The sequence below is a fragment of the Phyllobates terribilis genome, unplaced genomic scaffold (genome assembly GCF_046119375.1).
Source record: "Phyllobates terribilis strain yellow unplaced genomic scaffold, ASM4611937v1 Scaffold_5__5_contigs__length_657084704, whole genome shotgun sequence".
Taxonomy (NCBI): Eukaryota; Metazoa; Chordata; class Amphibia; order Anura; family Dendrobatidae; genus Phyllobates; species Phyllobates terribilis.
Window position 1 is genome coordinate 142,650,969 of NW_027362765.1, and position 144,179 is coordinate 142,795,147.

A 144,179-nucleotide genomic window follows, 5' to 3' on the forward strand; every position below is an offset into this window, starting at 1 on the left:
CGACTCAGGCCATGACACTCTGCAATCAATTGCCAGACCCAGAGAAACAACCCATGCCTTTCTACCGTGCAGTTTTGGCTATTCAGAAGACATATTCAGCTACGTGGCAAGATTTGTCCTCTCTTGTGTCTGTTAAAGCAGGAGATGCATATTGGCCTGTAATAGAAAGATCTCTGAATGATGTCCGGTTAGTCTCTGATACTACATGGGAATCAGGACAGGATTTCTGCCAGCAACTTAAAACATGGGCTCAGGAGAAATTAAGCGACCAGTCGACCAATTTATCAGATATTACACAGGAGGAGAAAGAATCAGTGGAAAGGTATGCAGCCAGAATGACTCAAATGTTCCAAGACATGGGCTTCAGTGAACAAATTAAAGTTTAGCAGGGTATTTTAGTTTCTTCCTTTGTTCATGGTCTTAGAGATGACCTTAAGAAACTGATCACTACAGCTAGGCCAGAAATCGAGACTCTAGATATGAAAACTGCAGTGCTCATAGCTAAAGGATTCCAAAAGATTACTCCAAAGCAGAAGAAAGCAGTCACTGCCATGTTAACTACAGATGAAGAAGATTATCCCATGATGCCCAATATCTCAGCAGACCCGTGCCAAGTTCCCTATGGCCAGTCACAGGGACAACAAAACTCCCAGCACCAGACTCCAGTTGTTTATTACCCACCACATCAATCTTATCAAGGAAGGCAACAAAGATCTTTCACTGGCCCCTGCTATAGATGTTGCAAGATTGGCCACATGAGGAATGATTGTAGAACGCCCAGAAATCTTTGTAACCCACTCCTGAGGTTAAGACAACCCACAGGACAAGATTACAGACAACATCAAGATGCGAGGAATCAGCCTCACTCCCAGCAATAGGAATTTGGCGGTCTCGTGTCAACAATGGTGTCTAAATCTGGCTTCACGTGTCCCAAGGTACCCTTACAGGTGGAAGGACAAACGCTTGAATTTATGGTTGGCACGGGCGCTGCCAGGACTGTTATACGCCAAGATGAGTTGACATTCTCTAATATGACTACTAAAGACTTTATTACGTGCGTAGGGGTGGATGGGAAACCTATTAAAGCCCATTTGACTCAACCGGTACAGATTGGACCCTATGAAGAGATGCTCGCCAGGTTGGTTGTCTCCTCCACCTGCCCTGTTAATCTCCTTGCAGCTGACCTATTCGCCAGATTACGAGCAAATATCCAATACACTTCTACAGGTCTCCAGTTGATCCTACACAACCCGCACACAGAGGATATTCTTCAAGATGAAGATATGTGTGTGTTCCAAGCCGTGCCTCTGCTTCTTTTTGAATTGACAATGGGATATGGAGTACCAGACCACATTGTCTCCCAAGTACCCCATCATTTCTGGTCAAAGGGACCAGATGATATTGGGTGCCTCAGGGTACCCCCTGTTTCTGTGCAACTGAAGGAAGGGGCACGATTACCCCGAGTGCCCCAATACCCTCTCAAGGCAATACATGAATCTTCTCTCAAAGAACAGATCATGGCCCTATTAAAGAATGGTGCTCTCGTCAGATGCGTTTCTCCCTGCAACACACCCTTGTTTCCAGTAAAGAAGAAGCCAGTGAAAGGTCAGCCAGATAAATTTAGACTTGTACAAGATCTCAGAGCCGTTAATGAGGCAACAGTGTTTGAATCTCCAGTTGTCCCAAACCCACACACTCTTCTTTCTGGAGTACCCCCAGATGCCACGCACTTTACAGTTATTGATCTTGCAAATGCTTTTTTCAGCGTACCGCTCCACGAAGACAGTCGTTTCTTGTTTGCCTTTACTTTTCAAGGATCACAATTCACTTGGACAGTAATGCCACAGGGAGCTCAAAATTCTCCAAATCAGTTCACTGTTGATGACCTTCTTCTCTGCGCCCCATCCTTCGAGGATTGTGAGAGTCTATCTCTTGATCTCCTTCTACATCTTGCTGCACAGAACTGTAAAGTCTCCAAGGACAAGGTTCAATGGTGCCACCAGAAGGTTGTCTTTTTAGGCCATTGTCTGTCTCAGGGCCTCCGACATTTAACGGATGAAAGAAAACAAGCCATTGTGGATATACCTTTCCCTAAAGGGTATAAAGAACTTTAAGCCTTCTTAGGCCTCATCACCTACTGTAGACAATGGATCCCCGATGCTTCAAGACTCATGCAACCTCTCTATGATGCCCTAAGAGAAGGTAATCTTATCGCCTATGGTCATAACATACCCAGCCAGATGTATGACTCCTTTGAGAAGCTAAAAGAAGCCATCATATCTGCCCCAGCCTTGGGCATACCTGTTTATACCAAGCCCTTCTACGTTTTTGTACACGAAGTCAAGGGACATGCCTCTGGAGTTCTCGCCCAGAAACATGGAAGCAGCATGAGACCCGTTGCCTACTACTCAGCAAGGCTTGATCCTGTTGCCAGAGCCGCCCCTTCATGTCTCAGAGCTGTTCAGGCTGCACACTTGCTTCTTGACAAGACGGCTGATGTGATCCTCGGACATGAAACCCGTGTTATGGCTCCTCACGACCTCAAGACTATCCTTGCTCAGACACAGCCAAGATTCCTATCTGTGCAAAGACATGTCCGTCTTGAGTGTTCCCTTTTGCTTCCTGAGAACATCACTCTCCACAGATGTACAGTACTCACCCCTGCCACTCTGCTGCATCTTTCCAGGGGGGATGATGTGGACAATTCTCCTCCCGTTAATCTCAGGCCCCATGATTTTGACCCAGACAGCCCGAATATAGAAGATCTCCTTGAGCATGATTGCATTGAACAGATGATGTCAGAAGCACAACATAATTTGAAGATCCAAGAAGAGCCCCTCCCTAATCCAGACCTCCAGATGTGGACGGATGGCTCTAGGTTTGCTGATAAAGCAGGAAGATTCCACATGGGCTACGCAGTAGTCACGATGGACCAGCCTGTCTCAGTAGGCCCATTGCCCCCGTCCATGTCAGCTCAGGAGGCGGAGCTAGTTGCACTCACAGAGGCTTGCAAGGCAGGGGAGGGCAAGAAGATCAATATCTATTCGGATTCAAACTATGCTTTTGGTGTGGCACATGATTTCTGTTATCTGTGGAAGAACAGAGGATTTCTTACAGCCACCGGGACACCCATCAAACACGCAGGTCTTGTAAAAGACCTTTTGGAGGCATTGAAGTTGCAGAAGAAGTAGCTGTAATCAAAGTCCGAGCACACAGACGCTTGGATACAAAGGAAGCCCTGGGTAATCATTATGCAGATGAAGCAGCCAATGACGCGGCCCTTCAGTGGTGCCAGGGAAAGAGACAGCAGAAGTGGCACGGCAGGAACAACAAATCCCAGCCCAAGCAATGGTTATGACAAGAAGTCAGAGACAAATCCAAGACCAAAATGAGAGTGAACATATAACACCACCATGGACCTTACTATACAAACATCAGGCAGAAGTGTAGCACCCCGAGGGCTCGGCTGCTACAGGGGTATTGCACCTCAGACCAGAGGTGTGATATTCCACTCCCGGGTAAGGATGGAGTGTGGACCAGGACTCGTTTAGCTGCATGCACCACACACACCCCATTTCCGAGGGACAGCTCAACGGTGCTCCCACGAGACAAGAGTGCAGGCACGACAGCATCTGTTCCTGGCTGGAGTGGGGAGGGGGGTGGAATACCCAGTGGTGTAGGAGCAGATAGGGGTGGGTCTCTGGGCATAGGCAGGAGCCCATTGGTTGCAAGTCACCTGGGCTCGGGTGTCAGAAGGAGGTATAAAAGGTGGGCACCATCTTAGATCAGGGTTCAGTTCAGTGGAGACAGTCTGAGGAGAAGACAGGAAGCAGAGCCCCTGCATGGGCTCTGCTTTGCAGGCAGGCCTTGTCAGGAGGCTGGAGCCTGAGAGAGAGAGAGAGAAGAAAGAACAGAAAGGAAAGTAAGAAAGGAACTGGAACAGAGGAGAAAGGAAGCAAGGAACACAGAGAAAGGCCCAGAGACACGAGGACAGAAGGAACCCCATATGCCCAGAGGAGATACAGGGTGAAGGGTTGGCAGAACAGGGTACCGGAACCCAAATTGGTGGAGGCAACAGATTCCTCAGCCAAAGACCGGAGGTTGTTACCACATCTTGGTGCAACCCCTCACTACATCCACCAGAAAGGCATACCGTATAGGGTCAGGGAAACCGGAGAGAGGTTTCGCCAACAGAAGGCCCGAGGAAGCTGGACAAAGGTGGGTCACTGGTGGGGACGGCCAGAGAAAGGAAAGAGAAGGGAGCTCTGAACCACACTCCGGAATTGCCTGGGAGTTGACCGAGTCCCTCACCTGGTGGACGCAGCATGACTCGGGAGGTCCTAACTGCGCACAAGTGACCTGATAAAGAACTGTGAGTAAAGCATTGAAAACTGCAACTGCACGTCTCTGTGGTTCCTCGCCGCACCAGCACCATCAGTACTGGGACACTCACACCATCACCACCATCATCCACATTAGCTGCCCTGAGGCAATACTTCTCCCGTGGGGAGTCATCCCATACTCAGCTGTGCAAACAACATCAGCCTCAGCGGTCTGCAGCGCAGCGGCGGTCCCCACTGACTGCAATCCACGGGTGGCGTAGTCGGACATTTGCTATACATTAAGACTGCCACTGGTTTGACCGCCCTGGGCACGGACCGGGTCACCGCTATGGAAGACTACAACCCCCAGCGATCCGATTCCGGGTATCGCCCTGCACAGCACAGGCCCAGGGGGCGCGTCAACTTTGGCGTAGTCGGCAGGATCATTACCAACCCGCCACAAGCGGGTATTGCGTGCCTGAAGAAGATTGTGCATGTACCTTGAAAAGAAGTCTCCCACCATTTACAGAAGTTTCCCGCCGTCCGGGGTCGTTTCCCGCCATCCGGAGCCGATTCCCGCCATCAGACGCCATCTTGGACCGTTTCCCGCCATCTTCATCCGTTTTTCCCGCCCTGGCAGAGCGGACGCCATTATGTGCGCACCAAAGGACAGCAGGAAGCCACCTCCTATCGTGGGCCAGGTCCCAGAGTGGCGCCAAAGAAGGAGCCCACCCCCACCAGCCATGAATGCAGCAGTGGAGATGTCCATCAGCGTGGGAGGGCTGCCCTTGAAACTGACTGTCACCAAGTTGCCCCAGGACCACCCCCAATGGGGGCGGGAAGTGAAGAAAACTGTGGGGCAGGGCGCGGTCTGGATCAGTCTGGACAGACCGCACCCAGAAATGGAGGAAGCGTCCAGCAGTGCCAACACCTTGGTCCGGAGCCTGCTGCAGGCCGCACCGCCGGACAGCCTGGTGGAGATCCTGGCGCAGCTCCCTAGAGACCCGGAGCGTGCACAGGCTGCGCTGGAGGACTTGGACCGGAGGATGGTCCGGGCACAGCAGGATGCGCTGGCCGAGTGGAGAAGGGAGAGGGCCCAGCAGGCTGGAACCCACCAGCAGGAGGCGCCACCCGCAACCTGGAGCACGCCTGTCTCTGAGGATGGTGCAGGAGGGACGAAGGCCGGAGACGACGCCGCGGAGGGAGCCGCGAGGATTGAGGCAGGTAATGGGGACGTCATCACCCCGAGCCCAGCAGCTGTAAGCCTGCCCCAGCCTCCCGTCGCAGAGCCCGAAGCCCTACTCACCACACCCGTTGCCGCGCCGCCACTGCTCCCAACTAGGCCTCTAGCGGCAGGAGCCGCGGTCACGCCCCGTTCCGCACCACGCCCCTCGACCCCGGGCGCGGCAAAAGAGGAAGTACCACCGGCCTGGTCGCAAGGCCTGGTGAACCCGGGCGCCGCTGCCCCTCCAGCGCCCTCTTCCTCAACAGTGCCACCCCCAGACCCAACCGGAAATTTCCCGGCCTGGTCGCAAGGCCGAGTGCCCCCGGGCGCTGCTCCCCGACCGAGGCCCGTGGTGCCATCCCTGGGCGCAGACCTCTTTGCGCAACATACCAGCCCGGACGGGCTGCACTTCGTGTGGCCACCGGAGTACGTCAACCCCCGTCTCCGGAGGGAACGACCCCTGTGTGAGCCTCTGATCCCGGCTCCGGAGCCCGCCAAAATCGCTCCGCTCCCGCTGGAGGACACTCAATTCGCATGGGATCCCACCGGTGAGAATCTCATGGGGTTCACCCAGGAGACCCGGGCGGTCGCAGCCCGGCGTGAGGAGAGCTGCCGTCAACAGCTGGAGGTATTTAAAAGGGAACGGCGGGAGAGGCGAATCCGAGAGGAACAGCTGCAGGCCCGGAGCGCGGAGCAGAAGCGCAGGGCCCGACAAGACCCCCGAGCCGCCTGCGGTCCCCGAGTCAACGGGACCGTAATAAAGTTCCAGCTGGAGCATGGCTGGGGCTTTATCCGAGACCATCGAACCCCCGGCGACGTCTTTGTCACCCGCAGGGACGTCGAGAGCCACCTGCCAGAGGGACACCGCGGACGCGATCTCTACCCGGGTGATGTGGTCACCTTCACCCGGCACAAGGGTGCCAAGGGACCGTACGCCCTCCACGTTCACCGGCTCACGGAAGAAGAACTACAGTACCGCCCAGAAACTGAGTACACCGAGGGTCCGGACGGACCAGAAGATTACCCGGAAGAGCGAGGAGGACACCATTACCAGTGAACGGTAAAGTGGAACTGTATATAGTTACCCGTCAGGGTATAAGAACTGTTACTGATTGAAGTGTGGTCCCCGTTGGGACTAGTGTGGAACTGTTAAAGGACAGTTACCTGTATGCCCCTAATTCCTAACCAGGCTGAGGACTGTGAGCAGCCATTCCCCTATCCCCACTGGCCGAGGACTGAGAGCGGCCATCCCTTGTATATAGTTGCGCTTCTTAAAGCGCCCCCTACTGGTTTTATACGAAAACTGCAACGCCTACCTCGGAATTACATGGACTGTTGCACCTTTACCTGGTCGCAAGTTGCACAGTGGCCAGTGAAGAAGAGAATCTACTAAAATGTTTTACCAGAAAAAGTTTGATATGCTGAATAGTTTTATATGCTGCTAGAAAATGTTATATGACAAAAGAGTTCCAGTAATATTAAAAGTGCAGTATAATGTCTAGTAAAGAGAAAGTGTTTCCCATAAAGGGAAGTTGAATAATGCCGGCCGGTTTCTAATGTGAAAAGTTTTGAAAAAGTATTGCATGTTTTTGAATTGTCTTTGCTCTTTTCCAGCCCGAGGACGTGCTGTGATTTACCAGGGGGGAATGTAGCACCCCGAGGGCTTGGCTGCTACAGGGGTATTGCACCTCAGACCAGAGGTGTGATATTCCACTCCCGGGTAAGGATGGAGTGTGGACCAGGACTCGTTTAGCTGCATGCACCACACACACCCCATTTCCGAGGGACAGCTCAACGGTGCTCCCACGAGACAAGAGTGCAGGCACGACAGCATCTGTTCCTGGCTGGAGTGGGGAGGGGGGTGGAATACCCAGTGGTGTAGGAGCAGATAGGGGTGGGTCTCTGGGCATAGGCAGGAGCCCATTGGTTGCAAGTCACCTGGGCTCGGGTGTCAGAAGGAGGTATAAAAGGTGGGCACCATCTTAGATCAGGGTTCAGTTCAGTGGAGACAGTCTGAGGAGAAGACAGGAAGCAGAGCCCCTGCATGGGCTCTGCTCTGCAGGCAGGCCTTGTCAGGAGGCTGGAGTCTGAGAGAGAGAGAGAGAAGAAAGAACAGAAAGGAAAGTAAGAAAGGAACTGGAACAGAGGAGAAAGGAAGCAAGGAACACAGAGAAAGGCCCGGAGACACAAGGACAGAAGGAACCCCATATGCCCAGAGGAGATACAGGGTGAAGGGTTGGCAGAACAGGGTACCGGAACCCAAATTGGTGGAGGCAACAGATTCCTCAGCCAAAGACCGGAGGTTGTTACCACATCTTGGTGCGACCCCTCACTACATCCACCAGAAAGGCATACCGTATAGGGTCAGGGAAACCGGAGAGAGGTTTCGCCAACAGAAGGCCCGAGGAAGCTGGACAAAGGTGGGTCACTGGTGGGGACGGCCAGAGAAAGGAAAGAGAAGGGAGCTCTGAACCACACTCCGGAATTGCCTGGGAGTTGACCGAGTCCCTCACCTGGTGGACGCAGCATGACTCGGGCGGTCCTAACTGCGCACAAGTGACCTGATAAAGAACTGTGAGTAAAGCATTGAAAACTGCAACTGCACGTCTCTGTGGTTCCTCGCCGCACCAGCACCATCAGTACTGGGACACTCACACCATCACCACCATCATCCACATTAGCTGCCCTGAGGCAATACTTCTCCCGTGGGGAGTCATCCCATACTCAGCTGCGCAAACAACATCAGCCTCAGCGGTCTGCAGCGCAGCGGCGGTCCCCACTGACCGCAATCCACGGGTGGCGTAGTCGGACATTTGCTATACATTAAGACTGCCACTGGTTTGACCGCCCTGGGCACGGACCGGGTCACCGCTACGGAAGACTACAACCCCCAGCGATCCGGTTCCGGGTATCCCCCTGCACAGCACAGGCCCAGGGGGCGCGTCAGAAGCTGGAGCAGAAGAAAAAGAAGAGTGGAAGAAGTCGGGAGCCAAGCAGGACAAGTATGGCCTATGGATGTTAGGTCCAAGAGTATGCGTTCCACGAACACTATACCCAGCAGCAATCTCATGGGCCCATGGAGCCGCACACCTGGGAAAAGATCAGATTTTCCAAAAGATAAACAAATTATATTTGGCACCTGGAATATCAACACCCATTCTGCGATACACAAAGGCCTGCTTGATCTGTGCAACTTGCAATCCAGGAAAAACAGAGAAGACTCCACCAAAACATCTGGCAAAACCACTATACCCATTTCAGAGAATCCAAGTTGACCATATTCAGATGCCCAAAGTAGGGAAATATGAATATGTTCTGGTAATAGTGGATATGTTTTCAGGCTGGCCTGAGGCCTACCCAGTCACTAACATGACAGCCCGCACCACAGCTAAGAAACTGATGACAGAGGTTGTGTGTAGGTTTGGGGTACCAGAAGTAGTAGAAAGTGACCAGGGACCAGCATTCACGGCCCAACTCTACAGGGATCTGTGGAGTATGGTAGGAACCAGCTTAGGCCTTCATACGCCTTACAATCCCAAAATTAGTGCGAAGGTTGAGAGACTAAATTGTCCTTTAAAGTACAAATTGTTGAAGATTAATCAGGAGACACAAATTCCCTGGCCAGACGGCCTTCCCATTGCCCTGTACTCAATCAGAAACACCCCGACAGGCCAACACAAACTGACCCCCTATGAAATTTTGTTTGGAGGAGCCCCAAGGTTGGGAGGGTATTTCCCCCAAGAGATGGTTGCAGGTAGTGATACCCTTGTTAACTATGTAATACAATTGTCCAAAAAACTTGCAATAACACATGCTACAGTCTTGTCTTCTATCCCAGATCCTGACAGTGACGAGCATACTCACTCAATCAAACCTGGAGACTGGGTGGTCGTTAAGAAGCACATCCGAAAGTCCTGTCTGGATCCCAGATACAAGGGCCCATTCCAAGTGATCTTGGTGACACCTACATCAGTCAAAGTCGAAGGGAAGGCCACTTGGATCCACGCTTCACATTGCAAGAAGACCCCAGCACCAGCACAGCCATGAGACTGTATATCTTTTTCTGCATTGTTTTTGTGAGCGCTCAGAATCCCGAGTCCCAGGTAGCAATTACTAAAACGGGAGGTGTACCTACCTTCTGGTATAATACCACCAGCATTCAAGTGGCAACGTTTAGATTTGATTATTGTAGCATTGTTCCCTGTTATCATGAATATGCTCCACAAATAGGTAGGGCCACCCAATTAAGGAGAGGGCAACAATATATATGTGTAACAGAAGGGGGATGGGGAGAGAGTTGTAGTTCATGGTAAGCGGCTGGATGGAACACAGGGAATGATTGGGGGTACAGACCTCAGGTAGCACTAAATAAGCAGGACACCAAACGAAGATCCCTCCTTATCAGAATGACCCTCACCAAACAGCAGACAACACGTAATTGTGGGAACATAGGAAGTTGTAACCCCCTAATTTTAAATATTGACTCTCCCCAACCTGGAGATGCAGGATTATATGTGATGGGAACATATATAAGTGGAGGTGGCTATGGTTGTTCTGATCTCGGGAAGTTTAAATTAGCCGACATGAACTCGCCTGAGTGGCAAACCGATCAAAAGTCATTGAAACCTATAAATTCAAATCGCCTGATGCCTCACATTCTAACTTTCCTAGGAATGACCGCAATCATGAACCCTACTTTTGAAGATGTTTTTGCTATTGAAACAGGGTTTTCAGAGACTAATGTATGGTTAGAATGGATGAAATATACAGCCAGCCAATATAATAAATCGAATTGCTTTGTGTGTGCGGGAGCTAGACCCCATTTAGGCTCTGTCCCTCTGAATGTACCATCTGAAATAGAAAAATGTTTTCTAAGTTTATTCACTAATCAGTCTTCTGATGACCCTGTATGTGAGAAATGCAAGCAGAAATATTCTATTGTTACCAAGGCACCCAGTCCAGTTAATGGTATTACTATCTACAAAGGTAATTACACTTGTTTTCACAATGAAGGAACTGGTAGATTTCTAGGGAATTTTACTGAAGGGTATTGTGCCAGGTTTAGCAATGTCACTAAGAAACAAATTACTAATCAGATCCAATCTGTGGCAGATGTTTTCTGGATATGTGGAGATATGAAAATTCGGTCCAGACTTGAAGGTGATTGGACAGGACAATGTGCATTGGCCAAATCTATCATGCCTTTCCATATAGTAACAGAAGGAGAGGGTGTCAAGAAATCAGAAGGTCTCCATAGGACAAGAAGGGGAATGGGAATAAATATCAAAGGAAATCTGGATCCCCATGTCTATATTGATGCTATAGGAGTGCCAAAGGGGGTACCAGATGAGTTTAAAGCCAGAGATCAAGTTAAAGCAGGATTTGAATCCTTTGGCATGCCCCTGGTAACTATCAACAAGAATGTAGATTGGATTAATTATCTGTATTATAACCAGCAGAGATTTGTAAATGCTACTAAAGATGCCCTACAGGGTTTGACAGATCAACTAGGTCCTACATCAGTAATGGCATACCAGAATAGAATGGCCCTAGATATGATTTTAGCCGAAAAAGGGGGCGTATGTAAAATGTTCGGGGACTCTTGTTGTACCTATATTCCAGATAATGTTGGCCCTACAGGAAAAGTAACAATTGCTCTAAAGAAACTTACTAGTTTATCAGAAGAACTTAAAGAAAATTCAGGGATCAAGAATCCATGGGACCAGTATTTCTCATGGATCAGTGGCTGGCAGAAATGGTTAGTTCAGGTGGGGATGGCAATTCTTGTAATAATGATTATACTAGCGATGATGGCATGTTGTGTTGTTCCTTGTATACGGAAACTAATACAAAAAACTGTGGATCCTATAATGGTAATGACGGATGAGGAAACTAATAACTGGACAGAAGAATTTTTGGCAACAATCCAGATTAAACAGTCAGTCTTAAGTAATAAGTCTAACACTTGATTGTGGCACCTGTATAGTTCCCTTGTTTGTGTGAAAGGTTTGTGTGTGTTCGTGTCCATCCGGCAGTGTAGCGGACAGGCTTGTCTGGGGAATCTGGCTTCGGCTGGCTCCTCCTACTAGGGGAGGAGAAGTACGTGGGCAGGTCTGTGTGTTTGCACTTCGGCTGGAGCATTCACCCACTGCCAAAGGAGAAGGGAGCTGTGAAAGCAGTATTCATTTAGTTATATCTAGAATTTATATTATTAAATGTAACCTCTATATTCTTTTGTGTGAAATTTTTTCTATGTATTTCTACAAGTGCTAAGCAGAAAGGGGATCTGATGAAGGGTTTCAAAAATGTTTTTAGGGGGGACTGTTAAAGATAAGATTCTAAAATCTACTAAAAAACATTATATGAAACTCTGATGTATACTAAATATCTATACTTGTATTCTGTTATATGTTATGAATCTTGTTTTGCATATATCTGTTATATTTGATATCAATTAGTCATATATACCCACACTTTAATATATTATGAAAACCTTGATATATATATTAGATATCTGCACTCGTGTGTCACTATATATATATATATATATATATATATATATATATATATATATGCTGAAAGAACTAGTTGGAACTGGTTATAGAAGTGGACTTTCAAATTGTTTACAAGAAGGAGACAAAGGATTCAACATGACACCTCCCAAGAGAATATCCTGGCGAATGAGGAGAATACCTGGGAGGAAACATTTAACCCATAGGACAGCATAATAAGACTTATCTATACCATGGGCCAGAGACTACTGTGATTGCTCAATTGCCTCAGGGCGACACCTTATTGGGACCTTCCTTTATACTGAATATATATATATATATATGTTGTGCTGGAATAATAAACACATCTCCTTTTCAGCGCCATTTCTCTTCAGTATCTGACTCTGTCTGTCCGATATCAAAGCTTCACGTATACACTTGAATAAGTTAATTTGGCAAGGGATAAGCAAAGAGTTGGAGTCCTTTGAACCTCACTTCCACAACTGTATATATTGTTTTATTTTAATGTATTAAAATAAAGATATCTTTTAGCTTTTCTCAAAAAGCTCTGTTTTTTTAGCGTTGGTTCTGTATATGCTTTTTCTGGGTTAACTTTTTCAGGATTGAGGATATTGATGTAGGTACATCGTCTATCAACCATAACATTAAAATGTAATGTGCATATTCCCGGTGGGCTACCAAAATAGTTCTGATCTGTTAAGTGATGGACTACACAACACCTTTGTTCTATGGTTTCTGGCACCATGAATTTTGCATTTAAGTCCTGTAAGTTGTGAGTTGGAAACTTCGTGACTACAACATCTCTCAGATACTTGTCCACACAAATAGGAAAAAAAAACAGCACATCCCAAATCATTAAATAAAAACTTTATTTAATTTTCATAATTTTATATTAAAACGTATCTTTCACATGATGCAAAAAACTGACGCGTTTCTGGCATTACAGCGCTTTTAATCCATATCGATGTCATGTGGATGATAAGTTTCAAAGTTTCAATATACAATTCTGAAGATTAAATATAGATTTTTTTAAAGGATTTTGGACGTGCTGTTTTTCCCTTTCTTTTCATGTTGACAAGTTGTAAGTTGCAGGTCTGCAACGGGACCTGACACCCATTTCCCTTTGGAACTGGAGCCATTTGCAAGGATTATTTGCAAAAACTATAGATGTGGTAAGCCCATTTACTTTTCAATTGATTGGGTTCAGAAAAAGATCAGGAAATGTGAAGGTCACATCACCATAAAGGGATGTGTTTAATCTGCAACAATGTTAAAGTGGTTGGTAAATGTTAAATTAGCATCGGCGTGAATGTCATGCCCCATGGTTTCCCACAAGAACATTGCTTAGCACATCAAATTGCTTCCACTGGCTTGTGTTCTTCCCATAGTGCGTCCTGATACAATCTTTTGCCCAGATAAGTGATGCACACTCACATGACCATCCAAATGTTATAATAGAAAACCTGATTCATCAGACCAGACCACCTTCTTTCATTCCTCAATGATCCAGTTTTGGAGGTTGCATGGCCATTCTTCATATTCTCAGCAGTGGACAGGGTATTAGTAATCTAACCAGTCTATACCCACACAGCATTATGTGCAGCAGGCTGGGATGTTCTGTGTGCTCTGACGTCTTCCTATCTTTGCCAACTGTAACATTTCTAGCAATTTGTGATATAGTACTCCTTATGTAGCAATGGACCAGCCAAGCAAACCTTCTCTCATCATGGACACCAAGTCAGCATTGGGTTCCCATCAGTTTACTAGTTTTCCTTCTGTTGACTACTTTTGGTAAGTACTAACCACTGCATACCAGAAACACCCCACAAGTCTTTCCATTTTGGAAATCCTTTGACCCAGTTGTCTGACCATCACAATTCGGGCTTTGTTAAAGTAGCTTAGCCTGCCCATTTTTCCTGTTTTCGATACATTAGCTGACTGTTCACTTGCTGCCTAATCTACCCCACCCTGAAAACTGGGCCAGTAAACGGATTAATGTCGTTTGCAAATGAAAACAGTTACATTTTCATTCAATGATAATTTCTGCTTGAGGGAAGTGCTGTTTTGCTGAATAACAACATGGCGATTAACAATGAAAATGCTTTTAGCACCATCTTCACATCGGCACTTTTTATAGCCTGCATTGTGCGCTCACATCAGTTACAATATGGCCACAACTTGTGAGCACAGTCTACATATTATGGCTGATCGATCAGCCATACGATTAAAGCACTATCTCCATCATGATTGGATTGGAGATGCGCATACTTAACCTTCGCTATAGTCACCTCCTTTGGGACTTCCAGAAGTAGTCAATTGCTCTACTCAGCTATCTCCAACAATCGAATAGGCAATGAACAGAGCAGTAGTCAAGCGTACGCACCTCTGCTCCATTCAAGATGGTGCCCTGCAAGAGCCCCATTCTCGGAATCGTTGTGGTCCTGAGCGGTCACACCCCCAATGATCAGTAAGTTATCCCCCATCCTATAGATGGTTGATAACTTTGAATTCTGGTAATAACCTTTTAAAACCACCTTTTTAATTTTGCCTAGAATTGTGTGTGATCAACAAAGGAATGGACTCTGCAAGGCCTATAACAGTGTCCCTTTACGACAGTGGTATAATGTGTCCTTCTGTGCTGTAAAAATTGTTCCCGAATGGTTTGATATACTTATCAAAGAGTTCAAGGTCTTGACTTGACCACCAAATTCTCCAAATCTCAGTCCAATGTAGCATCTGAGGGATGTGCTGAATAACCAAGGCGGATCCATGATGATCCCATCTCACAGCTTGCATAAAGGATCTGCTCATAACTTCTTGGTGCCAGATATCACAGGACATCTTTAGAGGTTTATGGAACCTGAAGGGGATTAACACATATGTACATAGGCAAAATTGTTGATACTCTTCTGTTAAAGTAAGAAAAACCTACAATGGTCACTGAAATAACTTGAAACTGACAAAAGTAATTTTGAATTTAAAGTTAATTTATTTCAGTGGCCATTGTGGGTTTTTCTTATTTTAAAAAATGTTGCTAAAAATGTTGTCCATCTCTGTAGCTAGGCAGTTAGTTTTAATGTTATCGTTGAACAGTGTACACTATACTGTGTATTGGCTGGATAAAATACCTTCTATTTTTCAAATGTAGACTAACTCATCTTCCTCTTCCACAAACTGTAAGAGAAGAGATTATTTTTTTGTATTGCCTCCATCATACTCTAATCTTTTGGAAATCTATTTTGATTTTCATAAACATAATATTTTTTAGTATTTTTTGTTTGAGGTCCATTAATTTTGACAGCAAAAAAATGCAATTTAAGATTAGATAAAATTCACCTTTTTTGGAACCGCTGTAACTGAATTTTACTATTGATGTTGCCTTGGATGGTAGTGAATGTGATCAATAGTAACTATAAAGAAGGTGATAAATGCTTAAAAAACATTTGTGTCATGCAGACAACATTTATTGCTTTTATACTGTAAAATACAATGATTTACCAAACGATATAAAGCATAAACATGATGGTATCCAGGATAGTTTTACTGGCATGTGTAGTCAGTATGAAGCAGCATTTGCTTTTTATCAATACTTTTAAGAAGTTCAGGTGATATTTAAGCGCCAAAGAATTAAAATAGGGAGATGAAAATTGGTTTGCCACAGGAGGCCAGGAACTCAATGTGCAGTTTTCAAGTATTTGCATTTTAGCTGTTCTCCTGGACTTAAATTATTGTGGAACATCAGTCTTGCTTGGAATTATTGTGTGTTGTGTTTTAACACTATTAATACTGGATGTATAATTACATGCTTATTTCCAACATTAAGGCTATCATCACCAATCCAGAGGAATACACGCATATCGGTGGAGGTCCGACCATTGGAACCCCCACTGATCCTTAGAATGGGCCTCTGAAGATAACGGAGCATTGTACTTGGCTGTCTCCACTCAGCCAGCACTTCATTCCAATGGGGCACTTAAGTGTCCTGTTCTTAGGATCGGTCTCCCACCAATCCAAACATTATTACCTTCCAGTGATGAGCGCAAGTGCTCGTTACTCGAGTTTGCCTAGTGTGCTCAGCTATGCACCGAGTAAAGTGGGTGCTCAAGTGACATGTTTGAGTCCCCTCGGGCGCATGTTTCGTGGCTGTTAGAAAGCCACAAGACATGCAGGGATTGCCTGACAAACACGTGCTCTCCCCGCCTGTTTTGTGGCTGTTTAACAGCCGCGAAACATGCGGGACGGGGACTTGAACTTGTCATTTGAGGACCCTCGATACTCAGCGCATAGCCGAGCACCCTAGGCAAACTCGAGCAATGAGCACTTGCGCTCATCACTATTACCTACCTTTTAGATAGGTGACAACTTTTAATATTGGGAACAGGGTTGTCAATTTGCTATTTATTTTTTCTGGACAGCTTATCAAAAAATCTCGGGCAGACAATATTTTTTACGGACACATTGGAAAACTCATTATAAATCATTATGATTATACGTGATACATGTCTACAGCCTGCAATCCTGATATGAACACATGATCTGTATTAACTGTAAGCTGTAAAATAATGAAAATTACAGTCAAAATAATCTGTACAAGTTTCTTTAGCCTCAGAAAAGTCATCAATGCCTTAATTTTTTTTTTATGGACAGGGCAAAAAACGGCTTTATTTTTACAGACTGTCACGTAATTTCCCTGGTTGGGAATAACCTCTTAACTTTACAATTGTAGGGGTTGTCCACTACTCAGACAACCCTTTCTCAAACCCTATGTTTCCCCTAGTAAAATAATAACGTTTACACTCACCTCTGCTGCCGGAGCCGTTCCATCTGCGTTGGCACTGGCTTTCCTGGGAAGAGCTGCTGCTCTCTCACTTCCTCTGAATGTATGTATTCGTTCAAAGGCAGCGAGAGCGAAGCCAGCTTTGATTGGCTGCAGTTAAACTATCTACCTAATATTGTGTAGATTACACTTGTGCCACCAAAGTACCCCTGATATATCAAAACATGGACTCTACAAGACCTTTAAAGATGTTCTATGGTTTTCAATAATTAGAGGGTTATCAATTGAACATTTATGTCATGTAAGTTGTTGGGTGAGACCTCTATTACTTCAACAAAATCCCACACATATTTGATTGGTTTGGGATAAAACCGTGGGAAATTTGAAGGCCAAAGTCATCTTGAGCTTTTCATGAGTTCTTAACTTTCCTACACAGTGTCTGTCGCAAGACACATTATCCCACCAAAGAGACCACTGACATTAATGAAATACTGTCGCTATAAAGGGATATGCAAAAAACTCTATGTGAGTGGCAAATGCTAATGTGTCAATTACATGAAAGTCAAGAACCCAAGGTTTCCCAACAGAACGTTTCCCAGAGAATGATATTGCCTCCATTGGCTCAACCTCTTCCCACAGTGCATCCTGGTACAATCTGTTCCCCAGAAAATCAGCACATACCTACCCGGTCGTCCACATAAAGGGAACAAAAACGTTATTCATCAGACCAGACCCCCTTCTTCCGTTGCTCCATGCAAAAACAGAAACTATTTTTATTCACATGGGCAGCATGGTGGCTCAATGGTTAGCACCGTTACTTTGCAGCATTGGGGCCCTGGGTTCAAATATCATCAAGGAGTTTGTATGTTCTCCCCGTGTTTGTGTGGGTTTCCTCTGGGTTTTCTAGTTTCCTCCCACACTTCAAAGACATGCTGATAGGGAATGTAGATTGTGAGCCCCAATGAGGACAGTGATGATAATGTATGTAAAGTGCTGTGGAATATTATGGCGCTATATAAGCAAAGAATAATAATAATTTATATGAAGTTCTTTGATTTTGAAACTATAACTTTAAATAACTTAAAAATACATAAAAGCTATAAATATATTTTGCCATACTTTGTCATATCCAAGTGTGGCACTGATGAGATAAGCCTATTGACATTACCTAATACCATCTCTAACCAACGCTACAGCTTTCTGATGACCGTAGTATGTTCCTGAATAGGTTATTCTCTTGAAATGTCCTATATAAAGTGTTTAGTTGAATTCTTTATGTTCCATTTTCCTGCCTCACATTATAACAAAAATCTAAGATCATTTTTATAAAATTTCTAACCAGAACCAAATGACTACTTTGCTGTCCCACACGATCTCATTAAAGGATCACCTATCTGTCACACTCTCCTCGTCTCACAATTGCAATAGCGCGGCCCACAAGCTAATCCTGCCTTGTCGTTTTAATTATTGATTGAGAGAATGACCTATGGGTTGTCACTCTGCGCTGTTCCTGTTTGTGACAGATTTGGACAGATGACTGATCATTGTCTCTACATAGGAAAACCAGTGATTTTTTTTTTTTTTAGGTTTGTTGTCAACCTGGCATATTGATTTAATCTCAGATGCTCAGGGCTGGAGCATAAGAAAATTACATCTCTGCAAGGCAAAAAGTGATGGTGCACTACAGACATCTTGAAACTTTTTTTTTTAATCAAACAGAAGAAATGTAACAAAATAAAGTCCATTCTGAGTGATATTCCATATTTTAAGTGTTCGCTGTTTTGAAAATAAAGCCTTAAGGAAATCAGTTGACAAGAGGATTTGGCTTCCAAACCCCCCCAATGATCAGTGCAAAGCATATGTCCCCAACCCCCACTAAGACATTGAGATAACCTTATCTAGAAACAATCCTTCAACCCTTCATAAGAGCATAAAGATGAACATTTTCTGCACATTATACCTATTTTATTGAAATCTTTTTACTCATTTAAGCCATACTTACTCTTAACAGGTGCATTAAGTCAGACATGAAGCCATATGTTCTCCATAGGCAAATATTAGCTCAGTGACCTTCAACATGATATTGTCATTGGATGCTTTGCTTCCTTTCCAATGAGTCAGTTTTTTTTCCGATTGCAACTACCTCAGTTAACTTATATTATAAAGTGGAAATATCTATAAGAGGATGAACTCAGGCATGAATTGATCGTCTCACAGAATTGCCAAGTGCTGAAGTGAAAAGTATGTATAAGCCATATCATATGTCCTTCTCGCACTACTTTCTCCAAATCACTGGTTCGCGGCATGGCTGTCTGCGTTGTTGGGAGGTGAGCTCTAATACTGTTCAATAAACATCAGAATTATCAGCAATTGGTGGGAAAATATGATTGACAAGATGTTGTTTATAATGCAAAAACTTCTTCCAAATTTTACTGAAATTTAAACTTAAAAAGTGCAGTAAAGTAAATCTGGAGATGTTGTAAATTTAGACAAAAGTGCCCAAAGATGTACCAAATTTATCATCTTAAGCCACTGTAATCATTTTGATTACTTTTCAGACTTTTTACTCTAAGTTTTCACTGTCTAAACATTAATAAATCTACCCCACAGTGCCAACTATAAACTATGGTTAAGGCGGGATCATGATGTGAAACTGAATTTCATTGTTTTGACTGGACTCCTTACTCATAGTGAAGGGTAACATTTTTGAGTGGAGTTAGCTTTCTGGATTGCCATCTACCAGGATAGACAGATTCATGAAACCAAGAAGTTCACTCCACCTCAGAGGGTTATTGTTCACACTGACCTCAGTTTGCTTTTTTTGCTCATTATTCAGAGAAATCAAGCATTTTCCCAGGAAAGTCAAAAAAAATCATTCTATTTTAAAAGGAGAGGAGAAGCTATCGACACCCCCATTGAAGATTTTATAGTGAGTGATGTAATGCGTTGCCATGTTTTATATGTTGTTTTATTTGATTTGTTGTTTGCAGCACTTAGCTAACCATTAGACAGTGTTAACTATTAGGCTGTGTGCACAAGATGCGTTTTTAATGCGTTTCCGCAGCGTTTGTGCAGCTGCGGAAACGCATTAAAAACGCATGGTAGAAGGGCAACAATGGTCCCCAATGATAATCCGCATGTGCTGTGCCCATGCTGCGGATTTTTCCGCGGCGTTTATGCTGCGCTCAAAAATCCGCAGCATGTCTATTAATTTTGCGGAAACGCGGTGTTTTCGCCGCCATTGACTTGCATTAGACCGCATGGATTACGTATCACTGTATATGTAGATGCGTAATCCACGCGTTCTAATGTGCGGATGGTACCCGGGTGTGGAGGAGAGGAGAGTCTCATCCACACCCAGGTACCATTAAAAAATCTGTAAAAAAGAATAAAATAAAAAATAAATATATACTTACCTTCTGTCGGCCCGCGCACCGCTCCTGCTTGGTTCCCGGCACTTTGCAGTGAGTTGAAGGACCTGCGCTGACGTCAGAGTCATGTGACGGGTCACGTGACGCTGACGTCGGCAGGTCTTTCAATTCAAAGTTGCCGGCAGCCGGGACCGAGAGAAACAAGACAGCGCGGGCCATCGAAGGGTAAAGTATATATTTATTTTTTATTTTTACCACTCTCTCGGGTCACACTATATAAATCATTGCTGTTTGCATGGATTTATATAGTGTGACCTAGTTGTCAAGCACTTTCCAGGTGATGCTAAAATCGCCTGGAAAGCGCTTGTCAATCCACATGCGGAAACGCATGTGGAAACGCATGTGAATCCGCATGTATTCCGCAGGAAAAACGCATGCACAATCTGCATGCTTTTTTTCTGCCAGGGAGATGCAGAAATTATGCAGAAATTTTCTGCTTCATTTCTGCATCGTGTGCACATAGCCTTAGAGTCAGCCCATAAAGAGAGTTAAGCGGGCATGGGAAATTCAGTTTCCTGTTTGTTATGCAGTTAGGAGAAGGACCTATGGTCCAGCATCGATAAGGGTGTTGTGTTTGAAGAAGGAAGACCATGCTCAGATAGCAAGTTCAAGAGTGAACAAGTATCAAGTGGCAGAAGCATTCCTTATCTCAGGCAAGTGGGGGATGATGGCAAGCGTTATCTATATAAGATAAGAATTGGAAGTGGGCAACAGAGGAAGTAAGCTTACTTCCTCTTTGCTCAAGAAAAATCTAGAGCGTTCTTACATTAAGAAGATGCGTTCCAAAGATGGAACCTTAAGTGAGGATATGGTAGACATTTCACACTCCTTTAAATCTTACTATCAGGAACTATATAATATAGAATCCCCGCCTTCTATGCTCGACCCATATTCAGCATCTACAAAAATTAAAGATTTTTTAAACTCGCTGAATCTTCCTAATCTTAAACCAGAAGACATACAAATGCTAACAAAGAATGTTACACAACAGGAAATTTTAGATACATTAAAATCCATTCCTAACGGAAAATCCCCTGGCCCGGATGGCCTTCCCATAATTTATTTTAAAAAAAGTATCAAATCTTTTCTCCTACACTTAGTAGAGTTATTTAACGCATTTCTGGAAGGCGACACCCCGACTACTCAAACTTTGAAGGTACATACTTCGGTTATTCACAAGGAGGGCAAAGATCCTACACACTGCGGTAGCTACCGTCCAATTTCACTTTTGAATGGCGACATTAAATTATGGGCTAAACTCCTTGCTAGGAGACTGGAGTGTGTGCTCCAATATCTAATACATCGTGATCAGGTGGGATTTGTGAAGGGAAGGGAGGGAAAAGATAATTCCAGTAAAATCATTCACGCCATTGACCCTTGTGTTCGCCGAACTGTTCGTCGAACTGTTCGTCGAACACCTTCGAACACCGTTAAAACCAATGGCAGGCAAACAAAAACACATAGAAACACATAGAAAACACCTTCAAAGGTGTCCAAAAGCTGACAAACTGCTCAGAAGACATAACTAACACATGGAAAAGTGACAAGTACATATAGTCATGCGAAAAGAAAAGAGGTGGAGGAGTAAAAGGAGGGGGAGACACAGATATAGGCATGTCATGCCCTTCTAAAATCCAAAAAGTGAGAAGCCGACACGGCCAGTCCGTTCCTGCCCGAACCACCTGCGTTTGTGCCAGAGCCGCCGTGGACCCTGACGGCCAGCCCCCCTCTCCCAATACTGGTGCCTGTCCACTGGTGGGTCGAGCGAGCCCCCCTGTGGTGGAGGCAGGTCTAAGCTTTTTAATTTAAATTGTCTCTCTAATTTGAATGAATACACTTTAAATCATTTTACAAGGATCTATTGAAGGGCAAGTCTCATGCCCGCAGCCGCGTAATTTCAGCTCCAGTAGCGTCCACTAAAGCTGCTGCAGTTAAAAAGCTTTTATAAGGATCGAGCTCGGCTGTCCACCGCAAGGCGTCCTACCACCAGTCCCAGCCCCTATGCCTTGGGGTGCCTCCTGATGCTCTTCACTGAGTATCCCGTGGTCCCGAAGCATTTCCTTTGAAAAAATTAAGTGTCCAAACTACAGGTGGTGTAGCTTGCTTAACAGCCGGGATAATCCGCTGACTAGCAGACACTGCTACTAGGCACAAAGTATTTCCTGGGCTAGATGCAGTTAAAAATTTGTAATTAGATACTCTCGTTGGATGCTGAGAAAGCATTCCATAGAGTCTCCTGGTACGCCATATATTATTCTCTTAAAAAGCTTGGGGTAGGGGTCTAGGGGACCCTTTTATAGCCAAAATGACGGTCCTGTATCGCAATGCGTCACCTAGGCTGAAGATAAATGGAACTGTAGCACCCCGAGGGCTCGGTTGCTGCAGAGTTATTGCACCTCACCCAGAGGTGTGATATCTCACTCTCAGGTAAGGATGGAGTGTGGATCAGGACCCCGACACCTGCATGCATTACACCACATTGCCGTGGGGCAGGGCGACCAATATGCCCCTGAGATGGGCATGACAGTCCCTGTCCCTGGCTGGAGTTGGAGGCAGGGAACACTGAGGAAGGGGAACCCTGTAGTGCAGGAGCAGGGAGGAAGTAGTTCCTGGGTGCATTGAGAAGGGAGTATAAAAGGTGGGCACCATCTTAGTTCAGTGCAGAGAAGTCTGAGCAGAAGTGGCAGGGAGCAGGGGCTCTGCATGAGCTCTGCTCCAGAGGCGGGCCTAGTAACAGATGCCCAGGCCTGGAAGAGGGAGAAGGAAGGAAGAGGAGCGGAGAAGGCTCCAGGAACGAGGAACGAAGGGACCCCAGGGGTGTGGACGGGCGAGTCACCACCGCACGCCCGAATCCACCTGCGTGGAGGGGTCAGGCCAAAGGGGGAGACCGGTCCCCGAAACTAGTGGAGGCGGGAAACGACCCTCAGCTAGAAACCGGAGGCTGTGACATTTTATGTGGTGCAGCCCCTCGCTACACCTGCTAGGAGGGCAGCACATAGGGTCAGGGAAACTGGCGCCAAGTTTACCAAGAGGAGGCCCGAGGCAGCCGGACAGAAGGGTTGGTAAGAAAGGCTAGACAAAGGACACACAAAGGGGGTCCTGTGAAGCGCTTCAAAGTTATCTGGGAGTTGTCTGAGCCCCTCACCTGGTGAGCACAGTACGACGTGGGCAGCCGTTACCTGCAGACGTGGTCTGGATAATAAGAACTGTGAGTAAAGGCCCTGGACTGCATCACTGACTCCGTGTCGTTACTGCTGCTGCCCTGCACCATCACCCCCATCCTCCGCATACACTGCCCTGAGGCTATACTCCTTCCGTGGGGAGTTATGCTACGCTCTGCTGCACCCACAACACCAGCCTCAGCGGTCTGCCCTGCAGCGGCGGTTCACTCTGACTGCAATCCACGGGTGGCGTAGTCGGACATTTAAACATCAAAACCACATAAATAGTTCCGCCAGTGGTTTGACCACCCTGAGCCACGGAACCGGGTCGCCGCCACGAAGACTACAACCACCAGCATCCACCAAAAAGGGTCCGGCTCCGGGTGTCCCAAGGCCCAGGGGGTGCATCAGAACATTTTCATCACCTTTCACAATCACCAATGGGACAAGGCAGGGATGTCCTCTGTCCCCTCTCTTATACATCCTAGTGACGGAGCACCTGCTCTCATCAATTCGCCATAACCCCAATATTAGGTGGATTGAGGTGGGAGGCACCGAGTACAAGTGCTCTCTATTTGCTGATGATGTCCTAGTATATATCACTCAATCACATATATCCATCCATGCTGTTATGGCTGAAATAGATCACTTTGTTACATGGTCAAATTTTAAAATCAATGCAGCGAAGTCTGAGGCCCTTGATGTCTCCCTCCCCAAATCCATATAGGATTCCATCCAGTCCAACTTTCCCTTTGCCTGGCCCTCACAGGGTATCAAATACTTAGGAATTCCTATTCATAGAGACCTCTCCCATCTATGTTATCTTAATTTTGGGCCCTTTATTGAACAACTCCATACAGACCACGGTTGGCAAGTTAGAACTGTAAGATTCACTACGTGAACCACTGGTGTTTTGTGGAAAAGCACATGTACACTGCGTTCCAAATTATTATGCAAAAAGTGTTTAGGAGTGATAAGGGAAGAATTTGCTTGTTTGTCAGTTAAACTCATTGATGATGATGTGTGTCAGGGCTCTTTATATCACTGTAAGCAATTGCAGACACCTGTGCTAATTAGTTTGGCAGGTGTGTCCAATGAAAGGCAAGACTACTTAAGAAGGTTGTCTCACATTATTAAGCAGCCTACATTTTCTGCCAAAATGGGAAAGAAAAAGGATGTGTCGGCTGCTGAGAAGCAACAAATTGTGGAGTGTTTAGGTCAAGGCATGACTACAATCAACATTATGCGATGATCAGGATGAAGTGTCTTGGCAATCAAGAAGTATGTAGCTGATTCACAGTACACACGTGTGCGTGCTGATAAGGGCAAATTGAGGACTCTTTCCTACAGGCAATTACGTCAGGTTGAAAGAGCAGCGGCAAAAAAGCCTTGTCATAGCAGCAGACAAGTTTTTGAAGCTGCTTGTGCCTCCAACGTCCCCCGAACAACAAGATGCAGGGTCCTTCAGAGGTTTGCAGCTGTGCATACGCCATCTTGTCGACCTCCTCTATCCACTTCACACAAGCAGAAACGGCTCCAGTGGGCCAAACATTACATGAAGACTGATTTCAAAACTGTTTTGTTCACGGATGAGTGCCGTGCAGCGCTCGATGGTCCAGATGAATGGAGTGGAGGATGGCTGGTTGATGGACACCCCACGCAAACACGGCTACAGCGCCAACAAGGAGGAGGTGGAGTAATGTTTTGGGCTGGAATCATGGGGAGAGAGATTGTCGGCCCCTTTAGGATCCCTGAAGGCGCTAAAGATGAATTCCATAATGTATGTGGATTTTCTCAAACAGCACTTCCTGCCATGGTTCAAGAAGAAGAACCGTGTATTTCACAGCAAGATCATTTTTCTGCATGATAATGCACCATCTCATGCTGCACATAAAACATCTGCATCTCTGGCTGATATGGGCATAAAAGGGGACAAACTTATGGTGTGACCCCCATGCTCCCCTGACCTGTACCCCATTCAGAACCTTTGGAGCATCATTAAAAGGAGTGTCTATGATGGCGGGAGGCAGTTCACATCTAAGCAACAGCTCTGGGAGGGTATTCTGTCCTCATGCAAAACAATTGAAGCAGAAACCATCCAAAACCTGACAAATTCAATGGACGAGAGAGTTCAGAAGCTCCTTTCGAACAAGGGGTCCTATGTGAAAATGTAACATCACCTAGAATAAAGTTTTGAGTTGAAAACTGTTTGATTTCAGTTTCTAACAACCTGCTAATGCTTATAATTTCAAAAATGACCATTTTTTTGGTCTTTATTAAAATGAAAAGGTTGATCGAAAAGTTTGGGGGATCTAAGAGTGTGGCAACCCAGTAGTCATGATTACTTCGAATTCTGACAATTTGAGGGTCATGCTGCAGGTAGTGCAGCAAGAAGGCACTTATGTGTCTTGCGCATCTCGGAGCCCCAAAATTATTTTCCGGGCTAGATGCAGCTAAAAATTATTATTAATTTTAAATCTGGTGAAGCTTTAGTATAGATGGCCTAATAGGATCAGTGCTGCACACTGCTACAAAGCCCAAATTATTTTCCAGTCAAGATACAGATAAACATGATTAGTAATTTTAAATCTGGTGGAGCTTATTATAGATGGCCTAATAGAATCAGTGCTGCACACTGCTACAAAGCCCAAATTATTTTCCAGCCAAGATACAGATAAACATGATTAGTAATTTGAAAGCTTAAAACGGTTGGTAGGGTGATTTTAACCAATCATCAAGCTTTTACTCTCCCCAGGATGACACAGGGGTAGAAAAGTCGTTTCGGATCCATGATTTGTTCATCTTTATGAACGTGAGTCTGTCTACATTATCAGTGGAGAGCCGCGTGCGCTTATCTGTCAGCACACCACCAGCAGCGCTGAACACACGTTCAGACAGAACGCTGGCTGCGGGGCATGACAAGATCTCCAAGGCATAAGTGGCTAGCTCCAGCCATTTATCCAGATTGGAAGCCCAAAAAGAGCAAAGGTCCAGTGACACAGTCGTGGCTTCAATGTTTACTTGGAGATACTCCTGTACCATCGTCTCTAGGCGTTGACTATGTGTCAGACTTCTTGTCTCCTGTGGCCTTGCAAAGGATGGGCTAAAAAAGTGGTGAAATGATTCCGCAAAATTGATGTTACCAGCAGATACTGTGGTTCTGTTACGGTTTGAGTGCTGAACACTTGACGGTCCCACGGTTGGCAAGTTAGGACTGTGAGATTCACTACGTGCACCACTGGTATTTTGTGGAAAAGCACATGTAAGATTCTGCAACAGTCTCTCCTGATACTCCTGCATGCGTGCATCCCTTTCTATGGCAGGAATAATTTCTGCAAATTTACTTTTGTACCGGGGATCTAACAGTGTGGCAACCCAGTAGTCAGGATTATTTCTAATTCTCACAATTCGAGGGTCATGTTGCAGGTAGTGCAGCAAGAAGGCACTCATGTGTGTTGCGCATCCAGGAGCACCAAGTCCCTGTTGTGTTGGTGGCGAGGTAACAATCATGCTTCCTTCCTCTGTCCTCTCCCCCCAACCTCGCACAACAGAAATGTGATCAAGGTCTCCCTCATCTGATGAGTCTTCCATCAGTTCGGCCTCCACTTCTTCCTGGGCTCCTGCACCTTCCTCACTAGTTTGGCTGCTACCATGCGCCCTGGTAAAACCATCTCCCCCACCCTCACATGCCTGCCGCCTTGGTGCTGCCGACCGTCTGGACCTTGCAGATGTTAGCCCTTCCGCATACAACTCCTCCTCCTCTACTTCCTCCACCTCCTCTTGTGCCACCACCTGACTCCGAATTCTGTTTAGCATGTGCTCCAGCATGTAAATCACCGGAATAGTCATGCTGATAATGGCATCGTCAGCACTAAACATCTTCGTCGCCATTTCAAAACTGTGCAGAAGGGTGCATAGGTCCCTGATCTGAGACCACTCCTCCAGCGTGATTTGCCCCACCTCTGGATCTCGATGGCCCAGGCTATACGTCAGAACGTATTGCACCAGGGCTTGTCGGCGCTGCCACAGTCGCTGCAACATGTGCAGAGTTGAATTCCAAAGGGTAGGCACATTGCATTTTAGCCGGTGAAGTGGCAGGCCCAACGACTTCTGTAGAGATGTAAGTCGCTGAGCTGCGGGATGCGAACGGCGAAAGTGAGCACACAGCGACCGTGCCCTCTGCAGAAGGCCATCTAGTCTGGGATAGTGGGCTAAAAATTGCTGGACAACCAGGTTCAACACGTGAGCCATACAAGGCACGTGTGTGACATTGCCCCGGCGAAGGGCCGCACCCAGGTTTGCAGCATTGTCGCACACGGCCTTCCCTGGTTTCAGGTCCAGTGGAGACAACCATTCATGAAATTGGTTCTCCAGAGCTGACCACAACTCCTCAGCTGTGTGACTCACATTTCCCAGACATTTCAATGTAAAAACCGCCTGATGACGTTGAGCCCTACTGCCAGCATAGTAAGGAGGTGTGCAGGATCCCTTCTGCGCAGTTAGAAAACTTGTGGCATGACCAGACAGGATTTGGGTGCAGGTGGAAGACCGAGAGGAGGTTGAGGAGGCAGAAGCAGTGGAGGAACTTTGACATAAAAAGGATTGACGCACAACTCGTGGGGACGGCAAGACTTGGACAGCAGCCCCTTGTCCTGCTGTCACCATAGTTACCCAGTGCCCAGTCAGCGACATGTAACGCCCCTGTCCATGCCTACTCGTCCAAGTGTCTGTGGTGAAATGCACCCTGTCACACACAGAATTTCTCAAAGAAGCGGTGATGTTGTGTGCGACATGCTGGTGGAGCGCAGGCACACCTTTCTTTGAGAAGTAGTGCCGACTGGGCATCTGGTACTGGGGCACTGCGACGGACATAAGGTCTCGAAAATCCTCTGTGTCCACCAGGCGGAAAGGCAACCTGATGGAGGTCTGTATAGATGGATTAATAGAACAAGTCCCACACACAGCTAGAAGCCCAATATTTTTTCAGAGGTAGATGCAGAAAAAAATATATTCAGTTTGCAACCTGATGGAGGTCTGTATAGATGGATTAATAGAACAAGTCCCACACACAGCTAGAAGCCCAATATTTTTTCAGAGGTAGATACAGAAAAAAATATATTCAGTTTGCAACCTGATGGAGGTCTGTATAGATGGATTAGTAGAACAAGTCCCACACACAGCTAGAAGCCCAATATTTTTTCAGAGCTAGATGCAGAAAAAAATTATATTCAATTTGCAACCTGATGGAGGTCAGTATAGATGGACTAATAGAATGATGCTATGCCCAAAAGATTTTACTTCACTAGGTGCAGTAAAAAAATTGGTATTCTATACCCAGGTGGTATATCTTGCAACACAGATAGGCTACTCCACTGACTAACACACTCTGCAATAGGCCAAAAAGGATTAGCTTTGCTAGATTCAGCCAAATGCTGTGAAAAAACTTGCACAGCACTGGCACAGACCTGCCTGGCAAAAACTGATAGGAACTGATGTAACCTAGTCCTGAAAAGGACTCCAATTACAATTAGTCTTTACTCCCACAATCTATCTATTTAAGAGCACAGACCTGCCTGATAAAAGTCGTAGGAAATGCTGTAACCTAGTCCTCAAAAGGACTGCAATCACAACTATTCCCTACTCCCAAGCTATCTGTAGATTTGTGCGAAAATTGGCTTGAAATTAACAAGGTATAGCGCACACAGCAACAGCGGTGCCGTCTAACACGCAGCTGCAGCAGTGAGAAAATGGTGGCGACGGGGAAAATGGCTTGGTCTTATAGGGCAAGGACATGTGACATACACTGCCAATGACACATGCCCTTGCCTGTGTGAAAAAAAGCACTTCGCTCCGTGTGTGCGCTGCTGATAGGCTGACAGATTGCACCTCCCCACTGCAAATGCGGGAAAGAGAAAAAAAAATGGAGATCTTCATTGTTCCTGCAGAGATCCATCCCCTGCCCCTCCCCCCACCCCGCTGTACACTCAAACTGCGTATTAACATTAATTTTCATCATTACTGAGAAAAAATCCAGTTATGATTTTGGTGCACGAACAGTTATCGAACATAACCTCGAACAGCCGAATTTTTCTCAAATTGTTCGTGTTCGCCGAACGGCTCGAACACCTTTGGATCAAGGCAACCTAACATGTCCGCCTGCATCTTCCTCACAGACCGGCAGTTTGCCGGGGACACCCTTATCAACCCCGTCTAAGCACAATAGCCAGCCCTCGGTCCCTCAGATGTGGACAAGTAAAAGACCATTTCCTCCTAGCCATGAGAAAGCTAAGAGGTTGAATTTCACCATCTGCAAGCTCTTGGCTACAGAAATGCTGCCTTTCCGCCTGGTGGACACAGACGATTTTCGAGACCTTATGTCCGTCGCAGTGCCCCAGTACCAGATGCCCAGTCGGCACTACTTCTCAAAGAAAGGTGTGCCTGCGCTCCACCAGCATGTCGCACACAACATCACCGCTTCTTTGAGAAACTCTGTGTGTGAAAGGGTGCATTTCACCACAGACACTTGGACGAGTAGGCATGGACAGGGGGGTTACATGTCGCTGACTGGGCACTGGGTAACTGACGCGCCCCTGGGCCTGTGTCGCGCTGCGGTGCGCACGCGGGAGCTTACCCGGAGCCGGATCCGTGGAGGGTTGTAGTCTCGTGGCGGTGACCCGGTCCGTGCCCAGGGAGTCAAACTGGACGGCAGTCTACTAGTAGTAAATAGTTGATGACTACGCCACCCGTTGAGTGCAGCCAGGGAGCTGCTGCTGCGGGGCAGACCGCTGAGGCCGATGGTAGGATTATGCAGCGTGATAGTATAACCCCCAACGGGAGGGGTATGGTCTCAGGGCAGCCGACGTGGATGATGGGGGTAGCAGGAACCACTCAGAGACGGTACGGTGTAGTTCAGGGTCTTTACTGGTAACAACGATAGACCCTCCCGGAGTACTTGCTAGCGAACGGGGCCTGGTCAGTCCTTGAGCAGATGGGATCTCCCCTGGCCAGGCGTAGTTGTAGGCCTCCCAAACTGACTGTACTCTTCTGGCTACCTTGCTAGAAGCTGATGTAAGTAGCCCACGTCCCTGAGTGTACCGTGTGGTGCTCACCCGTATGGCCGGTGACTCGGGGCCTTCTAATGGCTTCCGCTCCACGATGGCGGTGCTGGTCCCACGCGTGTGACCGTGCCTTCGGGCTTCTGGGCCAGAGGACCTGAAATCCCCTGCCTGACGGATTCTGCTGCTGGGTAGGAGTTAGTCCCCACAGCCTCGGACTCCGGGTCCGGAAAGAAGTCTTCTTAGTCAGGGTGAGCTCTGCAGCTGCCAGCCCCTGACTCCTTGTAACTCTGCTGTTTCCTATGCTGCTTCTTGTCTCTACTCCACTTGTCTGACTCACCCTGCCTAAGCCCCGGGTTTATACAGGGGAAGTTCTTCCCCTCCCAAGACTGGGCAGGAGGTGTGGCATGCACAGGATCCCTGACCAAAGGACCTCCCACCTGCTCTCAGACATAACATTACATTACTGTGGAAAACCAGACCCCTGGGGTGCCACATTCCCCCCTAGTGAAATTTAGTACTCCGGGACTAAACACATTTAGAAAAACATAACAAGGCAAAAACATTAATAATACAATAAGAAAACATATAAAGATGGTTACGGCGTGTCCGCAACCGGGTGCAGTCTCTGAAGAGAGCAAGGTGTCCATTTCACCAACACAGGGAGACGTAACCAGGTAGGGGTCTGTCCTACCCCGAGTCCTTAACAGTCTCTAGTCCATCCTGGGTTACGCTCCAACTATGTACAAGGATTCCCGGTAAATCCACCAAGGATTCCTAAAAATAACTAGAAACACAAAATTATACACAAGCAACAAGACACAGAAAAACATAAATAAAACAATTTATACACTTTAAATTCTCCAGCGTGCGGGTAACTGGCCTCTAGTGGCCCGAGTGGACCTACGGAGCTGACTGTCTGGCCCTGAACTACAGGGTGTAGGAGCTGTCAAGGGTAAACTGGGCAGCTGTCTACCGGCTCTTTGTCTCACTAGGGGTACGGCAGGCTCACTATAAGCAGAGGGTTGATTCTCCTGTTCTGCTTGTGTGGAGTCTTCTGCCTCCTGGACCGGCTGTTCTTCCAGCTCTACCCGTTGCTCCGTAGGTTCTTGGGATGATGGTTGGAGGAAGGTGAGTACGGGTACCACAACTGCACCATTGACTTGAGTCCAAGACTGAGGGAAGTCCCCGAGCACGGTACTAACCATATCTTCCCTTTCTTCCACGGGTCGATGGTCTTCTTGTTCCTCTTCAGGGTTCCTCAGTTGTTCGGGACACTTCTTCAGGTGGTCCCGGGATACAATGGCTGTGGTTTCCCCTCCGTCTTTACTGATGGTACAGACCTTCGGGTTCTCGTGGCTTGAGGGCAGTACGGTGTACGGGTCCTTCTCCCACTGGTCGTCCAACTTGTGGAGCCGTCTCTTCCTCTTCAAGACCTGCTCTCCGGGTACCAGGGGAACAGCGGGAGCATACTGGTTGTAAGTTTTCTCTTGTCTTTCCCTAGCCTGACAGAGACTTCGCTCCACGCTCTCCTGTACTCTCCGGTACTGCTGCTGCCTCTCTGTGTCCCAGTCTGTTTCTGGTGAAGTGTCCTCGGGGGTCAGGACTCCCATTTCCAGGTCAACAGGTAACTTACCAGGTCTTGCCCTCATTAGGTAAGCCGGGGTACAGTTGGTGGAACCTACCGGGATGTGGTTGTATAGGTCCACCAGATCGGGCAACTTTTCAGGCCACAGACTGCGTTCTTCCAGGGGCAACGTTTTTAGAAGATCCATTACCACCTGGTTCATTTTTTCACAAAGTCCATTAGTCTGCGGATGGTAGGGTGTCGTCCTTATCTTCCGGCAGCCATACAGATTGCAGAATTCCTGAAAGACCTCCGCTTCAAAGGCAGGTCCCTGGTCCGTCAGCACTTGGTCCGGGTACCCGTGTGGACGGCAGAAGTGCTGCTGGAAGGCTCTAGCTGCTGTTTGAGCCGTTAAGTCCTTGACGGGGACGACAACCAAGAACCGGGAGTAATGATCCACGATGGTTAACGCGTAGACGTAGCCACTTCTGCTTGGGGTCAGTTTTACATGATCCAAGGCTACCAGTTCCAACGGTTGCCGGGTGACGATGGACTGCAGGGGAGTCTTCTGGCTGGCTCGGTCCTTCCTTCTCAGGTTGCACGGGCCACAATCTCTGCACCACTTCTCGATGGTTCCCCTCATGCCTACCCAGTGGAACCGCTCGCGCAGCAGGAACTCCAGCTTTTTCCACCCAAAGTGTCCAGCTCCGTCGTGGTATGCCTCCATCACCATGGCTGCGTCTCTTCGTGGCACCACTACTTGCCAGAGTAATTCATGCGTCCGGGAGTTAACCATTCTGCGGCACAACTTCCCTTTGTAAAGGAACAGTCGACTCTTCTCTGCCCATAGTTGTTTGGCTTCCTCCGGAGCGTCTGGTTCAAGGCGAGCCTCCGGCCGAGTCAGCATCTCCTTCACCAGTCGGACGGCAGGGTCGCTGTCTTGCGTTTCCGCCCAGTTGTAGTGGGGTAAGGGGTTCAACGTAGCAGCCTGCTTACTCCTTACCCGGTGGGAATACTGAATAGTCCCATGACGGTGGAACGCAGGGAGTTCAACTTCTTCCAGTCCCTCCGGATCTTCTCCTCCGTCCGGCAGGTTGGGCATCCTGGACAGGGCGTCCGCGTTGGTATTGGAGCGTCCTGCCCGGTATTTAATTGTGAACTCGTAGTTGGACAGACGGGCCATCCACCTCTGCTCCAGGGCACCGAGTCTTGCCGTGTCCAGGTGTGTCAGCGGGTTGTTATCCGTGTACACGGTGAACCGGGAAGAAGCGAGGTAATGCTTAAAGCGCTCAGTGATTGCCCATACTACGGCCAGGAACTCTAACTTAAATGAGCTGTAATTCTCGGGGTTCCTTTCGGTGGGTCGCAGTTTTCGGCTGGCGTAGGCGATTACTCGTTCCTTCCCCTGCTGGATCTGGGACAGTACGGCTCCTAGCCCGATGTTACTGGCGTCGGTGTAGAGGATAAAGGGCTGGCTATAATCCGGGTACGCCAGGATTTCGTCCCCCGTGAGGGCCATCTTCAGCTGGCGGAAGGACTCTTCTTCCAGCTCTTCCCATTTGAAGGGCGGCTTCTGGTTCTTGGCCTTCCGGGACTGGCCTATCAGGAGGTCCTGCATAGGTGCTGCCTTTTTGGTGAAACCGGGAATAAACCTTCGGTAGTAGCCTACCAACCCGAGGAACTGCCGCACTTCTTTTACGCTGGAGGGGCTTGGCCATTCCTTAATTGCGGTGATTTTATCAGGGTCGAGAGCCACTCCGTCAGCGCTCACTACGTGTCCCAGGTACTGCACCTTTGGTTTCAGGAGGTGACACTTGGAGGGTTTCACCTTTAGGCCGTAACTCGCCAGAGCCTCGAACACTTCCGCCAGGTGTTTCAGGTGGTCCTCATACGTCTTGGAATATACGATGACATCGTCCAGGTACAACAGGACCGTCTCGAAGTTTCTGTGGCCCAGACAACACTCCATTAGGCGTTGGAAGGTTCCTGGTGCGTTGCAGAGTCCGAACGGCATGCAGGTGAACTCGCTAAGTCCCATCGGGGTGGTGAATGCGGTCTTCTCCCGGTCCGCCTCTGCTACAGGAACCTGCCAGTACCCGCTAGTGAGATCCAAGGTAGAGAAGAAGTTAGCAGATCTTAAAGCAGCCAATGACTCCTCTATCCTTGGTAAGGGGTACGCATCCTTGTGTGTGATACGGTTGATTTTCCGGTAATCTACACACATCCTCATGGTGTTGTCTTTCTTTTTGACTAAAACTAATGGGGCTGCCCAGGGGCTACAACTATCCCGGATTACCCCAGCCTCCTTCATGTCTCTAAGCATCCCCTTGGCGTGTTGGTAATGTGCAGGGGGTACGGGTCGATACCTCTCTTTTATGGGAGGATGATCTCCCGTGGGGATGCGATGTTCTACCCCCTTGACTCGCCCGAAGTCTAACGGGTGTTTACTAAACACTCTCTCATACTCTTGAACCACCCGATAGACTCCTTGTTTCTGATGTGAGGGAGTGGAGTCAGTACCCAGATGTAGTTGCTGACACCAGTCCTCCATGTCTTTCTTAGAGCCGTTACCTTCCTCCGGGTGAGATGGAGGCAAGGGTTCCACAGATTGTATAGAATTTTGATTAGTGATATATAATTTGGCTAGCGTGGCATACCGGGGCAGGTACACTTCCCTCTCCCCGATATTTATTATGCGAACGGGCACCCTCCCATGGCGTACATTGACGACCCCCCGTGCTGTCAAAATGGTGGGCCTACTGTCTGAGTAAACTGGTTCTACCATTGCCTGGTAATCTCTACCTCTCAGACCAATAGCTGCCCGGCACCAAATCATCATTTCACTTTTTGGGGGCATGGCAATAGGAAAAGGGTCACACATTCTTACGCTACCAATCTCACCGCCGGAGAGTTCCACTTGTTGCCGTTGCATCAGTGCCCGGATCTCTTTCTGGAGCACCCGCTGCTCGCCGGAGCTGGCATTCTTGGCAACCTGCTGTAAAAGGAAAATCACCTCTGCAAGACAATTTTCAATTACATTAGTTCCTAGAGTTATTTTTGGGTGACTCTCATGTTTATCAATATCTACAATGATCAGTCCCTGTGCGGCCAGTTCGACTCTACCAATTTTGATGGTCACCTCTTTAAATCCGATCTGTGGCACGGGCTGACCATTGCTGGCGATGATACTCAAGTCGTCGTCGGGGTAGCGGGTAATATCCGAGTCATTCCAGTACTGCTTGAAGAGCACGTACGGGATGGTGGTGACCTGTGACCCGGTGTCCAGTAGGGCACTCATGGGAATGCCATCCAGTACCACAGGCAAGACTGGACGTCCTCCCACATATCTGTCGCGCCAGTTCGATGGGCCTGGTGATCTTTTTCCTGGGGGTTGGCCCTCTACCCCAGGTTGTGCCCGTTTAAAGAACAGTACCTTGCCATATGTCCGGGTTGATTGCAGCGGCGGCAGATGGGTCGTCCGTCCTCACTGTATCGGTCACTGGGTCTTCCTCTGGCCGGTGGGGTCCTCCTTGGTCGACGCCACGGGATGTCCTCCGGTCCGGATGCCAGCTGGATCTTCCCTGGGGTGGAAACCTGTAAAGACTGCACAGTTCGGGTTAGCGCAGCAACGCTCTTAGCTAGCTCTTGGACCTGATGGTGTAGGTCTGGAGCCGGGTCATTGTCCAAAGCCTGCGCATCAGCTCCCACAGGCCCTGCTGACAAGGGCGCCGCCTCCTGGTAGTAAGTGGTAGTGGGGCGTCTGTGGGTCACAACGCCACCTGGTGCCGGTTCTCGGAGCACCCGGATGGCTCTGTCCTTGAACTGTGCAAAGTCCAGATGGGGATCCTGTAAGGCCATTGCCCGCAACTGGGTTCGGTGGGCATTGCAATATAAACCCTCTATAAATTGTTCAGTCAACAGCCTGTCCTCGTTTCCCACCCCATCAGGGTCGGTCTGCTTTATGGCCCTCAGGGCCTCTTGTAGGTTTAGTGCATAGTCCCTTATACTCTCATGCGCTCGCTGCTTGCACCCGTAGAATCTAAGCTTAATCTCGGCTGAGGTGCGGGTATCAAAGGTGTCCTTCAGCCGGGTTAGTATCCCTGCGACAGTCTTCCTCCCAGGTGGCCAGGATTTTACTTCCCTTTTGGCTGCCCCTGTTAGTTGGGCCACCAGGATGCTCACTTTTTGCTCTTCTGTGAGGGGGTACACCTGGAAGAGGCTATCCAGCTTTTCTCTAAAGTCATGCAGGGTATGTGACTCCCCTGAGTACTGGGGTAGCCAAGCTGCTCCCGGGATATAGGGCATGGTGAAGGGCATAACTGCAGCAGCGGTAGCGCTGGCGGGGGTTGAGGCAGTGAAGCTCTCCTCCGTATCCGACATCTTCCTCCCCCCTAGTGGACCGTGGCCTACCTTGCGATGATCCTCTTCCGTAGGCCGCGGCTCCGCAGTGGATCGTCAGGGTTGAGGACCTTCCGTCGCGCTCCTGTGACGTCGGCGTCTGCTGGGCTCCTTCCAGGACCTTACGCAACGTCCGGACGTGAGGCGGGGCTTCAGTTCTCGCGCGCTTTCGGAGTCCACGCCCCTCTTCTTCCCGCGCGGCGTCCTCAAGATGGCGTCCAATGGCGGGAAAACTCCACGGATGGCGGGAAGAAGGTCGAAGATGGCGCCGGATGGCGGGAAAACTTCGCGGATGGCGGGAAGAAGGTAGAAGATGGCGCCGGATGGCGGGAAACCTCCACGGATAGCGGGAATCTTCACCACTGGTAAGTTTGAACAGTCTTTGCTTTTCAGGCACGCAGTACCCGGTGGTTGCGGGCACGAAATCCTGCCGACTACGCCAAAGTTGACGCGCCCCTGGGCCTGTGTCGCGCTGCGGTGCGCACGCGGGAGCTTACCCGGAGCCGGATCCGTGGAGGGTTGTAGTCTCGTGGCGGTGACCCGGTCCGTGTCCAGGGAGTCAAACTGGACGGCAGTCTACTAGTAGTAAATAGTTGATGACTACGCCACCCGTTGAGTGCAGCCAGGGAGCTGCTGCTGCGGGGCAGACCGCTGAGGCCGATGGTAGGATTATGCAGCGTGATAGTATAACCCCCAACGGGAGGGGTATGGTCTCAGGGCAGCCGACGTGGATGATGGGGGTAGCAGGAACCACTCAGAGACGGTACGGTGTAGTTCAGGGTCTTTACTGGTAACAACGATAGACCCTCCCGGAGTACTTGCTAGCGAACGGGGCCTGGTCAGTCCTTGAGCAGATGGGATCTCCCCTGGCCAGGCGTAGTTGTAGGCCTCCCAAACTGACTGTACTCTTCTGGCTACCTTGCTAGAAGCTGATGTAAGTAGCCCACGTCCCTGAGTGTACCGTGTGGTGCTCACCCGTATGGCCGGTGACTCGGGGCCTTCTAATGGCTTCCGCTCCACGATGGCGGTGCTGGTCCCACGCGTGTGACCGTGCCTTCGGGCTTCTGGGCCAGAGGACCTGAAATCCCCTGCCTGACGGATTCTGCTGCTGGGTAGGAGTTAGTCCCCACAGCCTCGGACTCCGGGTCCGGAAAGAAGTCTTCTTAGTCAGGGCGAGCTCTGCAGCTGGAAGCCCCTGACTCCTTGTAACTCTGCTGTTTCCTATGCTGCTTCTTGTCTCTACTCCACTTGTCTGACTCACCCTGCCTCAGCCCCGGGTTTATACAGGGGAAGTTCTTCCACTCCCAAGACTGGGCAGGAGGTGTGGCATGCACAGGATCCCTGACCAAAGGACCTCCCACCTGCTCTCAGACATAACATTACATTACTGTGGAAAACCAGACCCCTGGGGTGCCACATAACTATGGCGACAGCAGGACAAGGGGCTGCTGTCCAAGTCTTGCCGTCCCCACGAGTTGTGCGTCAATCCTCTTTATGTCAAAGTTCCTCCACTGCTTCTGCCTCCTCAACCTCCTCTCGGTCTTCCACCTGCACCCAAAGCTTGTCTGGTCTTGCCACAAGCTTTCTAACTGCGCAGAAGGGATCCTGCACACCTCCTTACTATGCTGGCAGTAGGGCTCAACGTCATCAGGCGGTTTTTACATTGAAATTTCTGGGAAATGTGAGTCACACAGCTGAGGAGTTGTGGTCAGCTCTGGAGAACCAATTTCATGAATGGTTGTCTCCACTGGACCTGAAACCAGGGAAGGCCGTGTGCGACAATGCTGCAAACCTGGGTGCGGCCCTTCGCCGGGGCAATGTCACACACGTGCCTTGTATGGCTCACGTGTTGAACCTGGTTGTCCAGCAATTTTTAGCCCACTATCCCAGACTAGATGGCCTTCTGCAGAGGGCACGGTCGCTGTGTGCTCACTTCCGCCGTTCGCATCCCGCAGCTCAGCGACTTACATCTCTACAGAAGTCGCTGGGCCTGCCACTTCACCGGCTAAAATGCGATGTGCCTACCCGGTGGAATTCAACTCTGCACATGTTGCAGCGACTGTGGCAGCACCGACAAGCCCTGGTGCAATACGTTCTGACGTATAGCCTGGGCCAACGAGATTCAGAGGTGGGGCAAATCACGCTGGAGGAGTGGTCTCAGATCAGGGACCTATGCACCCTTCTGCACAGTTTTGAAATGGCGACGAAGATGTTTAGTGCTGACGATGCCATTATCAGCATGACTATTCCGGTGATTTACATGCTGGAGCACATGTTAAACAGAATTCGGAGTCAGGTGGTGGCACAAGAGGAGGTGGAGGAAGTAGAGGAGGAGGAGTTGTATGCGGAAGGGCTAACATCTGCAAGGTCCAGACGGTCGGCAGCACCAAGACGGCAGGCATGTGAGGGTGGGGGAGATGGTTTTACCAGGGCGCATGGTAGCAGCCAAACTAGTGAGGAAGGTGCAGGAGCCCAGGAAGAAGTGGAGGACGAACTGATGGAAGACTCATCAGATGAGGGAGACCTTGATCACATTTCTGTTGTGCGAGGTTGGGGGGAGAGGACAGAGGAAGGAAGCATGATTGTTACCTCGCCACCAACACAACAGGGACTTGGTGCTCCTGGATGCGCAACACACATGAGTGCCTTCTTGCTGCACTACCTGCAACATGACCCTCGAATTGTGAGAATTAGAAATAATCCTGACTACTGGGTTGCCACACTGTTAGATCCCCGGTACAAAAGTAAATTTGCAGAAATTATTCCTGCCATAGAAAGGGATGCACGCATGCAGGAGTATCAGCAGAGACTGTTGCAGAATCTTACATGTGCTTTTCCACAAAATACCAGTGGTGCACGTAGTGAATCTCACAGTTCCAACTTGCCAACCGTGGGACCGTCAAGTGTTCAGCACTCAAACCGTAACAGAACCACAGTATCTGCTGGTAACATCAATTTTGCGGAATCATTTCACCACTTTTTTAGCCCATCCTTTGCAAGGCCACAGGAGACAAGAAGTCTGACACATAGTCAACGCCTAGAGACGATGGTGCAGGAGTATCTCCAAGTAAACAATGAAGACACGACTGTGTCACTGGACCCTTGCTCTTTTTGGGCTTCCAATCTGGATAAATGGCCGGAGCTAGCCACTTACGCCTTGGAGATCTTGTCATGCCCCGCAGCCAGCGTTCTGTCTGAACGTGTGTTCAGCGCTGCTGGTGGTGTGCTGACAGATAAGCGCACGCGGCTCTCCACTGATAATGTAGACAGACTCACGTTCATAAAGATGAACAAATCATGGATCCGAAATGACTTTTCTACCCCTGTGTCATCCTGGGGAGAGTAAAAGCTTGATGATTGGTTAAAATCACCCTACCAACCGTTTTAAGCTTTCAAATTACTAATCATGTTTATCTGTATCTTGGCTGGAAAATAATTTGGGCTTTGTAGCAGTGTGCAGCACTGATCCTATTAGGCCATCTATACTAAAGCTTCACCAGATTTAAAATTAATAATAATTTTTAGCTGCATCTAGCCCGGAAAATAATTTTGGGGCTCCGAGATGCGCAAGACACAAAGTGCCTTCTTGCTGCACTACCTGCAGCATGACCCTCATATTGTCAGAATTCGAAGTAATCATGACTACTGGGTTGCCACACTCTTAGATCCCCCAAACTTTTCGATCAACCTTTTCATTTTAATAAAGACCAAAAAAATGGTCATTTTTGAAATTATAAGCATTAGCAGGTTGTTAGAAACTGAAATCAAACAGTTTTCAACTCAAAACTTTATTCTAGGTGATGTTACATTTTCACATAGGACCCCTTGTTCGAAAGGAGCTTCTGAACTCTCTCGTCCATTGAATTTGTCAGGTTTTGGATGGTTTCTGCTTCAATTGTTTTGCATGAGGACAGAATACCCTCCCAGAGCTGTTGCTTAGATGTGAACTGCCTCCCGCCATCATAGACACTCCTTTTAATGATGCTCCAAAGGTTCTGAATGGGGTACAGGTCAGGGGAGCATGGGGGTCACACCATAAGTTTGTCCCCTTTTATGCCCATATCAGCCAGAGATGCAGATGTTTTATGTGCAGCATGAGATGGTGCATTATCATGCAGAAAAATGATCTTGCTGTGAAATACACGGTTCTTCTTCTTGAACCATGGCAGGAAGTGCTGTTTGAGAAAATCCACATACATTATGGAGTTCATCTTTAGCGCCCTAAAGGGGCCGACAATCTCTCTCCCCATGATTCCAGCCCAAAACATTACTCCACCTCCTCCTTGTTGGCGCTGTAGCCGTGTTTGCGTGGGGTGTCCATCAACCAGCCATCCTCCACTCCATCCATCTGGACCATCGAGCGCTGCACGGCACTCATCCGTGAACAAAACTGTTTTGAAATCAGTCTTCATGTAATGTTTGGTCCACTGGAGCCGTTTCTGCTTGTGTGAGGTGGATAGAGGAGGTCGACAGGATGGCGTATGCACAGCTGCAAACCTCTGAAGGACCCTGCATCTTGTTGTTCGGGGGACGTTGGAGGCACAAGCAGCTTCAAAAACTTGTCTGCTGCTATGACAAGGCTTTTTTGCCGCTGCTCTTTCAACCTGACGTAATTGCCCTTATCAGCACGCACACGTGTGTACTGTGAATCAGCTACATACTTCTTGATTGCCAAGACACTTCATCCTGATCATCGCACAATGTTGATTGTAGTCATGCCTTGACCTAAACACTCCACAATTTGTTGCTTCTCAGCAGCCGACACATCCTTTTTCTTTCCCATTTTGGCAGAAAATGTAGGCTGCTTAATAATGTGAGAGAGCATTCTTAAGTAGTCTTGCCTTTCATTTGACACACCTGCCAAACTAATTAGCACAGGTGTCTGCAATTGCTTACAGTGATATAAAAAGCCCTGACACACATCACCATCAATGAGTTTAACTGACAAACAAACAATTTCTTCCCTTATCACTCCTAAACACTTTTTGCATAATAATTTGGAACGCAGTGTACATGTGCTTTTCCACAAAACACCAGCGGTTCACGTAGTGAATCTTACAGTTCTAACTTGCCAACCGTGGTCTGTATGGAGTTGTTCAATAAAGGGCCCAAAATTAAGATAACATAGATGGGAGAGGTCTCTATGAATAGGAATTCCTAAGTATTTGATACCCTGTGAGGGCCAGGCAAAGGGAAAGTTGGACTGGATGGAATCCTATATGGATTTGGGGAGGGAGACATCGAGGGCCTCAGACTTCGCTGCATTGATTTTAAAATTTGACCATGTAACAAAGTGATCTATTTCAGCCATAACAGCATGGATGGATATATGTGATTGAGTGATATATACTAGGACATCATCAGCAAATAGAGAGCACTTGTACTCGGTGCCTTCCACCTCAATCCACCTAATATTGGGGTTATGGCGAATTGATGAGAGCAGGTGCTCCGTCACTAGGATGTATAAGAGAGGGGACAGAGGACATCCCTGCCTTGTCCCATTGGTGATTGTGAAAGGTGATGAAAATGTTCTGACGCACCCCCTGGGCCTTGGGACACCCGGAGCCGGACCCTTTTTGGTGGATGCTGGTGGTTGTAGTCTTCGTGGCGGCGACCCGGTTCCGTGGCTCAGGGCGGTCAAACCAGTGGCGGAACTATTTATGTGGTTTTGATGTTTAAATGTACGACTACGCCACCCGTGGATTGCGGTCAGAGTGAACCGCCGCTACAGGGCAGACCGCTGAGGCTGGTGTTGTGGGTGCAGCAGAGCGTAGCATAACTCCCCACGGGAGGAGTATAGACTCAGGGCAGTGTATGCGGAGGATGGGGGTGATGGTGCAGGGCAGCAGCAGTAACGACACGGAGTCAGTGATGCAGTTCAGGGCCTTTACTCACAGTTCTTATTATCCAGACCACGTCTGCAGGTAACGGCTGCCCACGTCGTACTGTGCTCACCAGGTGAGGGGCTCAGACAACTCCCAGATAACTTTGGAGCGCTTCACAGGACCCCCTTTGTGTGTCCTTTGTCTGGCCTTTCTTACCAACACTTCTGTCCGGCTGCCTCGGGCCTCCTCTTGGTAAACTTGGCGCCAGCTTCCCTGACCCTATGTGGTGCCTTCCTAGCGGGTGTAGCCAGGGGCTGTGCCACATAAAATGTCAGAGCCTCCGGTTTCTAGCTGAGGGTCGTTTCCTGCCTCTACTAGTTCGGGGACCGGTCTCCCCCTTTGGCCTGACCCCTCCACGCAGGTGGATTCGGGCGTGCGGTGGCGACTCGCCCGTCCGCACCCCTGGGATCCCTTCATTCCTCGTTTCTGGAGCCTTCTCTGCTCCTCTTCCTTCCTTCTCCCTCTTCCAGGCCTGGGCCTCTGTTACTAGGCCCGCCTCCGGAGCAGAGCTCATGCAGAGCCCCTGCTCCCTGCCACTTCTGCTCAGACTTCTCTGCACTGAACTAAGATGGTGCCCACCTTTTATACTCCCTTCTCAATGCACCCAGGAACTGCTTCCTCCCTGCTCCTGCACTACAGGGTTCCCCTTCCTCAGTGTTCCCTCCCCCCACTCCAGCCAGGGACAGGGACTGTCGTGCCCATCTCAGGGGCATATTGGTCGCCCTGCCCCACGGCAATGTGGTGTAATGCATGCAGGTGTCGGGTCCTGATCCACACTCCATCCTTACCTGAGAGTGAGATATCACACCTCTGGGTGAGGTGCAATACGTCTGTAGCAACCGAGCCCTCAGGGTGCTACAGTTCCATTTATCTTCAGCCTAGGTGACGTATTGTGATACAGGGCCGTGATTTTGGCTATAAAAGGGTCCCCTAGACCCCTACCCCAAGCTTTTTAAGTAAGAGAATCATATATGGCGTGCCAGGAGACTCTATGGAATGCTTTCTCAGCATCCAACGAGAGTATCTAATTACAAATTTTTAACTGCATCTAGCCCAGGAAATACTTTGTGCCTAGTAGCAGTGTCTGCTAGTCAGCGGATTATCCCGGCAGTTAAGCAAGCTACACCACCTGTAGTTTAGACACTTAATTTTTTCAAAGGAAATGCTTCGGGACCATGGGATACTTAGTGAAGATCATCAGGAGGCACCCCAAGGCATAGGGGCTGGGACTGGCAGTAGGATGCCTTGCGGTGGACAGCCGAGCTCGATCCTTATAAAAGCTTTTTAACTGCAGCAGCTTTAGTGGACGCTACTGGAGCTGGAATTACGCGGCTGCTGGCATGAGACTTGCCCTCCAATAGATCCTTGTAAATGGATTTAAAGTGTATTCATTCAAATTAGAGAGACAATTTAAATTAAAAAGCTTAGAGCTGCCTCCACCACAGGGGGGCTCGCTCGACCCACCAGCGGACAGGCACCAGTATTGGGAGAGGGGGGCTGGCCATCAGGGTTCACCGCGGCTCTGGCACAAACCCGGCGACACGGAGGTGGCACGGGCAGGAGCGGACTGGCCGTCTCGGCTTCTCACTTTTTGGATTTTAGAAGGGCATGACATGCCTATATCTGTGTCTCCCCCTCCTTTTACTCCTCCACCTCTTTTATTTTCGCATGACTATATGTACTTGTCACTTTTCCATGTGTTAGTTATGTCTTCTGAGCAGTTTGTCAGCTTTTGGACACCTTTGAAGGTGTTTTCTATGTGTTTCTATGTGTTTTTGTTTGCCTGCCATTGGTTTTAACGGTGTTCGAAGGTGTTCGACGAACAGTTCGGCGAACACACGGGTGTTCGACGAACCGAACCGAACTCGAACACTACGGGGGTGGCTCAACACTAATTATGAGGTTCTTCAGCAGTTGAGGAGTGTATTATAAGGTTCTGCGGCCACCGAGTTGTGTATTATAAGGATCTGCAGCAGCTGAGGTGTGTATTATGAGATTCTGCAGCAGCTGTGGTGTGTATTATGATGTTCTGCAACGGCTAAGGTGTGTATTATGAGGTTCTGCTGCCGCTGAAATGTTTATAATAATGTTCTGCAACAGCTGCGGTGTGTATCATGAGGTTCTGCAGTAGCTGAGGTGTGTATTATGAGATTCTGTAGCAGCTGAGGTGTGTATTATGATGTTCTGTAGCAGCTGAGGTGTGTATCATGATTAGTGTTGAGCCACCCCCGTAGTGTTCGAGTTCGGTTCGGTTCGTCGAACACCCGTGTGTTCGCCGAACTGTTCGTCGAACACCTTCGAACACCGTTAAAACCAATGGCAGGCAAACAAAAACACATAGAAACACATAGAAAACACCTTCAAAGGTGTCCAAAAGCTGACAAACTGCTCAGAAGACACAACTAACACATGGAAAAGTGACAAGTACATATAGTCATGCGAAAAGAAAAGAGGTGGAGGAGTAAAAGGAGGGGGAGACACAGATATAGGCATGTCATGCCCTTCTAAAATCCAAAAAGTGAGAAGCCGAGACGGCCAGTCCGCTCCTGCCCGTGCCACCTCCGTGTCGCCGGGTTTGTGCCAGAGCCGCGGTGAACCCTGACGGCCAGCCCCCCTCTCCCAATACTGGTGCCTGTCCGCTGGTGGGTCGAGAGAGCCCCCCTGTGGTGGAGGCAGCTCTAAGCTTTTTAATTTAAATTGTCCCTCTAATTTGAATGAATACACTTTAAATCCATTTACAAGGATCTATTGGAGGGCAAGTCTCATGCCAGCAGCCGCGTAATTCCAGCTCCAGTAGCGTCCACTAAAGCTGCTGCAGTTAAAAAGCTTTTATAAGGATCGAGCTCGGCTGTCCACCGCAAGGCATCCTAGTGCCAGTCCCAGCCCCTATGCCTTGGGGTGCCTCCTGATGCTCTTCACTAAGTATCCCGTGGTCCCGAAGCATTTCCTTTGAAAAAATTAAGTGTCCAAACTACAGGTGGTGTAGCTTGCTTAACAGCCGGGATAATCCGCTGACTAGCAGACACTGCTACTAGGCACAAAGTATTTCCTGGGCTAGATGCAGTTAAAAATTTGTAAGTAGATACTCTCGTTGGATGCTGAGAAAGCATTCCATAGAGTCTCCTGGCACGCCATATATGATTCTCTTAAAAAGCTTGGGGTAGGGGTCTAGGGGACCCTTTTATAGCCAAAATCACGGCCCTGTATCACAATACGTCACCTAGGCTGAAGATAAATGGAACTGTAGCACCGAGGGCTCGGTTGCTACAGACGTATTGCACCTCACCCAGAGGTGTGATATCTCACTCTCAGATAAGGATGGAGTGTGGATCAGGACCCGACACCTGCATGCATTACACCACATTGCTGTGGGGCAGGGCGACCAATATGCCCCTGAGATGGGCACGACAGTCCCTGTCTCTGGCTGGAGTGGGGGGAGGGAACACTGAGGAAGGGGAACCCTGCAGTGCAGGAGCAGGGAGGAAGCAGTTCCTGGGTGCATTGAGAAGGGAGTATAAAAGGTGGGCACCATCTTAGTTCAGTGCAGAGAAGTCTGAGCAGAAGTGGCAGGGAGCAGGGGCTCTGCATGAGCTCTGCTCCGGAGGCGGGCCTAGTAACAGAGGCCCAGGCCTGCAAGAGGGAGAAGGAAGGAAGAGGAGCGGAGAAGGCTCCAGGAACGAGGAATGAAGGGATCCCAGGGGTGCGGACGGGCGAGTCGCCACCGCACGCCCGAATCCACCTGCGTGGAGGGGTCAGGCCAAAGGGGGAGACCGGTCCCCGAACTAGTGGAGGCAGGAAACGACCCTCAGCTAGAAACCGGAGGCTCTGACATTTTATGTGGCGCAGCCCCTTGCTCCACCCGCTAGGAAGGCACCACATAGGGTCAGGTAAACTGGCGCCAAGTTTACCAAGAGGAGGCCCGAGGCAGCCGGACAGAAGTGTTGGTAAGAAAGGCCAGACAAAGGACACACAAAGGGGGTCCTGTGAAGCGCTCCAAAGTTATCTGGGAGTTGTCTGAGCCCCTCACCTGGTGAGCACAGTACGTCGTGGGCAGCCGTTACCTGCAGACGTGGTCTGGATAATAAGAACTGTGAGTAAAGGCCCTGAACTGCATCACTGACTCCGTGTCGTTACTGCTGCTGCCCTGCACCATCACCCCCATCCTCCGCATACACTGCCCTGAGGCTATACTCCTCCCGTGGGGAGTTATGCTACGCTCTGCTGCACCCACAACACCAGCCTTAGCGGTCTGCCCTGTAGCGGCGGTTCACTCTGACCGCAATCCACGGGTGGCGTAGTCGGACATTTAAACATCAAAACCACATAAATAGTTCCGCCACTGGTTTGACCACCCTGAGCCACGGAACCGGATCGCCGCCACGAAGACTACAACCACCAGCATCCACCAAAAAGGGTCCGGCTCCGGGTGTCCCAAGGCCCAGGGGGTGCGTCAGAACATTTTCATCACCTTTCACAATCACCAATGGGACAAGGCAGGGATGTCCTCTGTCCCCTCTCTTATACATCCTAGTGACGGAGCACCTGCTCTCATCAATTCGCCATAACCCCAATATTAGGTGGATTGAGGTGGGAGGCACCGAGTACAAGTGCTCTCTATTTGCTGATGATGTCCTAGTATATATCACTCAATCACATATATCCATCCCTGCTGTTATGGCTGAAATAGATCACTTTGTTACATGGTAAAATTTTAAAATCAATGCAGCGAAGTCTGAGGCCCTCGATGTCTCCCTCCCTAAATCCATATAGGATTCCATCCAGTCCAACTTTCCCTTTGCCTGGCCCTCACAGGGTATCAAATACTTAGGAATTCCTATTCATAGAGACCTCTCCCATCTATGTTATCTTAATTTTGGGCCCTTTATTGAACAATTCCATACAGACCACGGTTGGCAAGTTAGAACTGTAAGATTCACTACGTGAACCACTGGTGTTTTGTGGAAAAGCACATGTACACCGCGTTCCAAATTATTATGCAAAAAGTGTTTAGGAGTGATAAGGGAAGAATTTGTTTGTTTGTCAGTTAAACTCATTGATGGTGATGTGTGTCAGGGCTCTTTATATCACTGTAAGCAATTGCAGACACCTGTGCTAATTAGTTTGGCAGGTGTGTCCAATGAAAGGCAAGACTACTTAAGAAGGCTCTCTCACATTATTAAGCAGCCTACATTTTCTGCCAAAATGGGAAAGAAAAAGGATGTGTCGGCTGCTGAGAAGCAACAAATTGTGGAGTGTTTAGGTCAAGGCATGACTACAATCAACATTGTGCGATGATCAGGATGAAGTGTCTTGGCAATCAAGAAGTATGTAGCTGATTCACAGTACACACGTGTGCGTGCTGATAAGGGCAAATTGAGGACTCTTTCCTACAGGCAATTACGTCAGGTTGAAAGAGCAGCGGCAAAAAAGCCTTGTCATAGCAGCAGACAAGTTTTTGAAGCTGCTTGTGCCTCCAACGTCCCCCGAACAACAAGATGCAGGGTCCTTCAGAGGTTTGCAGCTGTGCATACGCCATCCTGTCGACCTCCTCTATCCACTTCACACAAGCAGAAACGGCTCCAGTGGGCCAAACATTACATGAAGACTGATTTCAAAACTGTTTTGTTCACGGATGAGTGCCGTGCAGCGCTCGATGGTCCAGATGAATGGAGTGGAGGATGGCTGGTTGATGGACACCCCACGCAAACACGGCTACAGCGCCAACAAGGAGGAGGTGGAGTAATGTTTTGGGCTGGAATCATGGGGAGAGAGATTGTCGGCCCATTTAGGATCCCTGAAGGCGCTAAAGATGAACTCCATAATGTATGTGGATTTTCTCAAACAGCACTTCCTGCCATGGTTCAAGAAGAAGAACCGTGTATTTCACAGCAAGATCATTTTTCTGCATGATAATGCACCATCTCATGCTGCACATAAAACATCTGCATCTCTGGCTGATATGGGCATGAAAGGGGACAAACTTATGGTGTGACCCCCATGCTCCCCTGACCTCTACCCCATTCAGAACCTTTGGAGCATCATTAAAAGGAGTGTCTATGATGGCGGGAGGCAGTTCACATCTAAGCAACAGCTCTGGGAGGGTATTCTGTCCTCATGCAAAACAATTGAAGCAGAAACCATCCAAAACCTGACAAATTCAATGGACGAGAGAGTTCAGAAGCTCCTTTCGAACAAGGGGTCCTATGTGAAAATGTAACATCACCTAGAATAAAGTTTTGAGTTGAAAACTGTTTGATTTCAGTTTCTAACAACCTGCTAATGCTTATAATTTCAAAAATGACCATTTTTTTGGTCTTTATTAAAATGAAAAGGTTGATAGAAAAGTTTGGGGGATCTAAGAGTGTGGCAACCCAGTAGTCATGATTACTTCGAATTCTGACAATATGAGGGTCATGCTGCAGGTAGTGCAGCAAGAAGGCACTTATGTGTCTTGCGCATCTCGGAGCCCCAAAATTATTTTCCGGGCTAGATGCAGCTAAAAATTATTTTTAATTTTAAATCTGGTGAAGCTTATTATAGATGGCCTAGTAGGATCAGTGCTGCACACTGCTACAAAGCCCAAATTATTTTCCAGTCAAGATACAGATAAACATGATTAGTAATTTGAAAGCTTAAAAAGGTTGGTAGGGTGATTTTAACCAATCATCAAGCTTTTACTCTCCCCAGGATGACACAGGGGTAGAAAAGTCGTTTCGGATCCATGATTTGTTCATCTTTATGAACGTGAGTCTGTCTACATTATCAGTGGAGAGCCGCGTGCGCTTATCTGTCAGCACACCACCAGCAGCGCTGAACACACGTTCAGACAGAACGCTGGCTGCGGGGCATGACAAGATCTCCAAGGCGTAAGTGGCTAGCTCCGGCCATTTATCCAGATTGGAAGCCCAAAAAGAGCAAGGGTCCAGTGACACAGTCGTGGCTTCAATGTTTACTTGGAGATACTCCTGTACCATCGTCTCTAGGCGTTGACTATGTGTCAGACTTCTTGTCTCCTGTGGCCTTGCAAAGGATGGGCTAAAAAAGTGGTGAAATGATTCCGCAAAATTGATGTTACCAGCAGATACTGTGGTTCTGTTACGGTTTGAGTGCTGAACACTTGACGGTCCCACGGTTGGCAAGTTGGAACTGTGAGATTCACTACGTGCACCACTGGTATTTTGTGGAAAAGCACATGTAAGATTCTGCAACAGTCTCTGCTGATACTCCTGCTTGAATGCATCCCTTTCTATGGCAGGAATAATTTCTGCAAATTTACTTTTGTACCGGGGATCTAACAGTGTGGCAACCCAGTAGTCAGGATTATTTCTAATTCTCACAATTCGAGGGTCATGATGCAGGTAGTGCAGCAAGAAGGCACTCATGTGTGTTGCGCATCCAGGAGCACCAAGTCCCTGTTGTGTTGGTGGCGAGGTAACAATCATGCTTCCTTCCTCTGTCCTCTCCCCCCAACCTCGCACAACAGAAATGTGATCAAGGTCTCCCTCATCTGATGAGTCTTCCATCAGTTCGTCCTCCACTTCTTCCTGGGCTCCTGCACCTTCCTCACTAGTTTGGCTGCTACCATGCGCCCTGGTTAAACCATCTCCCCCACCCTCACATGCCTGCCGCCTTGGTGCTGCCGACCGTCTGGACCTTGCAGATGTTAGCCCTTCCGCATACAACTCCTCCTCCTCTACTTCCTCCACCTCCTCTTGTGCCACCACCTGACTCCGAATTCTGTTTAACATGTGCTCCAGCATGTAAATCACCGGAATAGTCATGCTGATAATGGCATCGTCAGCACTAAACATCTTCGTCGCCATTTCAAAACTGTGCAGAAGGGTGCATAGGTCCCTGATCTGAGACCACTCCTCCAGCGTGATTTGCCCCACCTCTGAATCTCGTTGGCCCAGGCTATACGTCAGAACGTATTGCACCAGGGCTTGTCGGTGCTGCCACAGTCGCTGCAACATGTGCAGAGTTGAATTCCACCGGGTAGGCACATCGCATTTTAGCCGGTGAAGTGGCAGGCCCAACGACTTCTGTAGAGATGTAAGTCGCTGAGCTGCGGGATGCGAACGGCGGAAGTGAGCACACAGCGACCGTGCCCTCTGCAGAAGGCCATCTAGTCTGGGATAGTGGGCTAAAAATTGCTGGACAACCAGGTTCAACACGTGAGCCATACAAGGCACGTGTGTGACATTGCCCCGGCGAAGGGCCGCACCCAGGTTTGCAGCATTGTCGCACACGGCCTTCCCTGGTTTCAGGTCCAGTGGAGACAACCATTCATGAAATTGGTTCTCCAGAGCTGACCACAACTCCTCAGCTGTGTGACTCACATTTCCCAGACATTTCAATGTAAAAACCGCCTGATGACGTTGAGCCCTACTGCCAGCATAGTAAGGAGGTGTGCAGGATCCCTTCTGCGCAGTTAGAAAGCTTGTGGCATGACCAGACAGGCTTTGGGTGCAGGTGGAAGACCGAGAGGAGGTTGAGGAGGCAGAAGCAGTGGAGGAAAAATGACATAAAGAGGATTGACGCACAACTCGTGGGGACGGCAAGACTTGGACAGCAGCCCCTTGTCCTGCTGTCACCATAGTTACCCAGTGCCCAGTCAGCGACATGTAACGCCCCTGTCCATGCCTACTCGTCCAAGTGTCTGTGGTGAAATGCACCCTGTCACACACAGAGTTTCTCAAAGAAGCGGTGATGTTGTGTGCGACATGCTGGTGGAGCGCAGGCACACCTTTCTTTGAGAAGTAGTGCCGACTGGGCATCTGGTACTGGGGCACTGCGACGGACATAAGGTCTCGAAAATCCTCTGTGTCCACCAGGCGGAAAGGCAGCATTTCTGTAGCCAAGAGCTTGCAGATGGTGAAATTCAACCTCTTAGCTTTCTCATGGCTAGGAGGAAATGGTCTTTTACTTGTCCACATCTGAGGGACCGAGGGCTGGCTATTGTGCTTAGACGGGGTTGATAAGGGTGTTCCCGGCAAACTGCCGGTCTGTGAGGAAGATGCAGGCGGACATGTTAGGTTGCCTTGATCCAAAGGTGGTGCTATCGATGTCGGACAGCGCTCAAGACCAGCTGGTGTTACCACCTCCAAAGAAAATGATGACCTGCCAATCACGCTGGCTGTTGCGGGTAAAGAGGTGGCAGGTCTGCGCCCCAAAACAGGTGTGACTGCTGTCCCCCCAGTCACAGAGGATGAAGAGGCCGCGGATGCACAAGATATGATAGACGGTGGTTGGCCCGGCCGGCTAGACCGCATTGTAGCACACTGAGCTTCCCACTGCAACTTATGCTTCATGTCCATGTGCCGGTTCATGCATGAAGTACTCAAACTATGTATTTTTTGGCCTCTACTTAGCTTTTGCTGACAAATGTTACAGATAACACGAGTTGGGTCATCTTTATCGATCTGAAAAAATGCCCAGGCTATGCAAGGCTTAGCACCCATGCGACCTGAAGAGCCACCACGACTTGTGGTGAGAGGCAGAGTTGTGTTTGAGGATGCAGTTGTTGACGTGCTTCCAGTACTACGTCTCTGTCCAGGAAGGCGCAACCTGACCTCGTCGTCACTAGCATCTTCCTCCACCTCCTCTGCTGACCTCATCTCTTGGCTGACTGTGGGTTGACAGTAAGTGGGATCTCCGACCTCATCATCATCACCCTGTGCGTTATCACACCCGTCGTCCTCAGAGCCAACCTGTTCCTGCCCTGACAAAAAACTAAAGTTGTCGCTCCAATCAGGTATTTGAGTCTTATCATCGTCTTCCTCATTGTCTCCACCAACAGGAGTTACAGTTTGGGAATGAGGGTCTACATTATGGTCAGAACCTTCTGCGTCTGGTCCTGGATCCGACTCATAAAGATTCTGGGCATCAGTGCAGATCATTTCCTCGTCTGGATTCACAGAAGCGCTGGAGTCGACCTCTGATTCCCAGGCTATAGTATGAGTAAACAGCTCTGCAGACTCAACCATCTGTTCTACCTCATACTCAGACGGGCAGCTGGAGATTTGGGAGCTGTGAGGAAGCAAGTGCGATTTGGGTGACACCTTTGAGGACTGGAGTATTTGTGATGTTGAAGTTGATGTGGAGGAGAGCCCACTTAAAGGAGCACTTGATATCCGTTGAAGCACCTGCTGTTTTTGTGCCTCATCTGGAATTTGTAGCGATTGGCGTGGCCGTAAGAAAGGGATCTTATCACATTGTCTGCTAAAAGAAGTAGACATTTTAGTTTGGCTGGAAGATGGTCTTTCTTCTGCACCTACCCCACGGACACAACCTTTTTTCCCCTTCCCAACACGCCTATTCCCCTTTCCACCAGCAGCAGGCCTTTTTCCACTCATTTTGGTGGTTAACTAATTCACAACTCTGGAGTTGTTTGCACAAAAAAACAATGGATGGTAACCGAGCAGAGCTGAGTGGCCAAACTGTGGTATTAGGCCAAAACTAAATATTTTTTCAGAGCTAGATGCAGAAAATTTTTTTATTCAATTTGCAACCTGATGGAGGTCAGTATAGATGGACTAATAGACCAAGTCCCACACACTGCTAGAAGCCCAAATATTTTTTCAGAGCTAGATGCAGAAAAAAATTATTTTTAATTTGCAACCTGATGGAGGTCAGTATAGATGGACTAATAGACCAAGTCCCACACACTGCTAGAAGCCCAAATATTTTTTCAGAGCTAGATGCAGAAAAAAATTATTTTTAATTTGCAACCTGATGGAGGTCAGTATAGATGGACTAATAGACCAAGTCCCACACACCGCTAGAAGCCCAAATATTTTTTCAGAGCTAGATGCAGAAAAAAATTATATTCAATTTGCAACCTGCTGGACGTCAGTATAGAAGGACTAATAGAACAAGTCCCACACACTGCTAGAAGCCCAAATATTTTTTCAGAGCTAAATGAAGAAAAAAATTATTTTTAATTTGCAACCTGATGGAGGTCAGTATAGATGGACTAATAGACCAAGTCCCACACACTGCTAGAAACCCAAATATTTTTTCAGAGCTAGATGCAGAAAAAAATTATTTTTAATTTGCAACCTGATGGAGGTCAGTATAGATGGACTAATAGACCAAGTCCCACACACCGCTAGAAGCCCAAATATTTTTTCAGAGCTAGATGCAGAAAAAAATTATATTCAATTTGCAACCTGCTGGACGTCAGTATAGAAGGACTAATAGAACAAGTCCCACACACTGCTAGAAGCCCAAATATTTTTTCAGAGCTAAATGAAGAAAAAAATTATTTTTAATTTGCAACCTGATGGAGGTCAGTATAGATGGACTAATAGACCAAGTCCCACACACTGCTAGAAACCCAAATATTTTTTCAGAGCTAGATGCAGAAAAAAATTATTTTTAATTTGCAACCTGATGGAGGTCAGTATAGATGGACTAATAGACCAAGTCCCACACACCGCTAGAAGCCCAAATATTTTTTCAGAGCTAGATGCAGAAAAAAATTATATTCAATTTGCAACCTGCTGGACGTCAGTATAGAAGGACTAATAGAACAAGTCCCACACACTGCTAGAAGCCCAAATATTTTTTCAGAGCTAAATGAAGAAAAAAATTATTTTTAATTTGCAACCTGATGGAGGTCAGTATAGATGGACTAATAGACCAAGTCCCACACACTGCTAGAAGCCCAAATATTTTTTCAGAGCTAGATGCAGAAAAAAATTATTTTTAATTTGCAACCTGATGGAGGTCAGTATAGATGGACTAATAGACCAAGTCCCACACACTGCTAGAAGCCCAAATATTTTTTCAGAGCTAGATGCAGAAAAAAATTATTTTTAATTTGCAACCTGATGGAGGTCAGTATAGATGGACTAATAGACCAAGTCCCACACACCGCTAGAAGCCCAAATATTTTTTCAGAGCTAGATGCAGAAAAAAATTATATTCAATTTGCAACCTGCTGGACGTCAGTATAGAAGGACTAATAGAACAAGTCCCACACACTGCTAGAAGCCCAAATATTTTTTCAGAGCTAAATGAAGAAAAAAATTATTTTTAATTTGCAACCTGATGGAGGTCAGTATAGATGGACTAATAGACCAAGTCCCACACACTGCTAGAAGCCCAAATATTTTTTCAGAGCTAGATGCAGAAAAAAATTATTTTTAATTTGCAACCTGATGGAGGTCAGTATAGATGGACTAATAGACCAAGTCCCACACACCGCTAGAAGCCCAAATATTTTTTCAGAGCTAGATGCAGAAAATTTTTTTATTCAATTTGCAACCTGATGGAGGTCAGTATAGATGGACTAATAGACCAAGTCCCACACACTGCTAGAAGCCCAAATATTTTTTCAGAGCTAGATGCAGAAAAAAATTATTTTTAATTTGCAACCTGATGGAGGTCAGTATAGATGGACTAATAGACCAAGTCCCACACACTGCTAGAAGCCCAAATATTTTTTCAGAGCTAGATGCAGAAAAAAATTATTTTTAATTTGCAACCTGATGGAGGTCAGTATAGATGGACTAATAGACCAAGTCCCACACACTGCTAGAAGCCCAAATAGTTTTTCAGAGCTAGATGCAGAAAAAAATTATTTTTAATTTGCAACCTGATGGAGGTCAGTATAGATGGACTAATAGACCAAGTCCCACACACCGCTAGAAGCCCAAATATTTTTTCAGAGCTAGATGCAGAAAAAAATTATATTCAATTTGCAACCTGCTGGACGTCAGTATAGAAGGACTAATAGAACAAGTCCCACACACTGCTAGAAGCCCAAATATTTTTTCAGAGCTAAATGAAGAAAAAAATTATTTTTAATTTGCAACCTGATGGAGGTCAGTATAGATGGACTAATAGACCAAGTCCCACACACTGCTAGAAGCCCAAATATTTTTTCAGAGCTAGATGCAGAAAAAAAATATTTTTAATTTGCAACCTGATGGAGGTCAGTATAGATGGACTAATAGACCAAGTCCCACACACCGCTAGAAGCCCAAATATTTTTTCAGAGCTAGATGCAGAAAAAAATTATATTCAATTTGCAACCTGCTGGACGTCAGTATAGAAGGACTAATAGAACAAGTCCCACACACTGCTAGAAGCCCAAATATTTTTTCAGAGCTAAATGAAGAAAAAAATTATTTTTAATTTGCAACCTGATGGAGGTCAGTATAGATGGACTAATAGACCAAGTCCCACACACTGCTAGAAGCCCAAATATTTTTTCAGAGCTAGATGCAGAAAAAAATTATTTTTAATTTGCAACCTGATGGAGGTCAGTATAGATGGACTAATAGACCAAGTTCCACACACTGCTAGAAGCCCAAATATTTTTTCAGAGCTAGATGCAGAAAAAAATTATTTTTAATTTGCAACCTGATGGAGGTCAGTATAGATGGACTAATAGACCAAGTCCCACACACCGCTAGAAGCCCAAATATTTTTTCAGAGCTAGATGCAGAAAAAAATTATATTCAATTTGCAACCTGCTGGACGTCAGTATAGAAGGACTAATAGAACAAGTCCCACACACTGCTAGAAGCCCAAATATTTTTTCAGAGCTAAATGAAGAAAAAAATTATTTTTAATTTGCAACCTGATGGAGGTCAGTATAGATGGACTAATAGACCAAGTCCCACACACTGCTAGAAGCCCAAATATTTTTTCAGAGCTAGATGCAGAAAAAAAATATTTTTAATTTGCAACCTGATGGAGGTCAGTATAGATGGACTAATAGACCAAGTCCCACACACCGCTAGAAGCCCAAATATTTTTTCAGAGCTAGATGCAGAAAATTTTTTTATTCAATTTGCAACCTGATGGAGGTCAGTATAGATGGACTAATAGACCAAGTCCCACACACTTCTAGAAGCCCAAATATTTTTTCAGAGCTAGATGCAGAAAAAAATTATTTTTAATTTGCAACCTGATGGAGGTCAGTATAGATGGACTAATAGAACAAGTCCCACACGCTGCTAGAAGCCCAAATATTTTTTCAGAGATAAATGAAGAAAAAAATTATTTTTAATTTGCAACCTGATGGAGGTCAGTATAGATGGACTAATAGACCAAGTCCCACACACTGCTAGAAGCCCAAATATTTTTTCAGAGCTAGATGCAGAAAAAAATTATTTTTAATTTGCAACCTGATGGAGGTCAGTATAGATGGACTAATAGACCAAGTCCCACACACCGCTAGAAGCCCAAATATTTTTTCAGAGCTAGATGCAGAAAAAAATTATATTCAGTTTGCAACCTGATGGAGGTCAGTATAGATGGACTAATAGAATGATGCTATGCCCAAAAGATTTTACTTCACTAGGTGCAGTAAAAAAATTGGTATTCTATACACACGTGGTATATCTTGCAACACAGATAGGCTACTCCACTGACTAACACACTCTGCAATAGGCCAAAAAGGATTAGCTTTGCTAGATTCAGCCAAATGCTGTGAAAAAAACTTGCACAGCACTGGCACAGACCTGCCTGGCAAAAACTGATAGGAACTGATGTAACCTAGTCCTGAAAAGGACTCCAATTACAATTAGTCTTTACTCCCACAATCTATCTATTTAAGAGCACAGACCTGCCTGATAAAAGTCGTAGGAAATGCTGTAACCTAGTCCTTAAAAGGACTGCAATCACAACTATTCCCTACTCCCAAGCTATCTGTATATTTGTGCGAAAATTGGCTTGAAATTAACAAGGTATAGCGCACACAGCAACAGCGGTGCCGTCTAACACGCAGCTGCAGCAGTGAGAAAATGGTGGCGACGGGGAAAATGGCTTGGTCTTATAGGGCAAGGACATGTGACATACACTGCCAATCACACATGCCCTTGCTTGTGTGAAAAAAAGCACTTCGCTCCGTGTGTGCGCTGCTGATAGGCTGACAGATTGCACCTCCCCACTGCAAATGCGGGAAAGAGAAAAAAAAATGGAGATCTTCATTGTTCCTGCAGAGATCCATCCCCTGCCCCTCCCCCCGCCCCGCTGTACACTCAAACTGCGTATTAACATTAATTTTCATCATTACTGAGAAAAAATCCAGTTATGATTTTGGTGCACGAACAGTTATCGAACATAACCTCGAACAGCCGAATTTTTCTCAAATTGTTCGTGCTCGCCGACCGGCTCGAACACCGCCCAAAACAGCTCGAATTTGAGATTGGCGAACAGTTCGAGTAGAACAACGCTCATCTCTAATCATGATATTCTGCAGCAGCTGAGGTGTGTATTATGAGATTCTGCAGCAGCTGAGGTGTGTATTATGATGTTCTGCAGCAGCTGAGGTGTGTATTATGATGTTCTGCGCAGCTGAGGTGCGTATTATGAGGTTCTGCAGCAGTTGTGGAGTGTATTATAAGGTTCTGCGGCCGCGAGTTGTATATAATAAGGATCTGCAGCAGCTGAGGTGTGTATTATGAGATTCTGCAGCAGCTGAGGTATGTATTATAACATTCTGCAGTAGCAGACGTGTGTATCATGATATTCTGTAGCAGCTGAGGTGTGTATCATGTTATTCTGCAGCAGCTGAGGTGTGTATCATGATATTCTGCAGCAGCTGAGGTGTGTATCATGATATTCTGCAGCAGCTGAGGTGTGTATTATGAGATTCTGCAGCAGTTGTGGTGTGTATTATGATGTTCTGCAACGGCTGAGGTATGTATTATGAGGTTCTGCTGCCGCTGAAGTGTGTATAATAAAGTTCTGCAACAGCTGAGGTGTGTATCATGAGGTTCTGCAGTAGCTGAGGTGTGTATTATGAGGTTCTGTTGCTGCTGCTCAGGAGTGTATTATGAGGTTCTGTAGTAGCTGAGGCATGTATCATGATGTTCTGTAGTAGCTGAGGTGTATTATGAGGTTCTGTTGCTGCTGAGGTGTGTATTATGAGGTTCTGCAGTAGCTGAGGTGTGTATCATGATGTTCTGTAGTAGCTGAGGCATGTATTATGAGGTTCTGCAGTAGCTGAGGTGTGTATTATGAGATTCAGCAGTAGCAGAGGTGTGTATTATGAGGTTCTGCTGCTGCTGAAGTGTGTATAATAATGTTCTGCAGTAGCTGAGGTGTGTATCATGAGGTTCTGCAGTAGCTGAGGTGTGTATTATAAGGCTCTGCAGCAGCTGAGGTGTGTATTATGAGATTCTGCAGCAGCTAAGGTGTGTATTATGAGGTTCTGTAGTAGCTGGGGCGTGTATCATGATGTTCTGTAGTAGCTGAGGTGTATTATGAGGTTCTGTTGCTGCTGAGGTGTGTATTATGAGGTTCTGCAGTAGCTGAGGCGTGTATCATGATGTTCTGTAGTAGCTGAGTCGTGAATTATGAGGTTCTGTAGTAGCTGAGGTGTGTATTATGAGATTCAGCAGTAGCTGAGGTGTGTATTATGAGATTCTGCAGCAGCTGAGGTGTGTATTATGAGGTTCTGTTGCTGCTGAGGTGTGTATTATGAGATTCTGCAGTAGTGGAGATGTGTATTCTAAGGCTTTGCTGCAGCTGAGGTGTGTATTATGAGATGCTGCAGCAGCTGAGGTGTGTATTATGAGATTCTGTTGCCGCTGAGGTGTGTATTATGAGATTTTGCAGCAGCTGAGGTGTATATTATAATATTCTGCAGCAGCTGAGGTGTATTATGATGTTTTGTAGTAGCTGAGGTGTATTATGATGTTCTGCAGCAGCTGAAGTGTGTATCATGAGGTTCTGCAGTAGCTGAGGTGTGTATTATGAGGTTCTGCAGCAGTTGAGGAGTGTATTATAAGGTTCTACGGCCGCCGAGTTGTGTATAATAAGGATCTGCAGCAGCTGAGGTGTGTATTATGAGATTCTGCAGCAGCTGAGGTATGTATTATAACATTCTGCAGTAGCAGACGTGTGTATCATGACATTCTGTAGCAGCTGAGGTGTGTATCATGATATTCTGCAGCAGCTGAGGTGTGTATCATGATATTCTGCAGCAGCTGAGGTGTGTATTATGAGATTCTGCAGCAGTTGTGGTGTGTATTATGATGTTCTGCAACGGCTGAGGTGTGTATTATGAGGTTCTGCTGCTGCTGAAGTGTGTATAATAATGTTCTGCAACAGCTGAGGTGTGTATCATGATGTTTTGTAGTAGCTGAGGTGTATTATGATGTTCTGTAGTAGCTGAGGTGTGTACTACCCCTGGCAAAAATTATGGAATCACCCGGCTTGGAGGATGTTCATTCAGTTGTTTAATGTTGTTGAAAAAAAGCAGATCACAGACATGGCACAAAAATAAAGACATTTCAAATGGCAACTTTAGGGCTTTAAGAAACACTAAAAGAAATCAAGATTAAAAATGTGGTACTCTGTAAGGGTAATTTTTTTCAGACCAAGCAGAGGGAAAAAATTATGGAATCACTCAATTCTGAGGAAAAAATTATGGAATCACCCTGTAAATTTTAATTTCCAAAACTAACACCTGCATCAAATTAGATCTGCTCGTTAGTCTGCATCTAAAAAGGAGTGATCACACCTTGGAGAGCTGTTGCACCAAGTGGACTGACATGACTCATGGCTCCAACAGGAGAACAAAGGAGAGGATTATCAAACTCTTAAAAGAAGGTAAATCATCATGCAATGTTGCAAAAGATGTTGGTTGTTCACAGTCAGTTGTGTCTAAAATCTGGACCAAATACAAACAACATGGGAAGGTTGTTAAAGGCAAATATACTGGTAGACCAAGGACGACATCAAAGCGTCAAGACCGGAAACTTAAAGCAATATGTCTCCAAAACAGGAAATGCACAACAAAACAAATGAGGAACGAATGGGAGGAAACTAGAGTCAATGTCTGTGACCGAACTGTAAGAAACCGCCTAAAGGAAATGGGATTTAAATACAGAAAAGCTAAACATAAGCCATCAATAACACCTAAACAGAAAAAAACAAGGTTACAATGGGCTAAGGAAAAGCAATCGTGGACTGTGGATGACTGGATGAAAGTCATATTCAGTGATGAATCGCGAATCTACATTGGGCAAGGTGATGATGCTGGAACTTTTGTTTGATGCCGTTCCAATGAGATTTATAAAGATGACTGCATGAAGAGAACATGCAAATTTCCACAGTCATTGATGATATGGGGCTGCATGTCAGGTAAAGGCATTGCGGAGATGGCTGTCATTACATCTTCAATAAATGCCCAAGTTTACATTGATATTTTGGACAGTTTTCTTATCCCATCAATTGAAAGGATGTTTGGGGATGATTACTTCATTTTTCAAGATGATAATGCATCCCGCCATAGAGCAAAAACTGTGAAAACATTCCTTGAAAGAAGACACATAAGGTCAATGTCATGGCCTGCAAATAGTCCAGATCTCAATACAATTGAAAATCTTTGGTGGAAGTTGAAGAAAATGGTCCATGACAAGGCTCCAACCTGCAAAGCTGATCTGGCAACAGCAATCAGAGAAAGTTGGAGCCAGATTGATGAAGAGTACTGTTTGTCACTCATTAAGTCCATGCCTCAGAGACTGCAAGCTGTTATTAAAGCCAGAGGTGGTGCAACAAAATACTAGTGATGTATTGGAGTGTTCTTTTGTGTTTGTTTTTCATGATTCCATAATTTTTTCCTCAGAATTGAGTGATTCCATAATTTTTCCCCCTGCTTGGTCTGAAAAAAATGACCCTTACTGAGTACCACATTTTTTATCTTGATTTCTTTTAGTGTTTCTTAAAGCCCTAAAGTTGCCATTTAAAATGACTTTAGTTTTGTGCCATGTCTGTGATCTGCTTTTTTTCAACAACATTAAACAATAATAATAATAATCTTTTTATTTATATAGCGCCAACATATTCCGCAGCGCTTTACAATTCAGACAATTTTACAGACATTATCATCACTGTGCCCATCGACATCCTCCGGGCCCGGTGATTCCATAATTTTTGCCAGGGGTTGTATTATGATGTTCTGCAACAGCTGAGGTGTATATTATGATATTCTGTAGTAGCTGAGGTGTGTATTATGAGGTTCTGCAGTCGCTGAGGTGTATTATCTGGTTCTGCAGCAGCTGAGCTGTGCATTATGAGATTCGGCAGTCGCTGAAGTAATATGAGGTTGTGCAGCAGCTGAAGTGTGTATCATGAGGTTCTGCAGCCGCTGAGGTGTGGACTATGAGGTTCTGCAGCAGTTGAGGTGTATATTATGAGCTATGACAATTATGGCTATGTACATGTGTTGTTTCCTGAAACAAATGATGTGTTTACTTTATAACAACAGCTTGAACATACATTTCAGATTTTCAAAAAAATTTTCAAGCTGTTGTTATAAAGTATTCTAATTTACTGAGATAATGACTTTTGTGTTTTCATTGACTGCAAGCCATAATCATCAACATTAACAGAAATAAACACTTGAAATAGATCACTCTGCTTGTAATGACTATATATAATATATGAGTTTCACTTTTTGTATTGAAGAACTGAAATAAATTAACTTTTTGATGATATTCTAGTTTAGTGAGATGCACCTGTATCTCCGATGCCTTGAACCTTTGATCTCTGCTACAATGGTTACATTCAATAGAGTAAGAACAATTAGTACTATTTACAGTATTGGTAATAACTAATAACTAGTTGTCTCCAAACATAATTACTGCAGTGCTTAACTTGGTTACCATGGTTACTTGTTAATTATCCATAGTAATTACCTACTTATGTTGATGCAAGCATCCACAAGTTAATGATCCTTGTTTTGTAATGTTTTACACCGAGTAGCTTAAAATCTCCTGCTAACCAATCAACAGTAACCGGCTTGGTGCCTTTGAACTAATTTGCTACTCTTGTAATATCAGCCAAGTTAAATTGCTGTCCCCAGGGTTCCCCAGCACATATTGGCATTGATTTTCCTTTTTTTTCTTGGATGGTCAGAATGTGCAGCTGTATCCATACTCTGCTGCAGAGTCTGCTGCAGTGACTTGCTGAGGAGGTGTGAGCTTCACACATTCTTCCCAACAATGCAAATCCAGTAATTCCACAGTATATACTCAACCTGGCCAAAATACAGTGTCCTCAATAGTGTACAGCTAAAGCTGATAGTGACAAAGAGGTAGCCTGTATGCCGTAATTGCCTATTATGTTACAGATCAATATTTCTCCACCCGTAATATAAATAGGACACCCGCCCCTCATAGGATGTAAGATTGATAAGTAGATTGGTCTAACTGACTGAGCCCTTAATTATGCCGCTTGTTCTCAGGCAGGGGTCACATCAGAGTGACTTTGGGACGCACAGTTAAATGAAGGGGAATTTATTTTTAATTAGGGGCGTAAAAGCAAAATGAATGTATTCTTGGTGAATCCAGGTCATGCTGGTTTGGATTATTTACAGCGTGTATCTGAAGGCATTTCCTACATTCGGTTGGGTTAGGTCATTGCATCTTGGTTTCATTTACACTAACAGATTTTTTCACTAGATCTTGTTTTCTGTCCTGTCCATGTGTTAATTACATTCTTTTAATAGATGGCAGTCATCCACAGTGCACCCATGACCGAGCCAGCCACAACATCATGATCCAGTGACTGCCACATAATGCACATAAAAGGAAGCTATAATGGCCTACTGATTAAATCAGGATATTGTGTTAAAAGTACATTTTATATTTTTTGGCAATTTTTTTTAACACATCAAAATCTGCATTAAATATAGCAAATAGAAATCACATCATTTGTTTCAGGAAACAACACATGTACATAGCCATAATTGTCATAGCTGAACCCTATCTTTTGTATTGTAGTGTCTAATAACCATTGTAAAGAGCGAAAGAGCAGGGTCAGCTGTGATATCATTTATTGTATATGGTGGACCTTTTGTTATTATTAGGTGACATCCATATTAGTGTTGAGCCACCCCCGTAGTGTTCGAGTTCGGTTCGGTTCGTCGAACACCCGTGTGTTCGCCGAACTGTTCGTCGAACTGTTCGTCGAGCACCTTCGAACACCATTAAAACCAATGGCAGGCAAACAAAAACACATAGAAACACATAGAAAACACCTTCAAAGGTGTCCAAAAGCTGACAAACTGCTCAGAAGACATAACTAACACATGGAAAAGTGACAAGTACATATAGTCATGCGAAAATAAAAGAGGTGGAGGAGTAAAAGGAGGGGGAGACACAGATATAGGCATGTCATGCCCTTCTAAAATCCAAAAAGTGAGAAGCCGACACGTTCAGTCCGCTCCTGCCCGTGCCACCTCCGTGTCGCCGGGTTTGTGCCAGAGCCGCGGTGAACCCTGACGGCCAGCCCCCCTCTCCCAATACTGGTGCCTGTCCGCTGGTGGGTCGAGCGAGCCCCCCTGTGGTGGAGGCAGCTCTAAGCTTTTTAATTTAAATTGTCTCTCTAATTTGAATGAATACACTTTAAATCCATTTACAAGGATCTATTGGAGGGCAAGTCTCATGCCAGCAGCCGCGGTAATTCCAGCTCCAGTAGCGTCCACTAAAGCTGCTGCAGTTAAAAAGCTTTTATAAGGATCGAGCTCGGCTGTCCACCGCAAGGCATCCTACTGCCAGTCCCAGCCCCTATGCCTTGGGGTGCCTCCTGATGCTCTTCACTAAGTATCCCATGGTCCCGAAGCATTTCCTTTGAAAAAATTAATTGTCTAAACTACAGGTGGTGTAGCTTGCTTAACAGCCGGGATAATCCGCTGACTAGCAGACACTGCTACAAGGCACAAAGTATTTCCTGGGCTAGATGCAGTTAAAAATCTGTAATTAGATACTCTCGTTGGATGCTGAGAAAGCATTCCATAGAGTCTCCTGGCACGCCATATATGATTCTCTTAAAGAGCTTGGGGTAGGGGTCTAGGGGACCCTTTTATAGCCAAAATCACGGCCCTGTATCGCAATACGTCACCTAGGCTGAAGATAAATGGAACTGTAGCACCCTGAGGGCTCGGTTGCTACAGACGTATTGCACCTCACCCAGAGGTGTGATATCTCACTCTCAGGTAAGGATGGATTGTGGATCAGGACCCGACACCTGCATGCATTACACCACATTGCCGTGGGGCAGGGCGACCAATATGCCCCTGAGATGGGCACGACAGTCCCTGTCCCTGGCTGGAGTGGGGGGAGGGAACACTGAGGAAGGGGAACCCTGTAGTGCAGGAGCAGGGAGGAAGCAGTTCCTGGGTGCATTGAGAAGGGAGTATAAAAGGTGGGCACCATCTTAGTTCAGTGCAGAGAAGTCTGAGCAGAAGTGGCAGGGAGCAGGGGCTCTGCATGAGCTCTGCTCCGGAGGCGGGCCTAGTAACAGAGGCCCAGGCCTGCAAGAGGGAGAAGGAAGGAAGAGGAGCGGAGAAGGCTCCAGGAACGAGGAATGAAGGGATCCCAGGGGTGCGGACGGGCGAGTCGCCACCGCACGCCCGAATTCACCTGCGTGGAGGGGTCAGGCCAAAGGGGGAGACCGGTCCCCGAACTAGTGGAGGCAGGAAACGACCCTCAGCTAGAAACCGGAGGCTCTGACATTTTATGTGGCGCAGCCCCTTGCTCCACCCGCTAGGAAGGCACCACATAGGGTCAGGGAAACTGGCGCCAAGTTTACCAAGAGGAGGCCCGAGGCAGCCGGACAGAAGTGTTGGTAAGAAAGGCCAGACAAAGGACACACAAAGGGGGTCCTGTGAAGCGCTCCAAAGTTATCTGGGAGTTGTCTGAGCCCCTCACCTGGTGAGCACAGTACGACGTGGGCAGCCGTTACCTGCAGACGTGGTCTGGATAATAAGAACTGTGAGTAAAGGCCCTGAACTGCATCACTGACTCCGTGTCGTTACTGCTGCTGCCCTGCACCATCACCCCCATCCTCCGCATACACTGCCCTGAGGCTATACTCCTCCCGTGGGGAGTTATGCTACGCTCTGCTGCACCCACAACACCAGCCTTAGCGGTCTGCCCTGTAGCGGCGGTTCACTCTGACCGCAATCCACGGGTGGCGTAGTCGGACATTTAAACATCAAAACCACATAAATAGTTCCGCCACTGGTTTGACCGCCCTGAGCCACGGAACCGGATCGCCGCCACGAAGACTACAACCACCAGCATCCACCAAAAAGGGTCCGGCTCCGGGTGTCCCAAGGCCCAGGGGGTGCGTCAGAACATTTTCATCACCTTTCACAATCACCAATGGGACAAGGCAGGGATGTCCTCTGTCCCCTCTCTTATACATCCTAGTGACGGAGCACCTGCTCTCATCAATTCGCCATAACCCCAATATTAGGTGGATTGAGGTGGGAGGCACCGAGTACAAGTGCTCTCTATTTGCTGATGATGTCCTAGTATATATCACTCAATCACATATATCCATCCCTGCTGTTATGGCTGAAATAGATCACTTTGTTACATGGTAAAATTTTAAAATCAATGCAGCGAAGTCTGAGGCCCTCGATGTCTCCCTCCCTAAATCCATATAGGATTCCATCCAGTCCAACTTTCCCTTTGCCTGGCCCTCACAGGGTATCAAATACTTAGGAATTCCTATTCATAGAGACCTCTCCCATCTATGTTATCTTAATTTTGGGCCCTTTATTGAACAATTCCATACAGACCACGGTTGGCAAGTTAGAACTGTAAGATTCACTACGTGAACCACTGGTATTTTGTGGAAAAACACATGTAAGATTCTGCAACAGTCTCTGCTGATACTCCTGCATGCGTGCATCCCTTTCTATGGCAGGAATAATTTCTGCAAATTTACTTTTGTACCGGGGATCTAACAGTGTGGCAACCCAGTAGTCAGGATTATTTCTAATTCTCACAATTCGAGGGTCGTGTTGCAGGTAGTGCAGCAAGAAGGCACTCATGTGTGTTGCACATCCAGGAGCACCAAGTCCCTGTTGTGTTGGTGGCGAGGTAACAATCATGCTTCCTTCCTCTGTCCTCTCCCCCTAACCTCGCACAACAGAAATGTGATCAAGGTCTCCCTCATCTGATGAGTCTTCCATCAGTTCGTCCTCCACTTCTTCCTGGGCTCCTGCACCTTCCTCACTAGTTTGGCTGCTACCATGCGCCCTGGTAAAATCATCTCCCCCACCCTCACATGCCTGCCGCCTTGGTGCTGCCGACCGTCTGGACCTTGCAGATGTTAGCCCTTCCGCATACAACTCCTCCTCCTCTACTTCCTCCACCTCCTCTTGTGCCACCACCTGACTCCGAATTCTGTTTAACATGTGCTCCGGCATGTAAATCACCGGAATAGTCATGCTGATAATGGCATCATCAGCACTAAACATCTTCGTCGCCATTTCAAAACTGTGCAGAAGGGTGCATAGGTCCCTGATCTGAGACCACTCCTCCAGCGTGATTTGCCCCACCTCTGAATCTCGTTGGCCCAGGCTATACGTCAGAACGTATTGCATCAGGGCTTGTCGGTGCTGCCACAGTCGCTGCAACATGTGCAGAGTTGAATTCCACCGGGTAGGCACATCGCATTTTAGCCGGTGAAGTGGCAGGCCCAACGACTTCTGTAGAGATGTAAGTCGCTGAGCTGCGGGATGCGAACGGCGGAAGTGAGCACACAGCGACCGTGCCCTCTGCAGAAGGCCATCTAGTCTGGGATAGTGGGCTAAAAATTGCTGGACAACCAGGTTCAACACGTGAGCCATACAAGGCACGTGTGTGACATTGCCCCGGCGAAGGGCCGCACCCAGGTTTGCAGCATTGTCGCACACGGCCTTCCCTGGTTTCAGGTCCAGTGGAGACAACCATTCATGAAATTGGTTCTCCAGAGCTGACCACAACTCCTCAGCTGTGTGACTCACATTTCCCAGACATTTCAATGTAAAAACCGCCTGATGACGTTGAGCCCTACTGCCAGCATAGTAAGGAGGTGTGCAGGATCCCTTCTGCGCAGTTAGAAAGCTTGTGGCATGACCAGACAGGCTTTGGGTGCAGGTGGAAGACCGAGAGGAGGTTGAGGAGGCAGAAGCAGTGGAGGAACTTTGACATAAAGAGGATTGACGCACAACTCGTGGGGACGGCAAGACTTGGACAGCAGCCCCTTGTCCTGCTGTCACCATAGTTACCCAGTGCCCAGTCAGCGACATGTAACGCCCCTGTCCATGCCTACTCGTCCAAGTGTCTGTGGTGAAATGCACCCTGTCACACACAGAGTTTCTCAAAGAAGCGGTGATGTTGTGTGCGACATGCTGGTGGAGCGCAGGCACACCTTTCTTTGAGAAGTAGTGCCGACTGGGCATCTGGTACTGGGGCACTGCGACGGACATAAGGTCTCGAAAATCCTCTGTGTCCACCAGGCGGAAAGGCAGCATTTCTGTAGCCAAGAGCTTGCAGATGGTGAAATTCAACCTCTTAGCTTTCTCATGGCTAGGAGGAAATGGTCTTTTACTTGTCCACATCTGAGGGACCGAGGGCTGGCTATTGTGCTTAGACGGGGTTGATAAGGGTGTCCCCGGCAAACTGCCGGTCTGTGAGGAAGATGCAGGCGGACATGTTAGGTTGCCTTGATCCAAAGGTGGTGCTATCGATGTCGGACAGCGCTCAAGACCAGCTGGTGTTACCACCTCCAAAGAAAATGATGACCTGCCAATCACGCTGGCTGTTGCGGGTAAAGAGGTGGCAGGTCTGCGCCCCAAAACAGGTGTGACTGCTGTCCCCCCAGTCACAGAGGATGAAGAGGCCGCGGATGCACAAGATATGGCAGACGGTGGTTGGCCCGGCCGGCTAGGCCGCATTGTAGCACACTGAGCTTCCCACTGCAACTTATGCTTCATGTCCATGTGCCGGTTCATGCATGAAGTACTCAAACTATGTATTTTTTGGCCTCTACTTAGCTTTTGCTGACAAATGTTACAGATAACACGAGTTGGGTCATCTTTATCGATCTGAAAAAATGCCCAGGCTATGCAAGGCTTAGCACCCATGCGACCTGAAGAGCCACCACGACTTGTGGTGAGAGGCAGAGTTGTGTTTGAGGATGCAGTTGTTGACGTGCTTCCAGTACTACGTCTCTGTCCAGGAAGGCGCAACCTGACCTCGTCGTCACTAGCATCTTCCTCCACCTCCTCTGCTGACCTCATCTCTTGGCTGACTGTGGGTTGACAGTAAGTGGGATCTCCGACCTCATCATCATCACCCTGTGCGTTATCACACCCGTCGTCCTCAGAGCCAACGTGTTCCTGCCCTGACAAAAAACTAAAGTTGTCGCTCCAATCAGGTATTTGAGTCTTATCATCGTCTTCCTCATTGTCTCCACCAACAGGAGTTACAGTTTGGGAATGAGGGTCTACATTATGGTCAGAACCTTCTGCGTCTGGTCCTGGATCCGACTCATAAAGATTCTGGGCATCAGTGCAGATCATTTCCTCGTCTGGATTCACAGAAGCGCTGGAGTCGACCTCTGATTCCCAGGCTATAGTATGAGTAAACAGCTCTGCAGACTCAACCATCTGTTCTACCTCATACTCAGACGGGCAGCTGGAGATTTGGGAGCTGTGAGGAAGCAAGTGCGATTTGGGTGACACCTTTGAGGACTGGAGTATTTGTGATGTTGAAGTTGATGTGGAGGAGAGCCCACTTAAAGGAGCACTTGATATCCGTTGAAGCACCTGCTGTTTTTGTGCCTCATCTGGAATTTGTAGCGATTGGCGTGGCCGTAAGAAAGGGATCTTATCACATTGTCCGCTAAAAGAAGTAGACATTTTAGTTTGGCTGGAAGATGGTCTTTCTTCTGCACCTACCCCACGGACACAACCTTTTTTCCCCTTCCCAACACGCCTATTCCCCTTTCCACCAGCAGCAGGCCTTTTTCCACTCATTTTGGTGGTTAACTAATTCACAACTCTGGAGTTGTTTGCACAAAAAAACAATGGATGGTAACCGAGCAGAGCTGAGTGGCCAAACTGTGGTATTAGGCCAAAACTATTGGCTGGGTTAGATGCAGAAAAAAATTATTTTTAATTTGCAACCTGATGGAGGTCAGTATAGATGGACTAATAGACCAAGTCCCACACACCGCTAGAAGCCCAAATATTTTTTCAGAGCTAGATGCAGAAAATTTTTTTATTCAATTTGCAACCTGATGGAGGTCAGTATAGATGGACTAATAGACCAAGTCCCACACACTGCTAGAAGCCCAAATATTTTTTCAGAGCTAGATGCAGAAAAAAATTATTTTTAATTTGCAACCTGATGGAGGTCAGTATAGATGGACTAATAGACCAAGTCCCACACACCGCTAGAAGCCCAAATATTTTTTCAGAGCTAGATGCAGAAATTTTTTTTATTCAATTTGCAACCTGATGGAGGTCAGTATAGATGGACTAATAGACCAAGTCCCACACACTGCTAGAAGCCCAAATATTTTTTCAGAGCTAGATGCAGAAAAAAATTATTTTTAATTTGCAACCTGATGGAGGTCAGTATAGATGGACTAATAGACCAAGTCCCACACACTGCTAGAAGCCCAAATATTTTTTCAGAGCTAGATGCAGAAAAAAATTATTTTTAATTTGCAACCTGATGGAGGTCAGTATAGATGGACTAATAGACCAAGTCCCACACACCGCTAGAAGCCCAAATATTTTTTCAGAGCTAGATGCAGAAAAAAATTATATTCAATTTGCAACCTGCTGGAGGTCAGTATAGAAGGACTAATAGAACAAGTCCCACACACTGCTAGAAGCCCAAATATTTTTTCAGAGCTAAATGAAGAAAAAAATTATTTTTAATTTGCAACCTGATGGAGGTCAGTATAGATGGACTAATAGACCAAGTCCCACACACTGCTAGAAGCCCAAATATTTTTTCAGAGCTAGATGCAGAAAAAAATTATATTCAGTTTGCAACCTGATGGAGGTCAGTATAGATGGACTAATAGAATGATGCTATGCCCAAAAGATTTTACTTCACTAGGTGCAGTAAAAAAATTGGTATTCTATACACAGGTGGTATATCTTGCAACACAGATAGGCTACTCCACTGACTAACACACTCTGCAATAGGCCAAAAAGGATTAGCTTTGCTAGATTCAGCCAAATGCTGTGAAAAAAACTTGCACAGCACTGGCACAGACCTGCCTGGCAAAAACTGATAGGAACTGATGTAACCTAGTCCTGAAAAGGACTCCAATTACAATTAGTCTTTACTCCCACAATCTATCTATTTAAGAGCACAGACCTGCTTGATAAAAGTCGTAGGAAATGCTGTAACCTAGTCCTTAAAAGGACTGCAATCACAACTATTCCCTACTCCCAAGCTATCTGTATATTTGTGCGAAAATTGGCTTGAAATTAACAAGGTATAGCGCACACAGCAACAGCGGTGCCGTCTAACACGCAGCTGCAGCAGTGAGAAAATGGTGGCGACGGGGAAAATGGCTTGGTCTTATAGGGCAAGGACATGTGACATACACTGCCAATCACACATGCCCTTGCTTGTGTGAAAAAAAGCACTTCGCTCCGTGTGTGCGCTGCTGATAGGCTGACAGATTGCACCTCCCCACTGCAAATGCGGGAAAGAGAAAAAAAAATGGAGATCTTCATTGTTCCTGCAGAGATCCATCCCCTGCCCCTCCCCCCGCCCCGCTGTACACTCAAACTGCGTATTAACATTAATTTTCATCATTACTGAGAAAAAATCCAGTTATGATTTTGGTGCACGAACAGTTATCGAACATAACCTCGAACAGCCGAATTTTTCTCAAATTGTTCGTGTTCGCCGACCGGCTCGAACACCGCCCAAAACAGCTCGAATTTGAGATTGGCGAACAGTTCGAGTAGAACAACGCTCATCTCTAATCCATATAAGCATATTATTGTGATACTGCCTCCACTCATAAGAAAACTTCTGTAAACTCTTCCTGAAAGGACAGGAAGTATGAGCTTAAAGGGAGCCTGTCACCATGAAAATGCTGTGCAATCTGCGGGCATCAGGTTATAGAACAGGAAGAGTTGAGTAGATTGATATTTAGTTTTATGAGAAAAGATTCAGTATAACCTGTGTTTTAAACTTTTAATCCAATTCTTGGGGGGTTTTGGATCCAGTGGGTGGTTCTATCAAAGACTGACAGCTTCCTTTCTATAAGTATGCATAGAGATATAGCTGTCCGTCACTGATAGGACCACCCACTGGACCCAAAATAAAAAAAAAACAGGTTATACTGAACATTTTATCACAAAACTATATATCAATCCGCTCAGGTCCCCTTGCTCTCTAACATGGTGCCTGCAGATTGAACTGCATTTTCATGGTGACAGGTTCCCTTTAAGAAAGGCCCAGTGGCCATAGTGAAAGTTGCAATATTACAATTTTTTTTTATTGTAATAAAGTTTGTGATATAAAAATAAAAAACATTGACAATTTAAAAAAAAATACATATAACACAAAAGCTTGATTTAAACAATAGTTTATTTTCTGATGTTAGTTTTCCTTTCACTGTATTACATAACTTTAAGCAATTAAATCTACAAGGTTTAAGTCAAGGTTTAAATAAGCAGGCCAAGCATTGACCCTTTATTGGACCAAAATTTTTGGGGCTATACTTTTTTGTCCAAAACTTTACTTTGTTATTGGATGAATGTGAGGCAAATGCCGCCTGTCTCCTGCTTAGACAGACTGACTTGCATGCCTTGGACCCATGAAATGATTTCGAGGGTCTACTATCTACTTTTGTAACATGTATGTCTACTTTTATTGTTACTTTTAATAATATTTTTAAAATGAATGATGAAGCTCAATGCATTAATAATTTCTAAAGAATCAGCCTATAAGAGTTATGGCTTTTAAAGGGAATCTGTCAGTAGGATTTCATTATCTTACCCAAAACTATTAATACATAAAAGAAAACAGGAGAAGTGAGCTCACCAACAATCAAAACACCTATGCCACTAGGAGGGACAGTGCACGGAGCCCCCCAGTCCAGGGCTACAGCAGCAAGTAGAAAAATTGTAGATTCTCAAGTGAAACGTCCTCAGGTAAGTAAAACTTTATTTCACAAAAACATTAAAGCCAGGAATGATAGCACATAGCAGACCAGACTACAGAGAAATGAAGCCTCTGCCCACTAGTTCCGGCATACAGCCTTAATCATGGTCATAGAGAAATGGATATGTAGCATGCAGCTCTTTCAAAAACAAATACAGAAATACCTTTACGTGGCCAGTCCATTTTCTCGTTCTGTAAACAATAAATCATCATTTGAATTGATATGCAAATGAGGTTGGGGAACTATTTGTAGATCTAAAGCCTCTGTCAGGTCTATTCCAGGCACAGTGCTGTCTCCTGCTTGACTGTTCCAAAGGTAATCCAATAGTGAAATGTCCCACGATGCCCATCAAATACTATGGAGTCTCATTGTGAGAAAGTTCTCAGAATGAAACTTCATAGTTTACTCACGGCCAGCGGTAGGAATGGAAATTCTCACTCTCCTGCCTGCTGCTGACCGCAAATAACCCTATGTAGCCTTGCTCTGAGAACGAGGCTCGAACTTTCTCACAACCAGACTCCATAGGATTCGATGGCGTTTTGAGACATTTCACTGTTGGATTACCATCGGAACTTTTTGGATTTATTTTTAATTAACAAAGAGGTAAACGAGTGAGTGTGGGGGCGTTTTTAGTCAAATAAAATATTTTTTTCCTGTGGTTTGGTGTTTTTAATCTTATTAATTACCAGGTTACCAATGGAGGTGTCTGATTGACGCCACCCCATTACTACCCTCTGGGTTTGATGTCAGTGGACATTACACAGCTGACATCAACCCTAAAATATTACCCTGCTTGCCAACACACCAGGGCAAGCAAAAAGAGCCATGCAAAGAATGCATCTAATAGATGCACCTTTTCTGGGGAGGCTGTGGGCTGTAATTTTTAGGCTTGGGAGGGCCAAATATCCATGGATCTTACCAACCTGAGACTATCAGCCCCCAGCTGTCTGCTTTCCCTTGACTGGTTATCAAAAATAGGGGGGACACAACCTCATTTTTTAAAATTATTTATTTATTGCTAATGAAAAATACTAATAAATAACTAAATAAAAACAAACAATGTGGGGTCCCCTCTATTTTTAATGACCAAGCAAGGGAAAGCAGACAGATGTGAGCTGGTCTTAGTATTCTGGGAAGGGGCCAATATCCATGGACATTTCCAACCTATTAATATCAGCCCCCAAATGTCTGTTTTGCCTTTATTGGTTATTAAAAATGGAGGGACCCTAAAAAATGATGTGGGGCCCCCTCTATTTTTAATAACCAGCTAAGGGAAAGCAGACAGCTGAGGGCTGATATTAATAGGCTGGGAAGGGACATGGATATTGGCCCCTTCCCAGAATAATAGACCAGCTCACAGCTGTCTGCTTTCCCTTGCTTGGTTATTAAAAATAAGGGAGACCTATTTTCCCCTTCCCAGACTAATATCACCAGCCCTCAGCTGCCCCAGAAATGATGCAGAGGCGTCTATGAGACACCCCCATTACTAACCCAGTAAGTAAAAAAGAAGAAAATACACCAAAAATACTCCCCAACAATTCCCTCTTTCCCCATTTATTAAAAAAAATTACAAAAAAATAATAATCCACAGGGTCCACCGTAATCCATGATATGGAGGTCCCACGAAGATCCCCTCTTCTTCATCCAGTCTATGGTGCTCTGTTCAGAGAATGCAGCTCCATAGACTGGAGCAGCAGCCACTGCTGGGTCTGACGCTGTGCTACGCGAGATCCGGCTGCTGTGAAATGAAGTGATGTCAGTAAGGTTATCTCAGTTCACAGCAGCTGGTTCTCATGAGGGCAGCGCCGCTGTGAACTGAGGTAACCTTACTGACATTACCTCGGTTCGGAGCGGCCGCGTCTCACAAGGGCAATGCGAATGCCGGACTAATGAGCGACTGTGAGTCCGGCACTCATTAATCCGGCACTGCCCTCATGAAACACGGCCGCTATGAACTGAGGTGATGTCAGAAAGGTTACCTCAGTTCATAGCGGCGCTGCCCTCATGAGAACCGGCTTCTCTTGAATTATATAATTTATTTCCATACAGTGATTTTAGGCCAGTTTTCATAATCACATATATAAGTATGATCAATACATGACACATTCCTGGCTAAAGTTTGATATAATGAACTTATACTTGCAAAATAATAGTGATACCTTGAGCACATAAAGTGCTTTGACAATAAAAAATAACTGATCTCAAACTACAGAATTGAATACTGATTTGTACAATCATTGTAGTGTGTCCACTTAATGCGTCTTATTGATTTCAGTTTTCTGTCAGATCACTGTTGTAGAAAGATTTGTAGTATCAGCAATCAAGACTAAATTTACTTTTATAAATGTACAGTATATGTGACAATTGAAATCAGTCTTTAAAGGGAACCTGTTAGCACGTTTTTACATATGGAAGTAGTGGTATGGCCTAATAAAAAAAAGATACTTTTTTTGTAGAGATTAGTGATGAGCGAGCACTAAAATGCTCGGGTACTCGCTGCTCGGGTCGAGCAAATTAGAATGCTCGAGTGCTCGGTCCGAGTAACGAGCCCAATGTAAGTCTATAGGAAACTCAAGCATATTTCCGGTGGCTCCCCCCGGCGGTCTGCAGAGGGCCTAAAAATTGCCCAAATCAATGGGAACAGGGCTCAAATGACATGAGAACAGCATGGGGTAGACCCCTGGAAGCATTTCTGACTCCTAGGTCACTGCTGTCAACAACGTTGTCAGAGGTATTATGCCACTTTTAGGGACTCACAATAAAACATAAAAAAACGAAACCAAAATGGATTTTCCTGGGAAATATTTTAAGGAACATCCTTTCCAGGATAATGACTTGTATATAAGGCAAAATAAATAACCAAAAACAAAAATGCTCCTCCACGCCTTGGGCTATGTTCACAAGTAGCGTTTATTATTCGTTTTTGCACTTTTGCATTGCTTTCAACCAAGACAAATGCATTCACCGGAAAATGTCATTTTAACATTTTACAACCTTATCGGGCCATGTGGTGTGTGAAACATCATCAGACACATCCTGCTTCATTTATGAAGGAGGGATGGTGAAAGTCACAAACACTATTTTTACAGCCTTACTATTCTTAAAGGGCCCGCAATTGGCTATGCTTTGTTGTTCGCATTATTAAATAGTGGGTCTCCTATACTGTTCTTGCATATGCAGTGACTGCAAGGGCTGCCAAAAATTTGGACAGACCCCAATACCACTTTGAAGAGACATAGAGGAGGGTTTCAGTAAAAAAAAATGTTCCCATTATAAAAGAGTGGGTCTCTTATAGTGGTAAGGCCCATGCTGTGACTGCAAGGGCTGCCAAAATTTGGGAAAACCCTCCACTAACAATTTAAAGACACATAGAGCTGGGCCACAGTAACGAGTATGACATGTTCCCATTAGAAAGGAGAGGGTCTGCTATCTAGTTATAGGGTATTCAGTGAGTCCAACGGCTGCCAAAATTTAGGAAAAACCCCACTAACAATTTAAACACACATAGAGCTGGGCCACAGTAACGACATGTTCCCATTAGAAAGGAGAGGGTCTGCTTTCCAGTTATAGGGTATGCAGTGAGTCCAATGGCTGCCAAAATTTAGGAAAAATTCCACTAACAATTTAAAGACACATAGAGGTGGGCCACAGTAATGACATGTTCCCATTATAAAGTAGTGGGTCTTTTATAGTGGTAAGGCCCATGCTGTGACTGCAAGGGCTGCCAAAATTTGTTAAAAACCCCACTAACAATTTAAAGACACATAGAGCTGGGCCACAATAATGGCTTTTCCCATTAGAAAGGAGAGACTCTGCTATCCAGTCATAGGGTATGCAGTGAGTCCAACGGCTGCCAAAATTTAGGAAAAACCCCACTAACAATTTAAAGACACATAGAGTTGGGCCACATTAACGGCTGTTCCCATTAGAAAGGAGAGGGTCTGCTATCCAGTTATAGGGTATGCAGTGAGTCCAACGGCTGCCAAAATTTAGGAAAAACCCCACTAACAATTTAAACACACATAAAGCCTGGCCACAGTAACGACATGTTCCCATTAGAAAGGAGAGGGTCTGCTATCCAGTTAAAGGGTATGCAGTGAGTGCAATTTAAAGACACATGGAGCTGGGCTACAGTAATGAGTATGACATGCTCCCATTAAAAAGGAGAGGGTCTCCCATACTGTTTGCCTATGGAGTGAATGCAACGGCTGCCAAAAATGTTGAGGAACTCCAGTGTCCCTTGCAAGAGACGTAGAAGTCGGAGGGCCTCCTGAAAACAATGTTCCCATTATTAGCAAGTGGATCTCCCATACTGTTTGCCTATGCACTGAATGCAACGGCTGCCAAAAATTTGGAGGGACTCCAATGCCCCTTGCAATAGACGTAGAGGTCGGAGGGCCTCCTGAAAACAATGTTCCCATTATTAGGAAGTGGGTCTCAAAACAAGAGCAAATAGACAAAATCAGGAAGCATATACCCATGTCTGGGTGTGAAAACAGAGGTGCATGGGAATAGAGTTAGACCTCCCCAAAAAAATACACTTTATTTGAGTTTATGTTACGTTGCTATCATTCAGTGGTGTTGAGAAGTCTGACCCAATCCAGCCCTCGTTCATTTTTATAAGAGTCAGCCTGTCAGCATTTTCAGTTGACAGGCAGATGCGCCTATCGGCTATAATTCCACCGGTGGCACTAAAAACCCGCTCTGACAAAACGCTAGCAGCAGGGCAGGCCAGTACCTCCAAGGCGTAGATAGCCAGTTCATGGCACGTGTCCAGCTTGGATACCCAATAATTATAAGGCACAGAGGAATCACGGAGGACATTGGTACGGTTGGCATGGTACTCCCTCACCATCTTCTGAAACTTTTCCCTCCTTGTGAGAGTACCCCACACCTCAGGGCCTGTGCGATGGTAGAGTCTGAGAAAACTGTCCCAGAATTTTGACAGTGTTCCCCTGCCTCTTCTGAATTGCATTTGTGTCTCTCTCGCCTGTACTCCTTGGTTGTCCAATGAACTGTGACCTCTGCCCCCCAGCGTTTTCAGATGGGAATTTTTTTAATATTTCCGCAACAAGGGCTTTCTCGTACTGCCCCATTTTATTAGGCCTGTCTTGCGCGGGTATAAGAGACAGAAAGTTCTCCTTGTAATATGGGTCTAGAAGTGTCACCAACCAGTAATGAATGTCACCCAAAATTTGGACAACACGAGGGTCACGGGAAAGGCAGCATAACATAAACTCAGCCATGTGTGCCAGACTGCAAAGAGGCAAGACTTCCGTGTCCTCACCAAGAGGACGACTGACCATGCTCTCCTCCTCCTCCTCATCCTCTTCTTCCTCCTCCTCCTCCATGTTCTCAGACCATCCACGCTGAACAGACGGTATGACAGTTGTGCAGGTAGTACCGTCTATAGCGCAGAAACTATCTCCTGTTCTTCCTCCTCCTCCTCTTCCTCATTGTCACCTAATCCACATTGGGATGAGATGAGGCTGGGCTGTGTGGAATCAGAAGACCGAGAAGCGGGATGATGGAGTCCTCAAAGTTTTGGAGGATGGTATATATGTCTGACATCCATGTCCACTCCTGAGGTCTTAAATGTGGAGTCTGAACTGAATACCGATGGCCTTGTTGATGCTGGTAGTGCCCTCTTCTGCTCACAAATCCTTCCCAACATCTGCAATGTAGAGTTCCAACACGTTGGAACATTGCATATCAGTCGGTGAGCTGGAAGCTGCAAACGCTGCTAAAGCACGGCTAGGGTGGCGGAAGCTGTAGCTGACTTTCTAAAATAGGCACACAGGTGGCGTACTTAGACAAGCAGATCTGTCAGATCTGGGTAGGTTTTGAGAAACCGCTGAAACACGAAGGTAAGCACATGGGCCAGGCATGGTACGTGTGTGAGCTCACCTCGCCTCAGAGCCGCCTCCAGGTTCCGGCCATTGTCACACACGACCATGCCTGGCTGTAGGGTCAGTGGTGTGAGCCACAGATCTGTCTGCTCTTTCAGAGCTGTCCACAACTCTTCAGCGTTGTGCGGTTTGTCACCTAAGCTTATTAGCTTCAGCACAGCCTGTTGCCGCTTGGCAAAGGCAGTGCTGCAGTACTTCCAGCTTGCAACTGATGTGGTCATTTCAGAGATGGAGGCTGAAGAGGAGGAGGAGGTGCCGGAGCTGTAGAATGTGGGGGCAACCCTGATTGACCCAGAGCCCCCAATCCTCGGCATCAGGAGGATGGTTTCCATCTCAAGGTCCGACTGGGTCCCGCCTTCCACTATATTAACCAAGTGTGCCGTTAGCGAGATGTACCGTCCCTGCCCACAAGCACTTGTCTACATGTCGGTGGTTAGGTGGACTTTCCCAGTAACTGCGTTGCTGAGGGCACAGCTAATGTTATGGGACACGTGCTCATGTAATGCGGGGACGGCACACTGGGAGAAAGAGTGGCGGTTGGGAACCGAGTACCAAGGGATGGCCGCCACCATCAGGTTACGGAAAGCTTCTGTCTCCACGAGCCTAAAATGCAACATTTCGAGCGCAAGCATTCGCGAAATGTGTGAATTTAGTAGTGTTGCCTGTGGGGCGATGGCTGCCTATTTGTGCTTGCATTCCAAGGACTAGGGTAGGGAAAACTGAATACTGCGCGGGGACAAGGACATGGATGTGCTTGCTGATCGTGCTAGTTGAGAGTGTTCAATGACACGTGCAGGGCGGGAGGCATCTTGGCAAGCGCCATGGACAGGGGATTGGCGTGCACTCACAACAGCGGAAGAAGCAGTGGTGTCTCCCGCAGACACTGTTTCTGGACCCTGGTGTTCAGCCCACTTAGTAAGGTGCTTTGCTGCCATGTGCCTGATCATGCTGGTGGTGGTCAGGCTGCTAGTTATGCTACCACTGCTGATACTGGCCTGGCAGGTGGTGCAAATGGCCTTTTTGGGGCTATCTGCAGAGTTTTTAAAAAACAACCAGACTCGGGAGGACCTGACAGTTGTACTTACTTGCAACTTCTGTCGTGTTGGCGTTCCGAGGAATGCTTTCCCACCTTGTGCCTGCAGCCACAACACTGCTTCTTCCTGCCAGTTGTAGTGCTATGCCTTCCTCCGCCTTTGCTGCTGTCCTCACTTTGTATGTCCCCCTGCCAGGTTGGGTCAGTTACTGTATCATCCACCACCTCATCTTCCACTTCCGCACCCTGGTCCTCCTGACTTTCTGGCAATTGTGTCTCATCATCATCATCCACCTCTTGCGACAGCAATATCACTTTCCCACCGTTGCCTTCGTGTGACCGTGGTTGCTTCAATATTTGGGCATCGCTACACGCGTTCTCCTCTTGACTCGCTTGAAGCTGGCCGGGCGAGAGGCCCGAATCTACAAATGGAAAAGTGAACAGCTCTTCTGAGTGTCCAAGTGTGGGATCAGTTGTCTCCGGGCACTCGGCATGGTGGGAGGAAGGAGGATCAGGGTGAGGAATATGCGGTCCAGACTCATGGCTACTGAGACTTGACCATGTGGAAGACAGTGTGGTGGTGGTGACAAAGTGACTGGAAGCATTGTCTGCTATCCAACCAACAACATTTTGACACTACTATAGGTTCAATAGTGGTGTACTGCGGTCACCTAGTAATTGGGACAGGAAGGTCGAGTGACAAGATGTGGGTGTTTGTTGTGGCACAATTTCAGCTTGCCCATGGCCAGGTCCTCGGCCTCTGCATGCACCATCACCATCACTTCCACTTCCCTGTCCCTTGCCACTCATCTTCCCATTTTAAATGGAGGACAATATTTTCCACGTTCACGAAAAATGGCTGATTTTGGAACGCTGTTATATGTGATACATCTGACAGAGACCCATGGTTTTAAATAGCAGGCCTGTAATTTGCTAATATTATTCTACACAGAGACCTAGTGTGAATAGCTTGACCGACACACTGCAACAAAATGAAAATGGAAGAAATGGCTGATTTTGGAACACTGTTATATGTGATACATCTGACAGAGAACCATGGTTTTAAATAGCAGGCCTGTAATTTGCTAATATTATTCTACACAGAGACCTAGTGTGAATAGCTTGACCGACACACTGCAACAAAATGAAAATGGAAGAAATGGCTGATTTTGGAACACTGTTATAGGTGATATGTCTGACAGAGAACCACGGTTTTAAATAGCAGGCCTGCAACTTACTAATATTATTCTACACAGAGACCTAGTGTGAGTAGCTTGACCGACACACTTCAACGAAATCAAAATGGAAGAAATGGCTGATTTTGGAACACTGTTATAGGTGATATGTCTGACGGAGAACCTCGGTTTTAAATAACATGGCCTGTAATTTACTAATATTATTATATACAGAGACCTAGCGTGAATAGCTTGACCGACACACTTCAACGAAATGAAAATGGAATAAATGGCTGATTTTGGAACACTGTTATAGGTGATATGTCTGACGGAGAACCACGGTTTTAAATTACAGGCCTGTAATTTACTAATATTATTCTACACAGAGACCAGGTGTGACTAGCTTGACCGACACAGTGCAACGGAATGAAAATGGAAGAAATGGCTGATTTTGGAACACTGTTATAGGTGACGTGTCTGACAGAGAACCACGGTTTTAAATAGCAGGCCTGTAACTTACTAATATTATTCTACACAGAGACCTAGTGTGAATAGCTTGACCGACACACTGCAACAAAATGAAAATGGAAGAAATGGCTGATTTTGGAACACTGTTATATGTGATACATCTGACAGAGAACCATGGTTTTAAATAGCAGGCCTGTAATTTGCTAATATTATTCTACACAGAGACCTAGTGTGAGTAGCTTGACCGACACACTTCAACGAAATGAAAATGGAAGAAATGGCTGATTTTGGAACACTGTTATAGGTGATATGTCTGACGGAGAACCATGGTTTTAAATAACATGGCCTGTAATTTACTAATATTATTATACACAAAGACCTAGTGTGAATAGCTTGACCGACACATTTCAACGAAATGAAAATGGAATAAATGGCTGATTTTGGAACACTGTTATAGGTGATATGTCTGACGGAGAACCACGGTTTTAAATTACAGGCCTGTAATTTACTAATATTATTCTACACAGAGACCTGGTGTGAATAGCTTGACCGACACAGTGCAACGGAATGAAATTGGAAGAAATGGCTGATTTTGGAACACTGTTATAGGTGATATGTCTGACAGAGAACCACAGTTTTAAACAACAGGCCTGTAATTTACTAATATTATTCTACACAGAGACCTAGTGTGAATAGCTTGACCTACACTGCAACGAAATGAAAATGGAAGAAATGGCTGATTTTGGAACACTGTTATAGGTGATATGTCTGACAGAGAACCACGGTTTTAAATAGCAGCCCTGTAATTTACTAATACTATTCTTCACAGACACCTAGTGTGAACAGCTTGACCAGCACAATGCAACATAATGGAAAAGGAGGCCAATATTTTCCACGTTCAGTTCAAATTTCTGGAATTTTATCGCTGAGATAAGGAACAGATCTGGCTGTATTCCGCAGTGCTAACAAGCAAATGGAGCAGAAAATGGTGTTCTTTGGATTTCTTTTAAGCAAATAACCAGGATTAAGATAAAAAAAAATTTGCCCTGGCCCCTGATATCTGGGGCTATGTCTACAAATATCTGTAATTATTACAGCTGCCACATACAAGTCGTTCAATGGACCCTCTTGCACTATATGCTCTGCAGTCTGCCACATACACTGCCTGCCTGCCTAACACTGATTATATGCAGCTGGATTAGTCCTCAGAAGGGCTGTTAGTTCAGATGGATATATATACACTGCTCAAAAAAATAAAGGGAACACTCAAATAACGCATCCTAGATCTGAATGAATGAAATATTCTCATTGAATACTTTGTTCTGTACAAAGTTGAATGTGCTGACAACAAAATCACACAAAAATCATCAATGGAAATCAAATTTATTAACCAATGGAGGCCTGAATTTGGGGTCACCTCCAAAATGAAAGTGGAAAAAGACACTACAGGCTGATCCAACCATGATGTAATGTCCTTAAAACAAGTCAAAATGAGGCTCAGTATTGTGTGTGGCCTCCACGTGCCTGTATGACCTCTCTACAACGCCTGGGCATGCTCCTGATGAGGTTGCGGATGGTCTCCTGTGGGATCTCCGCCCAGACCTGGACTAAAGCATCTGCCAACCCCTGGACAGTCTGTGGTGCAACGTGACATTGGTAGATGGAGCGAGACATGATGTCCCAGATGAGCTCAATCGGATTCAGGTCTGGAGATCGGGCGGGCCAGTCCATAGCTTCAATGCCTTCATCTTGCAGGAACTGCTGACACAGTCCAGCCACATGAGATCTGGCATTGTCCTGCAATACTAAGAACCCAAGGCCAACTGCACCAGCATATGGTCTCACAAGGGGTCTGAGGATCTCCTCTCGGTACCTAATAGCAGTCAGGCCACCTCTGGCGAGCACATGGAGGGCTGTGCGGCCCTCCAAAGAAATGCCACCCCACACCATTACTGACCCACTGCCCAACCGGTCATGCTGAAGGATGTTGCAGGCAGCAGATCGCTCTCCATGGCGTCTCCAGACTCTGTCACGTCTGTCACATGTGCTCAGTGTGAACCTGCTGAGCACAGGGCGCCAGTGGTGACTTTGCCAATCCTGGTGTTCTGTGGCAAATGCCAAGCGTCCTGCATGGTGTCGGGCCCACATACCACCCTCATGGAGTTGGTTTCTAACCGTTTGTGCAGACACATGCACATTTGTGGCCTGCTGGAGGTCATTTTTCAGGGCTCTGGCAGTGCTCCTCCTGTTTCTCCTTGCACAAAGAGGTTGCAGAGGTAGCAGTCCTGCTGCTGGGTTGTTGCCCTCCTACGGCCCCCTCCACATCTCCTGGTGTACTGGCCTGTCTCCTGGTAGCGCCTCCAGCCTCTGGACACTACGCTGACAGACACAGCAAACCTTCTTGCCACAGCTCGCATTGATGTGCCATCCAGGATGAACTTCACTACCTGAGCAACTTTTGTGGGTTGTAGAGTCCGTCTCATGCTACCACGAGTGTGAAAGTACAAACAACATTCATAAGTGACCAAAACATCAGCCAGAAACCATTGGTACTGAGATGTGGTCTGTGGTCCCGACCTGCAGAACCACTCCTTTATTGAGTGTGTCTTGATAATTGCCAATAATTTCCATCTATTGTCTATTCCATTTGCACAACAGCATGTGAAATTGATTGTCAATCAGTGTTGCTTCCTAAGTGGACAGTTTGATTTCACAGAAGTTTGATTTACTTGGAGTTATATTCTGTTGTTTAAGTGTTCCCTTTATTTTTTTGAGCAGTATATATATATATATATACACAGTACAGACCAAAAGTTTGGACACACCTTCTCATTTAAAGACTTTTCTGTATTTTCATGACTTTGAAAATTGTACATTCACACTGAGGGCATCAAAACTATGAATTAAGACATGTGGAATTATATACTTAACAAAAAAGTGTGAAACAACTGAAGATATGTATTATATTCTAGGTTCTTCAAAGTAGCCACCTTTTGCTTTGATGACTGCTTTGCACACTCTTGGCATTCTCTTGATGAGCTTCAAGAGGTAGTCACCGGAAATGATCTTCCAACAATCTTGAAGGAGTTCCCAGAGATGCTTAGCACTTGTTGGCCCTTTTGCCTTCACTCTGCGGTCCAGCTCACCCCAAACCATCTCGATTGGGCTCAGGTCTGGTGACTGTGGAGGCCAGGTCATCTGGCGTAGCACCCCATCACTCTCCTTCTTGGTCAAATAGCCCTTACACAGCCTGGAGGTGTGTTTGGGGTCATTGTCCTGTTAAAAAATAAATGATGGTCCAGCTAAACGCAAACCGGATAGAATAGCATGCCGCTGCAAGATGCTGTGGTAGCCATGCTGGTTCAGTATGCCTTCACTTTTGAATAAATCCCCAACAGTGTCACCAGAAAAGCACCCCCACACCATCACACCTCCTCCTCCATGCTTCACGGTGGGACCCAGGCATGTAGAGTCCATCCGTTCACCTTTTCTGCGTCGCACAAAGACACAGTGGTTGGAACCAAAGATCTCAAATTTGGACTCATCAGACCAAAGCACAGATTTCCACTGGTCTAATGTCCATTCCTTGTGTTCTTTAGCCCAAACAAGTCTCTTCTGCTTGTTGCCTGTCCTTAGCAGTGGTTTCCTAGCAGCTATTTTACCATGAAGGCCTGCTGCACAAAGTCTCCTCTTAACAGTTGTTGAAGAGATGTGTCTGCTGCTAGAACTCTGTGTGGCATTGGCCTGGTCTATAATCTGAGCTGCTGTTAACCTGCGATTTCTGAGGCTGCTGACTCAGATAAACTTATCCTCAGAAGCAGAGGTGACTCTTGGTCTTCCTTTCCTAGGGCGGTCCTCATGTGAGCCAGTTTCTTTGTAGCGCTTGATGGTTTTTGCAACTGCATTTGGGGACACTTTCAAAGTTTTCCCAATTTTTCGGACTAACTGACCTTCATTTCTTAAAGTAATGATGGCCACTTGTTTGTCTTTACTTCGAATTTGTATTATGGCAAGAAAAAAGCAGCTAACAGTCTATTCAGTAGGACTATCAGCTGTGTATCCACCTGACTTCTCCACAACACAACTGATGGTTCCAACCCCATTTATAAGGCAAGAAATCCCACTTATTAAACCTGACAGGGCACACCTGTGAAGTGAAAACCATTTCCGGTGACTACCTCTTGAAGCTCATCAAGAGAATGCCAAGAGTGTGCAAAGCAGTCATCAAAGCAAAAGGTGGCTACTTTGAAGAACCTAGAATAGAAGACATATTTTCAGTTGTTTCACACTTTTTTGTTAAGTATATAATTCCACATGTGTTAATTCATAGTTTTGATGCCTTCAGTGTGAATGTACAATTTTCATAGTCATGAAAATACAGAAAAATCTTTAAATGAGAAGGTGTGTCCAAACCTTTGGTCTGTACTGTATGTTGTGGATTACCTATAGTAACAGGACGTTCCATGGGCCCTCTTTCACTATATGCACTGCAGTCTGCCACATACCCTGCCTCCATGCCTAACTCCTGCTATCACCACTGAATATATGCAGCTGGATTAGTCCTCAGAAGGACTGTTAGTTCAGATGGATATACTCTATATACATATATATATGTTGTGGAATACCTATACTAACTCTAAAGAAGTAAATCTCTCCCTAACTCACTGACTCAGCAGCACCTCCCCTACCCTGCCTAATTCCGGGGTAGATTGTGACGAGCATAGCGGCGCCAAGTCTTATATAGACCTGATAATGCTGTGCGGCCAGCCAATCACTGTAATGCCACAACCAACAAGGCTACTGCATTACAGTGCGTGGCAGGCAATCCCTACATGTTCATTGGCTCTCTAAAGAGTGCCAAACATGCAGGGAGGGGACCCGAGTTCCCGCCCAAGCAGTCCGGAAATACTCGCCAAGCGCCGAGCTTGTCGAGCACCATGATGCTCGGGCAAGTACCTATCAGTGGTGAGCACATTCGCTCATCACTAGTAGAGATCCAGTGAGCTAGGTGTGAGAAGTCAAGCAAATCAAGCTGTCAGTACACTTGGTGCACTGCACTTAGACGGCTTCTTTCCTGTTCATAACCCTTGTTCAGCTCCACCTTCCTCTCCCTGATTGATAGCTCTGGCCTCAGTTACAGTCATAGCCAAGAGTGTTTGCACCCTTGAAATTGTACCAGAAAATGAAGTATTCCTCCCAGAAAATTATTGCAATTACACATGTTTTATTATACACGTTTATTTCCTTTGTGTGTATTGGAACACCACAAAAAAACAGACAAAAAAGGCTAATTGGACATATTTTCACACAAAATCCCAAAAATGGGCTAGAGAAAATTTTTGGCACCTTTTCAATTGTGGGTAAACAACTCTGTTTCAAGTATGTGATGCTCGTTCAAATTCAAACTGTGACGAGTGATAGGTATAGACAATATGAAAATCATACCTGAAACCAGGTAAAAAGGGGAGAAGTTTACTCAAACTTTGCATTGTGTGTCTGTGTGTGCTATACTAAGCATGGAGAGCAGAAAGAGGAAAAGAGAACTGTCTGAGGACTTGAGAATCAAACTTGTTGAAAAATATCACTCTCACGATTACAAGTCCATTTCCAGAGATCTTGATGTTCCTTTGTCCATGGTGCGCAACATAGTCAAGAATTTTACAACCCATGGCACTGTAGCTAATCTCCCTATACGTGGACACCAGAGAAACATTTATGAAAGGTTGCAACGCAGGAGAGTCCGGATGGTGTATAAGCAGCCCCAATCAAGTTCCAAGGAAATTCAAGCTGTCCTGTAGGCTCAGGGTGCATCAGTGTCAGCGTGATCTTTCCATCAACATTTGAATGAAATGAAACGCTATGGCAGGAGACCGTGGAGGACCCTACTGCTGACGCGGAAACATAAAGCTAGACTGCAGTTTGCCAAAATGTACGTGAGTAAGCCAAAATCCTTCTGGGAAAGCATCTTGTGGACATATAAGACCAATTTAGAGCTTTTTTAGTAAAGCAGTTCATTCTACTATTTACTGGAAACAGAATTAGGCTGTCACGGGGTAGTGGGAATGCTGGTGAGGAAATGGCAGATACGGGCAGGGTGAGCAGGGAAAACTAATCTGTCGCTAGACTGGGAACCCTGAATAGCCCTGACCCCGAAGGTATCTCTGATGGTGAGAAGGTTCGGGTCTCCACCCTAAGCCCTAACTCCTCCACAAGCCCTGTGATAATCCCCCTCACCTCCCTCCACAGAACAAAGGTACAGCAATCTCAAAGGAAAGGACTTCAGTGGCACAAACGAACAGGACTGCACAGCACGGCTTCCAGGTACAGAGTGAAGCACCACCTGGTGGAAGGAGAGGCTACTTAAAGGCTAGGGGGAGGAGACTCACACAGAAACTCACATCCACCAGGACACGGCAGTTGAACTGGCATTAACCCATGCAGTACAAGAGGGAATTTCACAGTTTAAGTTACAGCGGCTCTAGAATAGACCACAGATACACAGCGCTAGACAGCGCGTGAGAATACCCCCTCTTTTAAGAGAGGCCTCCGGACTCTAAACTGGACACGTCCGGAAAAGGTCTACATTTCCTGAGTGACAAGATATGAAAACGTTACGGGTTTCCAACACTGGGGGTAGTTCGAGTTGGTATAACACAGGGTTGTAAATGGCCCATATACTAAATGGACCAATAACCCCGGAACTAGGACCCCCAGCAGCATGCCTCCACCTGACATGCTTGGACAACACCCACACATACTCGTTCACTCTCAGGTCTGGACCTGCACGTTTATCTCCACATCTGTGGCCACAGTCAGAGGGCACACACTCAGAACGGCAAATGGCAGCAGTGTCCCCTCGGGGTCCAGTGCTCCCTCCCCTGGAGAGCACAGTAGGAAGCTCCATCCTTCCCTGCCCCTCCTCCTGGAACAAAGCCTAGACCCACCATTAATTTGAGGCGCAGTCCGGACTCCACCCCCTTTTCCAGGCTCACTCCCAATCACTTCTGGTAGTGGGGTAAAAGTTGGTGCAGCCAGCACGGTAGAAATAGTTGTAGCTAGGCAATTACACAGAAAGCCCCCCAACTTACAACTTTTCTGGCTCGCTAGTCAACCACCGGGTTATGTTTCTCCAACCAGGGAAGGCCCAATACAATGGTAGTGGGCAGGTTCTCCAAGAGGTGACAGGACAGAAACTCCTGGTGGAGAGTTCCAGATTGAGGAGTGGTGAGGAAATGGCAGATACGGGCAGGGTGAGCAGGGAAAACTAGTCTGTCCCTAGAATGGGAAACCTGAATAGCCCTGACCCCGAAGGTATCTCTGATGGTGAGAAGGTTCGAGTCTCCACCCTAAGCCCTAACTCCTCCACAAGCCCTGCGCTAATCCCCCTCACCTCCCTCCACAGAACAAAGGTACAGCAATCTCATAGGAAAGGACTTCAGTGGCACAAACGAACAGGACTGCACAGCACGGCTTCCAGGTATAGAGTGAAACTCTATCAGCAGCACCACCTGGTGGAAGGAGAGGTTATTTAAAGGCTAGGGGGAGGAGACTCACACAGAAACTCACATCCACCAGGACACGGCAATAGAACTGGCATTAATCCATGCAGTACAAGAGGGAATTTCACAGTTTACGCTACAGCGGCATCTAGAATAGATCGCAGATACACAGTGCTAGACAGTGCGTGATATAGGCCTACAAGGTAAAGCACTCAGTACCTACAGTCAAACATGGTGGAGGTTTAAAGATGTCTTGGGGTTGTTTTACTGTGTCTGGCACTTGGTGCCTTGGCTCTGTGCAAGGCATCATGAAATCTGAAGATTATCAAAGGATTTTTGGTCGCAATGTAGTACCCAGTGTAAGAAAACTGGGTTTGCATCCTAGGTCATGGTTCTTCCAACAGGACAATGTCCCCAAACATACTTAAAGACACACCTAGAAATGGATGGAAACAAAGCACTGGAGAGTTCTGAAGTGGCCAGCAATGAGTCCGGATCTAAATCCCATTGAACACATGTGGAGAGATACTAAAATTGCTGTTGGGAGAAGGCATCCTTCAAATATGAGAGACCTGGAACAGCTTGCAAAAGAAGAGTGGTCCAATATTCCAGTTGAGCGGTGTAAGAAGATTGTTGATGGTTATAGGAAGTGATTGATTGCATTTTTTTATTCCAAAAGGGGTGCAACTAAATATTAATAAATATTTTTTTTGTGTTGTTCCAATACACACAAAGGAATTACCATGTGTAATTGCAAGAATTTTCTGGGAAAAATACTTCATTTTCTGGAACAATTTCAAGGGTGCCAACACTTTTGGCCATGACTGTACATAATCCCTATTACCTGTTACAGGTTTTTGTACATAAGGGCATCGCCTCCCTTTTCTTTGAGCAGGTCATTACGTTCATATAGTTCCCCACAGCTGGGTGTTCATTAGTCGGGGTCTCGGTTTTGCTCGCCCCTTATTCACATATACGTCATTTGACATATGGCAAGGTTTTAATACTAGAGTTTAGGACAGTCCCGAATAGGGTCACCTTGACGTGGTGGGATGGCTTTTATGTTTTTTTTAAATCACAATTATGTTAATTAAGTACCCTATGTTATTTTCATGCACTATTGCTATTTATTTACTTACTACAGGTTATTTGCTCATTTTGTTTTTATCTTAGGTTTGGTCAGTTTAGTGGCCAGTGTGAACATGTGCCTATATGTTGCATGCATACCAATTTATATTCCAGTTCACATCTTTAGATTTTTATAATCCCTATTACTGCCTGAAATCTTGCACTTTTGTGGCTACTGCCTAGGCTGATGAATTTAGCTGTGCATTCTCGTGTGAATGTAAATCAGGATGCATAGCTTTCAATCAGGGAAAGGAGGGTATGAACATCAATGCCAAAAAGGGAATAGCACAACTCAGTAAATTAATATTGCAGGGGTGCTGGTAGTATGTGAATATGCAAATAAAACAATAAACAACAAAAGATCAAGGACATCTTAAATTGCACACACAGCACAGCGCAAAGAGGAATGAATTGAAAAAATGCTAAAAACAAAATATACTTTAATTGACCAAAATGAGGAAACACACGTGTTAAAACATTTAAAAAACTCTTGTTAAACCAATGCCAAAGTTACAAAATAATTGCAGCCTGAAAGCTACAGAATGCAATAATATAACATATAAGCAAGAAACAATGGTATAGGAATAAAAATAAATCACAACCTTGATATATGTAAGTGCAAATAAAACAAATGAATAGCGTCAAAATAATAAAAAAAAATGAGTTCTGTTAAAAAAATATGCAATATTTTTATTGTTTATTGTTAGAGCACCACTGATTCTATGGTGCTGTACTTGAGGGGTTACATACAAAATACAAATATAAATTACAGTTAAGCAGCTAACAATGACAGATAGGTACAGAAAGGAAAGAGCCCTGCCCTTGTGGGCTTACAGTCTGTAGGATAATGGGGAAGGAGGCAGTAGGTTGGGGGTGGGGTGATTGCAGCAGTTCCCATTTTGGTGTGATGGCAGGGGTTCATTGTAGGTTGCAGTCTTTCTTGAATAGATGCGTTTTAAAATTCCATCTCAAAGTTCCGAGTGTGACGGATAATCAGACATGCTGGGGCACAGAAATCCAAAGGATGCAGGATACTCGGGAGAAGTGTTGGAGGCGATTGGGTGAGGAGCGTATGAGTGTGGAGGAAAGAAGGAGGTCTTGCGAAGACCAGAGATTACGTGTGTGAAGATATCAGGAGAATAGTTCAAAGATATAAGGCGGGACAGATTATGGACAGCTTTGTAGGTCAATGTTGGAAGTATTCAATATTCTAATGTCTCTGACCGGCTCCCAACTGGTTTCTACTCTGGGAATTGTACCTCATTTCAGCCAGAACCAAACTGGTCGCTGCCACTATGGCTCATACTTCAAGCCATATGGTCCATGCCAAGGGCTTTTTACAGATTCTCACGTGTTACCAAGCAGGGCATTAGGGAGGGTTTTAGCCATGATAGAAAATTAAGTTGTGACAAACTTCTAATATGGGAAGTGCTTAATGGATAAGGGTCTTGGTTATGCTACCTTTTCCAATTTTTTTTTGTGAGTCCAAAATGAAAGGTAAGAGCAGAAAAACTCACTTATAACTATAGGCATTTATTGCGAGATCTCTTGATAACATTTTTTTTAGAATCTTTTATCTTTTCATATAAACAAGAAAACCGATGAAGCTAGCTACTACTCAAGGATAAGCCATTAGGCTTGGTAGTCCGGAGGTCTGAGATCAAAAGTCAAGAGTGTACGCCATAGTCAGAGGGGTGAGATGAAGGCATAGTCAGGAAAAATTCCGAAGTCAATATTCCAAGAAGATAGCGGATCACGACAAAAGGATTAGGCAAACGGATGGTCAAGATAAATCCACGGTCGAGCAACAAAGACCAGAATACCAGACAAGGAACATAGAGAAAGCTCACACCTCATGAGCAAAGCTACAATTGGCAGTATTCAAAGGCCGAGAGCTGGTTAAATAGGCTGGTAATTACTTTGGACAAGAGACACATGGATGAAGCCGCGGCACATTCTGGTCCTGATTGGATGGCTAAACTGTCACTCCAGAAACTCACTGCTCAGTGCGCCCCAGCATCCAATTGGACAGCTGACCTGTCCATCTCTTTACTGATAGCTCAGCACGCCCCATTCCTAGATTGAAAGGCAGAACTGGCGTTCACTGCGTCCAGATACTGAGATAGGAGGAATCATGACAAAACCTATAGACTCAACATTAGTAAAAAAAAATAAAAAATATATTCTTTAATTTGTTACATAATGATTAAAAAGCAGTAAGGTAGACATACAAAGCCAGACATTAAAAATACTATAGATAGGTAGATAATGACATCACATTCCTAAGTCATTATAAAAAAAATATACAAATCTTACTCACTGTATTATCGATTGAAGCTTATTTTTGCAAACTTATCTTCAAGTGTAAAAAGATCTTCACTCGTTACATCACAATCTGAAAATAAACAATGCTGGAATGTACTGTATATAGAAAAAAAAGATACATTTTACCACTGATTGTTATTGTGCAGGGAGGGGGTGAGCTGTAGGGTTGAGCCACCCCCGTAGTGTTCGAGTTCGGTTCGGTTCGTCGAACACCCTTGTGTTCGCCGAACTGTTCGTTGAACTGTTCGTCGAACACTTTCGAACACCATTAAAACCAATGGCAGGCAAACAAAAACACATGGAAACACATAGAAAACACCTTCAAAGGTGTCCAAAAGCTGACAAACTGCTCAGAAGACACAACTAACACATGGAAAAGTGACAAGTACATATAGTCATGCGAAAAGAAAAGAGGTGGAGGAGTAAAAGAAGGGGGAGACACAGATATAGGCATGTCATGCCCTTCTAAAATCCAAAAAGTGAGAAGCCGAAACGGCCAGTCCATTCCTGCCCGTGCCACCTCCGTGTCGGCGGGTTTGTGCCAGAGCCGCGGTGGACCCTGACGGCCAGCCCCCCTCTCCCAATACTGGTGCCTGTCCGCTGGTGGGTCGTTCGAGCCCCCCCTGTGGTGGAGGCAGGTCTAAGCTTTTTAATTTAAATTGTCTCTCTAATTTGAATGAGTACACTTTAAATCCTTTTACCAGGATCTATTGGAGGGCAAGTCTCATGCCAGCAGCCCCGTAATTCCAGCTCCAGTAGCGTCCACTAAAGCTGCTGCAGTTAAAAAGCTTTTATAAGGATCGAGCTTGGCGGTCCACCACAAGGCGTCGTACCGCCAGTCCCAGCCCCTATGCCTTGGGGTGCCTCCTGATGCTCTTCACTGAGTATCCCGGGGTCCCGAAGCATTTCCTTTGAAAAAATTAAGTGTCCAAACTACAGGTGGTGTAGCTTGCTTAACAGCTGGGATAATCCGCTGACTAGCAGACACTGCTACTAGGCACAATGTATTTCCTGGGCTAGATGCAGTTAAAAATTTGTAATTAGATACTCTCGTTGGATGCTGAGAAAGCATTCCATAGAGCCTCCTGGCACGCCATATATGATTCTCTTAAAAAGCTTGGGGTAGGGGTCTAGGGGACCCTTTTATAGCCAAAATCACGGCCCTGTATCGCAATACGTCACCTAGGCTGAAGATAAATGGAACTGTAGCACCCCGAGGGCTCGGTTGCTACAGAGGTATTGCACCTCACCCAGAGGTGTGATATCTCACTCTCAGGTAAGGATGGAGTGTGGATCAGGACCCCGACACCTGCATGCATTACACCACATTGCCGTGGGGCAGGGCGACAAATATGCCCCTGAGATGGGTACGACAGTCCCTGTCCCTGGCTGGAGTGGGGGGAGGGAACACTGAGGAAGGGGAACCCTGTAGTGCAGGAGCAGGGAGGAAGCAGTTCCTGGGTGCATTGAGAAGGGAGTATAAAAGGTGGGCACCATCTTAATTCAGTGCAGAGAAGTCTTAGCAGAAGTGACAGGGAGCAGGGGTTCTGCATGAGCTCTGCTCCGGAGGCGGGCCAAGTAACAGAGGCCCAGGCCTGGAAGAGGGAGAAGGAAGGAAGAGGAGAGGAGAAGGCTCCAGGAACGAGGAACGAAGGGATCCTAGGGGTGCGGACGGGTGAGTCGCCACCGCACGCCGAAATCCACCTGCGTGGAGGAGTCAAGCCAAAGGGGGAGACCGGTCCCCGAAACTAGTGGAGGCGGGAAACGACCCTCAGCTAGAAACCGGAGGCTGTGACATTTTATGTGGCGCAGCCCCTCGCTACACCCGCTAGGAAGGCACTACATAGGGTCAGGGAAACTGGCGCCAATTTTACCAAGAGGAGGCCCGAGGCAGCCAGACAGAAGCGTTGGTAAGAAAGGCCAGACAAAGGACACACAAAGGGGGTCCTGTGAAGCGCTCCAAAGTTATCTGGGAGATGTCTGAGCCCCTCACTTGGTGAGCACAGTACGACGTGGGCAGCCGTTACCTGCGGTAGTGGTCTGGATAATAAGAACTGTGAGTAAAGGCCCTGGACTGCATCACTGACTCCGTGTCCTTACTGCTGCTGCCCTGCACCATCACCCCCATCCTCCGCATACACTGCCCTGAGACTATACTCCTCCTGTGGGGAGTTATACTACGCTCTGCTGCACCCACAACACGAGCCTCAGCGGTCTGCCCTGCAGCGGCGGTTCACTCAATCCACGGGTGGCGTAGTCGGACATTTAAACATCAAAACCACATAAATAGTTCCGCCACTGGTTTGACCGCCCTGAACCACGGAACCGGGTCGCCGCCACGGAGACTACAACCACCAGCATCCACCAAAAAGGGTCAGGCTCCGGGTGTCCCAAGGCACAGGGGGCGCGTCAGAACATTTTCATCACCTTTCATAATCACCAATGGGACAAGGCAGGGATGTCCTCTGTCCCCTCTCTTATACATCCTAGTGACGGAGCACCTGCTCTCATCAATTCGCCATAACCCCAATATTAGGTGGATTGAGGTGGGAGGCACCGAGTACAAGTGCTCTCTATTTGCTGATGATGTCCTAGTATATATCACTCAATCACATATATCCATCCCTGCTGTCATGGCTGAAATAGATCACTTTGTTACATGGTCAAATTTTAAAATCAATGCAGAGAAGTCTGAGGCCCTCGATGTCTCCCTCCCCAAATCCATACAGGATTCCATCCAGTCCAACTTTCCCTTTGCCTGGCCCTCACAGGGTATCAAATACTTAGGAATTCCTATTCATAGAGACCTCTCCCGTCTATGTTATCTTAATTTTGGGCCCTTTATTGAACAACTCCATACAGACCATGGTTGGCAAGTTAGAACTGTAAGATTCACTACGTGAACCACTGGTGTTTTGTGGAAAAGCACATGTACACTGTGATCCAAATTATTATGCAAAAAGTGTTTAGGAGTGATAAGGTAAGAATTTTTTTGTTTGTCAGTTAAACTCATTGATGGTGATGTGTGTCAGGGCTCTTTATATCACTGTAAGCAATTGCAGACACCTGTGCTAATTAGTTTGGCAGGTGTGTCCAATGAAAGGCAAGACTACTTAAGAAGGCTGTCCCACATTATTAAGCAGCCTACATTTTCTGCCAAAATGGGAAAGAAAAAGGATGTGTCGGCTGCTGAGAACCAACAAATTGTGGAGTGTTTAGGTCAAGGCATGACTACAATCAACATTGTGCGATGATCAGGATGAAGTGTCTTGGCAATCAAGAATTATGTAGCTGATTCACAGTACACACGTGTGCGTGCTGATAAGGGCAAATTGAGGACTCTTTCCTACAGGCAATTACGTCAGGTTAAAAGAGCAGCGGCAAAAAAGCCTTGTCATAGCAGCAGACAAGTTTTTGAAGCTGCTGGTGCCTCCAACATCCCCCGAACAACAAGATGCAGGGTCCTTCAGAGGTTTGCAGCTGTGCGTAAGCCATCCTGTCGACCTCCTCTATCCACTGCACACAAGCAGAAACGGCTCCAGTGGGCCAAACAATACATGAAGATTGACTTCAAAACTGTTTTGTTCACGGATGAGTGCCGTGCAACGCTCGATGGTCCAGATGGATGGAGTGGAGGATGGCTGGTTGATGGACACCCCACGCAAACACGGCTACAGCGCCAACAAGGAGGAGGTGGAGTAATGTTTTGGGCTGGAATCATGGGGAGAGAGATTGTCGGCCCATTTAGGATCCCTGAAGGGGTAAAGATGAACTCCACAATGTATGTGGAGTTTCTCAAACAGCAGTTCCTGCCATGATTCAAGAAGAAGAACCGTGTATTCCTCAGCAAGATCATTTTCATGCATGATAATGCACCGTCTCATGCTGCACATAACACATCTGCATCTCTGGCTGATATGGGCATAAAAGAGGACAAACTTATGGTGTGACCCCCATGCTCCCCTGACCTCTACCACATTCAGAACCTCTGGAGCATCATCAAAAGGAGTGTCTATGATGGCGGGAGGCAGTTCACATCTAAGCAACAGCTCTGGGAGGGTATTCTGTCCTCATGCAAAACAATTGAAGCAGAAACCATCCAAAACCTGACAAATTCAATGGACGAGAGAGTTCAGAAGCTCCTTTCGAACAATGGGTCCTATGTGCAAATGTAACATCACCTAGAATAAAGTTTTGAGTTGAAAACTGTTTGATTTCAGTTTCTAATAACCTGCAAATGCTTATAATTTCAAAAATGACCATTTTTTTGTTCTTTATTAAAATGAAAAGGTTGATCGAAGAGTGTGGGGGATCTAAGAGTTTGGCAGCCCAGTAGTCAGGATTAGTTCGAATTCTGACAATCTGAGGGTCATGTTGCAGGTAGTGCAGCAAGAAGGCACTCATGTATCTTGTGCATCTAGGAGCCCCAAAATTATTTTCCGGGCTAGATGCAGCTAAAAATTATTATTAATTTTAAATCTGGTGGAGCTTAGTATAGATGGCCTAATAGAATCAGTACTGCACACTGCTACAAAGCCCAAATAATTTTGCAGCCAAGATACAGATAAACATGATTAGTAAATTTAAATCTGGTGGTGCTTAGTATAGATGGCCTAATAGAATCAGTACCGCACACTGCTTCAAAGCCCAAATTATTTTCCAGCCAAGATACAGATAAACATGATTAGTAATTTTAAATCTGGTGGAGCTTAGTATAGATGGCCTAATAGAATCAGTACCGCACACTGCTACAAAGCCCAAATTATTTTCCAGCCAAGATACAGATAAACATGATTATTAATTTTAAATCTGGCGGAGCTTAGTATAGATGGCCTAATAGAATCAGTACTGCACACTGCTACAAAGCCCAAATTATTTTCCAGCCAAGATACAGATAAACATGATTAGTAATTTGAAAGCTTAAAACGGTTGGTGAGGTGATTTTAACCAATCATCAAGCTTTTACTCTCCCCAGGATGACACAGGGGTAGAAAAGCCGTTTCGGATCCATGATTTGTTCATCTTTATGAACGTGAGTCTGTCTACATTATCAGTGGAGAGCCGCGTGCGCTTATCTGTCAGCACACCACCAACAGCGCTGAACACACGTTCAGACAGAACGCTGGCTGCGGGGCATGACAAGATCTCCAAGGCGTAAGTGGCGAGCTCTGGCCATTTATCCAGATTGGAAGCCCAAAAAGAGCAAGGGACCAGTGACACAGTCATGGCTTCAATGTTTACTTGGAGATACTCCTGTACCATCGTCTCTAAGCGTTGACTATGTGTCAGACTTCTTGTCTCCTGTGGCCTTGCAAAGGATGTGCTAAAAAAGTGGTAAAATTATTCCGCAAAATTGATGTTACCAGCAGATACTGTGTTTCTGTTACGGTTTGAGTGCTGAACACTCGACAGTCCCACGGTTGGCAAGTTGGAACTGTGAGATTCACTACGTGCACCACTAGTGTTTTGTGGAAAAACACTTGTAAGATTCTGCAACAGTCTCTGCTGATACTCCTGCATGCATGCATCCCTTTCTATGGCAGGAATAATTTCTGCAAATTTACTTTTGTACCGGGGATCTAACAGTGTGGCAACCCAGTAGTCAGGATTATTTCTAATTCTCACAATTCGAGGGTCATGTTGCAGGTAGTGCAGCAAGAAGGCACTCATGTGTGTTGCGCATCCAGGAGCACCAAGTCCCTGTTGTGTTGGTGGCGAGGTAACAATCATGCTTCCTTCCTCTGTCCTCTCCCCCCAACCTCGCACAACAGAAATGTGATCAAGGTCTCCCTCATCTGATGAGTCTTCCATCAGTTCATCCTACACTTCTTCCTGGGCTCCTGCACCTTCCTCACTAGTTTGGCTGCTACCATGCGCCCTGGTAAAACCATCTCCCCTACCCTCACATGCCTGCCGCCTTGGTGCTGCCGACCATCTGGACCTTGCAGATGTTAGCCCTTCCGCATACAACTCCTCCTCCTCTACTTCCTCCACCTCCTCTTGTGCCACCACCTGACTCCGAATTCTGTTTAACATGTGCTCCAGCATGTAAATCACCGGAATAGTCATGCTGATAATGGCATCGTCAGCACTAAACATCTTCGTCGCCATTTCAAAACTGTGCAGAAGGGTGCATAGGTCCCTGATCTGAGACCACTCTTCCAGCGTGATTTGCCCCACCTCTGGATCTCGTTGGCCCAGACTATACGTCAGAACGTATTGCACCAGGGCTTGTCGGTGCTGCCACAGTCGCTGCAACATGTGCAGAGTTGAATTCCACCGGGTAGGCACATCGCATTTTAGCCGGTGAAGTGGCAGGCCCAACGACTTCTGTAGAGATGTAAGTCGCTGAGCTGCGGGATGCGAACGGCGGAAGTGAGCACACAGCGACCGTGCCCTCTGCAGAAGGCCATCTAGTCTGGGATAGTGGGCTAAAAATTGCTGGACAAAGAGGTTCAACACGTGAGCCATACAAGGCACGTGTGTGACATTGCCCCGGCAAAGGGCCGCACCCAGGTTTGCAGCATTGTCGCACACAGCCTTCCCTGGTTTCAGGTCCAGTGGAGACAACCATTCATGAAATTGGTTCTCCAGAGCTGACCACAACTCCTCAGCTGTGTGACTCACATTTCCCAGACATTTCAAAGTAAAAACCGCCTGATGACGTTGAGCCTTACTGCCAGCATAGTAAGGAGGTGTGCAGGATCCCTTCTGCGCAGTTAGAAAGCTTGTGGCATGACCAAACAGGGTTTGGGTGCAGGTGGAGGACCGAGAGGAGGTTGAGGAGGCAGAAGCAGTGGAAGAACTTTGAGATAAAGAGGATTCACGCACAACTCGTGGGGACGGCAAGACTTGGACAGCAGCCCCTTGTCCTGCTGTCACCATAGTTACCCAGTGCCCAGTCAGCGACAAGTAACGCCCCTGTCCATGCCTACTCGTCCAAGTGTCTGTGTTGAAATGCACCCTGTCACACAAGGAGTTTCTCAAAGAAGCGGTGATGTTGTGTGCGACATGCTAGTGGAGCGCAGGCACACCTCTCTTTGAGAAGTAGTGCCGACTGGGCATCTGGTACTGGGGCACTGCGACGGACATAAGGTCTCGAAAATCCTCTGTGTCCACCAGGCGGAAAGGCAGCATTTCTGTAGCCAAGAGCTTGCAGATGGTGAAATTCAACCTCTTAGCTTCCTCATGGCTAGGAGGAAATGGTCTTTTACTTGTCCACATCTGAGGGACCGAGGGCTGGCTGTTGTGCTTAGAAGGGGTTGATAAGGGTGTCCCCGGCAAACTGCCGGTCTGTGAGGAAGATGCAGGCGGACATGTTAGGTTGCCTTGATCCAAAGGTGGTGCTATCGATGTCGGATAGTGCTCAACACCAGCTGGTGTTACCAACTCCAAAGAAAATGATGACCTGCCAATCACGCTGGCTGTTGCGGGTAAAGAGGTGGCAGGTCTGCGTCCCAAAACTGGTGTGACTGCTGTCCCCCCAGTCACAGAGGATGAAGAGGCCACGGATGCACAAGATGTGGCAGACGGTGATTGGCCCGGCCGGCTAGGCCGCATTGTAGCACAGTGAGCTTCCCACTGCAACTAATGCTTCATGTCCATGTGCCGGTTCATGCATGAAGTACTCAAACTATGTATTTTTTGGCCTCTACTTAGCTTTTGCTGATAAATGTTACAGATAACACGAGTTGGCTCATCTTTATCGATCTGAAAAAATGCCCAGGCTATGCAAGGCTTAGCACCCATGCGACCTAAAGAGCCACCACGACTTGTGGTCAGAGGCAGAGTTGTGTTTGAGGATGCAGTTGTTGACGTGCTTCCAGTACTACGTCTCTGTCTAGGAAGGAGCAACCTGACCTCGTCGTCACTAGCATCCTCCTCCACCTCCTCTGCTGACCTCATCTCTTGGCTGACTGTGGGTTGACAGTAAGTGGGATCTCCAACCTCATCATCATCACCCTGTGTGTTATCACACCCATCGTCCTCAGAGCCAACCTGTTCCTGCCCTGACAAAAAACTAAAGTTGTCCCTCCAATCAGGTATTTGAGTCTCATCATCATCTTCCTCATTGTCTCCACCAACAGGAGTTACAGTTTGGGAACGAGGGTCTACATTATGGTCAGAACCTTCTGCGTCTGGTCCTGGATCCGACTCATAAAGATTCTGGGCATCAGTGCAGATCATTTCCTCGTCTGGATTCACAGAAGCTCTGGAGCCGACCTCTGATTCCCAGGCTATAGTATGAGTAAACAGCTCTGCAGACTAAACCATCTGTCCTACCCCACACTCAGATTGGCAGCTGGAGATTTGGGAGCTGTGAGGAAGCAAGTGCGATTGGGGTGACACCTCTGAGGACTGGAGTGTTTGTGATGTTGAAGTAGAGGTGGAGGAGAGCCCACTTAAAGGAGCACTTGATATCCGTTGAAGCACCTGCTGTTTTTGTGCCTCATCTGGAATTTGTAGCGATTGGCGTGGCCGTAAGAAAGGGATCTTATCACATTGTCCGCTAAAAGAAGTAGACATTTTAGTTTGGCTGGAAGTTGGTCTTTCTTCTGCAGATGTTACTGTTGCTTTAACACCTACCCCACGGACACAACCTTTTTTCCCCTTCTCAACATGCCTATTCCCCTTTCCACCAGCAGCAGGCCTTTTTCCACTCATTTTGGTGGTTAACTAATTCACAACTCTCGAGTTGTTTGCACAAAAAAACAATGGATGGGAACCGAGCAGAGCTGAGTGGCCAAACTGTGGTATTAGGCCAAAAGTATTGGCTGGGTTAGATGCAGATAAAAATGATATTGAATTTGCAACCTGATGGAGGTCAGTATAGACGGACTAATAGACCAAGTCCCACACACTGCTAGAAGCCCAACTATTTTATCAGAGCTAGATGCAGGAAAAAATGATATTGAATTTGCAACCTGATGGAGGTCTGTATAGATGGACTAATAGAACAAGTCCCACACACTGCTAGAAGTCCAAATATTTTTTCAGAGCTAGATGCAGATAAAAATTATTTTTAATTTGTAACCTGGTGGAGGTTAGTATAGATGGACTAATAGACCAAGTCCCACACACTGCTAGAAGCCCAAATATTTTTTCAGAGGTAGATGCAGATAAAAATTATTTTTAATTTGCAACCTGGTGGAGGTTAGTATAGATGGACATATAGACCAAGACCCACACACTGCTAGAAGCCCAAATATTTTTTCAGAGCTAGATGCAGAAAAAAATTATATTCAATTTGCAACCTGATGGAGGTCAGTATAGATGGACTAATAGACCAAGTCCCACACACTGCTAGAAGCCCAAATATTTTTGCAGAGCTGGATGCAGAAAAAAATTATATTCAATTTGCAACCTGATGGAGGTCAGTATAGACGGACTAATAGACCAAGCCCACACACTGCTAGAAGCCCAAATATTTTTTCAGAGCTAGATGCAGAAAAAAATTATATTGAATTTGCAACCTGATGGAGGTCAGTATAGATGGACTAATAGACCAAGTCCCACACACTGCTGGAAGCCCAAATATTTTTTCAGAGCTAGATGCAGAATAAAATTATATTGAATTTGCAACCTGATGGAGGTCAGTATAGATGGACTAATAGACCAAGTCCCACACACTGCTAGAAGCCCAAATATTTTTTCAGAGCTAGATGCAGAAGAAAATTATAGTGAATTTGCAACCTGATGGAGGTCAGTATAGATGGACTAATAGACCAAGTCCCACACACTGCTAGAAGCCCAAATATTTTTCCAGAGCTAGATGCAGAAAAAAATTATATTGAATTTGCAACCTGATGGAGGTCAGTATAGATGGACTAATAGAACAAGTCCCACACACTGCTAGAAGGCCAAATATTTTTTCAGACCTAGATGCAGATAAAAATTATTTTTAATTTGTAACCTGGTGGAGGTTAGTATAGATGGACTAATAGACCAAGTCCCACACACTGCTAGAAGCCCAAATATTTTTTCAGAGGTAGATGCAGATAAAAATTATTTTTAATTTGCAACCTGGTGGAGGTTAGTATAGATGGACATATAGACCAAGACCCACACACTGCTAGAAGCCCAAATATTTTTTCAGAGCTAGATGCAGAAAAATTTTTTATTCAATATGCAACCTGATGGAGGTCAGTATAGATGGACTAATAGACCAAGTCCCACACACTGCTATAAGCCCAAATATTTTTGCAGAGCTAGATGCAGAAAAAAATTATATTCAATTTGCAACCTGATGGAGGTCAGTATAGACGGACTAATAGACCAAGCCCACACACTGCTAGAAGCCCAAATATTTTTTCAGAGCTAGATGCAGAAAGAAATTATATTGAATTTGCAACCTGATGGAGGTCAGTATAGATGGACTAATAGACCAAGTCCCACACACTGCTGGAAGCCCAAATATTTTTTCAGAGCTAGATGCAGAATAAAATTATATTGAATTTGCAACCTGATGGAGGTCAGTATAGATGGACTAATAGACCAAGTCCCACACACTGCTAGAAGCCCAAATATTTTTTCAGAGCTAGATGCAGAAGAAAATTATATTGAATTTGCAACCTGATGGAGGTCAGTATAGATGGACTAATAGACCAAGTCCCACACACTGCTAGAAGCCCAAATATTTTTCCAGAGCTAGATGCAGAAAAAAATTATATTGAATTTGCAACCTGATGGAGGTCAGTATAGATGGACTAATAGAACAAGTCCCACACACTGCTAGAAGGCCAAATATTTTTTCAGACCTAGATGCAGAAAAAAATTATATTGAATTTGCAACCTGATGGAGGTCAGTATAGATGGACTAATAGACCAAGTCCCACACACTGCTAGAAGCCCAAATATTTTTTCAGAGCTAGATGCAGAAAAAAATTATATTGAATTTGCAACCTGATGGAGGTCAGTATAGATGGACTAATAGACCAAGTCCCACACACTGCTAGAAGCCCAAATATTTTTCCAGAGCTAGATGCAGAAAAAACTGATATTGAATTTCCAACCTGATGGAGGTCAGTATAGATGGACTAATAGAACAAGTCCCACACACTGCTAGAAGCCCAAATATTTTTTCAGAGCTAGATGCAGATAAAAATTATTTTTAATTTGCAACCTGGTGGAGGTTAGTATAGATGGACTAATAGACCAAGTCCCACACACTGCTAGAAGCCCAAATATTTTTTCAGAGCTAGATGCAGAAAAAAATTATATTGAATTTGCAACCTGATGGAGGTCAGTATAGATGAACTAATAGAACAAGTCCCACACACTGCTAGAAGCCAAAATATTTTTTCAGAGCTAGATGCAGATAAAAATTATTTTTAATTTGTAACCTGGTGGAGGTTAGAAGAGATGGACTAATAGACCAAGTCCCACACACTGCTAGAAGCCCAAATATTTTTTCAGAGCTAGATGCAGATAAAAATTATTTTTAATTTGCAACCTGGTGGAGGTTAGTATTGATGGACTAATAGACCAAGTCCCACACACTGCTAGAAGCCCAAATATTTTTTCAGAGCAAGATGCAGAAATAAATTATATTGAATTTGCAACCTGATGGAGGTCAGTATAGATGGACTAATAGACCAAGTCCCACACACTGCTAGAAGCCCAAATATTTTTTCAGAGCTAGATGCAGAAAAAAATTATATTCAATTTGCAACCTGATGGAGGTCAGTATTGATGGACTAATAGACCAAGTTCCACACACTGCTAGAAGCACAAATATTTTTTCAGAGCTAGATGCAGATAAAAAATATTTTTAATTTGCAACTTGGTGGAGGTTAGTATAGATGGACTAATAGACCAAGTCCCACGCACTGCTAGAAGCCCAAATATTTTTTCAGAGCTAGATGCAGAAAAAAATTATATTGAATTTGCAACCTGATGGAGGTCAGTATAGATGGACTAATAGACCAAGTCCCACACACTGCTAGAAGCCCAAATATTTTTTCAGAGCTAGATGCAGAAAAAAATTATGTTGAATTTACAACCTGATGGAGGTCAGTATAGATGGACTAATAGACCAAGTCCCACACACTGCTAGAAGCCCAAATATTTTTTCAGAGCTGGATGTAGAAAAAAATTATATTCAATTTGCAACCTGATGGAGGTCAGTATAGATGGACTAATAGACCAAGTCCCACACACTGCTAGAAGCCCAAATATTTTTTCAGAGCTAGATGCAGAAAAAAATTATATTCAATTTGGAACCGGATGGGCGTCAGTATAGATGGACCAATAGACCAAGTCCCACACACTGCTAGAAGCCCAAATATTTTTTCAGAGCTAGATGCCGAAAAAAATTATATTGAATTTGCAACCTGATAGAAGTCAGTATAGATGGACTAATAGAACAAGTCCCACACACTGCTAGAAGCCCAAATATTTTTTCAGAGCTTGATGCGGAAAAAAATTATATTGAATTTGCAACCTGATGGAGGTCAGTATAGATGGACTAATAGACCAAGTCCCACACACTGCTAGAAGCCCAAATATTTTTCCAGAGCTAGATGCAGAAAAAAATTATATTGAATTTGCAACCTGATGGAGGTCAGTATAGATGGACTAATAGACCAAGTCCCACACACTGCCAGAAGCCGAAATAGTTTTTCAGAGCTAGATGCAGAAAAAAATTATATTGAATTTGCAACCTGATGGAGGTCAGTATGGATGGACTAATAGACCAAGTCCCACACACTGCTAGAAGCCCAAATATTTTTTCAGAGCTAGATGCAGATAAAAATTATTTTTAATTTGCAACCTGGAGGAGGTTAGTATAGATGGACTAATAGACCAAGTCCCACACACTGCTAGAAGCCCAAATATTTTTTCAGAGCTAGATGCAGATAAAAATGAGTTTTAATTTGCAACCTGTTGGAGGTTAGTATAGATGGACTAATAGACCAAGTCCCACACACTGCTAGAAGCCCAAATATTTTTTCAGAGCTAGATGCAGAAAAAAATTATATTCAATTTGCAACCTGATGGAGGTCAGTATAGATGGACTAATAGACCAAGTCCCACACACTGCTAGAAGCCCAAATATTTTTTCAGAGCTAGATGCAGAAAAAAAATTATATTCAATTTGCAACCTGATGGAGGTCAGTATTGATGGACTAATAGACCAAGTCCCACACACTGCAAGAAGCCCAAATATTTTTTCAGAGCTAGATGCAGATAAAAAATATTTTTAATTTGCAACCTGGTGGAGGTTAGTATAGATGAACTAATAGACCAAGTCCCACACACTGCTAGAAGCCCAAATATTTTTTCAGAGCTAGATGCAGAAAAAAATTATATTGAATTTGCAACCTGATGGAGGTCAGTATAGATGGACTAATAGACCAAGTCCCACACACTGCTAGAAGCCCAAATATTTTTTCAGAGCTAGATGCAGAAAAAAATTATGATGAATTTGCAACCTGATGGAGGTCAGTATAGATGGACTAATAGACCAAGTCCCACACACTGCTAGAAGCCCAAATATTTTTTCAGAGCTAGATGCAGAAAAAAATTATATTCAATTTGTAACCTGATGGGCGTCAGTATAGATGGACTAATAGACCAAGTCCCACACACTGCTAGAAGCCCAAATATTTTTTCAGAGCTAGATGCCGAAAAAAATTATATTGAATTTGCAACCTGATGGAAGTCAGTATAGATGGACTAATAGAACAAGTCCCACACACTGCTAGAAGCCCAAATATTTTTTCAGAGCTAGATGCAGAAAAAAATTATATTGAATTTGCAACCTGATGGAGGTCAGTATAGATGGACTAATAGACCAAGTCCCACACACTGCTAGAAGCCCAAATATTTTTCCAGAGCTAGATGCAGAAAAAAATTATATTGAATTTGCAACCTGATGGAGGTCAGTATAGATGGACTAATAGACCAAGTCCCACACACTGCTAGAAGCCGAGATAGTTTTTCAGAGCTAGATGCAGAAAAAAATTATATTGAATTTGCAACCTGATGGAGGTCAGTATGGATGGACTAATAGACCAAGCCCCACACACTGCTAGAAGCCCAAATATTTTTTCAGAGCTAGATGCAGATAAAAATTATTTTTAATTTGCAACCTGGAGGAGGTTAGTATAGATGGGTTAATAGACCAAGTCCCACACACTGCTAGAAGCCCAAATATTTTTTCAGAGCTAGATGCAGAATTTTTTTTTATTGAGTTTGCAACCTGATGGAGGTCAGTATAGATGGACTAATAGACCAAGTCCCACACACTGCTAGAAGCCCAAATATTTTTTCAGAGCTAGATGCAGAAGAAAATTATATTGAATTTGCAACCTGATGGAGGTCAGTATAGATGGACTAATAGACCAAGTCCCACACACTGCTAGAAGCCCAAATATTTTTTCAGGGCTAGATGCAGAAAAAAATTATATTGAATTTGCAACCTGATGGAGGTCAGTATAGATGGACTAATAGACCAAGTCCCACACACTGCTAGAAGCCCAAATATTTTTTCAGAGCTAGATGCAGAAAAGAATTATATTGAATTTGCAACCTGGTGGAGGTTAGTATAGATGGACTAATAGAATGATGCTATACCCAAAAGGTTTTACTTCTCTAGGTGCAGTAAAAAAATTGGTTTTCTATTCACTGATGGAGTAGCTTGCAACACAGATAGGCTACTCCACTGACTAACACACTCTGCAATAGGCCAAAAAGGATTTGCTTTGCTAGATTTAGCCAAATGCTGTGAAAAAAACTTGCACAGCACTGGCACAGACCTGCCTGGCAAAAACTGATAGGAACTGATGTAACTTAGTCCTGAAAAGGACTGCAATTACAATTAGTCTTTACTCCCAACCTATCTATTTAAGAGCACAGACCTGCCTGATAAAAGTCGTAGGAAATGCTGTAACCTAGTCCTTAAAAGGACTGCAATCACAACTCTTTCCTTCTCCCAAGCTATCTGTAGATTTGTGCGAAAATTGGCTTGAAATTAACAAGGTATAGCGCACACCTCAACAGCGGTGCCGTCTAACACGCAGCTGTAGCAGTGAGAAAATGGTGGCGACGGGGAAAATGGCTGGGTCTTATAGGGCAAGGACATGTGACATACACTGCCAATGACACATGCCCTTGCTTGTGTGAAAAAAAGCACTTCGCTCCGTGTGTGCGCTGCTGATAGGCTGACAGATTGCACCTCCCCACTGTAAATGTGGGAAAGAGAAAAAAAAATGGAGATCTTCATTATTCCTGCAGAGATCCATCCCCTGCCCCTCCCCCCGGCCCGTTGTACACTCAAACTGCGTATTAACATTAATTTTCAGCATTACTGAGAAAAAATCCAGTTATGATTTTGGTGCACAAACAGTTATTGAACATAACCTCGAACAGCCGAATTTTTTTCAAATCGTTCGTGTTCGCCGAACGGCTCGAACACCGCCCAAAACAGCTCGAATTTGAGATTGGCGAACAGTTCGAGTCGAACACCGCTCATCTCTAGTGAGCTGTAACCGTCACTTATTTTGAATGGTGTTACTGTGAACATCTGTCATGTATGTATAGGTATTACCTATGAGGCCACTTTCAGTATTTGGTCAGTATTTTACATGAGTACTTGAATGCCAAAACCAGGAGTGGGTGATAAATACAGAAGTGGTGACGTGTTTCTACTATACTTTTTCTCTGATTGTTTTGTCTCCTGATTTTGACTTACAAATAGAGATGAGCGTTGTTCTACTCGAACTGTTCGCCAATCTCAAATTCGAGCTGTTTTGGGCGGTGTTCGAGCCGTTCGGCGAACACGAACAATTTGAGAAAAATTCGGCTGTTCGAGGTTATGTTCGATAACTGTTCGTGCACCAAAATCATAACTGGAATTTTTCTCAGTAATGATGAAAATTAATGTTAATACGCAGTTTGAGTGTACAGCGGGGTGGGGGGAGGGGCAGGGGATGGATCTCTGCAGGAATAATGAAGATCTCCATTTTTTTTTCTCTTTCCCGCATTTGCAGTGGGGAGGTGCAGTCTGTCAGCCTATCAGCAGCGCACACACGGAGCGAACTGCTGTTTTTCACACAAGCAAGGGCATGTGTCATTGGCAGTGTATGTCACATGTCCTTGCCCTATAAGACCAAGCCATTTTCCCCGTCGCCACCATTTTCTCACTGCTGCAGCTGCGTGTTAGACGGCACCGCTGTTGCTGTGTGCACTATACCTTGTTAATTTCAAGCCAATTTTCGCACAAATCTACAGATAGCTTGGGAGTAGGGAATAGTTGTGATTGCAGTCCTTTTAAGGACTAGGTTACAGCATTTCCTACGACTTTTATCAGGCAGGTCTGTGCTCTTAAATAGATAGATTGTGGGAGTAAAGACTAATTGTAATTGGAGTCCTTTTCAGGACTAGGTTACATCAGTTCCTATCAGTTTTTGCCAGGCAGGTCTGTGCCAGTGCTGAAGCGGTGAGTGCAGGAGAATTCTCCCACGCTGTCAGTGACGTGCATAAGGTGAGCTCATGTCCAATGAACTCAGCTCACCTCCTGCACGTCACTGACAGCGTGGGAGAATTCTCCTGCACTCAGCGCTTCAGCGTGAGAATTCTCCCACGCTGAAGCGCTGAGTGCAGGAGAATTTTCCCACGCTGTCAGTGACGTGCATAAGGTGAGCTCATGTCCAATGAACTCAGCTCACCTCCTGCACGTCACTGACAGCGTGGGAGAATTCTCCTGCACTCAGCGCTTCAGTGTGAGAATTCTCCCACGCTGAAGCGCTGAGTGCAGGAGAATTTTCCCACGCTGTCAGTGACGTGCATGAGGTGAGCCGAGTTCATTGGACATTAACTCGGCTCATCTGGATGCCCTCACAGAGACACACTGTGGAGCGCAAGCAAGCCTGCGCTTCTCAGTGTATGCGGGATGACAGGCTGGATGGCAGCGTTCTGCTGCGGTCCAGCCTGTCATCTCGATGTAGCAGAGCTGAAGCTGTCATGGGAACCATGGAAAGGTAAGGATGATGTTGCTTTATTATTTTTCTTTTATTTCAGGAGATCGTTGGCTTCAGCTGGAATGGGCGTGATGGTAAGTATGGTTTAATTTAGAACAATAAAGAATTGTGTGTTTATTTCAATTAAAGGACTTTTTTCTGGGTGTTGTGTTTTTTTTAAATACTTTACTAGAAATTCATGGTGGTCATGTCTAATATTGGCGTGACCCCATGAATTTCGGGCTTAGGGCCAGCTGATAATGCCAAGCTGGCCCTAACCCCTTTATTACCCAGTGAGCCACCGCATCAGGGCCCTGGATGAGTTGGGTACAGCGCCAGAAGATGGCGCTTCTATGAACGCGCCATTTTCCGGGGTGGCTGCGGACTGCAATTTGCAGCGGGGGTGGCCCAGAAAGCTTGGGCCTCCCTGCGCTGCGGATTCCAGCCCCCAGCTGCCTAGTTGTACCTGGCTGGACACAAAAACAGGGCGAAGCCCCACGTCAATTTTCTTTAAATTATTTCATGAAATAATTAAGAAAAAAAGGGCTTCCCTATATTGTTGTGTCCGGCCAGGTACAAATAGGCAGCTGGTGGATGGGGGCAGCCCGTTCCTGCCTGCTGCACCTGACTGGACACAAATATAGTGCGAAGCCCCACGTCAATTTTTTTTAAATTATTTCATGAATTTCCTGAAATAATTTAAAAAAATTGAAGTGGGGCTTCGCACTATATTTGTGTCCAGCCAGGTACAGCAGGCAGGAACGGGCTGCCTCCATCCACCAGCTGCCTATTTGTACCTGGCCGGACACAACAATATAGGGAAGCCCTTTTTTTCTTAATTATTTCATGAATTTCATGAAATAATTAAAAAAAATTGAAGTGGGGCTTCGCACTATATTTGTGTCCAGCCAGGTACAGCAGGCAGGAACGGGCTGCCCCCAACCACCAGCTGCCTATTTGTACCTGGCCGGACACAACAATATAGGGAAGGCCTTTTTTTCTTAATTATTTCATGAATTTCATGAAATAATTAAAAAAAAAGTACGTGGGGCTTCGCCCTATTTTTGTGTCCAGCCAGGTACAACTAGGCAGCTGGGGGCTGGAATCTGCAGCGCAGGGAGGCCCAAGCTTTCTGGGCCCCCCCCCGCTACAAATTGCAGTCCGCAGCCACCCCGGAAAATGGCGCGTTCATAGAAGCGCCATCTTCTGGCACTGTACCCAACTCATCCAGGGCCCTGGTGCGGTGGCTCACTGGGTAATAAAGGGGTTAGGGCCAGCTTGGTATTATCAGCTGGCCCCAAGCCCAAAATTCATGGGGTCACGCCAGTATTAGACAGGACCGCCATGAATTTCTAGTAAAGTATTTAAAAAAAACACAACACCCAGAATAAAGTCCTTTAATTGAAATAAAGACACAATTCTTTATTGTTCTAAATTAAACCATACTTACCATCACACCCATTCCAGCTGAAGCCAATGATCTCCTGCAATAAAAGAAAAATAATAAACCAACCTCATCCTTACCTTTCCATGGTTCCCACGACAGCTTCAGCTCTGCTACATCGAGATGACTGGCTGGACCGCAGCAGAACGCTGCCATCCAGTCTGTCATCCCGCAGACACTGAGAAGCGCAGGCATGCTTGCGCTCCTCACTGTCTCGCTGTGACGGCATCCAGATGAGCCGAGGTCATGTCCAATGAACTCGGCTCACCTCATGCACGTCACTGACAGCGTGGGAAAATTCTCACGCTGAAGTGCTGAGTGCAGGAGAATTCTCCCACGCTGTCAGTGATGTGCATGAGGTGAGCTCATGTCCAATGAACTCAGCTCACCTCCTGCACGTCACTGACAGCGTGGGAAAATTCTCCTGCAATCAGCGCTTCAGCGTGAGAATTTTCCCACGCTGTCAGTGACGTGCATGAGGTGAGCCGAGTTCATTGGACATGAACTCGGCTCATCTGGATGTCGTCACAGAGAGACGCTGAGCAGCGCAAGCAAGCCTGCGCTTCTCAGTGTCTGCGGGATGACAGGCTGGATGGCAGCGTTCTGCTGCGGTCCAGCCTGTCATCTCGATGTAGCAGAGCTGAAGCTGTCGTGGGAACCATGGAAAGGTAAGGATGAGGTTGCTTTATTATTTTTCTTTTATTGCAGGAGATCGTTGGCTTCAGCTGGAATGGGCGTGATGATAAGTATGGTTTAATTTAGAACAATAAAGGATTGTGTCTTTATTTCAATTAAAGGACTTTATTCTGGGTGTTTGTGTTTTTTTAAACATTTCTGGGGCGGCTGACGGCTGGTGTTTCTAGCCTGGGAGGGGGCCAATATTCATGGCTCCCTTCCTGGGCTATTAATATCAGCGCCCAGCTGTCTGCCTAGCCTTTGCTAGCTATTAAATTAGGGGGGACCCCACGTCATTTTTTTTGGGGGGTCCCCCATTTTAATAGCTAGTAAAGGCTATGTATTCAGCTGGGGGCTGATATTAGTAGCCTGGGAAGCTCCGTGGGTATTACCCCCTTCCCAGGCTTCAAACATCTGCCCCAGCCGTCTGCTTAACCTCCGCTAGAGCCTAAAATTAAGGGGAACCCCACGCCAATTTTTTTAATAATAAATCCTTTATTTTAATACTAAATGACAAGTACAGCAACCAACACTATCACTGTACTTCATATATATGTGACTGACATGTTTCTATCTATCTAATCTATGTGTGATGCTCTATCTTTCTGTTCTAAATTGTCGGGTACCGCTGCTGAATTGCCGGCCGGCTTTTTTAAAGAGACAGTGCATGAAAACACTATTATTTTTTTAAATAAATCCTTTACACTAAATGACAAGTATAGTAAGCAACACTATCACTGTACTTATTATATATGTGACTGACATGTTTCTATCTATCTAATCTATGTGTGAAGCTCTATTCTTTCTGTTCTAAATTGTCGGGTACAGATGCTGAATTGCCGGCCGGCTTTTTTAAAGAGACGGTGCATGAAAACACTAATATTTTTTTTAATAAATCCTTTACACTAAATGACAAGTGCAGTAACCAACACTGTCACTGTGCTTCTTATATGTGTGACTGACATGTTTCTATCTATCTAATCTATGTGTGATGCTCTATTCCTTCTTGTCTAAATTGTCGGGTACCGGTGTATGCCGCTGCTGAATTTGCCGGCCGGCTTTTTTAAAGAGAGTGTCTTCTGAGCAGTTTGTCAGCTTTTGGACACCTTTGCAGGTGTTTTCTATGTGTTTCTATGTGTTTTTGTTTGCCTGCCATTGGTTTTAACGGTGTTCGACGGTGTTCTAAGGTGTTCGACGAACAGTTCGACGAACAGTTCCTCGAACATCCCGGTGTTCGACGAACCGAACCGAACCCGAACACTACGGGGGTGGCTCAACACTACTCTTCAGGTCGCATGGGTGCTAAGCCTTGCATAGCCTGGGCATTTTTTCAGATCGATAAAGATGACCCAACTCGTGTTATCTGTAACATTTGTCAGCAAAAGCTAAGTAGAGGCCAAAAAATACATAGTTTGAGTACTTCATGCATGAACCGGCACATGGACATGAAGCATAAGTTGCAGTGGGAAGCTCAGTGTGCAACAATGCGGCCTAGCCGGCCGGGCCAACCACCGTCTGCCATATCTTGTGCATCCGCGGCCTCTTCATCCTCTGTGACTGGGGGGACAGCAGTCACACCTGTTTTGGGGCGCAGACCTGCCACCTCTTTACCCGCAACAGCCAGCGTGATTGGCAGGTCATCATTTTCTTTGGAGGTGGTAACACCAGCTGGTGTTGAGCGCTGTCCGACATCGATAGCACCACCTTTGGATCAAGGCAACCTAACATGTCCACCTGCATCTTCCTCACAGACCGGCAGTTTGCCGGGGACACCCTTATCAACCCCGTCTAAGCACAATAGCCAGCCCTCGGTCCCTCAGATGTGGACAAGTAAAAGACCATTTCCTCCTAGCCATGAGAAAGCTAAGAGGTTGAATTTCACCATCTGCAAGCTCTTGGCTACAGAAATGCTGCCTTTCCGCCTGGTGGACACAGAGGATTTTCGAGACCTTATGTCCGTCGCAGTGCCCCAGTACCAGATGCCCAGTCGGCACTACTTCTCAAAGAAAGGTGTGCCTGCGCTCCACCAGCATGTCGCACACAACATCACCGCTTCTTTGAGAAACTCTGTGTGTGACAGGGTGCATTTCACCACAGACACTTGGACGAGTAGGCATGGACAGGGGCGTTACATGTCGCTGACTGGGCACTGGGTAACTATGATGACAGCAGGACAAGGGGCTGCTGTCCAAGTCTTGCCGTCCCCACGAGTTGTGCATCAATCCTCTTTATGTCAAAGTTCCTCCACTGCTTCTGCCTCCTCAACCTCCTCTCGGTCTTCCACCTGCACCCAAAGCCTGTCTGGTCATGCCACAAGCTTTCTAACTGCGCAGAAGGGATCCTGCACACCTCCTTACTATGCTGGCAGTAGGGCTCAACGTCATCAGGCGGTTTTTACTTTGAAATGTCTGGAAAATGTGAGTCACACAGCTGAGGAGTTGTGGTCAGCTCTGGAGAACCAATTTCATGAATGGTTGTCTCCACTGGACCTGAAACCAGGGAAGGCCGTGTGCGACAATGCTGCAAACCTGGGTGCGGCCCTTCGCCGGGGCAATGTCACACACGTGCCTTGTATGGCTCACGTGTTGAACCTGGTTGTCCAGCAATTTTTAGCCCACTATCCCAGACTAGATGGTCTTCTGCAGAGGGCACAGTCGCTGTGTGCTCACTTCCGCCGTTCGCATCCCGCAGCTCAGCGACTTACATCTCTACAGAAGTCGTTGGGCCTGCCACTTCACCGGCTAAAATGCGATGTGCCTACCCGGTGGAATTCAACTCTGCACATGTTGCAGCGACTGTGGCAGCACCGACAAGCCCTGGTGCAATACGTTCTGACGTATAGCCTGGGCCAACGAGATCCAGAGGTGGGGCAAATCACGCTGGAGGAGTGGTCTCAGATCAGGGACCTATGCACCCTTCTGCACAGTTTTGAAATGGCGACGAAGATGTTTAGTGCTGACGATGCCATTATCAGCATGACTATTCCGGTGATTTACATGCTGGAGCACATGTTAAACAGAATTCGGAGTCAGGTGGTGGCACAAGAGGAGGTGGAGGAAGTAGAGGAGGAGGAGTTGTATGCGGAAGGGCTAACATCTGCAAGGTCCAGACGGTCGGCAGCACCAAGGCGGCAGGCATGTGAGGGTGGGGGAGATGGTTTTACCAGGGCGCATGGTAGCAGCCAAACTAGTGAGGAAGGTGCAGGAGCCCAGGAAGAAGTGTAGGACGAACTGATGGAAGACTCATCAGATGAGGGAGACCTTGATCACATTTCTGTTGTGCGAGGTTGGGGGGAGAGGACAGAGGAAGGAAGCATGATTGTTACCTCGCCACCAACACAACAGGGACTTGGTGCTCCTGGATGCGCAACACACATGAGTGCCTTCTTGCTGCACTACCTGCAACATGACCCTCGAATTGTGAGAATTAGAAATAATCCTGACTACTGGGTTGCCACACTGTTAGATCCCCGGTACAAAAGTAAATTTGCCGAAATTATTCCTGCCATAGAAAGGGATGCACGCATGCAGGAGTATCAGCAGAGACTGTTGCAGAATCTTACATGTGCTTTTCCACAAAACACCAGTGGTGCACGTAGTGAATCTCACAGTTCCAACTTGCCAACCGTGGGACCGTCAAGTGTTCAGCACTCAAACCGTAACAGAACCACAGTATCTGCTGGTAACATCAATTTTGCGGAATCATTTCACCACTTTTTTAGCCCATCCTTTGCAAGGCCACAGGAGACAAGAAGTCTGACACATAGTCAACGCCTAGAGACGATGGTACAGGAGTATCTCCAAGTAAACATTGAAGCCATGACTGTGTCACTGGACCCTTGCTCTTTTTGGGCTTCCAATCTGGATAAATGGCCGGAGCTAGCCACTTACGCCTTGGAGATCTTGTCATGCCCCGCAGCCAGCGTTCTGTCTGAACGTGTGTTCAGCGCTGCTGGTGGTGTGCTGACAGATAAGCGCACGCGGCTCTCCACTGATAATGTAGACAGACTCACGTTCATAAAGATGAACAAATCATGGATCCGAAACGACTTTTCTACCCCTGTGTCATCCTGGGGAGAGTAAAAGCTTGATGATTGGTTAAAATCACCCTACCAACCGTTTTAAGCTTTCAAATTACTAAACATGTTTATCTGTATCTTGGCTGGAAAATAATTTGGGCTTTGTAGCAGTGTGCAGCACTGATTCTATTAGGCCATCTATAATAAGCTCCACCAGATTTAAAATTACTAATCATGTTTATCTGTATCTTGGCTGGAAAATAATTTGGGATTTGTAGCAGTGTGCAGCACTGATCCTATTAGGCCATCTATACTAAGCTACACCAGATTTAAAATTAATAATAATTTTTAGCTGCATCTAGCCCGGAAAATAATTTTGGGGCTCCGAGATGCGCAAGACACATAAGTGCCTTCTTGCTGCACTACCTGCAACATGACCCTCATATTGTCAGAATTCGAAGTAATCATGACTACTGGGTTGCCACACTCTTAGATCCCCCAAACTTTTCGATCAACCTTTTCATTTTAATAAAGACCAAAAAAATGGTCATTTTTGAAATTATAAGCATTATCAGGTTATTAGAAACTGAAATCAAACAGTTTTCAACTCAAAACTTTATTCTAGGTGATGTTACATTTTCACATAGGACCCCTTGTTCGAAAGGAGCTTCTGAACTCTCTCGTCCATTGAATTTGTCAGGTTTTGGATGGTTTCTGCTTCAATTGTTTTGCATGAGGACAGAATACCCTCCCAGAGGTGTTGCTTAGATGTGAACTGCCTCCCGCCATCATAGACACTCCTTTTGATGATGCTCCAGAGGTTCTGAATGGGGTAGAGGTCAGGGGAGCATGGGGGTTACACCATAAGTTTGTCCCCTTTTATGCCCATATCAGCCAGAGATGCAGATGTTTTATGTGCAGCATGAGATGGTGCATTATCATGCAAAAAAATGATCTTGCTGTGAAATACACGGTTCTTCTTCTTGAACCATGGCAGGAAGTGCTGTTTGAGAAAATCCACATACATTATGGAGTTCATCTTTAGCGCCTTCAGGGATCCTAAAGGGGCCGACAATCTCTCTCCCCATGATTCCAGCCCAAAACATTACTCCACCTCCTCCTTGTTGGCGCTGTAGCCGTGTTTGCGTGGGGTGTCCATCAACCAGCCATCCTCCACTCCATCCGTCTGGACCATCGAGCGTTGCACGGCACTCATCCGTGAACAAAACAGTTTTGAAATCAGTCTTCATGTAATGTTTAGCCCACTGGAGCCGCTTCTGCTTGTGTGAAGTGGATAGAGGAGGTCGACAGGATGGCGTGTGCACAGCTGCAAACCTCTGAATGACCCTGCATCTTGTTGTTCGGGGGACGTTGGAGGCACCAGCAGCTTCAAAAACTTGTCTGCTGCTATGACAAGGCTTTTTTGCCGCTGCTCTTTTAACCTGACGTAATTGCCTGTAGGAAAGAGTCCTCAATTTGCCCTTATCAGCACGCACACGTGTGTACTGTGAATCAGCTACATACTTCTTGATTGCCAAGACACTTCATCCTGATCATCGCACAATGTTGATTGTAGTCATGCCTTGACCTAAACACTCCACAATTTGTTGCTTCTCAGCAGCCGACACATCCTTTTTCTTTCCCATTTTGGCAGAAAATGTAGGCTGCTTAATAATGTGAGAGAGCCTTCTTAAGTAGTCTTGCCTTTCATTGGACACACTTGCCAAACTAATTAGCACAGGTGTCTGCAATTGCTTACAGTGATATAAAGAGCCCTGACACACATCACCATCAATGAGTTTAACTGACAAACAAATTCTTCCCTTATCACTCCTAAACACTTTTTGCATAATAATTTGGAACACAGTGTACAGGCACCAGTATTGGGAGAGGGGGGCTGGCCGTCAGGGTTCACCGCGGCTCTGGCACAAACCCGGCGACACGGAGGTGGCACGGGCAGGAGCGGACTGAACGTGTCGGCTTCTCACTTTTTGGATTTTAGAAGGGCATGACATGCCTATATTTGTGTCTCCCTCTCCTTTTACTCCTCCACCTCTTTTCTTTTCGCATGACTATATCTACTTGTCACTTTTCCATGTGTTAGTTGTGTCTTCTGAGCAGTTTGTCAGCTTTTGGACACCTTTGAAGGTGTTTTCTATGTGTTTCTATGTGTTTTTGTTTGCCTGCCATTGGTTTTAACGGTGTTCGAAGGTGTTCGACGAACAGTTCGACGAACAGTTCGGCGAACACACGGGTGTTCGACGAACCGAACCGAACTCGAACACTACGGGGGTGGCTCAACACTACTTACAAATACTGATGTAAAATACTGACCAAATACTGAACATGTGAATGTTGCCTAATAGTAATCTTGCCTCTGATGATAATGAGATATCTCATGAAAAGTGGTCTCTATAGAACAGTAAGGGCTTGCTCGCACAAGGCGTTTTTTTTTTACACATTTCAATCTCTGCATTTTTACAACGGAAAAACACAGTTTTCTACAGTACCAGCAAAGTGAATGAAATTCCTGAAATCTCATGCACATGCTACTCATTTTTTTATACAGATTGGAGCCATCAAAGCATTTTTTCAGATCTGCAGCATGTCAATTTTTTTTTTAGCGCTTTTCACTCATTTAAAGAGAACCTATCAGCAGCATTTTACTAAGTAAATTACAGACAGGGCCATATTGGCAATGTCATACTGATTAAAATAATAGATTTTCTTTAATCCTTGTTTGAAGTTTCCTTGTATTCATATCTTTGTGCATTGGGGCGGGCCTGTGGGCAGGACTGTGGTTAGGATCTTCAGCTTTGTCCATCCCCTCCGCTGTGTCTTTTTCTTCTCCATTTTTCTGAAGATTTCCAAGAGCTCAATCTTACCGCCCGCAAATTGGACGGCGCCGATGCAAAATTTTAAATAAGAAGAGAGACCCAGACTCAGCGGAGGGGACTGAACAAAGCTGAAGACCCTACCTACAGACCTGCCCCGATGCACGAAGATATGAATATAAGGAAACTTCAAACAGGGATTAAAGAAAAGCTACAAAACGGATTTCTTCACCTAAGGTATCATTTTAATCAGTATGACAGCACCAATATGGCCCTGTCTGTACTTTATTTAGTAAAATGCTGCTGACAGCTTCCTTTTAAATGAATTGGAAAAAAAATGTGTAAAAAAAATGTGTAAAAAATGCACACAAAAAATGTTGCAAAACTGAGCATATTATATGCAGCAGTTTTCCTGACAACACAGAAAAAACAGATGCAAATTCTAAAATTGTACAAATACCTTATGGCCACAGTCACACGTTCAGTATTTGGTCAATGTTTTACATCAATATTTGTAAGTCAAAATCAGGATTTGAACAATAAGAGGAAAAGTATAATAGAAACACGTCACCACTTCTGCATTTTTTACCCACTCCTGATTTAGCTTACAAATACTGAGGTAATAAACTCACCAAATACTCAATATGTGCAGTTTGTGCACGTGGCCTTATGAGATCCAGTGTCCAAAGTGAAAAATGCAAGATTTCAAGATTTTGTTAAAATATAGATTGCGGCATGGGAAATTATACCAAAAATATTACTAAATTGTTTTTATAAAATGAGAAAAGGGTTTAGGATAAAATTAATGAAGCAATGATTGATTTTTTTTTTTAAATGATAATTTCCTTTTAAAAGGTGAATGAGGGTTATTTTTTATCCAGAATGTGCCTTTTAGTTTTCAATGACTAGAGCATGTTCAATTCTTACAACTGGGAAAAGAGGAGGCGAGCAAAAATCGATCCAACTTCTCATATATTCCAAGAAATCAATGTTTAATGTAGGAACGCAGACTGCAATCTCATTATGGACGCACCTATAAGTGGGAGCAGCAGTACTGGGCTGGAGTCCTTGTCCTAATGCTTATGAAGATGGCAGATTTGTGATTTGATCTTTTACTGACCTCAGCAGTTTGTAGCTGTTAACCTGTATGCTACGGAGACTTCATGGTTAGCAGGGGTCATATCAGCTATTTAAGATCTGGATGCAACAGGAATGGGAGAAACCCAACACTAAATTAAGAAGCATGATTGTATCCATTAGTATAAAAGTGGTCCTTGGGGTCTGAGTACAGGTTAGATAGTCTTATTTTCTTGTCCAACTCAAGACTGGCCTATATATCATGCGGTAAAAGTTAAAATGTGCTCAAGAGACATAGATTGTTTATGGAGGGGTTAAGAAAGGAGTGTTTGGATTGTAAAAATGTCACATTACCCAGCTCTGTTTCGGCTATATAAATTTATTTCCATGCTCAAAATAAGTAATTCTGCATCCAATCCCAGCTGTCTCTGCTCTGCCAACAGAGTTCATACTGCCTGCCTGCACTAAATCACTCTGCCCAATGTTAGTCTGTTGCATCCTAAACTTAGCCGTAACCAAAATAAAGTTGGGGCTCAGGACAGTTGTAAAAATTTATCGCTGAAGATAAAAGTTCCTCCAATTTTTACTCATCCGTCACCAGGAATTGTTATTTTCAAAAGAATGCTAGTAAAAACACCTCTATATCATGCTTGCTTTATGTGGGGAAGAAGGTTCTGTTGTTTATGCCACAATGGTTCTACAAAAATTATACTTTATGTTTTATATCTGGTTTATAGGATAATTGTGGCACTATGGAAACTGGGATGGAGGCAATGACTGTACATTCGGAGTTCGAAACAGGTTCTGAAAATATTCAAGGCAAACTGGTAGGATATTAAGTGATCCAACTGAGTAGTCCCTCATCGATTTCTGGTCTTAAAGGAGTTGTCAGGAGATACTTTTGACTCGCCCCCTGGGCCTGTGTTGTGCGTGCACGTGTGTGCGGGGAATACCCGGAGCCGGATCGCTGGGGGTTGTAGTCTCCGTGGCGATGACCCGGTCCGTGCCCAGGGTGGTCAAATCAGTGGCAGTCTTATTAGTATGATAATGGTCCGACTACGCCACCCATGGATTGCGGTCAGTGGGGACCGCCGCTGCAAGGCAGTCCGCTGAGGCCGGTGTTGTGTGTGCAGCTAAGAATGGGATGACTCCCCACGGGAGGAGTATAGCCCCAGGGCAGTTGGTGTGGATGATGGGAGTGATGGTGCACGAGCGCAGCAGGGACAACTCAGAGTCTGTGCAGTGCAGTTCAGGGTCTTTACTGGTGTTATAAAGCAGACCCTCCCGGGAGTACTGGTTAGCAGTAGAGGCCTGGTCAGTCTGTGAGCAAGCAGGATCTCCCCTGGCCAGGTGGAGTTGTAGGCCTCCCCGTCTATCTGCACTCTTTCTGGCTACCTTGCTGTATCCGGGTAGAAGTAGCCCACGTCCCTGAGTGTACCGTGTGGTGCTCACCCGTATGGCCGGTGACTTGGGGTCTTCTGTTAGCCTCCGCTCCACGATGCCGGTGCTGGTCCCTTGCTTGTGACTGTGTCTCCGGGCTTCTATGGCCAGAGGACCTGGAATCCCCTGCCGGTTGGATTCTGCTGCTGGACCTGGATGTCCCCACAGCCTCGGACTCCGTGTCCGGTCTTAGTGTCTTCAGCCAGGGCGAGCTATCTGGCTTCCAGCCCCTGGCACTCGCTCCTGCTCCTACAGAGCTCCTGCTGTAACTTTCCCTCTCCAGGCTCTGACTGTCCTAATCCCGCCCCAGACCCAGTTTATAAGGGCAGATTCCTCCCCTCCCAGGTCTGGGCGGGTGGTGTTGCATGCTTAGGGCTCCTGACCAGAGAAACCTCCCACTTGCTCTCAGACGTAATATTCCTATTACTGTGGCAACCAGACCCCTGGGGTGCCACACTTTTATTTGAGCAAAATCTTATATTCACCCTCTCCTGTTCCAGCGTTGCCTCGTTGTCCTTGTTTACAAGCTGCAGCACTGACGTCATAACCACAGGGAACATCAACGCTGCAGCTTATCACTGAAATTGTGGTAACTATATCAATGGTGAATAGTGCAAAGCAGAGCAATTACAGCATGAAATATACAATATAAGATATACAATGAACCTTCAGGTTAATTCTAACTTTTACAATAGTCTCTAGTTATATATTCTTATAACTTTCTAACAGGGGAAATAATCCCGGTACTATGAGAGTCACTGCAATGTTTCTTCCTCTAATACCGGCCTTAATGGGGGTGTCTGGTTCTTCCTGCTATGCTGTAAGTCCTCCTGACAAAGTTGAACAAGGCTCTTTGGGCCTCCTTCACTTCAACCAGCCCACACCCTGTCTGTTGTACTAGCCCAGTCCAACCCCTCTACAGTAATATATTCATATACATAGTAATATATGCAGCTGGATTAGTCCTCAGAAGGACTGTTAGTTCAGATGGATATATAGCTTGTTGTGTCATATCTATATCTAACTATTAAAACACCATTTTTTTCCCTCACTCAGCAGCACCTCTCCCTACTCCCCTGTTTCCGGGGTAGACTGACGAGCATATCGGCGCCAGGTCTTATATAGACCTGATGACGCTATGCGGCCAGCCAGACACTGTAATGCCACAACCAACATGGCTATGGCATTACAGTGAGTGGCAGGCAATCCCTGCATGTTAATTGGCTCTCTAAAGAGCACCAAACATGCGAGGAGGGGACCCTTGTTCCCGCCCGAGCATCCCGGAAATACACGAGGAGCGCCGAGCATCTCGAGCAGTGAGATGCTCGGGCAAGTACCGAGCAGGGACAAGCATGCTCGCTCATCACTAATAGAGAGCAATACATTGTTTACAATGCAATAACTTAGTATTTTGTAGCATAACCTCTTGCTATAAAAACTGCATAGCACCGACGGGGCATTGAAGGCACTGGGGTATTCAAGACATCTTGAGGGATCTTGCTATATTCGTGCATTCAACCCTACTGCTCTTAGCCGTTGCACCACAGTTTGGCGACTCACTTGGACCCCATATTCTTTGTTCATTTTGAGCGAAATCTGTACAGCACATTTATGGTCTTCAAATACTGACTTTTTCTTGTGATCAACTCTGGAGGAAGTTTTCCATAGTTGTCCACTTCTAGGCTTGTCAGCTGTTCCATAACCTTCTTTTTCTGTCTTTAATATATGTGACACTTGACTCTGAGAACAGTTGAATTCCATAACTACCTCTTTTTGGCTTCTGCCTGACTTCACTCTCAGAATAATAAGCTTTTTGACATCTGGTGATAAATTTGGCTTTGTCTTTGCCATGTTTTAACCTAAAAACACACACAAAAAAATTAAAATTTAGATAAAATTCGACTACCCATGACAAAATATGCAAAACATTTGGCCCAGCAAATGTTAAAAAGTAACACATAAAGGATAAAACAATGTCAAACACAATTGTTGTCCTTATAGCTGACAACCATTTGCTTCAGATTTACTAAAATCATCAGCAAAATGGCATCACAACAACCAGACAGAAGTAATTACACTTTAAAATGCAAAACTTCTGGTCGCCACTGTATACTGTAGAACTTAGCTTGTGTTAAATTTCACTGGTTTGAAATAAAAAAACAAAATTGGCCTGCCAAGGGGGTACAAATTTGATCCCTCACTACTCGGTCCCCAGCTGCTACAATTTCTCTCCGCCTTGTACCAGGATTTGTCCAGGAAAATCACCTGTGCCCTTAGCAATGCAGTTACTGGGATTGTCCACTTAATGACCGACACTTGGACAAGCGCGTACAGCCAGGGATGCTACATTTCCCTGTTGGCACACTGGGTGAACATTATGGAGACCGGGGCCAAGTCCCACCCTGGCATGGCACATGTGCTACCGATGCCGAGGATTGCTGGCCCTACTTCTATCAGAGTTTCCTCCACCTCCTATACCAGTTCCTGCACCCCCTCCAGCTCCTCTTCATCCTCCATCTCTGATGTGCTATCCCAGAGCACGTCATTCAAATCAGTCAGAATCTGGAAGCTCTGTAACACTGCCTCAGCGAAGTGGCAACAGGCTCTGCTGAAGCTAATTTGTCTAGGAGACAAACCGCACACCGCAGCAGAGTTATTGAAAGAAATAACAGACCAAACAGATCTGTGGCTCTTGCCGCTGAACTTCCACCCAGGCATAGTCATGTGTGATAATATCCATAACCAGGTGGCGGCTGTGAAGCTTGGCAAGCATTTCCACAATTCAGCTATCGCTGCCTCTGCTCTGCAGTGCATGCAAGTGCCAGCTCACCAACTGATGTGCAACATCACCACGCACTGGAAAATCACACTGCACATGCTGGCAAGGGTTTGAGATCAGCAGAGGCAAGAGGCAGAGGCAAGGTTGAAGGAAGACTAAGTCCATCTAGTTCAACCCATAGCCTAACATGTTGATCCAGAGGAAGGCAAAAAAAAAACATGTGGCAAACACTAAGCTCCACATTGGGGAAAAAAATTCCTTCCTGATTCCATACGACAATCAGACTAGTTCCCTGGATCAACGCCCTATCAAGGAATCTAGTATATATAGCCTGTAATATTATACTTTTCAAGAAAGGCATCCATGCCATTCTTAAATTTTATTAGTGAATTTTGGCAGGCTTTGCACTTAGTGAATAGCCTTAATGACTCTAGGAGTACCACTACATGACAATTTGAACAGAATGTGTATGAGGCCCTCCTTTATATCTAATACAGGGTGTACCTGAGTCCCTCTTCCATCTAATTTTTGGTAGTTCTTGCTTCCTTCAAAAATTACACGTCCCTATATATTGAGACATAGTCAAGTGCAGCATTTATGCATACTTTATCGAAGTGCCATAATTTATCAAAGTGTCTCGGCAGTTATATATGGCAGTTGGACAGGGCAGGAGACAGGTAAGACATGCAAGACAATTAAACAAACTTGCTTCCAGGTCATCTGTTTTGCAAACAGTATTCACCATTTGTATTTGTGCCATTTACATTCTGGCTGCTACAATCATCCACATTCACCGTTCTCCCACAAATTCTGCACACTTCATCCATATTAACCCCTCTCTCCCCTCTTCTCCTATGTACAGCTATCATGCTCTCTTCACAATGTTATACCACACAGATCCATTCATTCCCACCTTACAACACAGGAAACGCTCTCACAAATCACTCAACTATCTGCTCACTCTCTGTATCTTCCTTCTCTTAGTCGCAGGTGATATTTCTCCTAATCCAGGACCCTCCAGTAATAATAACACTAACTTTTTCCCTGTTACATCCAGAAACCCTGCTAATCTCATTAATATTCCCTGCATATCGTCTGTCTCATTGAACTGTGCCCTTTGGAATGCGCACTCAGCATGTCATAAACTCTCTTACATCCTTGACTTTTTCTTCTCTAATTCCCTCAACCTACTGTCTCTCACCGAAACCTGGATCCAGCAGTCGGACACCACCGCTGCTGCAGCTCTCTCCTATGGTGGCCTACACTTCTCTCATACTCCGAGACCTGACAACAGATCAGATGGAGGTGTTGGTCTGCTTCTTTTAACAAAATGTACTTTTCAGGTTATCCACCCAGTACCCTCCCTTATCTTCCCTTCTTTTGAGGCCCACACAGTCAGACTGTACCGGCCCTATTCCCTGCAAGTGGCAGTTGTCTATCACCCTCCAGGTCCCTCTCATCAGTTCCTGGATCAATTTGCAGCCTGGCTTCCAAATTTTCTATCCTGCGACATCCCCACGATAATCATGGGAGATTTTAACATCCCAATTGGCGATCCCCTTTCCCCATCTGCCGCTCATCTTTTATCGCTAACCTCCTCCTTCGGCCTTTCACAGCTTGCTAATTCTCCTACACATGAAGACGGGAACACATTGGACCTGATCTTCTCCCGGCTTTGCTCAGTACTAGAGATCAGCGTTGTTCTACTCGAACTGTTCGCCAATCTCAAATTCGAGCTGTTTTGGGCGGCGTTCGAGCCGTTCGGCGAACACGAACAATTTGAGAAAAATTCGGCTGTTCGAGGTTATGTTCGATAACTGTTCGTGCACCAAAATCATAACTGGATTTTTTCTCAGTAATGATGAAAATTAATGTTAATACGCAGTTTGAGTGTACAGCGGGGTGGGGGGGGGGCAGGGGATGGATCTCTGCAGGAATAATGAACACACGGAGCGAAGTGCTTTTTTTCACACAAGCAAGGGCATGTGTCATTGGCAGTGTATGTCACATGTCCTTGCCCTATAAGACCAAGCCATTTTCCCCGTCGCCACCATTTTCTCACTGCTGCAGCTGCGTGTTAGACGGCACCGCTGTTGCTGTGTGCGCTATACCTTGTTAATTTCAAGCCAATTTTCGCACAAATATACAGATAGCTTGGGAGTAGGGAATAGTTGTGATTGCAGTCCTTTTAAGGACTAGGTTACAGCATTTCCTACGACTTTTATCAGGGAGGTCTGTGCTCTTAAATAGATAGGTTGTGGGAGTAAAGACTAATTGTAATTGGAGTCCTTTTCAGGACTAGGTTACATGAGTTCCTATCAGTTTTTGCCAGGCAGGTCTGTGCCAGTGCTGTGCAAGTTTTATTCACAGCATTTGGCTGAATCTAGCAAAGCTAATCCTTTTTGGCCTATTGCAGAGTGTGTTAGTCAGTGGAGTAGCCTATCTGTGTTGCAAGATATAACACCTGTGTATAGAATACCAATTTTTTTACTGCACCTAGTGAAGTAAAATCTTTTGGGCATAGCATCATTCTATTAGTCCATCTATACTGACCTCCATCAGGTTGCAAACTGAATATAATTTTTTTCTGCATCTAGCTCTGAAAAAATATTTGGGCTTCTAGCAGTGTGTGGGACTTGGTCTATTAGTCCATCTATACTGACCTCCATCAGGTTGCAAATTAAAAATAATTTTTTTCTTCATTTAGCTCTGAAAAAATATTTGGGCTTCCAGCAGTGTGTGGGACTTGTTCTATTAGTCCTTCTATACTGACCTCCAGCAGGTTGCAAATTGAATATAATTTTTTTCTGCGTCTAGCTCTGAAAAAATAGTTGGGCTTCTAGCGGTGTGTGGGACTTGGTCTATTAGTCCATCTATACTGATCTCCATCAGGTTGCAAATTAAAAATAATTTTTTTCTGCATCTAGCTCTGAAAAAATATTTGGGCTTCTAGCAGTGTGTGGGACTTGGTCTATTAGTCCATCTATACGGACCTCCATCAGGTTGCAAATTAAAAATAATTTTTTTCTGCATCTAGCTCTGAAAAAATATTTGGGCTTCTAGCAGTGTGTGGGACTTGGTCTATTAGTCCATCTATACTGACCTCCATCAGGTTGCAAATTAAAAATAATTTTTTTCTGCATCTAGCTCTGAAAAAATATTTGGGCTTCTAGCAGTGTGTGGGACTTGGTCTATTAGTCCATCTATACTGACCTCCATCAGGTTGCAAATTAAAAATAATTTTTTTCTTCATTTAGCTCTGAAAAAATATTTGGGCTTCTAGCAGTGTGTGGGACTTGTTCTATTAGTCCTTCTATACTGACCTCCAGCAGGTTGCAAATTGAATATAATTTTTTTCTGCATCTAGCTCTGAAAAAATAGTTGGGCTTCTAGCAGTGTGTGGGACTTGGTCTATTAGTCCATCTATACTGACCTCCATCAGGTTGCAAATTAAAAATAATTTTTTTCTGCATCTAGCTCTGAAAAAATATTTGGGCTTCTAGCAGTGTGTGGGACTTGGTCTATTAGTCCATCTATACTGACCTCCATCAGGTTGCAAATTAAAAATAATTTTTATCTGCATCTACAGTACCTCTGAAAAAATATTTGGGCTTCTAGCAGTGTGTGGGACTATTTGTATTAGTCCATCTATACTGACCTCCATCAGGTTGCAAATTCAAAATAATTTTTTTCTGCATCTAACCCAGCCAATAGTTTTGGCCTAATACCACAGTTTGGCCACTCAGCTCTGCTCGGTTACCATCCATTGTTTTTTTGTGCAAACAACTCCAGAGTTGTGAATTAGTTAACCACCAAAATGAGTGGAAAAAGGCCTGCTGCTGGTGGAAAGGGGAATAGGCGTGTTGGGAAGGGGAAAAAAGGTTGTGTCCGTGGGGTAGGTGTTAAAGCAACAGTAACATCTGCAGAAGAAAGACCAACTTCCAGCCAAACTAAAATGTCTACTTCTTTTAGCGGACAATGTGATAAGATCCCTTTCTTACGGCCACGCCAATCGCTACAAATTCCAGATGAGGCACAAAAACAGCAGGTGCTTCAACGGATATCAAGTGCTCCTTTAAGTGGGCTCTCCTCCACATCAACTTCAACATCACAAATACTCCAGTCCTCAAAGGTGTCACCCAAATTGCACTTGCTTCCTCACAGCTCCCAAATCTCCAGCTGCCCGTCTGAGTGTGAGGTAGAACAGATGGTTGAGTCTGCAGAGCTGTTTACTCATACTATAGCCTGGGAATCAGAGGTCGACTCCAGCGCTTCTGTGAATCCAGACGAGGAAATGATCTGCACTGATGCCCAGAATCTTTATGAGTCGGATCCAGGACCAGACGCAGAAGGTTCTGACCATAATGTAGACCCTCATTCCCAAACTGTAACTCCTGTTGGTGGAGACAATGAGGAAGACGATGATAAGACTCAAATACCTGATTGGAGCGACAACTTTAGTTTTTTGTCAGGGCAGGAACAGGTTGGCTCTGAGGACGACGGGTGTGATAACGCACAGGGTGATGATGATGAGGTCGGAGATCCCACTTACTGTCAACCCACAGTCAGCCAAGAGATGAGGTCAGCAGAGGAGGTGGAGGAAGATGCTAGTGACGACGAGGTCAGGTTGCGCCTTCCTGGACAGAGACGTAGTACTGGAAGCACGTCAACAACTGCATCCTCAAACACAACTCTGCCTCTCACCACAAGTCGTGGTGGCTCTTCAGGTCGCATGGGTGCTAAGCCTTGCATAGCCTGGGCATTTTTTCAGATCGATAAAGATGACCCAACTCGTGTTATCTGTAACATTTGTCAGCAAAAGCTAAGTAGAGGCCAAAAAATACATAGTTTGAGTACTTCATGCATGAACCGGCACATGGACATGAAGCATAAGTTGCAGTGGGAAGCTCAGTGTGCTACAATGCGGCCTAGCCGGCCGGGCCAATCACCGTCTGCCATATCTTGTGCATCCGCGGCCTCTTCATCCTCTGTGACTGGGGGGACAGCAGTCACACCTGTTTTGGGGCGCAGACCTGCCACCTCTTTACCCGCAACAGCCAGAGTGATTGGCAGGTCATCATTTTCTTTGGAGGTGGTAACACCAGCTGGTGTTGAGCACTGTCCGACATCGATAGCACCACCTTTGGATCAAGGCAACCTAACATGTCCGCCTGCATCTTCCTCACAGACCGGCAGTTTGCCGGGGACACCCTTATCAACCCCGTCTAAGCACAATAGCCAGCCCTCGGTCCCTCAGATGTGGACAAGTAAAAGACCATTTCCTCCTAGCCATGAGAAAGCTAAGAGGTTGAATTTCACCATCTGCAAGCTCTTGGCTACAGAAATGCTGCCTTTCCGCCTGGTGGACACAGAGGATTTTCGAGACCTTATGTCCGTCGCAGTGCCCCAGCACCAGATGCCCAGTCGGCACTACTTCTCAAAGAAAGGTGTGCCTGCGCTCCACCAGCATGTCGCACACAACATCACCGCTTCTTTGAGAAACTCTGTGTGTGACAGGGTGCATTTCACCACAGACACTTGGACGAGTAGGCATGGACAGGGGCGTTACATGTCGCTGACTGGGCACTGGGTAACTATGGTGACAGCAGGACAAGGGGCTGCTGTCCAAGTCTTGCCGTCCCCACGAGTTGTGCGTCAATCCTCTTTATGTCAAAGTTCCTCCACTGCTTCTGCCTCCTCAACCTCCTCTCGGTCTTCCACCTGCACCCAAAGCCTGTCTGGTCATGCCACAAGCTTTCTAACTGCGCAGAAGGGATCCTGCACACCTCCTTACTATGCTGGCAGTAGGGCTCAACGTCATCAGGCGGTTTTTACATTGAAATGTCTGGGAAATGTGAGTCACACAGCTGAGGAGTTGTGGTCAGCTCTGGAGAACCAATTTCATGAATGGTTGTCTCCACTGGACCTGAAACCAGGGAAGGCCGTGTGCGACAATGCTGCAAACCTGGGTGCGGCCCTTCGCCGGGGCAATGTCACACACGTGCCTTGTATGGCTCACGTGTTGAACCTGGTTGTCCAGCAATTTTTAGCCCACTATCCCAGACTAGATGGCCTTCTGCAGAGGGCACGGTCGCTGTGTGCTCACTTCCGCCGTTCGCATCCCGCAGCTCAGCGACTTACATCTCTACAGAAGTCGTTGGGCCTGCCACTTCACCGGCTAAAATGCGATGTGCCTACCCGGTGGAATTCAACTCTGCACATGTTGCAGCGACTGTGGCAGCACCGACAAGCCCTGGTGCAATACGTTCTGACGTATAGCCTGGGCCAACGAGATTCAGAGGTGGGGCAAATCACGCTGGAGGAGTGGTCTCAGATCAGGGACCTATGCACCCTTCTGCACAGTTTTGAAATGGCGACGAAGATGTTTAGTGCTGACGATGCCATTATCAGCATGACTATTCCGGTGATTTACATGCTGGAGCACATGTTAAACAGAATTCGGAGTCAGGTGGTGGCACAAGAGGAGGTGGAGGAAGTAGAGGAGGAGGAGTTGTATGCGGAAGGGCTAACATCTGCAAGGTCCAGATGGTCGGCAGCACCAAGGCGGCAGGCATGTGAGGGTGGGGGAGATGGTTTTACCAGGGCGCATGGTAGCAGCCAAACTAGTGAGGAAGGTGCAGGAGCCCAGGAAGAAGTGTAGGACGAACTGATGGAAGACTCATCAGATGAGGGAGACCTTGATCACATTTCTGTTGTGCGAGGTTGGGGGGAGAGGACAGAGGAAGGAAGCATGATTGTTACCTCGCCACCAACACAACAGGGACTTGGTGCTCCTGGATGTGCAACACACATGAGTGCCTTTTGCTGCACTACCTGCAACATGACCCTCGAATTGTGAGAATTAGAAATAATCCTGACTACTGGGTTGCCACACTGTTAGATCCCCGGTACAAAAGTAAATTTGCAGAAATTATTCCTGCCATAGAAAGGGATGCACGCATGCAGGAGTATCAGCAGAGACTGTTGCAGAATCTTACATGTGCTTTTCCACAAAATACCAGTGGTGCACGTAGTGAATCTCACAGTTCCAACTTGCCAACCGTGGGACCGTCAAGTGTTCAGCACTCAAACCGTAACAGAACCACAGTATCTGCTGGTAACATCAATTTTGCGGAATCATTTCACCACTTTTTTAGCCCATCCTTTGCAAGGCCACAGGAGACAAGAAGTCTGACACATAGTCAACGCCTAGAGACGATGGTACAGGAGTATCTCCAAGTAAACATTGAAGCCACGACTGTGTCACTGGACCCTTGCTCTTTTTGGGCTTCCAATCTGGATAAATGGCCGGAGCTAGCCACTTACGCCTTGGAGATCTTGTCATGCCCCGCAGCCAGCGTTCTGTCTGAACGTGTGTTCAGCGCTGCTGGTGGTGTGCTGACAGATAAGCGCACGCGGCTTTCCACTGATAATGTAGACAGACTCACGTTCATAAAGATGAACAAATCATGGATCCGAAACGACTTTTCTACCCCTGTGTCATCCTGGGGAGAGTAAAAGCTTGATGATTGGTTAAAATCACCCTACCAACCGTTTTAAGCTTTCAAATTACTAATCATGTTTATCTGTATCTTGACTGGAAAATAATTTGGGCTTTGTAGCAGTGTGCAGCACTGATCCTATTAGGCCATCTATACTAAAGCTTCACCAGATTTAAAATTAAAAATAATTTTTAGCTGCATCTAGCCCGGAAAATAATTTTGGGGCTCCGAGATGCGCAAGGCACATAAGTGCCTTCTTGCTGCACTACCTGCAGCATGACCCTCATATTGTCAGAATTCGAAGTAATCATGACTACTGGGTTGCCACACTCTTAGATCCCCCAAACTTTTCGATCAACCTTTTCATTTTAATAAAGACCAAAAAAATGGTCATTTTTGAAATTATAAGCATTAGCAGGTTGTTAGAAACTGAAATCAAACAGTTTTCAACTCAAAACTTTATTCTAGGTGATGTTACATTTTCACATAGGACCCCTTGTTCGAAAGGAGCTTCTGAACTCTCTCGTCCATTGAATTTGTCAGGTTTTGGATGGTTTCTGCTTCAATTGTTTTGCATGAGGACAGAATACCCTCCCAGAGCTGTTGCTTAGATGTGAACTGCCTCCCGCCATCATAGACACTCCTTTTAATGATGCTCCAAAGGTTCTGAATGGGGTAGAGGTCAGGGGAGCATGGGGGTCACACCATAAGTTTGTCCCCTTTTATGCCCATATCAGCCAGAGATGCAGATGTTTTATGTGCAGCATGAGATGGTGCATTATCATGCAGAAAAATGATCTTGCTGTGAAATACACGGTTCTTCTTCTTGAACCATGGCAGGAAGTGCTGTTTGAGAAAATCCACATACATTATGGAGTTCATCTTTAGCGCCTTCAGGGATCCTAAAGGGGCCGACAATCTCTCTCCCCATGATTCCAGCCCAAAACATTACTCCACCTCCTCCTTGTTGGCGCTGTAGCCGTGTTTGCGTGGGGTGTCCATCAACCAGCCATCCTCCACTCCATCCATCTGGACCATCGAGCGCTGCACGGCACTCATCCGTGAACAAAACAGTTTTGAAATCAGTCTTCATGTAATGTTTGGCCCACTGGAGCCGTTTCTGCTTGTGTGAAGTGGATAGAGGAGGTCGACAGGATGGCGCATGCACAGCTGCAACCTCTGAAGGACCCTGCATCTTGTTGTTCGGGGGACGTTGGAGGCACAAGCAGCTTCAAAAACTTGTCTGCTGCTATGACAAGGCTTTTTTGCCGCTGCTCTTTCAACCTGACGTAATTGCCTGTAGGAAAGAGTCCTCAATTTGCCCTTATCAGCACGCACACGTGTGTACTGTGAATCAGCTACATACTTCTTGATTGCCAAGACACTTCATCCTGATCATCGCACAATGTTGATTGTAGTCATGCCTTGACCTAAACACTCCACAATTTGTTGCTTCTCAGCAGCCGACACATCCTTTTTCTTTCCCATTTTGGCAGAAAATGTAGGCTGCTTAATAATGTGAGAGAGCCTTCTTAAGTAGTCTTGCCTTTCATTGGACACACCTGCCAAACTAATTAGCACAGGTGTCTGCAATTGCTTACAGTGATATAAAGAGCCCTGACACACATCACCATCAATGAGTTTAACTGACAAACAAACAAATTCTTCCCTTATCACTCCTAAACACTTTTTGTATAATAATTTGGAACGCAGTGTACATGTGCTTTTCCACAAAACACCAGTGGTTCACGTAGTGAATCTTACAGTTCTAACTTGCCAACCGTGGTCTGTATGGAGTTGTTCAATAAAGGGCCCAAAATTAAGATAACATAGATGGGAGAGGTCTCTATGAATAGGAATTCCTAAGTATTTGATACCCTGTGAGGGCCAGGCAAAGGGAAAGTTGGACTGGATGGAATCCTATATGGATTTGGGGAGGGAGACATCGAGGGCCTCAGACTTCGCTGCATTGATTTTAAAATTTTACCATGTAACAAAGTGATCTATTTCAGCCATAACAGCATGGATGGATATATGTGATTGAGTGATATATACTAGGACATCATCAGCAAATAGAGAGCACTTGTACTCGGTGCCTCCCACCTCAATCCACCTAATATTGGGGTTATGGCGAATTGATGAGAGCAGGTGCTCCGTCACTAGGATGTATAAGAGAGGGGAAAGAGGACATCACTGCCTTGTCCCATTGGTGATTGTGAAAGGTGATGAAAATGTTCTGACGCACCCCCTGGGCCTTGGGACACCCGGAGCCGGACCCTTTTTGGTGGATGCTGGTGGTTGTAGTCTTCGTGGCGGCGACCCAGTTCCGTGGCTCAGGGCGGTCAAACCAGTGGCGGAACTATTTATGTGGTTTTCATGTTTAAATGTCCGACTACGCCACCCGTGGATTACGGTCAGAGTGAACCGCCGCTACAGGGCAGACCACTGAGGCTGGTGTTGTGGGTGCAGCAGAGCATAGCATAACTCCCCACGGGAGGAGTATAGCCTCAGGGCAGTGTATGCGGAGGATGGGGGTGATGGTGCAGGGCAGCAGCAGTAACGACACGGAGTCAGTGATGCAGTTCAGGGCCTTTACTCACAGTTCTTATTATCCAGACCACGTCTGCAGGTAACGGCTGCCCACGTCGTACTGTGCTCACCAGGTGAGGGGCTCAGACAACTCCCAGATAACTTTGGAGCACTTCACAGGACCCCCTTTGTGTGTCCTTTGTCTGGCCTTTCTTACCAACACTTCTGTCCGGCTGCCTCGGGCCTCCTCTTGGTAAACTTGGCGCCAGTTTCCCTGACCCTATGTGGTGCCTTCCTAGCAGGTGTAGCGAGGGGCTGCGCCACATAAAATGTCAGAGCCTCCGGTTTCTAGCTGAGGGTCGTTTCCTGCCTCCACTAGTTCGGGGACCGGTCTCCCCCTTTGGCCTGACCCCTCCACGCAGGTGGATTCGGGCGTGCGGTGGCGACTCGCCCGTCCGCACCCCTGGGATCCCTTCATTCCTCGTTCCTGGAGCCTTCTCCGCTCCTCTTCCTTCCTTCTCCCTCTTCCAGGCCTGGGCCTCTGTTACTAGGCCCGCCTCCGGAGCAGAGCTCATGCAGAGCCCCTGCTCCCTGCCACTTCTGCTCAGACTTCTCTGCACTGAACTAAGATGGTGCCCACCTTTTATACTCCCTTCTCAATGCACCCAGGAACTGCTTCCTCCCTGCTCCTGCACTACAGGGTTCCCCTTCCTCAGTGTTCCCTCCCCCCACTCCAGCCAGGGACAGGGACTGTCGTGCCCATCTCAGAGGCATATTGGTCGCCCTGCCCCACGGCAATGTGGTGTAATGCATGCAGGTGTCGGGTCCTGATCCACACTCCATCCTTACCTGAGAGTGAGATATCACACCTCTGGGTGAGGTGCAATACGTCTGTAGCAACCGAGCCCTCAGGGTGCTACAGTTCCATTTATCTTCAGCCTAGGTGACGTATTGCGATACAGGGCCGTGATTTTGGCTATAAAAGGGTCCCCTAGACCCCTACCCCAAGCTTTTTAAGAGAATCATATATGGCGTGCCAGGAGACTCTATGGAATGCTTTCTCAGCATCCAACGAGAGTATCTAATTACAAATTTTTAACTGCATCTAGCCCAGGAAATACTTTGTGCCTAGTAGCAGTGTCTGCTAGTGAGCGGATTATCCCGGCTGTTAAGCAAGCTGCACCACCTGTAGTTTAGACACTTAATTTTTTCAAAGGAAATGCTTCGGGACCATGGGATACTTAGTGAAGAGGATCAGGAGGCACCCCAAGGCATAGGGGCTGGGACTGGCAGTAGGATGCCTTGCGGTGGACAGCCGAGCTCGATCCTTATAAAAGCTTTTTAACTGCAGCAGCTTTAGTGGACGCTACTGGATCTGGAATTACCGCGGCTGCTGGCATGAGACTTGCCCTCCAATAGATCCTTGTAAATGGATTTAAAGTGTATTCATTCAAATTAGAGAGACAATTTAAATTAAAAAGCTTAGAGCTGCCTCCACCACAGGGGGGCTCGCTCGACCCACCAGCGGACAGGCACCAGTATTGGGAGAGGGGGGCTGGCCGTCAGGGTTCACCGCGGCTCTGGCACAAACCCGGCGACACGGAGGTGGCACGGGCAGGAGCGGACTGGCCGTGTCGGCTTCTCACTTTTTGGATTTTAGAAGGGCATGACATGCCTATATCTGTGTCTCCCCCTCCTTTTACTCCTCCACCTCTTTTATTTTCGCATGACTATATGTACTTGTCACTTTTCCATGTGTTAGTTATGTCTTCTGAGCAGTTTGTCAGCTTTTGGACACCTTTGAAGGTGTTTTCTATGTGTTTCTATGTGTTTTTGTTTGCCTGCCATTGGTTTTAATGGTGTTCGAAGGTGTTCGACGAACAGTTCGACGAACAGTTCGGCGAACACACGGGTGTTCGACGAACCGAACCGAACTCGAACACTACGGGGGTGGCTCAACACTACTCAGTACATGACTTTACCAACTCTCCCCTTCCACTCTCTGACGATAATCTTCTTTCATTCTCTGTCAAGAACTGTGACTCTATTCAAGACCCCCCCACTTTCCACACTTATAGAAACATACGCACCATTAACACCCAGAAATTTATGAAAAAGTTGCAATCATCATTGGCCCCAATCTCCTCCCTCTCATGTCCCGACTCTGCATTGAAGCATTATAACGAAATAATGCTATGCGCCCTGGATGAAGCCGCACCTCCTACACAAAGAAGAATTCAGCATAGACGGCGATAACCCTGGCACACGCCTCAAACACGTCTTCTCCAGCGGTGCTCCAGGTGCCCTGAACGGCTGTGGAGAAAATCTAATCTGCCCGAAGATTTCCCCCATTATAAATTTTTGCTGAAAACATATAACTCTGCGCTTCACCTCTCCAAACAAACCTACTTTAACAACCTCATAATCTCACTTTCCAATAATCCTAAACGCCTCTTTGACACGTTTCATTCCCTCCTCAATCAAACAGCACAGGCCCCGACCACCGACCTCAGTGCTGACGATCTGGCCAATTATTTCAAAGAAAAAATTGACCATATCCGACAGGAAATTTTCTCCCAATCCCCAAACGTTATGCATGCTCTCCCCTGTCACATTGTATCTTTCTCACTTTCTGACTTCGAACCAGTCACGGAAGATGAAGTGATCAGGCTCCTTGCATCTTCCCGCCCTACCACCTGTACCAGTGACCCTATTCCCTCACATCTCCTTCAGTCCCTTTCTCCAGCTGTCACCACTCACCTAACTAAAATTGTCAACCTCTCCCTCTCATCTGGTATCTTTCACTCTTCTTTTAAACATGCCAGCATGCATCCATTACTTAAAAAAACATCCCTTGACCAGAATTGCATGGCCAGCTACAGACCTGTTTCCAATCTTCCCTTTATCTCTAAACTTCTGGAACGCCTGGTCCATTCCCGTCTAATCCACTATCTCTTAGACAATTCTCTTCTTAACCCTTTACAATCTGGTTTTCGCTCTTTACATTCTACTCAAACTGCCCTCACTAAAGTCTCTAATGATCTACTAACAGCTAAATCTAATGGTCACTACTCCCTGCTGATTCTCCTGGATCTCTCTGCAGCATTCGACACTGTGGATCACCAGCTGCTCCTCTCTATGTGTCGCACTATTGGCCTCAAGGACACTGTTCTCTCCTGGTTCTCTTCCTATCTCTCTGACCGCTCCTTCTCTGTGTCTTTTGCCGGCTCCTCCTCCTCTCTCCTTCCCCTTACTGTTGGGGTTCCTCAAGGATCAGTCCTAGGCCCTCTTCTTTTCTCCTCATACACCGCTCCTATCAGACAAACAATAAGCAGATTCGGTTTTCAGTACCATCTCTATGCTGATGACACCCAATTATACACCTCTGCTCCGGACATCACCCCTGCATTACTACAAAAGACCAGTGATTGTCTTTCTGCTGTGTCTAACATTATGTCCTCCCTCTGTCTAAAACTGAATCTGTCAAAAACGGAACTACTCGTATTTCCTCCCTCCACTAACCTACCTGTGCCCGATATTGCAATTTCCGTTTGTGGCTCAACCATCACTCCCCAGCAACAAGCCCTCTGTCTTGGGGTCATTTTTGATTTAGATCTTTCCTTCACTCCTCACATCAAATCACTCGCTCGTTCATGTCATCTACACCTCAAGAACATCTCAAGAATCAGGACATTTCTCACCTTTGACTCGGCAAAAACTCTTACTATAGCTCTTATTCATTCTCGTCTCGACTATTTTCAACTCTCTACTAATCGGCCTCCCTCTTACTAAACTCTCCCCTCTCCAATCCGTCAGCCAGGATCATATTCCTCTTCCCTGTGCCAGTCATTGCATTGGTTGCCCATCCAATATAGAGTTCAATTTAAACTTATCACGCTTACCCACAAAGCGCTCCATGATTCATCACCGCCATACATCTCCTCCCTTGTCTCAGTCTACCACCCTACACGTGCTCTCCGTTCTGCCAATGACTTAAAACTAAAATCCTCTATAATCCAAACTTCCCACTCCCGTCTCCAAGATTTCTTGCGTGCTGCGCCAATTCTTTGGAATCCACTACCCAGGACAGGACTGTACACATACTGGCAGGCGACCAGTCCATGTATTTATCCTATTTAGTATATCAAGGCTGCATTATATAATATATGTACATTTTACCTTTTGTGTTTCCCCCATTTCCTCATAGACTGTAAGCTTGCGAGCAGGGCCCTAACTCCTTTTGATATGAGATATACTTATTCTGTATTGATTGTATAAGTCCCCCCTAAAATTGTAAAGTGCTGCGGAATATGTTGGCGCTATAAAAATAAAAATGATTATTATTATTATTACACTGAAATTTTCAATGTTTTAATAAAAATTTCAATTTAGGCTTACTTAAATTTTTTTTTTTTTAAAGATCCTTTTTAAAATGTGCTTTAAATACAAGTCATTATACAGGAAAGAATGTTTCCTAACATTTTATTCCTGTAAACTCCAATTTCTTGTCGATTTTGAATATTTTATCGTTAGTTCTTAAAGTGGAGTAAAAGTGTGAGGCCATTGTTATCAGCAGTGATCTGGGAGTCAAAGATGATTCCAGGGGTCTTCCTAAGGCTGTTCTCCTTCCTTTCTGCATTTTTTCCGTCTATTTCAACATTTTCGCTGCCCCTCAGAAGTCCTTGTAGGGTTTGCCGGAAAAATGCTTGGATTTCCCATTGACTCCCATTATACTCGTTAGTCGAAACAAGCATCCGCTAGTTAGGAATTGCTCATTTCGAGTAACGAGTATCCGAGCATTTTAGTGCTTGCTCATCCCTAGTTAAGATGAACATGTCACATTGTACCAGGAGGAGCTGAGAAGATTGATATACAGATTTGAGAGAAAATATTCAATTGAGTAATGAAATTCAGTGGCTTCACATTGGGCTTCACTGATTCTGATGATCAATCACCCGACTCTGCTACAGTGTACAATGAAAAATAGTATAAACGAAAGTCGCATCCTCTACTTAGTCCATTGTTTTCTTCAGTAAAAACCTTGTAACATATTGCCGTTTGCCGGAACTGATGCTTTCTATAATTTTGGAAGACAGAGACACGGACATGGTGCCTCCAATCACCACTGGGTTAAAGAAGAGGAGATTCTTTATTCTATACCGTATATTCAGAATGTTAAGTATTAAATACCTGCGGATTTTCTGCGTTTCAATTAAAGTCAATGGGCAGTGAAACGCTGCGGAAACGCTGCGAGTGGTACCTGGGTCGGCTTGCGGTCACTTGCGCTCTCAGCTGAAGATCAGCTGAAAGCTCAAGTGACCTCACTTTACAGCACCGGTACTGCGTGGAAACATTCTCAAGAATGTTCCCACCAGTACTGATGCTGAGGTCACCGGGGCTGATCAGCTGATGAACCCCAGTGACCTCACTCCTGCTGCAGCATGTACACTGATAGGAGTGATTTTACACTCCTGTCAGTGTACATTGCTGTCTTCTACAGAAGTGACATCAGTGATTGCTGATGTCACTGCTGTAGAAGTGACCCAGATCGCCGAGGGACAATCCAATGGACTATGTCAAGACGGCGGACAGGTGAGGGATATGGTTGTTTTTTATTTTACTTTGTTTTCAGGAGACAACGGATTCGGGGACTGAGCGTTCAATAAAAAAAAATGTTTAAAACCGTGTGTCATTTTATTTCATTAAAATACTTTATTCTGGCTGTGTATTTATTGAAAAAGCGGCGACAACTTTACTACGCGGTTAGTAATGGGGGAGTCTTATAGACGCCCTCCATTACTATTATAATGAAGAAAATACGCAATCAGAAACAACCCAATGAGTGTTCAATAATAAAAATTAACCTTTATTCATAATATAATTAAAAGTCAGGAATAGATATCTAGCATGAAAGGTGCAAATGCATACATTGTTAAAAATCCATCATATACAGGATCAACACAGTCCATAGTGTGAAGAAGCCCAATAATTCTATTGTCCTATAACCCAGTATATCATGTACAGTGCCATCATACTGAAATCCCACTATATCCAACAGTAGTAATTCATACTTTTCAAAACACCCAGGGATATTAAGTCACTAAGTGTATATACCTAGACATTGCATCGAAAAATCACCTGGTGACCGCACAGGGTATATGTAAGTACATATATGAGGGAGAGCATACCTGGGCAGAGGACTGTGCTCTATAGACTTCCACAGATGGACCGCGCGTCCTCCCCAACGCGCGTTTCGGCGTTGCCTTCTTCAGGGGGCGTCAGTCCACATAGGAGGTGTGTGGTTTTAAATATTTAACCGGCCAATGGGATAAGGTGGGAGGACTTCTTATGACGCGCGCAGCGTTTGCGCTGCCAGAGCAACCAGTGACATCGGCGTCATGCGGTGGATCACGCGGTGGTCACGTGGGCCCACGTCATACTTGTTCCTCTCAGCCTCTTATGTATTGACATGTCATGTTATACCTGACATGTATTTGTGCATTTTTTACGGGAATACTCGCACCCTGTTCTACCGTGTGTATGTGGTGGGGGTCTCCACCCGGGCGGCATCCCAATTAGCCTGTGGTCTGGGTGGGGGGCCCGCCAACTATATATGGGGATTATCCTGACCGCATGTAATCACTCCCAGTATGGGCACTCACTTTACTGGGCGATTGTACTCATGGTGTATTGCTGTACATATACATGGTTCCCATCCTAACTAGTGTGGGAAGACATGACTTAGGGCAGGGGTCTCAAACACGCGGCCCGCGGGCCGCATGCGGCCCCTGAGGCTGCTTTATGCGGCCCGCAGGCACAGACCTCTTGACGATCCCGACCTGGTCCAGGAGGAGCCGCCGACAGCAGCGCTGAATTGCCGCACAGAGACTGTTTCCCAGCACTGCATTTCCAATGCCAGCCGCCGGCCAATCAGAGGCCAGCAGCTGATATCTGCGTGTCGGCGCAGCGAGTATGACGTCATTGCCATATGCAGATGTCAACTGCTGGCCTCTGATTGGCCGGCGGCTGACATTGAAAATGCTGTGCTGGGAGACAGTCTCTGTGCGGCAATGCAGCGCTGCTGTCGGCAGCTCCTCCTGGACCAGGTCGGGATCGTCAAGGGGTCGGACTCTGTGGTGCCTGCGGGCCACATCTGCAGGAAGGCCGCTGAGGGAACGGAGGACAGGTGAGAATCATCTTTTTTTTTTTCTATTTTATGTGTGTGAAGAACAGCACAGGGGGCACAGAGCCACAACATGGGGACCGGGGTGGGGCACAGAGCCACAAGAGGGGACCTGGATGGGGCACATAGCCACAAGAGGGGACCTGGATGGGGCACATAGCCACAGGATGGGGACCTGGATGGGGCACATAGCCCCAAGATGGGGACCTGGATGAGGCACATTAGTACAAGATGGGCGCCAGGATGGGGAACGTTGCCACAGGATGGGGACCTGGATGGGGCACATAGCCACAAGATAGGGACCTGGATGGGGCACAGAGCCACAAGATGGGGACCTGGATGGGGCACAGAGCCACAAGATGGGGACCAGAGCCACAAGATGGGGACCTGGATGGGGAACATTGCCACAGGATGGGGACCTGGATGGGGCACATAGCCCCAAGATGGGGACCTGGATGAGGCACATTACTACAAGATGGGCGCCAGGATGGGGAACGTTGCCACAGGATGGGGACCTGGATGGGGCACATAGCCACAAGATGGGGACCTGGATGGGGCACAGAGCCACAAGATGGGGACCTGGATGGGGCACAGAGCCACAAGATGGGGACCTGGATGGGGCACAGAGCCACAAGATGGGGACCAGAGCCACAAGATGGGGACCAGAGCCACAAGATGGGGACCTGGATGGGGAACATTGCCACAGGATGGGGACCTGGATGGGGCACATAGCCCCAAGATGGGGACCTGGATGAGGCACATTAGTACAAGATGGGCGCCAGGATGGGGAACGTTGCCACAGGATGGGGACCTGGATGGGGCACAGAGCCACAAGATGGGGACCTGGATGGGGCACAGAGCCACAAGATGGGGACCAGAGCCACAAGATGGGGACCTGGATGGGGAACATAGCCCCAAGATGGGGACCTGGATGAGGCACATTAGTACAAGATGGGCGCCAGGATGGGGAACGTTGCCACAGGATGGGGACCTGGATGGGACACATAGCCACAGGATGGGGACCTGGATGGGGCACATTAGTACAAGATGGGGACTTGGATGGGGAACATTACTACAAGATGTTTTCCATTATTACTATATGATGCTAATTGTAAGACAATATTACTGTATGTGGCCAATTGGGGGAAATAAAATTGTAAAAAAAATAAAAAATAAAATAAAGCATGAAAAAATATTGGGCACTAAAAATGCTGTTTTATATGTAAACTAAAGTAAACACAAAAAAGTGCACGTTTATTATCGCCACATCCATAACGACCCAAGCCATAAAAAAATAAACGCGGCAAAAATGTTCAAAAGGTGTATACAAAAAAAATGGTATCACTAAAATTGTCACATTGAACAAAGAATGCGGCCCCCCAAATTCAAATTTTTTCCATGTGCGGCCCATATACCCAGCCGAGTTTGAGACCCCTGACTTAGGGTATGTAAGATGTCCTGAATCTTTATATAGGGGGCTCACCAACTGTAGGGGGATCATGCTGATCTCATATAATCGTCCCCAGTATGAGCACTCCTATTACTAGTTTATTATGATTATTCACATTGCCCTATATATATATGGTTCCCATCCTAACCAGTGTGGGAAGACAGGATCTAGGATATGTAAGATGTCCGAAATATCTATATATAGGGCTACTTTGGATTTGATAGTATTATTTTACAACCTATGGTTGGTTCCTCAATGTAAATTAGATTGTATCATAGATATACATAGTGTATTGCAAATATATAATTAATCAAAGATGGAATCACCCAGGTGCCGTAATAGTAATTGAAATTAGTCGTATTATTATACATGAAGTACTGCTCTAACTTGTGATGTCTGTATATGGGTAATCGTATGTGATACATTGACAGGTGACCCTTTAAGATGTTATATACATCATGTGCGGAATGGATAGCAGGGGGAGATAGATTACTGTGAAATGCGTACTGTATTCTATTCGAGTACTCACAATGTACCAGAGGCTGCCAGGACTGGTACGCATGAGCGTCGCTAGTTGTCACGGCGTCCAGTGCTGCTCGGCGTCTCTATGCAAGGAACTGTGGAGTCACGTGGGCCCACGTGACCACCGCGTGATCCACCGCATGACGCCGATGTCACTGGTTGCCCTGGCAGCGGCGACGCTGCGCACGTCATAAGAAGTCCTCCCACCTTAGCCCTGGGTGTTTTGAAAAGTATGAATTACTACTGTTGGATATAGTGGGATTTCAGTATGATGGCACTGTACATGATATACTGGGTTATAGGACAATAGAATTATTGGGCTTCTTCACACTATGGACCGTGTTGATCCTGTATATGATGGATTTTTAACAATGTATGCATTTGCACCTTTCATGCTAGATATCTATTCCTGACTTTTAATTATATTATGAATAAAGGTTAATTTTTATTATTGAACACTCGTTGGGTTGTTTCTGATCGCGTATTTTCTTCATTATAATTCCTATGCATAGCGATTTTCCCATACTCACATCATTAGGTGCAAGCTATTTAGCTTTGATTATAGTCTAATATGCACCAGTTGAGAAATCTATTTTGTACTATCTTTTTTGTGTTATGCACTGGTCTTTTGTTTCTAATAGTGATGGACTTCAGAGCCAAGGAACAGACATGGCTCGGCCAAATGGATCAGGCGTTTGGTATGGGCGGTGCGGAACCACGGGTAGAGGGCGATCAAAGTTGGGACAAACAGGTTCAGTCCATACAGGGCCTATTGGTGAAACGGACTAAGCTGTGGTGGAATAGGGCATTCCTACAGAGGTACATCACCAACAAATTAATTCCAAGAGGACTGAGGGTGCGGGTAATTCCTACCTTTGTAGTAGATGATAAGGACTTCATCTCTAGTTGGGAGGACCTTTGCAACACATGTTCTCTGGGATTTATGCAGCTATTAATAGAACATAATACTAAGGCTATTCTAGCCCTTGATGAATCCATTGATAGAGCACAAAATTTACTTAGAACTACCTGTCCTAGTGACAAACTTCAGGAGTTTGATATACAAGTGGAAAAAAACCTTGACTTATGTGTCAAAAAACTCCATGATACCCAAGCATCAAAAATGGCAAGAGATCAACGAGACTTTGCATCCAATACAGTATATAACTAGAGGAAATCTAACATTCAACCTCCGGTCGAACAACGTTCATTCTCCATCACATCACTTTCATCCCTTAGTGATTCATCTGGCATGACGTCTTTATCTAGTACTACGAGGTCAGGATTGAGCTTCAAGAGGACACGTAACACCAACTTTCATCCATACAGACGCAGCCCTTATAAACAGCCGCTCGTGGACAGTGGGGACAATAAGGTAATCAATCTCAGTAGCTATAAATTAACTGATACCGACCTTCCATTGTTGAGTAGGGGTCTCTCCTTCTCACTTAAAAGCAATTTTGATGTTTTTTCTGCTGTGAAAGACCTTCACCTATTTGCAAGATCTCTGCTGTTCAAAAAACATTTTTTTAATGACAAACAATTTAATCTATTCCCGACAGAAGAAGAGCAGATAGCCTTGCGAACGTTGAAGGAACTCTCTAGTGAACATAATATGGAAGAGGGAGGTAAGATCCCTACATCAATTAGGGTCAAATCAAAAAAATTCCCCCCACTGTCCACGTGCGCTAATATAGACCTGTTTGTCTAAGTGGTAACGAAGGAGTTCAAACGCATTCCGCGCTACATACCGAGAGATAATCTCACTAGAGAGGCGCGTGGACGCCTGAGAGCCCTTCAGAACCTTCCTGACGTAGTGCTGAAGCCGGCTGACAAGGGTGGCAACATTGTACTGTGGCCAAGGGATATGTATGAGAGGGAGGCCTTTAGTCAGCTTAACAACAACATTTTCTATAAACGTCTGACATTCAATCCCTTGGCCT